Genomic DNA, 134,366 nt, shown 5'->3' with positions numbered 1-134,366 from the left:
TTCTCCATGAGACTAGTCACACAGGCCTGCCTTACGATGAGAGGGTATGTAGCCTTAGCCCGAATGAAGAGACTGTTTCCAGGCCCACGTCTAGGAGCTCCACATCAAATGTTTGTTTTTTGACATTTGGGTGCGCTTGGCAGTTATGTACGGTGCGTCTTTGGGACCAGATCTAGGAGAAGATGATTGGAGGATAGAGTGATTGCAAGTTATGATGCTCTCTTGTATGATTAGGAGTAAACCATCAGTGCCTCAGGAGATTATCTTAGATGAGTTCAGTTGGTAATTGATGCACTTCTTCAGACTCTCACTTACATACACTGTTTGTACACAATTTATGCAGATCACCTCCCACACTTGGCCCTTGAGTCCATGCAGCTTACAGGAGAGAGGCAACACAGGTCTTTGTTCTCATAGGTGTTCAGTTCCTCTAGATAGATTGCCTCCTTTTCATTATAGCCTCAAAACTCTTTTTCAGAAAAGATCTCCCTACACAGGTTATCAACCATCTCATTCGACTAAATCGGATGACTCGATGTGACAGGGTTTCACATACATCTTACATGGCTGAGCTCCCTCGAAACTCCACTTCTGCAAAGAGTATTTCTTGAGAGTTTCGAAGGGTGGAATCATTATGAGTCATGGATACCGCCACAGGCACATGTCACATGCCATGAAGATCGCCATTGGTCAGATGAGGGTCTCATCACACTTAATGATTGAGTCAAGTGAAGCAGAGAGCATCCCTAGGGAGGCATGTGTGGGCAGAGCACGTGGACCCACATTTGCACGCACGTGCACACCATGTGTTCATAGTCACCCACGCAAGTATAACACCCCGCTTTTTTCAAATATCCCCCCCCCCTTGTTTTGCTATTTTTCCAATTCAAAAAAAAAGGAAAAAAATACATTTAAGTGTTTTTTTAATTTTTGTTTTTGATAAACCAATAAGTGTAGCTAAAACCCTTCTCACCCTCCTTTTACTGCATATTTTGACTCCCCACTGAGTGGGTGGAGCGTTTCCCATGGTGGGTAAGGCCAAATCCAAATTCTCTTTCACTTACGGGTAGACCCTTGCAAGTTTTTGGTGTGCATTCAACCCCCTTCACTTACATCCTTTTGCCACTGGCACTTAGGAACATAGACCTGGACAATCCTTACTATCTTGTGGTCCATCGGACCCATCCATGCACACTAGCCTTTCGTTGATTGCACCCAATGGTCTCAATCACACCTTATCAAGGCAGTCCGGCATCGGATCCCATTCTTGCACGTAACATCCATGCCCCATGCCAACACTTTGCATGCTTTCCTTCGATCCAATTGCCTTGTCTCATCTTCTTCATTGACTCTCGTTCTTGCTCAGTCTAGCTCTTTACATTCATGAATCACAATTCCGACATTTTCTTACTCACAAGGACTACTAGCCTTCTATCAATGCACGACATGTTTGGACTACGTGAAGATGCCCACTAGAGAATCCTCTATCTTGCCCAACGAAATGGGCATTTCAATCGTGGTCTATGAAGCCATCAGATCCATGCACCCTCAAATGGAGGCCTTTACACAAAATGGTGATTCAATCAACATGCTATGCATCTCCCTCCAATGAACAAAACTTTCCTACATCCGTGCTAATCAACAAGCAAGGTAGAGATGTCCAAAAGGTTCAAGCAACACCACATGTCCAAGGTCGGCATTGTCCACCAATCCAAAATTTCACTCCCAAGCCGCATAAGCTTTGTAATGCTTCCCTTCTTTCCGCCAACATCACCATGCTTCAAGCAAGCGGGCCGAATAGCCACCAATATTTCAAAAAGAGGCTCAACAAGTGCTTGGATCCATTCGGCCATGTCCGGCAAGCCACCCATAGTTCGCGGTTTGCCAATGTACTAGCTAGATTGGGTGTTCTAAATTCTTTCATTCTCATGGACAACCCAACCTGCACACCTATGGTGAAATTTTCACATATTTTGCTATGATTTTAAATGCTTTCATTTTTAGGAGAACTTCTGCATGTTTAGTGAAGCCCCTATTAGCCAACATTGTTACACATCAACCACCAATTTCCCATCTGAAATCATGTGTTTCAAGAATCAAAAAAAGTAGACAAGTAAGTGTCAAAGCAAAGCAGAGTGTAGGAGTTTTCACAGGAAGAAGCTTCTTCGTGGGGCTATCTGCAATATCCACGAGCCTTGCATTTAATAGATACACAGGCAATATGTGTTGAGTCTCATCGTCGACAATCGTCTAGGTACATTTTTGGATTGGGGGGGGGTGGTCCATGATACAACCATTCACCTGGACCTTCCTCAAATTAGTAGGAACCTTTCGTGGCCTCGTCTTCGACCACACCACCCTGTGATCCGCATTACCTCTATCCCAAGGTTACCAATGCCAAATCCATCGAGCCACAGAGGCCATCCAACTCCGTTGAAATCGACCAAAGTCCACTGCCATGCCTCTAATAATCTAATGATCTTGACTTCCCAAGACAAGGAAGGTCAAGTAAATGTCGAAGAAAGCAGCAAAGAGAGTCAAAGAACGCAGTTGAGTTGGAGAAGTCTTCGCCATCTTGGAGAAGTGCACACACGGGGGTACACCTTATTATGCCCATTGTTCATACATGACATCTACATATTTCACTACAAGCATCGAGCCACAGAGGCCATCCAACTCCGTTGCAATCGACCAAAGTCCACTGCCATAATAATCTAATGATCTTGACTTCCCAAGACAAGGAAGGTCAAGTAAATGTCGAAGAAAGCAGCAAAGAGAGTCAAAGAATGCAGTTGAGTTGGAGAAGTCTTCGCCATCTTGGAGAAGTGCACACACTGGGGTACACCTTATTATGCCCATTGTTCATACATGACATCTACATATTTCACTACAAGCATCATAATTTTTTCACTTCTTGCATCTCATGGCACACACAAACACATGCACCTGGAACTAATCTCATCCACTCCAACTCTTCAAATACATCTTGGGATCATGGCAACCGCAAGCCTGGCACATGGTACGAACCATCGCCTAGAGAACCCTCGACCATACTTCCAACACACTTCCATGCATGTAACCTCTACATTCATTCCCACCACACCACCTCTCCCTGGGGTTGACGTTTTTCCCACGAAGAAGCCTCGTCCCCCTTAGCATCATGATATGAACATTGTGAAGGTTGAGACATACCCTCATGTCATGCCATGAAGATTCAGACTGCCATTTACCCATGCTAATCATTCCATGGTTGTCCTGGCGCTCATTTTGTCAATCACAAGGTTCAGACCGCTTCTACCAAACTACGTAATGTTCAAGAGTCTACTCCACTTCCAAAACTAACAAAGGCCTAGCATGAAGAGCCTATACATTACCTAACACTTTGTATGCTGCCTCACCAAGCTGCCTGCCATCAGGGCTATCCCAAGATTCCCACCACTTTACCTTGCATCCAGTTGTGGATCAATCCTGAACTATACCACTTAACGTGGGTTGTCGACTTCATGGCGAATACTAGACCATCCACACCTTACCATCTCGGCAATAGCTTCACCACTGACTTGGGTGACGCAAGGATGTGGTCACCATTAGGAAGGAAGATCATGTTAACTACTCCATAGGTTAATATGGTTTCACGTGCTCAATCCATCTTACCCGTGCAAACGAATACTTATCCTTTGTAAGACAGCGCTAGAAACATGTAAAGTGGCCTTACCCTGTGCTTAATGTCTACATAGTCTATGAAGTCCATCTGTATAGTTGCTTAAGACTAGTAATAGAGGTCGAACTATTTTTAAGTTTATCTGGGCTAGTGTGAAAACTAGTTATTCATATATGTCATTTTTGACAATAATTAATACACAATCATTCCTTTCTTGCTTGCTTGTATGCCATTGAATCTTTCTTGCTTGATGGATGCCCTTCATTCCCTACCTTTTGTGAGAGAGAACCATTGCAAAGGACCATCTCTTCTTGCCTTCATCTAGGCATAGAGAGCACTCCCTTCACCCCTTTGGCAAAGTAGCATTCTGGCGTGACAATGAAGTGAGAACATGATAGGCAAGCTAGTGCACCCACATAGGGAAGTTACAGTTTGTAGATCTAATGCAAGAAGCTCTTGACTTGAACAATCCCTCTTGCAGTGTGGAAGAAAACCACTCAACACTATTAACGAATGGAGGAGTTCAAAGGTCGTAGTTACATTGGTGAAGCTCTTATTGGCTCTAGGCCAAATTTGGGAAACGGACTTAGGATTGAGGTTACCAATGGAGTTGAAGCATTGCCCTCATATGTGAGACAGGTTCTGGCGGTTTTGTACCTTTTTTTAATGTAGGTTCTTGTGGTGCCATACACATAAGAGATGTTGAGAGTTGGTTGATCAGAAGTACTTCCCTTTTGGGAGGGTGGGTTGGTTTGTGCTCTTACCCAACTTAAAAATGTGTCATATGTATACTTACTAGTCAAGCCAAATCTTGAGCCATGCTCAAGAGCTTAGCAAGAGCTCACCTGTAGCTTCCTCCCATGTATGTTTTGTCACACCACTCCATCTCCACATCGGATGGGTAGTATATCCCAAGATCTAAACCCTAGCTTATGAGAGTTGCAAGAGATGGAATAGGAAGAGAACTTTAGCTTTATTGCACAAATGGAAGAGAATTTATTACAAACATGAGAGATTGTACCCCATAAGCTTTTCTTACTAGGTGGCCCAAGAGTGACTTAAGTCACCCCTGTGACTAGCTACAAGGCTTTTACCAAGAGAGTAGCTATTGAATTTGGATTTCTCATGCTATAATGTTGATATATAAGACTTGATAGCATCTTTAGAGAGCACTTACAACTTGGAAATGATGGGATTAAAATATATGAAGATGCTCTTTTACGTCTGACCTTGTGTTGGTGAAGAGTCCATTTTAACTAAAGTGATTATCATGTTCCCCTTCTTGATTAAGATGCTCTTTTACATCTAAAGTGGAGACCTTGTGCTGGGTTAAGAGTCCATTTTAACTAAAATGATTAACATGCTCCCCTTCTTGATGTTAAACATGTCTTTTTGATCAAGTGGAAGAAGTTGCTTGGAGGGATGTGATAAGGTTGGTGCATTAGAGCCAAGACTACATCAATTGAAATGTGTGAATGTGTGTGCACATGCATGAATGTAATTGTGCATGCACGTGCGAGTGCGTGTGTGCGAATGCGAATGTGTGGGGTGCACATGCAATTGCTAATGTGGGTGCATGATGTGCAATGTGCACATGGGTGTGGGGTGCACGAGTGTGTGAAAATGTGTGCAAGGGTCGAGGATTTGAACTTGTTTTATTAAACACTACCAAGCAACCATATTATGACATGAGCATTTGTGTAGAAAGATTTTTTATCGCAAAGTAACCATCACTTTTAGTATAGGCTTCCAAATAATGCATTATCCAAGCAATGGTACTCCCACACATAAAAGTAGCATTTAATCCCAGTCTACTCAAATAGTGAATTTAAATAAAGGTAAGTCCCAAGTTTATTAGCTTGAATTGTTTTGATTCATCATTTTATAGTAGCCTTCTTCCTAATGTTTATCTACTTTAGCTTTTTTATACTTTTGGCCTTGAGTATTTTCATATTGTTTTCATGAAGGAATGATTGTAAGTATATCTCTCAAGTGGAAATATTGGCCTTATATATTTTTTATGGGCCTATTTTTGTTCCTTAAAAACTAGAGATTTATTTTTATTCTGAATAATCTCTTGTGGGCTAGAGTGGATGGAGTATATTTGGGGACTCATTAAACATAGCTTACCTTGAGACGAAACACATTTGATGTTAGGATTATTGTATAGCTCATAAACCTTACACAATATACATTTATTGGGTTTTTTCCTTATTTATTCCCTCTACATCTAGAATAAGAACCGAGGCTTTACGTCTGGATAATCCTATATGAGAGAGATTTTAATTTTTGTGTTATCTATTATGGAAATACATAACTATGTTCACAACTTCATTTCTTAACCTGTTGGGTAAACTTATAGCTTTTAGCATGCATGTTCTTTTTTTACTAATGTCACTAACATCTTTTTCATTCTCTCTATAGTGCCCTTTTTTGAGATGTATAAGGAATGGTTGTGCATTGTCATTTCATGCATTGGTCTTACATATAGTCCTTGGATGTGTATTATCCCCTTCCATTTGACCTTAGGACAGTCTTTGGTTTCTAGATTTCTTTATTTATCATTGTCACAAATTCCTTTAAATGTTTAAAGGCTATTTAAAGGCTTGTAACTTTTTCCCAAGAAAGTAGACTCATCTTTTTTTAAAAATACTAATAAAGGTCATGGAAATATTCTCTGGTACGCTATGGTCTAAAATGACTAAATGCATTGGCCCTAGAATATCAATCATTCTAGTGGAATTTTAAGGAAAGTTTTCTCTGTGGTGTTTTCCTAATATGCAAGCCTCATAAACATTCTACTTGAGTTCTATGACATGAAAACCTTTGACTAGGTTTTTATAATGCATAAACATCAATATTTGATAGGTTGAGTGTTTAAGCTATGTATGCAATCAATATGATTTAAATCCTCCTTGGATTTAATATCCCCATGACATGGTTTGTGTTTAGGAATAAAGGCATCAAATTTGTACAACCTTCTTTTCTTGATTCCTTGATAAATCGCACATAATAAGATTATATCCCTTATCAAGCATTATTAATCGCTTAATTGACCTTTATATTTTGTCAAGTGTATTACGAGATTAAGAATTGTATAAGCAATAGACCACTTATAAGCCTTAGTTGCCCAATCAACCATAGTTTTAAGTATGTCCACACACACTTAAGTTGCCCAATCAACCATAGTTTAAGTGTGTGTGAACACTCAAATGTATTACGAGATTAAGAATTATATAAGAAATAGACCACTTATAAGCCTTAGGTTCCCAATATATTGTTGCTCCTCTTACTAATTACCTTCTTTAATGCAAGCTGTGTATGACTGTATGCAAGGGATTGGAGATGAGAACAGGGATAAGAACCCATAGTCCAACGTGGTGGTGTGACAATTCTTATAAGCCTTAGGCGCACGATCAACCATAGTTTAAGTGTGTCTGAACACTTATGGCCTTATATATAAGTCACTTTCTTTCATAATCCAATACACTCTCCCATTGTGCAATAGAGTCTTGATCTTGCTAATTACCTTCTCTAATGCATGCTAGTGAGTCCGTGTGTTATTTCAAGTAGGAAGAGGGATGAGGACACATAGTCCAATGTGGTGGTGTGATAAAGCTCACGAGAGACAAGGATGAAAACCACTATCTCTACGGAGGTGTGGAGCTCTTGAAGCAGTGTGCTCAAGCTTGGCCCATCAAAAGGATCTCCCACGAGATAGTTGTAGCTCATGAAGAGTAAGCTCTTGTGTATGTTTCTGGGAGTCCATAATTCTATAATGCTCTACTTGAATTCTTTGAAAGTCACTACAAAAAAGTGGATGAGTTGAATTGTCAACAACCCTCACGACCCCTTTCTCTTATACACCAATTGTATTATGCACATTGCATGCACCATGAACTAAATTGTTAGCAACCCTTACGACCCCTTTCTCTTGTACACCAGTTTTATTGTGCCCATTATAGGTACCACCATCCCAATTCACATTACATGTGCATTAAGCTAGTCTTTCTATAGTAAGGCTTTTGGTGATGACATCTCACAATGTATGCATTCACATGTAACAAGTGCACAAAATGCACCTCAAAACTAAGGAGCCTCATGCACACATCAAGTCTCTTCAACTCAAACAGAAACAAATCCAAGGCCAGAAACTGCTAAGGCAACAGTTAGACAAACAATGTAGGGCTTTTATATTGTCCACGGATTGTACAAGGTTGCAAACTACCCGACATCGTTATATTTCTTGACACTGCACAATCCCTAAAAACAATGTGCCATTGATCACATGTTCATAGATTGACCAAAAAGATATGCTTTATTGCAAGCTACCTCACAATGCCTAACACTCAATATCAGAAGTATGCAAAATGGATACGTGTCTACGATTCCACTAAATGTGCTCAGGCGTTTATAAGCCAAGGTGTGATAAAAAGTTTAAAAGAAAAACTACAAAATAATACTCTATACAACAGATAGAGGATAATGTCTTGAAGCAAAAACCAAAAAACGGATTCATAACCTCCTAAACCTAAGAAAACCAAAGGTACACAAATGAAAGAGGTTAATACTAAAACTCAAGAGACAAGGGAAAGAGGTTAATACTAAAACTCAAGACAACACAAACTGCATTTTCTTTTTAGTAAGGGACGTGAAGGCAACACACGATGCAAAAGTATTGAAACCAAGGACCCAATGTATGTGGCACTTGCTTCAAGGGCTCATCAAAAGAAAATTCATTCTCGTTGCGCATGGAAAAGAACAACCTCAAGACAAGGGAAAGAGGCATGAAGGTAAGGGACATGAAGGCAACACATGATAATAAAGAAGCATTGAAACCAAGGGCCCAATGTATGCAGCCCTTACTACTTATAAGAAAATTCATTCTCGTCACATGGAAAAGAACAATGGAAACCTTCTAGTGATCTAAGAAGGATAAGATGAAGAAACAAGGTCGAACACCTCATGTACTGTAATTGAAAGTCAAAACAAAGCACTAAGACCTAACACACCAACCCAAGATGAGAACAATACTCTTGTCAAGAGCCCTAACAAACAAGATGCTCAAGAGACTAGGCTTAGAATTGTTGAGCTATTAATTGGGTCACCACTTGACATTGAACCACATCTTGTTAAACCCAAAAAATTTCCCCAAAACCAACAAGAAGAGGAGTTTTCAAAAGGGATGTTGGTGGAGGAAGGATCTTAATATTCAAACTTATATTGATCTCTGAGTACTCCATACTTTACAATGAGGCCTTGGACCCTTTTTATATGAATAGGAAAAAGCAAAAGTTGAAAAAACATATTCTACCTTATGTGGGATAAATCCTCATGCTAGAATTTACCCATGCAAATATGCTATATTGTGTATCACAAATATGCTCCTGCCCATGTTTCAAACCCCAATTTGGATGTTTTAAATAATACACCAAAATATCATGTGACATTGGGGATGGGCATATGGTTCTATGGTCTTAAGGCATGATTTGGCACAAGGTTTCAAGCATATACACACCTCGAGGACATCCGTAGAATCTATGGAAAGAGTCTTAGATTGTAGTCCATTCAAGGCAATGGGTGCTCTTTTTGATGCAGCGTTTAGATTAGGTAGATCTAATTATCCCTTAATCACATAAAGGCAATGGGTGCTCTTTTTTATGCAATGTTTGGATTAGCGTCTTAGGTTGCACTCCATTCTAGGCAATGAATGCTCTTTTTGATGCAACGTTTGGATTAGTAGATGTGATTGTCCCTTAATCACTTTTTTAATTACTTTATTATTACTAAGCCTATAAATAGACTTGTATCCAATGAATATTTACAAGTCTTTCTACACTCTCATTCTCTCTCGCACATTGTTTTTATGTTATTATATTATCATTAATCCTAATAAGCTTTTCAGGTTTGTTTCCCTTCTACCCCCTATCAATGGAGGCTTGATTACTCTCCCACACATCACCATTGCCAATGATTCTTGTTGGACCCTTTATCTAGCTCTTTGGCACATCCACGAATAGTAGTAGCAGTCGGCAATAGCGACGATAGAAGCTTGCAAGAAAAGCCACCAACAACGAATCAATAGAAAGCTTCATTTTTGGGAGGAAATGCAATAGCAAGTTTTTTCTAACATTTTTTCCTAATAATACCTACATCCATGGATTTTTGATTGTGTGGTTAGAATCTTGAAAAAACAGCAAGTGGCACCTATGAGTTCCAACTCTTTGCACCCCAGAGAATGCAGTTTGGTAAAGTGAAGATTAAATTATGATTATAAGGCACAATACATAAAAGATAATGCTAAGTTTGCTAAGTTTGCTGACATAACCTTTAAGGCCATCAATGTAATGCATGGATCATCTAAATATTTTAAGCGATAAATGATCAGCATGCTTAGAGATATCTTTGAAATATAGTGGCTGAGTCTCTACCAACAAAAATTCATTTACCTCCACCTCGATTGAGAAACCCATCTTCATATGCTATCTCAAGTTGTAAACAAATAAAAAATTTACTTTACAACAATAAAAATATTTAAAAAAAATGTTATGTATTTATTCGTATAAATACCTTTTTGTTATCATCGTCAACAAGTCACCTATCCTCCCACAAGTCAATTGAACCTTGTGGAGGCATCTCTTCTTCTGAGCACGGAATCCTTGGTCGCTCCCTTCCCATATTAGAGATTCCCATACTCTCTTGAATAGTTGAATATTCTTCCTCTGTGGGAAGAGTGTCTTTTTGTTCTTCAAACTTCCTTATGCACATTTCTATAACCTTAGGTGCACCGACGAAATTGTCACCTACTACTTCTATATCAAGCACTAAAAATTCATCAGTGGCATCTGGATATCTGTTAGTAGTACAAAAGTCTTATTATCCTTTAGTGGAAAGGATGGTAAGCATGGGAGAAGGATCTTCTTCTCTGAATCCTCTATAAAAACATCCTTTTCCTCTGGAAGAATTAAACTTGCTTTAAAATCTACAGCATCAAGATCCCTGCTCATTATTTCTTCTTGTTATATAACGACAACCATTTCTACATCATGAATTTCTTCTTGATTTTTAATGTCCCTTAAAAATGCTACAGGCTGGACATTGGAACTGTCAAGAATACTTTTTCAGCAGTCTCAATTTCTGATTTTACATGTAGATAGAAAAGGAAAGCCAAATGATGCTAAAGAAGCTTGCATTTCCTACTATGTAATCTACAATGCTCCATAGTGACTTTCACATGGTCAGGAAGTAGGTCATACTTTTTCTACAATTTGCCCTTTTTTGAAGATGTCTGTGGCAACATGCTAAGATGATCAAACCTCACACCTTCAATAAGAATTGCACTATCATATGTTAATGCAAAAAAAAGTTTGCATTTCCTCTTCATAATACTCCTTGAAGTGATCAATCACTGAACTCACTTCAAATCTTACATTGAAAGATTCCTCAAATAAATTTTGTGCACCTGCAAGCTGTAGGAAGTCAAAAAGTCTCTTTGCCTGGTGTTTCCTCTGTCTCACAGGATCACCTTCATCACTTGAACCCATCTCTTTGCAGTAAATAACCCTAGAAGGGTGTATCTTAGGAGCACACAATAGAAGCTAACCTTTCAGTAGATAAGGATTGTACACCCAAGAAGAAATTGTGAGGTTTGGGGGAAAACATTCTAGGTAAGAAACACAATGTGAAATAAGCAATCCACTATGAACAAATTGATGGTACTGTGCTATCTTTCTACAGGGGGCAGTTGGGGGAAGGTGGGTTATCCCACAATAAATTTTGAGGTCTAGAGCATAGATTGTAGGTTGGAAAGACAACGTGAGATGGGCAATCCACTTTGGACGGATTAATGGAATCACGTTATCTTTCTATGGCGGGAAGTTGGGGTATGGTGGAGAAATCTTCTACTGCTTTGGAAATCTCAGGGGGCTAGGCAACTCAGGGGGCTCAGGGGGTATCTCAGTGGCATAGGGCAAATCAAGGGCAAAGAGCACTTTGGAAAGATAACGCGAAGGTCGCAATCTAGTCTGATGAGATTGATGATATCGCGCTATCTTTCTAAGGTGGGCAGTTGGGGCAATCTTCTACTTTTGCTTTGGAAATCTCAAGGGACTGGGGTAGTTCAGGGGGTTTAGGGGTAGCTCAGTAGCATAGGGAAACTCAGTGTAGCATAGGGAAGCTCATGGGGCAAAGGGAAAATCAATGGCAAAGCTCAGTGGAATAGGGGAACTCAAGGGGCAAATCATTGGCAGGGGAAAGACAGTCAACTCGGGCAGCTCGAAAGCGGGATTTTTTTTAATTAACAAGATATTTATAGGCATGTGAGGCCACGTGGAAATGATACGGATGTCACATGGCCACGCCATGTATTCACACATGCGACTCACACGTGGGAACCCACAACGCGACTAGGACGATCCAGTAACACCTGTTATCGTATATCGCATCGTCTTTCCATTGTTGCTTGTGCCTCCCACCAGCCCACGCTACTCTCTATCCAGTCAAATTGCTTGTACAATGCTTGTTCCTCCCACCAATCCCCCGCACCTGTTTCTACACATCAAGGACCAATCAAGGAATTAGGAAGAAAGTCACATGTTACTACTATGGTGGGAAAATAGGAAATTTGGCTGAAGATTGGCTTCCCAAGAAGGAAGAAACCTCATGAAATTCTTCTGAATTATTGTAATAGGGTGTGTCTCTCTTACCCAGTGTTGTGACTCAACCTCTAGTGTGTAATGTTGCAAATGTGGCCAACTTTGTAGGAAAGGGATAGGATTTGCACAACCAGCCCCAGTAGCATATATATGAGTGAAATGCTAGCCAATAGCTCACCAACACGGTAGGAAAGACAGTGCGACTAAGACGATCCGATAACATGCCTCACTAGCTAGAAAACCTAAGGATGCAGGTACTAAGATTAAGGATTTTACGCTAGAAAACCTAAGGATGCAGGTATTAAGATTAAGGATTTTACGCATGATAGGGATACTGGGACTACATATCAACTGAGAAGGGCAAAGAACAGATGGCTTCTGAGGAAGACATGAGAATTGATGAAGAAAGAATAATGGGAGATGAGTTGATGGACCTTGAAGAGAAGAATCTATAAGATTTAAAGAATGTACCTGGACAACTTGTTGTTCATGTAAAAGATTTTGTTGATGGTGCAGAATATCTTGATATAGCACCTTCAGATATGTATATGCTATTAGAGAGAAATCGAGAAATAAATGATGTTGTGATCTTGATATCTCTCAAGTATGTAAGCTATCTTTTTTGAAAATTTATCTACTGATTTGTTTTTTAAAGATAACTACCTAATTTATCGGCATCTTTTGTCCACCCTACCCCCAGAGCCCTATTTTCTTTTCTTTTTTTTAATTGGACACCATAGTCTCTGTTTATGTAAGAGAAACAAGCACCAATTTTGCAAGGTTGGAAGAATGGTTGAGGAGACGCGACATTGAAAAGGTGCAATTTGTAATTGTACCTTATAATGAAATGTAAGTATTTTATTTTAAATATGTTTTACTTTGTTTAATGTCCTTTTATACATCTCTATCAATTGTTTTTTCTTTTCTGTATTTTGTAGGAGCCATTGGAGTGTAATTATAATTGATATCAAGAAAAGAAAGACATGTTTCTTGAATTCCATGCTTGATCTGCATGGAGAAGCCAAATTGTAAGTTTTTAATTTTAATAGAGATTGTGTTTAAGATTCAATTTGTATTAGATTGAATAATTTATGTGGTTTATTATTTTGCAGGGCATCTAAACGCATAATAAACACTCCATCCTCCACTCCTTGACAATAAAACTCCACATCAGTTTTTCATTTTGCTTGTAAGTTATAATAACATAAATGATAACTTTTAAGTTTGTAATAGAGCTCCTTCTTCCCACCATAATACCATCTACCTTAAATTTGTAGATTGATGGTATGGCATCTAATAGAAATTCCAAGGGCATACACACATCCCTCAATGTCCATTTTGTATTTATAGGGACTACTCTATTGTCATCATTTTGTATTTATAGGGACTACTCTATTGTCATCATCACTCAAGCTGACTGTTAGGTCATACTGTGTAAATTTTTCCTCTAAATCCAATGGCATCCAAGTCCCTCTAAGCATTACATTTTATATGATCACCCCTACTATGGATGACTTTATTCACTTTCCATTCTACTCCAAATGCATTATCCAAGTCATACTCAGATATATGTGTAGGTAGCCACATTGCTTTTTTCCTCTTCATGTTTTCTTCCTGAAAATATGCCACAAATACATGGAGAGGTATAAACCATGATAGCCTAATCCTCTTAGAAATACTTCTTGCGTCCATAGACTTCTAAATATCCAAGATAATATTGGATTTAAATGCTAATAAAGTACCTTTGTCTGGAAAGTCCCAAGCTTGGTATAGCCAAACTCTCCAGTCTTCCATAAGCTTCTGGTCTATGGACAATATACTTAGCGTTGTATAAAAATATGTGTATATTAACTAAAAAAGCAAATGGTTGATTGGAAAATAATACTTTCCCAAGATCAGCATGCATAGCTTTGAAAGTCCCAGTGAATGACTCCACAGGTTGCCACTCAATGCTTGTTGATAGATAAACATCTATCACATATACAACACATGTGAATTTCTCTAAGTCTATTTGAGGTAACATCTTGATCTTACTGTTGCAATTTATTTTGTAGAAACAAAGTGAATCTCCAATTTATTCGATTGGATTCGAGTGTTACTCATTGGTCTCTGAGTCTATTCGAGGTATTCCATGTCCATGAGAACCTCTGAGCCATGCCTGATTAGCCTTTGAGCCATGTTCGGACCTCTGAGTTTACTTCGCAAACCATGCCAATTTCAACATAAACCAGGGTTAACTGTGTCTTAACCAACTGTGTGCGCTGCTATAATTTTGTTAGAATTAACTATGTGTTAATTGGTTGTGTGTGCTAATATATTTTAGTTTAAACCAAAGTTAACTGTGTGTTAACCAACTGTCTGCGGCGCTGGTATAAGATTGTCAGGATTAATTGTGTGTTAATCAGCTGTGTGCACTGATGAAAAGAGGGTATGTTAGTCATAATATCTATGGTCCAATGGGGATGCCTATGTGATCGTTGCTTACACATGGGAACGATTAATGTGTTTAATCACCTGTGTGTGCTAATATTTACAAACTGAGGATAGTTGCTTCCTCAACTAGGAGGAATATCACGGGAGTGAGATTTTTTATATCTTATCACCCAATTTTTGTTTAAAAAAAGCTTGTAGAGAAAGCATGGGTAGAAATAGCCTTATAATCTGTTTTTGGAAATAATAAAAACTATACTCAAGAGGGGATGTTTTTGGCACACGCTTGGGGGGGTAGTTGGTACCTAATCTTGTGTTTTTCTCTCGCGAATTATACTTTCTGTTCCATATGCTTTTTGAGGTCTGTTATTTTTCATCACAAAATCAATCCTAAATTGCTCTAAACTGGGAACTAACTTTCCATGTGCACATCGATGCATCAACATTTGCCATTGGATGTGTACTAGCCTAATCCGGGGAACACAACATGGATTTTCCTGTGAGCTTTGCTAGTCATCAACTTAATGACGCTGAGTGAAATTACACAACAACATAAAGAGGAGGAATAGCTATGGTTTATGCTGTGAAGAAATACATGCATTATTTATTGGCCAACCAGTTCGTTTTCTTTGTTGACCATCAAGCATTGCTATATTTGGTGAACAAACCTTGCACTACAAGATGCATCACTAGATGGTTACTTATCCTTTTGGAATTTGACTTCACAGTCATAGTTAGAAAGGGTTCATTGCATGTACATGCTAGTCAGCTTTCAAGAATACCAAATGGAGAACCACAATGGGTGTGGAAGATGACCTTCCTGATGCTCCTTTATTTCAAATCGACCATATGCTTGAGTGGAGTGATGAAATAGCTCATTTCTTAGTAAATGGACTTCCTATAGATCGTCCTATAAATAAGAACAAAGCCAGATGCCTTATCAAGAAGGCCACACCCTATCAAATGATAGTGAAAATTCTTTATCAGAAGGGTTAAGAAGCAATCATGAGAAAATATGTTTTGAAGATGACTTTGTTGCCGTTCTTAAACAAGCCCATTTAGGAATAGCCGGAGGACATTTTGCAGCACAACTGATACCATTGCACGCAAGGTTCTCTTGGCAAGACTTTGGTGGCCTACACTCTTTGGTGATGCAACTGAATTTGTTAAACATCGTGAGACGAATCTCAAAGGTTTGCCATGGTCCAAGAAAAGAAGTGTATACCTTTAACCCCAATTATTTTGGAACAACCTTTTGAAAAATGGGGCAATGACTTTGTTGAACCCTATTAGCCCAACAGCTAAGGTTCCCAAGCATGATACATTATTGTCGTGACACAAACTACTTTTGAAGCCAAAGCTACACAAAACATTGATGCAATGTCCACATCTAAATTCCTTCATAAAAATGTGTTAACTCATTTTGGTTGCCCACTAGAGATAGTGAGTGATGGTGGTAGTAGCCATTTCATAAATGAAGTGATAGAATTCTTGCTCAAAGAATTCTTTGTGGTACATAGAAAATCTATACCTTATTATCCACAACCTAATGGCCAAGTAGAGAGCACAAACAAGCCGTTGTGTGCAATTCTCACTAAAATCGTAGAGGCATCCTGAATGGATTGGGAGCACAAATTACATGCTACTCTATGGGCCTACCGTATAGCTTATAAGGTACCTGTCAATAGCACACCTTTCCAGCTAGCATTTGGGCTTGACGCAGTAATGCCATTAGAATATATTGTTCCAAGCTTTCAAATATCTACTCATTATAATCTTCATGGAAATCCCTTATCAGAAAGACTTATTGAAATGGAAAAACTCAATGAATTGAGATTCAATTCCGGTTATGAATTAATGGTTGAAAAGTTACGACGCAAGCACTGGTTTAAAAACTAGCTCAAAGATAAAAACATTGAGACATTTTTTATAGAAACCTTTTTTTTGCAATTATTTCACACCTCATTATTATGGGTATTTTTTAAGACCTTATAACTTATGTACAAATCACATATTTTTTTCATTTTTCCTTTGTTATTTATCATACACATCACTATGTTCCCTCTACACCCACAAGTGCAATGGAGCTAAGAGACCCCATTGGTTCGAGGGATTTGGCATTATGGATCAATTGGGTGGGGTGGTCGAAGATGAGGCCAGCGAAGGTTCCTATTGATTAGAGCAAGGTCTAGGAGGGTGATGGGTCACACCATGTGCTAGGTTTTCTTTGACCTTTTGGGTATATGTACCGTGCTTGATATAAGTATGGATGTAGGTAAGTTGGGTGTTGCCTTAGAGGGAGATGTAGAGCATGGTGGATAGAATCACTACTTGGTGGATAGAGTCATCACTTGGTATGAAGATCTTTGTTTGGATGCATGGATCCGGTGGCTCCATAGGCCATGATGGGGATGCCCATGTGATTAGGCAAGATGGAGGAGTTTCCCTCACAAAGTCCAAACGTGTTGTGCATGGATGGATGACCAGTAGCCCTTGTAAAGGTGTAGATGCTAGAAATGTGATTCATGGATGATGGGAATAGGGCTGGACAGACAAGAATGAGACTCACATGTTTTCTCCTTGTGCTAGTGTTACCCTATTGGTGGTTGTGTCAACGTTGTTGGTGGTGTTGCCGGGGGCTTGTAGCTTTGCTGGAGCTTGGTTGGATGTTTCGGTTCTTTGAAGTTGACGAGTTGTTGTTGGAGAAGTCGGGGGTGTGGCCCCCGGAGGTGTTATATGGATTGGGGGTTATTAGTATATGCCACTGGAGGTTTTAGAGAGCCGGTAATGAGGTTATTATAGGAGGTAACGAGGTTATTATAGGAGGTCGAGGAAAGTGTTGATTCATGTGGGGTGTGGCAAGGGCACTTTGTTTGGTGAAGAGGTCGGACCCTTGGGGTTGGTGTGATGATGGAGAGACAAGTATCTCTCTGTCCCTCACTCTTTATATACCCACTTACACTCTTCCTTACCTTACATAAAAGAAGATAAGCATGTAAACCCACAAGTGATTGCATTTAATAGTTTAAACCATTAGAAAGAAAGAGATGTGTCTCTCATTAACAATTTACACCATTAGCATGTAAAACCACAAGTGTTTGCATTTAATAGTTTAAACCGTTAGAAGGAAACAGATCTATCTCTCATTCTTTGATGTACACATACCCACGCATCCATGTGCAAAAGGGTCCAGAAGGAAGAGGTGTGAGACATTGTTAATCCTTAGAAGAAAATAGATCTTGCTTCTCCATAAGCTCTCAAGTCACTTCTCTTCGTCTCATTTTAACTTTAACTCTTGCACCCTCATTGCTCTCTCTCAAGCTTGTTCTCTTCACGGTGAGAAGCAATCCCTCTCTCACATGAAGGATTAAACCTCATTGTCCTTCACTCAAGGCTCTAATCAAGCTCTTTCACACCCGGTTCTCAACACACATACTCTTTTTCACATACTCTTGCTCTCTCAAGGGCTTCCAACCTTTCTTCTCTAATTAAGCTCAATCACCCTCATCTCTACACATACTCTACCTCACTCGCACGCTGTCTCAATGTTATACTCTCTCTACCCCTCTCATGCTCTCTCACAATGCCTCTCTCACACACAACTGCTCTTTGACAAAAAGGCTACCCACTCTGTCTATTGCCCCCATTTGCATTGCCTAGTCGAGCAAGAAGAAAAAAAGGGAAGTTGCATGCCAAAGGTCTAGAAATAAGCCAATGGAAGTGTGTCCATGTTGTAGAAAATCTCTCTCTCTTTACACGCTCTCCCTCTCACACACACTTTCAACTCTCACTTTCTCAACTCTCTTATACACATTCTCTCTCACACTGGCTGAGTGGGCTTTGAGAATGACCAAGAAGGAACAAGCTTACCAAAGAGTTAGAATTATAATAGGGTTATGCGGCAGGCAGATCTAGATGGAGTGTACTACACAGGCAAGCAAGGGCCGGAGCCAAGGTGGTGGGCACAGGCATGAACATGGCAGCTTGGAGATGGGGCTTCGTAATCGGAGCATGCGTGAGAGGTGGTGAGGGTGGGTACATAGTTGTTGCATGGAAGGCAGTGAGGGTGTGCTTCTAGTCACATAGGTGGGGGTGCATGCTATGGAGCATAAGAAGCCGCTTGTGGAGGTATGAAGACTGGTGCATGGAAGACAATAAGGGTGTGCTGCTAGTCACATAGGCTAGAATCTAGTGGGGTGCATGTGACGAGCAGAAGAAGGAGCTTGTGGAAGTAAGGCAGTGATGTGGGAGAAAACATAGGAGACGGGGTGGCAGGGGGAAGAGGCACCTACATTGTGTAGGGGACAAGGGCATGTAGGGGAGTTTGGGACACAAGAGGGGTAGCTTAGAGGTGTTTTTTAAATTTAAAAAAAATTGCCTTATTAATTTATTATTTATTATTTGTTTTTTTGTTGGAGTGGAGATCAAGGTAGCAATACACACATAGATGCATCAAGCTAAGAGACATAGAGATAAGCACAACATTCAAAGTAGATTGATGAGAATGAGTGAAGTACAAGTGAAGTGATATGATAAGATCACTTACACACACTCATAAGAGAATTATAAGCACAACATTCAAAGATTGATGAGAATGAATGAAGTACAAATGAAGTGGCATGATAAGATCACTTACACACACTCATACGAGAATGATAAGGAGTAAAGTACAAGTGAAGTGACATGATAAGGTTACTTACACACACACACTCATAAGAGTGGGTACATATGCTTAGGAGAGAAAAAAACCTCTCAAAGAGGGAAAAAGTGTTGAGATATCGAGCTCAATAGTGCTACAACGGACATGATAGCTTCCACATCTATATCACTGGCATGGTTGGTGAGATTATAGGTGATATGCGGCCAGTGGGATGACAGGCTATGTGACAGCCATTTTAGATTATGGGTGATATGCGACCAGTGGGATGACAGGCTGTGTGACAGCCATTTTAGATTATTAGAAACTGGCATAGTTATAGCGCCAGCTCATTTAGTCGGGTTCACATTATGGACCGACTCTTGTATGTTGTAGTAGTTGAGTACTAACCCATATAGTGTGTACTCTTATCTTTATGTTAAGTTGGTTGAGTAGAGAAGAAGAAGATAGAAGAAAATTCAGCTATCCATCTCTCTCTTGTGTCTTGCTCTCTCTCGTGTGTGTGTGTTTGCTTGCTAGGGTTTGAAGCTCTCCCTCTTTCCCACATTCGTACCAATGGCCTTCTTGCCATGAGGTAGATTTGTCAAATACCACGTGTCATTCTTGAGTGTAGAGTTATACTCATCTTGCATAGCATGCATCCAATGATCATCATCATGTGCTTCCTCAAAGGAACCATGTTCCTCTTAGTACCAATGGCCTTCTTGCCATGAGGTAGATTTGTCAAATACCACGTGTCATTCTTGAGTGTAGAGTTATACTCATCCTGCATAGCATGCATCCAATGATTATCATCATGTGCTTCCTCAAAGGAACCATGTTCCTCCTCATTACATAAAGTAGAAATGAAACATGATTCACATGAGAATAATCTGAATGATGAGAACCTGCACGAGTTCTGCTAGGTAAAGGAGCTATCAACTTGCTATCCCTCAATGTCTGCACAAGCCATTTTGGCATACGCCTAGATTCTTCTATGGCTGCTCTCTCCTCATCCACTACATCCTCAATAATTGGCTCAGGCTGAGTTTGCACCTACAAAGGCTGAATTATAGCACTTGGCTGAGCATTCAATTACTCTACATATGGCTGCCCTCCATTAAACAAAGGTAGGAGCGAATCAAACATGTCTTGTGAGCATACATTCTATTGCTTTTTACATGAAAGCAAGACTGAACTGAGTTTTCGACAAAAACATCTCTACTTACCAAAATCCGCTTTGAGGCTCGATGGTAGAGTCTATATCCCTTGCTTTCTGAACTGTATCCCACAAATATGCATTTAACTGCCTTATCATGCAAGACAACCAAAAACACAAAAATGAGCCACAGAAGGCTTCTTGCCGTGCCAAGCTTCATAAGCCAAGCTTCATAAGGAGTTTTAGACTGTAAGGCCTTGGTAGTAGGACATTTGTTCAACACATAGTTTGCACACATAGTTGTCTCTAACCAAAAACCACATTGAGGTAAATCTTGGGCTTTCACCATACATCGTGCCATCTCCATGAGAGACCTGTTCTTCCTCTCAGCCACACCATTTTGCTGAGCTGTGTATGGCACTGTACATTAATGCCTTATGCCTTTTTCAGCTATATATGCATGAAATTCCTTGGACATATACTCCCCCCCCCTCAATCTGAACGAAGGGTACCAACTTTACATTCACATGCATTTGCAGCCATGGATACAAAGTGCCTAAAGCACATAAAAACCTCTAACTTCTGCTTTAATGGATACACCCAACTATATCTGGAGTAATCATCAATAAAAGTGACGAAGTAGAGATATCCCTCAATAGATAGTGTCCTCATAGGACCACATACATCACTACGTATAAGATATAATTTCTTAACAGCTCTCACAGATACAAAATGATGTCCGATGCATTTTACCAAGAATACACCCCTCACATACATGTCTAGTAGGGGTCTCAAGAGTTGGCAACTCAGACACCATATCATGCCTTTGAAGGCGTAACAAACTGCCATAATTCAAATGGCCAAATTCTGCATCACTCATAGCACGAGTCGTAAAGACTGAGCAAGCATCATGCTGGAACTTCTCAAATACATCCATCTTGTATAGGCCATGAAATAGGGTACCTAAGGCAATGATAGAATAACCATCATTTCTATCCTGAACTGCACATCTGTCATCCACAAATTTCACCGTCAAGCCTGACAAGGCTAAGGAAGAAACTGACAGCAAGTTCTTCTTAATGCCTGGCAGATATAAAACTTTAGAAAGAGTAAATGTGTCCCCATTTGCAGAGCAGTGAGCACAACTCTACCAACTCCTTTGACAGGATATGAGGAACCATTTGCACATGTGACGGTTCCTGCACTTGGGACAGATTCCAGAGATGAGAATAATTTTTTTTGTGAAGTAAGGTACTTACTAGCACCACTGTCAAAGTACCGAGCATCCGATTCTACCGCTGACATCATGAACATAAGGGTCATAACTGCAATGTACAATCCATGCCCAATCATCTTAAGCAAAACTTGCAACGTACAGTCCATGCCCAATCATCTTGAGCAAGACTTGGAGATTCCTTCTTCTCTGCACTTGGTGCAAATACATCAGCCACAACCATGCCTGATTCTTTCTTTTTCTCCTTCTCTTGGCTTTTCTTGCACTCATTTATGTAGTTCCTTGGTTTCCTACAATAGTGACACTTGCCCTTCTTTTTAGGCTTATCACGTTCTTTCTCTACATCCTTACTTGAGGATTCTGCTTTTGGCTTATAGCCACCGTGCGAAGAAGCTTTACCTTTGCCTTTCTTGATTGGCAAAACGAAAGCTTGGTCACCAACTCACATAAGAGATCTGTTTTGACTAGACTGCTCTTCTTGTTGCAAGCATACAGAAACCAGCTCATCAAATGTAAGGGCATTTAGATTTCCCTTTATCATGAGTCTAAGGGTAGAGGAAAAACTCTGTGGGCATCAATGTACTATCAGGATATATCTCATCTACACTAGCAAGCTGTTTCTTAAAATCTTTGATCTTAGTCAAGAAGTTGTCCATTGAGTCTCTCTCATTCATGTGCTCAGACTCCAACTGTTTGCGTAGATATGCACTACGTGCTTCATTCCATACCTGGTATAATGCAGCAAGTGCATCCCATACCTGTTTCGAAGTCTTACAAGACCGAATATGAGGAATAATGCTTCACTTCACAGAAAGTGCAAGCAATGCGTGTGCCTATGCATCTCTTCCACCCCATCTCGTTTGAGCAACAGTGGGAGGTATTGGTGGTGCATGTGGAGGAGCCACATCTGTATCAGATTCTACTTCAGATGTATGTGTAGCACCTGGTTACACTGGTAGTTGTGAAACAAGACGAGTTTCACTACCACTGACCACATTCCAAAGGTCTTTAGCAACCAATACATGCCTCATCATATAGGACCACAATGGGTAGTTGGTCCCATTAAGTTTGTCCTCAGCAAAACAACATGTTGAATACATCACTACTGTCAGCCATGACTTTCTACCAACAAACGCAAAATTTTTCAACACACTGCAAGTACTCAGTATTCACTGAATGCAACCCTGGATGGCTGCCAACTAACTGAATCACCTCTGCAAAGTGTATGAAAAATAACACAGAGTAGAGAATAGAGTGTTACTGGAAAGTATGATGGTCAATGTTGTTGATGAAGACATTGTAGATGTTACTGCACACCAAATCTTTGCCGCTACATAGCCCAAACACCTAGAAACACAAGGACGAACAAGCACGCCATGCTCTCCCGCTTCGAGCAGCAAAAGAGTGCATAAAAATAATGCATGCCAAGCAGACACATGTGTAGCATATAACCATTCATAAGGTTAAAGAAAGCTTCATTTTTATCCATTAATTAATTAATGATAAACGTTGAAAATATTGGTGGTGCTTATTCGCGACACTTTGCCTCGGTGACTGAGCAATTTTGCCTTGCTTCATGGGCAAAGATCAAGTGGCACATCTTGGTTGGCCTCTCCCTCTGCTTGTCTTGGTGCCATGACTGGGCCTTGCTATGGATCCCCTGAGACACCCTTGTACGCTACCTCTACTACCAAGTGGGCATTGACAACACCGTGAACACCTTGGAGAAGGAGATTACTGCACTCCGCTTGAGCATTCTAAGAAAACCTTACATGTTGGGAGTTCGGCTCTCATTTCCTTGGCAGAGAGTAGTGGTAGGTAGCTAATCAGGTGCTCCTAGGTACATCATCTCTTGTTAGGCCTTCTCACGCTCCTACGTAGTTACAAGGAGATAAATGTGGGCCTTACACTTCAACTATTAATTTTTTGATCTCTGCCACCACAACTACCTGGTCCTAGTGGCACCATGGACACCCCTTACACGCGCCCATCAGGAGCATATGGCAACCTAGCTCGTCTCACAGGCAAGATGTAGTAAGGTCATCAAGGACACCGTCAACCCGTCAGCAAAGACCATCCTGCTCAAGGGACCTCATTCATACACCTGTAGCATTTGACAAATGACTCAAAGTGGATGCAAGGTTGCTTCCTCTGCACTTACAGCTCAATCCCTTCCTCGTCCAAGGGAATGCAGGGTAATTTTTACATTATATCTCCAAGAGCAACCAGCCACAGAGGGCCCCTCCTCTCCTCTCTATCAAACCCCCTTCTGGTGTATCCTTACCTCTTGAGATCGTTGTAGTCTACTCTTGACCAAACGTACTTTCCCTACTAATGGATCCATTCGGGGAAGAAAGGACTGAAGCCTCACTTTAGGAGTTACTGAGCATATGCCTTGCTAAAAGAACATGTAAACCCCTTTCAAAGTGCAAATGTAGAGAGTATATCAGCAATTGAAAAGGGCATAGTTAGGTTTGCAAGTCTCTTGTTTGATTATGAAGAAACGTTCACCTGTTGATGCATGCCTTCCACAATAAAATCAAGGATTTTAAGAGATCATAAATTTTTAAGGGCACCTTGTCCCTACATAAATAAGGCTCTACTCCTTTGGAGCTTAGCTAGGAAAAAGTTCCCTTTGCTGCCCTCTTTGCAAACAAACAAACAATGAGGCTCTAGGACTTGTACTTTGTAGCCCACATAGTAGACGCACTACCCTTGCGAATCACTAGGGGTCAAAATTTATTTTGTAGAGAGAGCTGCACAAAGGCACAAGCTAATCTGAATCACATACAGCCAACTGCTTATTTTTCATCATATATGTGACTAAATAACATGGAAGTATACATAATCCTCAAGGTGAGTGTTTATCTGACAAACAATCGAAGGTGATGATCCAACAACACTCATAGGCACATTTGAATCCAGGACCAAACTCCGTATGTTGCTCACAAATAAAATGCCTACTAACATCACTTGACATTTAATAGAAAGCATCATATGGACTAAATCCTTTCACAGCATGATGTGAAGCATGCTTTCTGATTCAACGTTTTAAACAATGGGTGTCAGGAAAGAAAGATTTTTATTAACGTCTACGAAAGACCCAAAGGGTCTATGAGACCAGAAAGTAGTACAACTGTTCCATGAATAGACTAAAAGTTGGAACATGGAAAGAGAAAACAATCCCTAAGTAAAAGGTCCACATGCTACGTGGGCCCATCAAGTACAATCATGTAAAGCTTTGGCCAAAAACCATTGCAATTCAACCAGCCGCACCAACAATAGCCAATCCATTTGCAGCTACAGCACCATCTGTCTGGTGTTCATTGAGCTTTTGACCCTCTCCCGAAGGCTGGCATATAAGAAAAAAAGTTCAGTTCTCTCTCTCTCTCTCTCTCTCTCTCTCTCTCTCTCTCTCTCAAGGCTCTCTCTCTCTCTCTCTCTCTCTCTCTCATGGCGTGAAGCTGCGCAGGCCCCCTCCTCCTCTGTTCGCGCTGCGCGCTGGTGGCCCTGGTTGCTGCTTTTTGCCGCGCTGCGCCTTTCTTGCCCTGCTTCTGCCTCCCAGTTTCCAGCGCACAGGCGCCCTTTGCTTCCATGCTGTACACAGGCGCGCTTCCCCTCCGCCTCCCTTGCTCTACGCGCCTGTTCGTACACTGTGTGCCCGCCCTGCACCCCTGCTTCCGTGCTGTACACAGGCGCGCTTCCCCTCCGCCTCCGCCGGTGCTCTGTGCTCGTCAGGCTGCACCTGTTCGTACACTGCGTTTGCACCCTCCCTTTTCCCACCCGAATAGCACAATGAACCTACAGGAGCTGGAGGCATACATCAAGACAGTGGAGGACAACACCAAGAAATTACTGGGCGAACAAAAGAAGGTGCTGGACAGGGTTCTGAACCAACATGAAAAACAGTTGGAAGGCCTCCGCAAGGAGATACAGGGAAAAAACAACAGGATTGAAGCATCAGTAATACCTCTATTCCGAATTTTGTTAAGTATTACGAAACAAAAACCTGCATTACATGTTAACAAGCACGAAATTGATGATCCTAGCATTCACAACAGAACCAGTTATCGGTCACACATGAATATCTTGAAAGACCTGAAAATTTTAAAAGACTATGGCCTTTCTAGGAAGCATCAAACTGCTTACTTGAGAGTGACCGGAAGGCTGAGGAGAGGCTCCAACAGCAGTAGAACTCTTTGACAATTCTCTTAGGACACCCTGAGAATAAGTAAACATAGAATTCCTTTACCCATAAAATATGCATAGCTTCGATGTGATGATTGAAGTACAAGGCCACATTCAAAACCAGCCCCGGCCAAATTCAAGACACTAAGAAGTGGCAAGCTTTACCTTGTTAGCCCACATAAGTCCACAAGCATTGCAAAGTGTCCTGGGTCCACCGGGGCCTCGTCGCATCATCGGAGTGGAACGCTCTCCAATTCCACAATGCAGACAACTGACAAACATAACACGGACCAAAGAAATGAGAACATGCAACATATAACTAGAGTAAAACCAGTGACACTACATAAATCAGATGCCTAAACAATGTATATATACCTAGATGAATCCTGGAACATGCCCAAATTCACCTTATAAGAATGTGCAATTCATAACCTCATGGTAGTCATCCACAAGACAATAAACCATCAACTCCATCATGCAGAGTATGGACTGGATACGACGACATCCCCACTAACGTCATCAGTGCCCAATAGTGGGTGTAGAACTTGGTATCAATATATGCTCCGATGCACACACACACACACACACACACACACACACGCATAAGAGCATACATTCATACAAAGGTATGTGTACTAAGTTTCTGTCAGAGCTCCGGAGATAGAAGGCAGACTCAGTCATAATGAAGCCTAGCACTAAGGATCATAACAAATAGAAAGAATTACTACAACAAAAAGGTAGTTGTTACGGCATATGCACCACCAAAGATAGAAAGAATTAACACAATATCAACTCGCTGCAACTTGGACGAAAACTTCACAATGTGAAATTTGAATGTTTGCTAATACAGCATAAAGATATACCTAGATGAATCTAGGAACATGCCCAAATTCACCTTACAAGAATGTGCATTTATAACCTCATGGTAGTCATCCACAAGACAATAAACCATCAACTCCATCATGCAGAGTATGGACTAGATCCTATGACATCCCCACTAACATCATCAGTGCCCAATAGTGGGTGTAGAACTTGGTATCAATATATGCTCCCACACACCCAACCCCCCATGCACACACACACACACACACATAAGAGCATACATTCATACAAAGGCCTAAACAATGTATATTTAGGGTTGAAAATGGCTCTGCAACCAAATGGATGGATAGCACAATCTATAAGATGGGAAACAGTCTGTTCATTGAAAAAGATGGAAAGGAATATGTTCAACACGAAAAGCCTTCCCCTTTCTTTTAGTTCTGCATACTTGGCAGAGGTAGCATCAAAGCCATGAATGGCATGACACCCCATCAAAGAACACACTCTCCCACATTCCCATTCATGTACCACGTGTTCAAAAAGCCAAATAGAATTGTAATCCAGGGGCGGGACTTCGGGAAGGGTGTGCTTAGCAAGAAATGCATCTTTATGAAGTCACAGGTCCTACATCCTAAGGTGCCCATGACAATGGGCAAGCAGCTTGATTACATGTCCAGTGTTCCCTTATTGCAGTCTGCCTGCGAGTCTTGCCAAGGATGCTCCAAGCATAGTTGCAATAAAACACGTTTCATTCAGTTTGAATGAAACGAAACGTTTCGTAAACATTTCATACGAATGAAATGCGTTTCATTCGTGTCCACCTGGGAACTATACGATTTAAGCGTTTTTTACCCAAATTCTTTAGCTTTAACTTGAAAACATGTTTTAATGTGTAAATGATGCATGTTTAATATTGTTTTGCATGAAAGGCAACATATTTTTTACATATTATAAACTTATATACAAATTTTGAGGCTTGTAACCTCCCTGTTTTGTATGAACCGTTTTTGAAACGTCTGGGATTTGAAAGAAACGTTTATGAAACGCGTTTCATGAAACACCTAGCAACTATGGCTCCAAGGCAGTACTAGTTCGAGATGTTGAAAAGACTCCAGCTGATTTGTAACAGCCTCCATATGCATCGGCCCTCATATGAGATTCTCCCAGCTAAGGCCTTCCTCCGCACAAAGGCTAGTTGAAAATATAAGAAAACTTTCACGAACCTTATGATTTACACAAAGCAATGAGCTCTGCAGAGCATCAACTCGATTAGAAGTCCTTCATTGCCAGGGGGTACAGAGCAAGTTCTGCTAAATATACCAGTTACATAAATTAAAAGAGCTCCTTGATTTTGCAGGCATCAGCATATGTCAAACAGTAAAAATGTGGTTGGAACAAACTTGAGGCTGAATTGAAAAGACTACTTCATGCTATCTAGCATATAATATATTGTCGGAGGCGACGATCACCCAACACCCTTGCCGACGCATCCCAGATGCGGCCACCGGGACAGACCCATGCTTTTGCGCAAGGCTGGCACTGCTGGCCCACCCCCCTCCAAATCTTCCAAAAAAAAGGACATGGCCAAACATGGCCCAGGGGGGAGTAAATAGCCCATATGAACCTTGGCAACCTGGCCTGCACTGTGCTCCCCGCCAAGTGGGATAAGTGACGTGAATGAGTCACCCCAATCAACCTCCCTCAATCAGCATTCTACATATGCATCTGATGCCTTCAAAGTAATGTACACTCAGCAATTATTTTTTACCTAAATGCTAGAGAACATGACCAAATGCACAAAAAGAGAGAAATGACACAGTTTAGATATATATATACCTAGATGAATCCAAGAACATGGCCAAATTCACCTTTTAGGCATGTTATGTACTCATGGTAGTCAACCCACAAGACTATGTAACTATCAACTCCATTATGCATAGTATGGACTAGATACTACAACATCCCCACTAACGTCATCATTGCCCAATAGTTGGTGTAGAACTCTGCATCAAGATATGCTCTCACACACACACTCCACACACAAACACACACATAGAGTTTAGAATACATGGTATTACATGGTTTCTTGCTGAGCACCACTAGCCCCAGATTGATTATTCCAGGGCTGTGCATTCTCTGGATTTGGCAAAGCTGGAATTTCCTCTGCTGCAGGTTTAGAAGAAGCAAATTGTCCCTTCTTCCTTTGCATCCTGTACAAAGAAACACAAGCAAACGTATTTATTATTAGTTGTCAAAATATTCCAAGGGCAAACCCCAATATGTTTTGGAAAGGACCAACACCATGTCACAGGGTTAGTTGCATAAGGAGCAAAAGTGCAAGCAAAATCTAGTTGACAAATGCAGAAGATTGTAGAGCCACAAAGAATTGGTTGAAGGTGCATCACCATGGGAATGGCTCATCTTTCCTTAACAGTGACGCTCATGATCTCTTCATTGACATCTAGGTAGAACATTGCTTTCCTATGGCTACGCTTGATGAAACGTTGGTGAGGGTTGGCAAGAGGGTTCGCAATGGCTCCTCTTGTTGGGCAAAAACATGACAAAGGAACGGAGACGCACCACACACAACGTTTTTGATGCAGTTAGTGGATAGCTTCATAATCCCAGAGCTTCAAGTCTGTAAGTGTGACCGGCATACCTTAATGCAACTTCCTTCCGCACAGTATACCGGATCTTCTTTTCAAAGTTACGCTCTTTACGCTTTTCCCGAAACCTTGTCAAAGACGCGAGTCTTTGTGGCATGTTCAGTCGTTGTGGAAGATCAGGTAATGTCTGTACAAAGAAAGAGAGGGCTTTGAAATAGCTTGAATGGAGCATTGAAACAGCCACAATTACTGCTTGTAAGCACATAAATAACCGACAAACCTTGTGTTGATGATGGCCTTGCATTGAGACACCTGGCATGCCAATCGGCACCTCACGACCTCCCAATAGCAGCAATACAGCTTGCACCTGCATCAGCTTCAATACTTGAGGACCTTACCGAAAAACCAGACTTTAAAAAAATGCAAGCCAAATCTGATCAAAATTTTGAGGAGTGTTACCCTTGAGACATGAAATTGTCAGCAACCCCTTTCAAACAAAAAGAAACAGAAGTATGCCAACAAAAGCACTAGAATTCCGCAGGAGGAGTGTAAATTGCTCGGGTTGGGGCAACCAGTCCAACGACTGCAGCAGGTGCCAGCGTTGGCCTTCTCTTGGACTGTTTGATTGAATTTTTCAATCAATATCTACAGATGTGGTCACAATACAAGCACAGTCCAGCAAAGTCAAAGAAGCACCAATACACCACTAAAGTTGTTCTTAGCATCTACAGCCTTGGGTTGATTTTACTTTTAGTCATTGCTTAGAATCTTCCAATGTCTCCATAGTACCAACTGAGGACCCAATATGGCTGGCACTTTATTGGCAGGTTACAAAGACACAAGTGACAAAGGCAAACTCACAACCATGGCCAAATACTCATCACATCCTCTTTGGGCAACACCAAGCTAGAGAGCCCGATGATAAAGGGACACAAGGACACCCAACCAGGGCGCGTAGTGAGAGGCCAGCTCCCCATGCAATCCTGCTGGTAATGAATGTGGTTCCAGGAATCTTGAGAGGGCCTGCGAGATGTTCTGAGACAGTGGGTGTCTAGACGCAACAAACTGTCTGGTGGTCAAGCCTAGAAGACCAGAGACCACAAGGAGATTATGGACATGCTCCATGGACGCATGCACGGTTCATCAAATAGTACCTTGAAGGATGAGGTCCTCACCCACCTTTGAAACTCCAAGGTCTATACAAAGAGTGAACTTGCAGCCCTTGTAGAGGAGTACTTGGGTAAGGATCACAAACATTCCCATCACTTAACATGTGACCAAGCAGCTGCATTAGGGCATCATTGCCTTCCACAAAAAAATATGCATTGGCACTCGCATGGAAACGTCGTCGAAAGGAACTACTCTTCACCGACATACGTTGAAGGGGAAGTTTTTAAATTTCCAAAATTATCTTTTTTCTATTATGTTTGAGTCATGGCTTTTCTGCCCGGGAAGTCTCCCAAAATCTGAATTAAAAATTTTGTGTGTGTTTTCTTTTGTAATGCTCCATCATTCCCTCTTTAGCCCTACTTAGAGCAAGGGGGGCTTGTCTTGATAGACTAATGTAGGATGTCAAGCTCTTATATCAGGCTCGACATGAGAGTTTGGGTGTTTGCATCACTGTTCTTTTGTATCCATGATTGTAGTTTAGAGTCCATATCATTATGAATAATGAAGGTTTGTCAAGCATCACCTCCATCACTCCGAAGGTGGGTTTGTTGGTTATTTGGAGTTAGTTGCTGTGAACAACCTCTTTAGGTGTGAATAGCCCTTATTGTCACATGCACTCTACACTGTGGTGCATGGTGACAAGATGGCTCATCATCAGTGCTTCATTGTACAGCAGTAGGACCCTTTAGGATATGATATTGTCGTATGCCATGGCCCCATTGTAATCCTCAACCCAAGATATGTCAGGCACGAGCTATGTAGGTCATTCCTTAGCCTAAAGAGTGCCAGTCAGTCAGTCAAGTCCCTTAACCCACTTGGAGAGAATCATTGATGCATGTAGAGTCAATAAAAACCTTAGGGTTTGCATTAGAAAGCATTCTGCATTTGCATAGCATTCATCCCATATGCACATACATCATTGCAGAAGCATTAGATTATTATTCAGCATTATTCCACATTTTTTTCATATTTTCTAGCATTTTATACACAATATTTCAGCATTAATATCATTATTCCAGCATTTACCACATTAAGCAAGTCGTGTAGCATTAATTGCTACAGTCGGCCATATCCTTTGCACTATGGTTTTGCTGAGCACTTGGTTGTTTCCTTCCAACATCTGGTATCTGGCCTGTTGTTCTTCTACGGCCTTCAAACCTTTGAGTATGACATCTCTATGTGTAGCGTCAGCTGCAGCCATTTGTTCCTTGAGCATTTGTACTTGGTCTGACGCTTCTAGCACTTCCTTCCATAGGGTTGCATTTCTGTCATGTAGCAAGTGAGTGGTAAGTAAATGACAGTGCCAAACCCTTTGTTCTTGTTCCCAAATAGAAGCACTTGTAGAGGTTGACCCTTCTAATCCGCAGAGAGGCAATCACATCAGGCTATCGAGACCTTCCATTGTTTCCTGTAGGAAGCGGTCCGCATCCATGTTATGCAAAAAGGAATCTATTGTGACAGGACCTTCATCTTCTAGTCTTTGCCTCTTGCTTGGGCTTGGAGGTTCGTTAGCTCTCTTCCTTTTCTCGACTACTTGGCCTTCCTCCGTAGCCTCTGGATGTATAGATGTCGCTTCTTCATTCCTTTTCTCAACAGCCTTCTCTGACACAATTTCTTCTAGGACCTTCTTTGCACCAATCTCCATTGAAGTTTGCGGATTTGAGAGAACAAAATCACGGAGTGGGGAGAGGTTCTTGAATGTCGTATGTGTTGGGCTGTTGATCCACCACCTGCTGATATGACGCGATGTCTTTGGCTAGTTTTGCTTCCAGGCGCGCTGGGACTCCTCAGCAACTGCTGGTATTATGCCCCTCATTTTTCTCTCTTTTTACGTTGTCCCTTCTTCATCTCCTGCATTATCTCCTTTGTTTCCTTTAAGAGTGCTTGTCCTTCCTACAACTCTTCAGGAGTGATGGTTGGTGGTTCCAGTGGCATTGCAGCTTGTTGTACCTGTTCTTCCGGCATGCTTTCGGGAGTTGGGAGGTCAGCTGCATGACTGAGTACTTTGGTTAGCAAGTAAGGATTGCACACCTAGTGACTTTAAATAGTTCTCCATCTCTCTATGGATATACCAAGCCCAGTCTTCTTCTTTTTCTTCATGCACTTTGGCTATTCGGTTGAGTGGGACCCTGTTATATCTGTCAACTGGCTTAACCTGCATTATCATCGACATCGCTCTGCATGCTTTCTCAGTGACTTCATCACGTATATTGTCATATTCTGTTCCATTGGAGTTGTAAGAACTCCTTTTGAGCATCTCTTCCATGGGCAGCTTCTCAATACTGTGAATATGTATCTCCATCGGCGGCAATAGCTGCAGAGCCTCACGTATCAATTCTTCTAGATGAGGATCTGTTCTGTTGTGCCATCTACCTTTGTGACTCTTCCCCTCTTGGTGGCTTTATCATAAGACTTAGGTACTCTGCACATAAGTATGTGTTGATTGTGCGAGGGACTTTCGGCCATTCTTGCAAGTCCCACTTTCTCCAGCTTATGCTTGACCTCTAGATCTTCCCGTATTTGTAAGCATTCAGGGCTGTGGTACTAGAGTGTGATTTTCCCGTGTTGTGTTTAAACTTCTTTGCTGATCACTAATCCTTGGAAACTCTGTGCGTATGGCCCAAGATAACTGAACTTGGTGCTACGAGATCCTCTCTTTTTCCATTCCACGAGTTACCCTGTGGTACTAGTTTGGGTCACGGCTAGAGTCTCCTCGACTTCTGCTTCTAGTGTAACGGAGGAGACCATCTGTAACATTGGAAAGAGCGTCAATCATAATTACTGGTAGGAGCTCATGGTCCTCCCCTTAGTTTATATATATATATATATATATATATATATATATATATATATATATATATATATATTGGGTGTGTGTGTGTGTGTGTGCGCGCGCGCGCGCGCAATGAGAAGTATGTTAGTGGGGTAAGCAATAACAGATTTATGAGTGTTGGTCGGAGAGTAGTGTTAGCACGTGAGAGCTTAAGTCATGAAAGTTCAGGTGTGGGTCTTAACACGTGAAAGTTTTAATGCGTGAAAAGTCTTAACACGTGAGAGCTTAAGTCGTGAAAGTTCAGGTGCAAGAGCTTAAGACATGAAAGTGTTAACACGTGAAAGTATTAAGACATGAGAGTGTTAACATGTGAAAGTTTAGGTGTAGGTCTTTAACTCGTGAAAGTTTAGGTAATGAATCCGTGTACTGTCAGAGTTTATGTATGATATTTTTGAGTAAAACTCAGAGTGCATGTGTATTCATAACATTAAAGTGCGATTACTTGCAGTGGTTAGTCCTACCAAGTATTGGTTCGAATTCCGTGAAATAACAGACTGCTTTTTCACAGTTTTAGGGAATCCTTGCCATTGTGTGAAGATACACATATCTTTCAAGTAGACTATATACAAGGTATAGCAACTCAGAAACAAAATGATGTTCATATCCTGACTTAGTGAAATAATGTATTCGATTGTTTTCATGATGAGAAAAGAAAAGAAAAGAAAAGAAACAATCCACGTTAAGGGATCCAGCTCCTACCTAGAAGCAAGATCGCAAGCAATGACAATGGCGACGATCACGAGTGCAAGCGAAGAATGTAGAGTAGGCGAGCACGACAAGGCAAATGCACAAAAAAGGAAAAAAGAAGCTTTTATGTTCTACCCAGTCTCGGTGGCTAACTTAAATGGGCAAACCACGTGTCAACGCACGATTTGTCCACGGTTTATGACCGTTTCACGGCGTGAAGCGGTAGGGCGGTTCACGATGTGAACCATTTTGAAATGTTGCACGGCATGAAGCACTAAGATTGTTCATGGCGTGAAACTTTCTGGACTGGTTCACGACATGAAGCTGATTGATCCTTAATGCGTGCAAGTTGTCGATACCTTACGGTTGCCTATATGCTCAAACACCCAAAGCCACCAATTATGCATTCAGAGAAGAACTGAATACACATGAAAGGAATGAACATGTTTCGCGGCATAAAAGTGATACTCTTTTACCTCGTACCCATTTACTGGGAAATGGATACCTCTTGCAATCTTCTCTGTTTTTATTGCCATAGAAACCAATGTGGTACTTTGAAACTTGTGGGAATTTGTTGTTTCAACTGCTTCACTTCAGAGTGGGAGCTTCTCATTTTGCCTTCCATCCAATTGAAGAGTGCATCCACTGAGTCCTATGGAACCCGTTTTGTTTCTTGTGCGTGTGAGTGCACACCTTCCTTTCCCTTCTCCCCGACTCTGTTTAGCATGTTCTCCTTGGTGAATGACATTGGCAATGTCGTACTTCTCTGTTCATTTGGTTGAACAAGCTTCTTTCTCCAAACCAATCTTTGTACCATCGTATCACTTGGTTTATATCGAAATTGGTCCTGTTTTTGTTTATGGTCCTTTCCAGTTCTCCGGAAGGTACATGCAGTATTGGAGCTTGGGTTGAATTTGCATACCCATACTGCTGTATTGCCTTGATAATAACCCTGTTGTAACATGTAAAAGCTTCAGGGGAGATCGGTAACTTCAATGCTCAAAAATCAGCACACTGTTCACAACGAGAATAACGCACAAAACTGAATATAGATGTGCAAAAAATAGAGAGAGAGAGAGAGAGAGGGAGGGAGAAGAGGACATAGTATTGGGTCCGGAATACCCTCTGTAGGGCCCCCACCACAGATGGTGTATTTGTTTTTATTAGAATGATGCAAATCTGAAATAAAAGACTGAACCTGAACCTTCTTGGCTGAGGAGAATCCTCTACCCTTGACCTTCAATCCTTCACCCTTGCATTAGCTTCTCCTTGGCTGTCCTGGCCCCTTGATTGGCCTCGGCACTTGGTGAAATATGAGATAGATAGGATTGATTTATGCGTTGGGTATTTATACCCCAACTAGATGCTGGTCGGCTGGTTTTATCCAGGTTGGTTTGCTGAAATAAGCCCCACGACCTGTTTAAAGTAGCATTAAATGCTTTTAAATCATGTGTTCACACCTAAACTGCCTGGCCACTTTGCGCAGGCTGCTGGGCAGCTTTCTGGGCTCTGGCCACCTGCAGTTCTGGCCGCCCTATTGGCTAGCCGACTGGCTGGGTTGGCCCAAGGCAAGTCGACTGCCTAGCCAAGCCCTCTTGAGCTGGCCAACAGCCTGCCCAGCACCTCCTAGGCTGGTGGGCAAGGGCCATGGGCCCCTTGGTGTGGCCTAAGGCCTACCCCCTACCCAAACATGGGGTATAATACCCCTTTTTGGGGTAGCCTAATGGATGGCCCCTTCTACATGCAACCTACACAACTGTCTGGCATCTGGCCACAGACCAAACACACAGAGCAACTGACATCATTCTAGAGGGAGACTCACAGCGCGGACTGGCACTGTTTCATGTGCAGGACAATGCACACCTGACCTTGGACGCATGTGCAGGACAATGCACACCTGACCTCGGATGAATGGAGTGAAACCCTAGCTGACTCGTCCCGGATTGGGCTCACATGGGACCAGTTTCCCACCCCAGGTCCTACACCTTCTTGTTTAGATATGTCTACGTGGCATCCAAGTGCGGGATGCACGTGACATCCCCTTCTGCTTAACTTGACGGAAGCTGCATAGCCTCCAAATAATCCGTCAATAACGCCGGATAGTCGTCGAAGAACTCTTTGTCAAGCTATAACGCTTCGTGGGTCCCTCGGTCCTGAAACTTTGTGAGGAACTGTCTTTGTCTTCGGCTTGAGCCATGCTTGAAGCGGTGCAAAAGGATTTGTTCTAGAACCATCACTTCAGCTTCATCAATGATATCTGGTTCCGCTTCATCTTTCAATTCTGAAGAGATCAGACCTACATATGGTTTTAACCAACTGACATGGAACACATCGTGCATAGTCCAACTCGGAGGTAGCTTCAACTTCATTGAAACCTCCTTAATCTTTCTCTGGATGGGAAAAGGTCCGAAGCTCCAGAATGACAACTTTGGACATCGCTTGCCCATTTGATTCAACCTTTGCTTTATAATCCGAAGATACACCTAATCACCTTCTGAAAACTTCATATCCCTTCAGTCTTTGTTGGCCTGTCAAGTGTAGGCCTCCTACGCTTTAGCCAACCTGTCTTTTACTGACTCCAAAATCTCCTAGTAAGACTCCGTCAATCTATTCGCTTCAGATACTGAAGATGAGGTTCTGGACAATAGCGACCGGAATGGTCTCCCAAACGCTGCCTCATATGGAGTCCTACCAATAGCTCAAGAAAAAGAATCATTCAAAACAGCTTGAACTAAAGGTAAATAAGATTCCCACTTACCTTGCTGATCGTGGACATAATACTTCAGCACATCAAAGGCCAACTGGTTGTAGATTTCTGTCTGGTCGTTCGTCTGTGGGTGAAATACATTGGAAAAATTCAATTTAGTACCAAAGTTATCAAACAATGCCATCCAAAAATGACTGGTAAACTTGGCATCTTGGTCTGACACTATGGTCCTAGGGATCCCGCCAATCGGGTACCAATGCTGAATGAACAAATGGGTAACATCCTCGGCGGTCACATTGGCCCTGCATGGAATAAGTATAACAAATTTGCTAGATCTATCAACTATACTCAAGCACTGAGTATTACGCTTACCCGGACTGGGAGGTAGATTCGTGATAAAATCCATTGAAATATCTTGGAAAGGTCCCTCAGGAATTAGCAAGAGCTGTAACAACCCGATTTTCTTCTCACGAGGAGCTTTCACCTTTTGACAAATATATCAGTGTTGTATATATAAAAACACATCTCGCCTCATCTTTGACCAATAATATTGCCGTTCCAACTTCTCCAAAGTCGAATTCATGCCCCTACGACAACCAGTAATGGCATCATGGCCATCATGGAGAAGAGCTGCCCTGAACGACTTCATGACACTTAGTCGGCCTTTGTAGAAAAGCCAACCATCGCGTATCAAAAAGTGGCATGGTCCTGTGGCATCCAATGCCTGTTCCCGCTGTGTACAGAGTTCCTCGGAATCCACCTACGTGTGCTTCATGTCATCTAGTCTCGTACCAACAAGGTCGAGTTGTCACCAGAGCCTGGACATTTTCCAGTATTATGAAAGGGATCTGGTGGACTCTAGGATGTCTAAATATTTGGAAAGTACAAGCTTTGGGAATGGGGGATTATCCTAGAATACAAAGGACCACACTCCTAAAATTTGGGAGAGTTGCTATTTTTGGCCCGACTCCGATGGAAATTCTGTTCGCGTCATTACATCTGGAATTGAGTAGATACCAAGAGTTGGCAAAGTGTCTATGACAGAATGTCTACCAGTTGGGATATTTTTAGAGAGAAAGTTTATGGAAGGACCCATCTCTTAGATTGGGACACGTGGCAAGAAAGTGGACCAAAGTGAGACAAGTGACCTGACACTTGTTAGAAAGTAGATCAAAGCGAGACAAGTGGCTTCACACTTGTCACTTCAGCTATTGTGTGGCTCTCCACTTGTCATTGTAGCCTTCTCTTGCCATTTTAGCTCATGTATGGCCCAAATCTATAAATTGGAGTCCTCTCTCTTCATTAATAGAGGCTCTCTTGTTGCACACTAGCCTATACCACCGTTACAGGCTGCCCTAATGATGGCTACTCTCTTTCTCTCTCTCTTGAAGGCTGCCCATGAAGAATACCGGCTGTTGGGGACTGTTTTGGAGGCTTCCATCGCGAAGAAATACTGAAGGCAAGGGTATTTAATCATTTATTATGATTTCTAGCCATTGTACTTGTACTTGTTGTACCAACCACCGTACCTGTTGTACCAGCCACCGTACCTAATGTACCAACCATCGTACCGGCTGTACCAACCATTGTACCTGCTGTACCGGCTGAATGGAGAGTTGTACTTGCTGTACCAGCTCTATTGCATGAAGACCCGTGGTTTTTGGGGAAGAATCAGTACCCACACGGAGGTATATGGATTATGTTGTTGGCTCAACATTTCTACTGCCTATGTTCTGGCTTGGTAGCCTCGTGTTGGGCTATGTTATGGCATTTGTATATGGATAATCCGGCATCTCCCGTGGGGAGAGTAAGGCCCTCAAAGCTTGTACATGATATTATTCTCCTTGGGTAATAAAATACTCCAAGGAGGGGGGGGGGGGTTCCGCCCATTCCGGCCTCTATGTGGTGTCACATGTGCAAGCTCCATTTTCAGCATTTGTGGATGATTTGTCCAGCTTTATGTTTTATGCAAAGTGATGATGGATGTGTTAAGGCTATGGCCATGTTTGAGTGTTTTAATATGCATTGATGGTATCAATAAGTGTGTCAAAGGCCCTAGTCCCCCGGGCACCGCCGCAAGTTACATCGGTATCAGAGCATAGGCTTTCTTGGAAGCGGAGGCTTCCTTCTATCAATAAGGAAGAGAAAAGATCTCAAGTGGGGACCACACTTACCATCATTGCTATTAAGCATGGCCAACCACTTCATAGCCTATGAAGCAAGAGCAAGAGCATGAGCATGAGCAGTAGACAGCTTGTTGATCTAAGGATTTATGAATTCACAAAATTTTATCTTGGAAGTATGGAATTGGCTTTATGCGCACACATTTAGCACTCTTTCCATATGGATATTGTGGATTATATTATCAAGCTTACAAGCAAGCTATATGGAGATATATCTCAGGATATCTTAAGGATATGGTGACGAGATATTTCTTTTGGCTTCATGACCAACCTGGCAAAGAAAAGCTAAGTATACTTTGAGTTTGCAAAGTTGGTGCTTTTGCTATTTACTATTAAGTGTTTTTGATATTCACTAACCCTTGTATAGCTATGCAAGGAGAAAGGTTGCTGTTTGCCTTGAGATGGTTTCAAGGAAACATTGTTTAATCTTGCGTCCAAAGCCGCAAGGTATCGCTCATGTTCCACGCGTCGCATGGCTTCGCCTTCATGTTGTCGGATCTGCAATGCACGCATCAGCAACTCAAGCATCAAACTCGGCTGCGCTCGTGACCCTTCGAGAGGGTCCCTGTGTAGAGGATCTGGAATCTAGGAAATGGAAGGAGAGGGAGAAGAGGACACAGTATTGGGTCCCGAATACCCTCTGTAGGGCCCCCACCATGGATGGTGTATTTGCTTTTATTAGAATGATGCAAATCTGAAATAAAAGACTGAACCTGAACCTTCTTGGCTAAGGAGAATCCTCTGCCCTTGACCTTCAATCCTTCACCCTTGCGTTAGCTTCCCCTTGGCTGTCCTGGCCCCTTGATTGGCTTCAGCACTTGGTGAAATATGAGATAGATAGGACTGATTTATGAGCTGGGTATTTATACCCCAAGTAGATGCTGGTCAGCTGGTTTTATCCAGGTCGGTTTGCTGAAATAAGCCCCACGACCTGTTTAAAGTAGCATTAAATGCCAATAAATCATGTGTTCACACCTAAACTGCCTGGCCACTTTGAGCAGGTTGCTGGGAAGCCTTCTGGGCTCTGGCCGCCTGCAGTTCTGGCTGCCCTATGGGCTAGCCGACTGGCTGGGCTGGCCCAAGGCAAGTCGACTGCGTGGCCAAGCCCTCTTGGGCTGGCTGACAGCCTGCCCAGCCCCTCCTCGGCTCGTGTTCAAGGGCCATGGGCCCCTTGGGGTGGCATAAGGACTACCCCCTGCCCAAACATGGGGTATAATACCCCTTTCTGGGGTAGCCCTAATGGATGCCTCCTTCTACATGCAACCTACACAGCTGACTGGCATCTGGCCACAGAGCAACTGACATCATTCTAGAGGGAGACTCACAGCGTGGACCGACACTGTTTCATGTGCAAGACAATGCACATCTGACCTCGAACGAATGGAGTGGAACCCTGGCTAACTCGTCCCGGACTGGGCTCACATGGGACCAGTTTTCCATCCCAAGTCCTACACCTTCTTGTTCAGATATGTCTACGTGGCATCCAAATGCGGGATGCACGTGACACTTGTGCAGCTAGTAAATCCTTTGAACCCATTGCTTTTGAATACCTTGAGGATTGCGGTTCTAACTGGAATACTGCTTTCTGTCTTTGGTTAGCTTTCTTGGTCCCATGTCTATAGTTTGCCCTTTTGGCTTTAATCCCCATGAGACCTTATTTGTATCATAGTATCCTTGTGCTTTAAGTTGGGTTTTCGAGACCCCTTGTTGACGTACTCGATACTTTTGCTGCTGTTTCTGTGGTGTTCTCGTATGGGGGTGAGGTTGCGACGTGGATGCCTTTTCTGGTACGACCTCTGCTTTCTGTGGCATTGGTGGTTCCATGTCACTTACCATTGCCTGTTTTTCCTTGTTTAAGGAGCTCCATAATGGCACAATAATGGTATCCTTGCCATCATTTAGTTGTGCTATTCTTTCTTCCCATTGGATATGACAATTACTGGCGCAAATCCAGAATCGCCCAAGAATCATCTCTTCTTCCATGGATCCTGCAGGCATAACAAACATTTTTCCCGCCAAGGGATTATTTCTTTAGAAATATTAACATTTAAAAATCCCACACCATTTGTAGTTGATAAATGCACACTTCGGACTTGTGCATTTGTGGCTTCTAGGTGACGTTTGTCTAGAGCTACCCATGTTTCATAAGAGATCAAGTTATGACTTGATCCCGTATCAATTAATGCAATGCTCTTTGCATGACTCTCTTTTTTAGAGACATTTACACTGAGACGTGCCGGCTCAATGTCCAAGTCATCCTCATCAAGAAGTGTGAGTGAAGCCATGTTCACATGCAATATTCTCTCCTGGAGTCTCAATTTGGTCTTGGCTTCCCTTGCCTTGGCTTCCCTTGCCTTGGCTTCTTTTTGAGCTTGTTTGCTTTTTTCTTTGGCCAACTCTTTCTTTTGTTTTAGTAAATGCTCTTGTGTGAGCATCTCTTGGGTCAGTGGTCCATAATACTTTTTGAGTTTGCTCCCATTGATGTATCCTTCCATTTGCACTCCCTCGATGGTTTCAACTCGGACCAACCCTTGAGAGGTGATTTCGGGCACTCTAAAAGGTCCTAACCCTCTGTATTTAAGTTTATTTTTCTTAGTGCTTCTGACACCATGCACGAGGACGAGGTTCCCCGTTTCAAGTTCCGTTTGTTTCAAGTTATGGTCAAACCAACGCTTCCTCCGTAATTTCTCAACCATAAGCCCATGTGATGCAATTAGCCGGGTTTCGTCAAGTTTCTCTAAATCAATCAATCTCTCAGCTAATGCATTTTTTGTAAGTCTTTCTTGTACTGCAATTCGTAGGCTTGGAACTAAGTATTCCATAAGCATCACCGCATTAACACCATAAGCTAGACGGAAGGGAGTATATCCCGTCGCTACTTATAGGATATACGATACGCCCAAAGTGCTGCAGTCAGCTTATATTCCCAGTCCGTTCGACTGGCTTCTAATGTTTTAGTAAAGATAGCACATAGAATCTTATTTGTACTCTCTGCTTGACCATTTGCTTGTGCATAATAAGGTAATGATTTTTGATGGACTACAAGAAATCCAGCAAGTAAGTGTTCAATCACCTCATTAATAAAATGTGAATCCCAGTCACTGACTAGTTCAAGTGGACAGCCAAATCTCGAAATGATATGTTCGTATAAGAACTTGGCCGTGGTGCATGCATCAGCTCGCTTAGAGGCTCTTACGTCTGCACATTTTGTGAAATAGTCTGTGGCTACGATCACATATCTTGCTTGCAACGGGTGCATTGCTAGACGTCCAACAAAATCAATCCCCCACTTCTCAAAGTGGTTGTCTTACAATCACAAGGGTGAGTGTCATCCTGTCTCTTTGTTGTGGAATAGCAAATCTTTGACACTCCTCACATCTTTTCACAAACTCTATGGCAACCCTAAATAATATCGGCCACCATAGTCCTGCTTGGAGCACTTTGCAAGCTGTAACTTCTGCAGCAAAGTGTCCTCCGGCTATTCTTGAGTGTGCTTCCTCTAGTATTGTGACAAATTCATCTTCTCGCGCACATCTTCTAAGGAGATCATCCTTGCCTAGCTTATATAATTCTCTAGTAATTAATTTATAATTTGCGGCCAACTTAATAAGCCGACGCATTTTGTCCTTGTTCAAGGGTCGTTCTTGCACAAAACCATGAGCCAGATAGTCAGATATTTCCTCACTCCACTCAGGCACCATGTCCAATTTGAACAGACAAGCATCTGGAAGGTCATCATCCACACCAGTTGCAGGTTCTCCATTCGGAATTCTAGACATATGGTCAACCAACACATGTTGTGTCCTTTTTCTTACTGTGACCGTAAAGTCGAATTCCAAGAGAAAGTAACTATCGTGTGATTCTCCCCATGGTGCAAGGCTTGTTCACCAAATATAATAGGGCCTGATGGTCCACAAAGAATACAAATTTGTTGGCCAGTAAGTAATGTTGATATTTCTTTACAGCATAAACCATGGCCAATCCTTCACGCTCTATGGTAGTGTAATTTATCTCTGCATCCTTTAGTTGACGACTGGCAAAGCACACTGGGTAATCCAATTTGAATTGCCTAGGTTGTGCTAATACACAACCTATTGCGAAGTTTGATGCATCGATGTGCACATGGAATATAAGATCCCAGTTCGATGGTCTCGGGATGGATGCACTGGCTAGTGCTTTCTTCAACTTATTGTATGCTTCTTGGCATTCCTCAGTCCATTCAAAGACGATGAGTAGTCTATACAATGGTCTGACGATTTCAGCATAGAAAATGATGAAACGACGATAATTCCTAACGTGGCTCATAAACCTCTATACACCTTTGTAGTTGGTGGGTGGGGGTAATTCCAAGATTAGTTTTACCTTGCTCTCATATGTGGAAATACCGTTTTTAGACACAATGTGTCCTAAGATTACACCATGTTTGACCTAGAATTGGCATTTCAAAGGATTTAAAGATATACGATACAATCAACAACTCTCAAATACCTTCCTTAAGCAAGCCAAATGTTCAGTCCAGCAAGAGTGTGCACACTAATCATCAATGAATACATCCAGCCACTTTTGCAAGTAGTCCTTGAAGGCTGTGCACATCAACCATTGGAAAGTTGTGGGGGCATTGGTGAGGCCAAAAGGCATAACCTCATAAGCATGTGTTCCCTACATCGTATTAAAGGTTGTTTTATGCTGGTCATCTGGTGCTATGAACACCTGATTATAGTCTGAAAACCCGTCTAAGAAGCTATAAGCTTCTTTACCTGCTACCCGTTCCAACACATGTTCGGTATATGCAATGGGTAGTGGTCTTTCCTAGTGGCTGCATTGACCTTTTTGAGATCAACACAGACTCTCAATTTCCCGTTCTTCTTCGGCACAATCACAATTGGTGAGAGCCAATCTGTGAACTCAATATCATAGATAAAATCTGTAGCGATGAGTTTGTCAATTTCCTCTTTTACGATTGCTGCATATTTTGGGTTCATCAGGTATGCCTTCTGCTTGGATGGTCTTGATGCTTGCATGATCGGAATCGTGTGTTATACTACTTCAGGCGGTACACCTTTCATCTCTGTGTATTTCCACGCAAAGCAATCCTTGAAATCTTTGAGAAGAGATATTAGCTCTTCTTCCTCAGCTGCAGTTAAGTCTTTAGCAATGTAGACATGTTGGGGTTCCTCCCCTGGCTCTACAATATTAATTTCCTTAACTTCAACTGGACCATCGTATGACGTGGATAGACCATCTTTCTTTACCCTTTTAGCCATCAACTGGACCACCTTCCGTTCGTCAATGGTGTATGTTTTGAAATGGTCCGGTACTAAGAGTAGGTCTAGTTTATCTTCATCCTCATTTTTTGTTTGAGCCATTGCCTTTCTAGCCTCACGCTTGACTTCAACTAGAGCCTTATTGGGTTCCTCTGGGTTGCAACACATCTATAGTGGCAAGCACATGCATCCAGTTTTCACTGAAATCTGGAGGTGGAAGCGACGCATACATTGCAGCCTCTTCCTCTTCTCTTGAACTCTCTACCATTGGTTGGCAGACTTGTAAGAACGTGGTTCGCTCCATGGTGAAACAATTGCCCTTCCATTGGATGTGCCTTCCACGTTTGTAGATCAATTTTTAGCATTTGCGAGTCCTTTCGAACATACACGTGGTCTAATACCCAGTCATGCACCAATTGGATTTCCTCATGAAAGATCTGCCCAAGATGATGTCGTATGAATCCGGTTGGCGCAAAAAGTCCATCACAACAAATGTATGACGATAGCGGAACGAAAAGAGCTTAAGTCTTACGTTTTTCAACAGCCCCATAGGTCTTGAAGATGCTCCGTCTGCCATTTTGACAATTAGATCTGCTCTTTCCAAATCTAGTTTACCCCAATTTTCCCAACATCACTTCGTAATGATGCTCACTCCCGCTCCTCCATCCAAGATAGCCAATGCTTGGTATCCATTATGATGGATTGGGACTGTAGCATTTATGTCATCACTCTCATAATATCGGCCTAATTGGTTGACCAGTATTTTGAGGAATTTGGGAGTTTTCACCTCTGCATGCTTTAGGTCTTTCTCAACTAAAGGTGACTAGGTCTCCTCTGCCATAGACAGTTTAATCTTCCATCTATCCAATCCTTTATGTTTGCCCACAATGCTGGTGTATTGCGTAACAAGGGTCCCAATGGCATTTGGACGGTGGTAGACAGTACGGCTGCGAGACTGCCTATGTCTCTTGGCTCCCTGGCAAATGAGGGCTCCTTCCATGTGTTTGTCTCATATTCACCCCTAGGGAATGAATGAATGGAAAAGTCTTGCTCTGCTTCCTCAAACATGCTTGCCATGAGGTCACTGTGTGAGTCCTTCCTTCGGATGCTTTTGGAATTGGAGTAGGCACATCCAATTTCCTTTCTCTTATCAGCTCATATCTTGGATACATTGTATCCCTGACCCTGTTAGCCCTTGATTTGGCTTCGTGAATTCATTGCCACTCCTAGCTTCTTCAAGCTTCCTTATCTCTTCTTCAGCGTTTGGATATTCACCAATCCCCTTAGGGGTTGCTGGTCTCTCCTTTTGTGTTTCTTGGGTATTCTCATTTGGTTTCGGCGCTTGGTCGCTCCCTTCCTTTGATTGGGTTGATTGGGTGGATTCGGTGTCAATCGTATCTTCTTTGGATCCATCCTGGATTGTGACCATGGTGTCACCTTTGACTACTTTGTTCACTCTTCTCCGTCTCCCAGTTTTAGAGGTTGTAACACCTACTGGGTTTTTCCCTTTGTCCCCTTGTTTTGCTTGTGCTCGTGTCAGGACATTTAGTGGCGTGATGTTACCCGGTTGCACACTTATGGTCCTAATAGTAGCATGGTTAGAAGTAGAAGCAAAGCCACTAGCACGATATGGACAATCTTTAATCAAATGATCAATCCCACACTTAACACAAGTGTTGGCATGTCATTAGGCTATGCTGCCATTGGCTGAGCTTGGTGCGCATGAACCACACTCTTATTAGGACAGTCTGCTATTCAGTGAGGTCCACCACAACCAAAACATTGTAGTGGCCCCCTTCTCAAAGTTGAGTTTATGTCTTTGCCTTTCCATTGTACTGTGGTTTGGAACACTGGTACGGGCGTGTTATTCTATAAAACATAAAACTCTAGCGCAATCTCTGCGACCTCCTCATAGTAATCATTATTGATTTCTATCTCACGCATGACTTCACCCTCGTCCAAGGGCTCATGTCACCAGGAGGTGAAACTTTTTGCAGTTGTTTTCTTTATTTACATTTCTTTATAAATATATATATTTTTCTTTTCTTTCTCTTTGGTTGCTGTTGTTTTCCCTCGGGATCTCTTGGATAGGGGAGTCACACACTCATGCTATTGATGAGTTGACTTATCCCCACAACTCTCTCTCTCTCTCTCCCTTGTTCTCTCTGTGTATGTCTCACACACATGAATTAACCTAACCCTAATTCCTGTTTCTCCCACACAACTGGTATCAGAGCAGGTGTCCTTCGAATCTCTGAAGCAGGCAGGCAGCAGCTCGACTCTCCATTAGCCTGTGTGTGAAGAGGCCAGAAGCGAACTACTAGACAGCAATCAGGTGGGCGGAAGGGTGGCGGGCAGCCACTTCTGCATCTGAGCGTGGAGCGAAGAAGCGTTGGGTAGCTGGCTGCTAAGCGTGAGCAACGCATATAGCTCTACGTAGCGAAAGCCGTTTAGCTCTGGCGGGCGGCGCCACTGGCAGCAGCGCTCGCAGCAGCGACCAGATACAAGCAAGCAGCGCCATCGTGAGCAAGCATCTAGCAACTCGCGTTACTTGTACCTGTGCGAGCACATGGAGGAGAGGTGCTTCCGCCTTGTCAACACCCACCGCGTGATCGTGAAGAAGCGGAGCAAGCTGCGTGGCCGCCTCACCTACCTTCTCTCGCTCACGTAACTGTAGGTGTTGGACTGCAGTGGGTGATCTTAACCTATGGACTCGTTAGCCTCGTGCTTCAATGGAATGCTGTAGAAGAAGAGGCTGTAGTGGTGATGCCCACATTTGGTGTACAGCTCGAGACGTCCTATTACAGAGCATCAGATTTCTGCAGCAGCACCAAATACAACAGACCCTTTCCTGCAACCAAAAAAAAATCAGAAATTACAAGGTATCTTGCTTCAATTTTTTTTTGGGGACTTGCAATTGAGCAAGTACAATCATCAATTGAGCAGGTACAGGTGCCGAATTGCTCAATTTTTGAGCAAAATTGGCAAAATTGGGTGACATTGGTCACAATCAGGATCAATTTGCAGGAAATTGGATGTCGAAATTTGGGGCTTTTGATGTAATTGTGCAATTAAGCACTCATACATGCTGTATGATGTGAGAAATCGCACATTTGGGCAAAATTGCAGCAAATTGCAGTGCAAATCAAGGGGCTTTTGTGCCGATTTGGTTGATTTGCATGCAGGCAATCGCATTTGATGCTGTGGATAATGTGTTGATGCCTTACAAGCACTCAATGTGCCTGTAAATCAAGGGGCTTTCATGTATTTGATGTATATGTGGCCAGGGGGAAGCATCGTGAACACTCTGGATGCCTTCATGTGCGTCAATGTACCATGTATGATCAGAAATTGATCTTAAATCAAGGGGCTTTTCAAGTTTGTATGCTTGTTGAGCTTGGCAAAGCAGCAGGCAAGACATTTATGCCTTGAATCCTCAAAAATCAGCTTGCAGTCAAGGGGCTTTTGCCCAATTTCTGTTCGGAACTGTTGTATGCAGTGTTCGGGACTGTAAAAGTCTGATTTTCACTCATTTGGACAGCCAGGAGAGCATTTATTGCTATTGTACCTGCTGGTACAGATTTGGCACAGCTTTGTGCATGTTTTGGCATGGCTGTACACTGTTTTGAGTGACCAAAAGGTTCAATTTCAGCTGCTGTACTTGCCGGTACAGGTTTGGTACATTACAGGTGAGCACTTAGTACTGTTGTACAGTACTTTGGAAGGGCAATAGAGCACATTTAAGGTGCTGTCCAAAATCTGCAGCAACCAGATTTTGCTGATTTCATCACATAAAGTGGGAGAAAAGTTGCATTTGTGCTTCCGCAGTGGGAGATAAAGCTTGGGAGAAAAACTGTGAGCACTTTGTGTGCTTTTGGTGCAGTGTTTGCACATTTTTGCAGGGAGTCAGGCATCGACAGGTTGCATATTGCTATGGCAACCACAGGTGAGAGCTCTTCATTGCTTCACATCAAGAAGCTTGAAGGCTCGCATAATTATGATATTTGGCAAACCCAGTGCTACAATGTGTTGCTCCAGAAAAAGCAGCACAAGCCTATCAAAGAAAAGGGTGTGATGCCCGCTTCTCTTACTGCTGAAGAGTGGGAAGATATGGATGAGCTGGCAAGATCTACTATCATGTTGTCTGTGTCAGACTCATTACTTTTCAGCATTCGTGAAGAGAAGACAGCTTGGGGAATGTGGCAGAGATTGCAGGACTTGTATGCCCAACAAAGTGCCTCAAGCAAAGTGTATTGGTTGAAGAAACTCATAGGTCTTTAGATGAAGGAAGGGGCGTCTATGACAGCCCATCTAAATGAGTTTAATGGTATTGTCAGCCAGGTCATTAATCAAAAGTTGGCAATGGACGATGAGTTCAAAGCCACTTTTTTGTTATGCACTTTGCCAGAGAGTTGGGACACATTCAGGACAGCCACTAGCAATTCGCATGCTATGCTGTCATATGCAGATGTTGAGGGTGCTCTTCTTCAAGAAGAGATGAACAGGAAAAACAACTCTGTTGGAAAGTCCAATGCAATGAATGCACGTGGGAGATCCCAGCAAAGGGGGAAAAGCCAAGAAAGGGGAAGGAGCAAGTCTCGCTCCAAAAAGGATTTGGAATGCCATTATTGTGGCAAGAAGGGACACATTAAAAAGCAATGCTACAAATGGAAAAATGATCAAAAGGAAAAGGGAAAAGGCAAAGACAAAGAGAAAGATGAAGCCAAAGATGTAAAGCCAAAGGGCAAAAGTGGAGTCAAGATTGAAGAAATCAATGTGTCACATGCAGGTGGCAGTGAGGATGAGGTCCTATTTACTTCTTCACTTGATGCCCATTCACTTCTTACAGGTGGTCATGGTATGCACTCATGGATCATTGATTCAGGTGCCTCCTTTCATGTCACAGGTTGCAGAGACTTGTTTGTCAGGTATACTGCTGGCAATGAAGGAGTGGTTTATTTGGGTGATAACCATGCATGCAAGATTCTTGGCAGAGGTGATGTGAGGCTTGTGTTTTCAGATGGCTCACAGCTTATGCTCCATGATGTCAGGCATGTGCCTGAGATCAAGAAAAATCTGCTTTCTACTGGACAGCTTGATGATGCTGATTATATTACCACATTTGGTAGTGGAAAGTGGAAAATTAGTAAGGGCTCACTGGTTGTTGCCAGAGGCTCTAAGGTGGACACTCTTTACTTCATACATGCAGGTGTTTGTCACCATGCTAATGTAAATGCAACCGAGCTGCCGGAAATCTCTATGTGGCATAGCCGGTTGGGACACATGAGTGTCAAAGGAATGGAGCAATTGTCTCGTTTGGGTTACTTGCCTTCTCTAAAGTTTTCAAGTTTTCAGTTTTGTGAGCATTGTATATATGGTAGGCAACTACAGTGCCCCCACAAGAAAGCTCTTGGACAGAAAGATGCTCAGTTAGAGCTTGTGCATACAGATGTATGTGAGATGCCTCAGCTTTCTTTGGGAGGGGCAAAATACTGTGTGTCTTTTATTGATGATGCCACACGTAAGGTGTGGGTTTATCCTCTTCGTTTGAAGAGTGATACATTCTCAGTGTTTGAGAAGTTTGTTGCTCTTGTTGAGAATCAAACTTGCAAAACACTGAAGGCTTTGCGTTCCGACAATGGTGGAGAGTATATGTCCAAACAGTTTCAGGACTTTTGTGATGCTAAAGGCATCAAGAGGGAGCTCTCTACTCCTTATGATCCTCCACAAAACGGGACAGCAGAGAGGATGAACAGGACCATACAGGAGAAGGTCCGTTCTATGTTGTCACATGCTGCATTACCTCATGGTTTTTGGGCTAAAGCTGTTATGACAGCCGTTCACCTTATAAACAGGTCACCTAACACAAGGCTTGGTGGGAAAGTGCCAGAGGAAGTATGGACAGGGAAGCCTCCGTCATACAAGCACTTGAGAGTGTTTGGTTGCGTTGCGTACGTGCACATACACAAGGAAATGCGCACCAAACTTGATCCTAAGTCTCACAAATGCATATTCCTAGGATATGGTGACAGAGGTGAAATGGGGTATAGACTTTGGGATCCCATGAATAGAAAGATTATACGCAGCAATGATGTCATTTTTGATGAAACATGCATGTATAAGGAGCCTGCAAGGCAACAGGAGCCTGGCAGAGTCATCTTTGATGACGATGGACATCATGGACAACAACAAAGGGCTGTAAATCAGCCATTACAGCAGGAAAACCAGCCCTTAAATGGTGCTGAAAATGGTCCAAATGAACAGCCAGATATGGCAGAAGATATCCCTATGGATATACCACAGTTAGAGGAGATACCGGGCATGATTTTTCAGCCTTATGGCATGGAACAGGAGCCACCAATGGGTGATATGCAGGCTGGACAGCAACCTGCAAATGATGGTCATTGGGTACGGAGGTCCACTAGACCCTCCAGAGCCCCTGACAGGTTTGTTCCAGGGGTTGACTACTTGATGCTCACTGACTGTGGGGAGCCCTCATGTTATAAGGAGGCTTTACAGAGGGCAGACAAAGCTCTATGGGAGCGTGCCATGAAGTCAGAGATGGATTCTCTGCATAAAAATGGAACTTGGAAGTTGGTGCATTTGCCTGCAGGCAAGAAGGTTTTGCCATGCAAGTGGGTATACAGGCTCAAAGTTGCACCAGATGCAAAGCCAAGATACAAAGCCAGGTTAGTGGCTAAGGGCTTCAAGCAGGAATATGGTGTGGACTTTGAGATCTTCTCTCCAGTGGTCAAAATGACCACACTTAGAGCTGTGTTAGCTTTGGTTACACATGATGATCTGGACTTGATTCAGATGGATGTGAAGATTGCTTTTCTTCACGGTGATCTCCATGAGGAGATATGTATGCAGCAGCCAGAGGGTTATGCAGTGAGTGGAAAGGAGAAGCTTGTATGCAAGCTGAAAAAGAGTCTTTATGGGCTCAAACAGGCACCAAGGGAATGGTATCATAAATTTGATACATTCATGAAATCTCAGAAATTCAGGAGAAGTGACATAGATCACTGCTTGTACACCAAGAAAGCTTTGGATGGCAGTCTATTGATCCTCATCTTGTATGTTGATGATATGTTGATTGCCGGAAAATCTCGTAAGGAGATGGATGCCTTGAAGCAGAGGCTGCATCAAACCTTTGATATGAAGGATTTGGGTGATGCAAATCACATTTTGGGTACGCGGATACTTCGGGACAGAAATCAGCATGTGTTGTATTTGTCTCAGAAGGAATACATTGGCAAAGTCTTGCAGAGGTTCAATATGGACGGGGGGAAGAAGACTAGTACTCCTTTGCCTCCATATGTGAAACTCAGTGCTATGGACAACCCACAGTCAGATAGAGACAGGGCTGATATGGCCAAGATTCCGTATGTTTCAGCTTGTGGCAGTCTCATGTATGCCATGGTTGCTACTAGGCCGGACATTGCATTTGCAGTGGGAGTGGTTTCTAGATACATGGCCAACCCTGGCAAGAAGCATTGGGAAGCAGTGAAAGGTGTCATGAGATACCTGAAGGGCACACAGGATATGTGCATTTGCTTTGGCAAACAGGATGCATTAGTGCATGGTTACACGGATTCGGATTATGCCGGTCATCCAGATAACCGGAAGTCTACTACCGGTTATGTGTTTACATTCACAGGAGGTGCTGTGTCATGGATATCCAGGATGCAGAAGTGCACTGCCTTATCTACTACAGAGGCCGAGTATATTGCAGCCACAGAGGCTTGCAAGGAGGCATTATGGCTATCTCGGTTAGTGGTTGATTTGGGTTATACAGGGGATATTCTACTGTTGCATTGTGACAGTCAGAGTGCCATCCAGTTGGCAAAGAACCCTGTCTTTCATGCAAAGACGAAGCATGTGGATGTGAAGTATCACTTCATCAGAGAGGTGATAGAGAACAAGCAAATTCAGCTTGTTAAGATTCATACAGATGACAACCCAGCTGATCTGTTGACAAAGAGTTTGCCTCCGGAGCGGTTTGCTCATTGCAGACACTTGATGGGCATTGAATGAGGCCATTTTCAGCCTTGATATGGCCTTGTATATTATCATGTACATGCTGATTTTTCTTTTCCTTCATTTAAGGGCACTTTGCCTTTAAGTGGGAGGTTGTTGGGGTAAAGGCATAATGCCCACCCTTATAGTGTGTACAAGCCCATAAGTTATAGTACATAGTACACTTAGTACTTTTAATGTACTAAGTGCACTATGTGTACTAGTGCAATATACATGTGTGATAGGGGAGTCACACACTCATGCTATTGATGAGTTGACTTATCCCCACAACTCTCTCTCTCTCTCTCCCTTGTTCTCTCTGTGTATGTCTCACACACATGAATTAACCTAACCCTAATTCCTGTTTCTCCCACACACTGAGCATCGTTGGTACCTTTGAACAACTGGTGAAGAATCCCAGGATGAAGAGATACTTGCAGTCAAGGACAGGGGATTCCCAGGCTGAATCATCTCAGCATGCAGTAGAGAGGGCACAGGAACAAGTGCCAAGGATGCCACAGCATGTAGAGCAGACACCAGCAGTGGCAGCTGATCCAGTGCAGCATGTTACACAGGTACAGGATTAGGTAGTTAATGGTCAGGGCAGTAATGCACAAATGGTTCTGCCGACCATTCCTCCTTTGGTTGCTGCCCAACCTGGTTATTTTGGTGGTGGGTCTATTTTCCAGGCCATGGCTAGACTGCCCACAGCTTTGCTAGGTTTGATGCCAAGAGGGTCACCAAGACTGATGCCTACAGAATTTGTGAACCCTCTTTATGCCAACATAGGTGTGCAGCCTGGACTTCAGACACATTTCAGTCCAGTTTTGATGCCTGCAGCACCTGTTAATGTGGCTGAATTTTCTCAGCCTAGTGGACAAAGGGCAGCAAGGACTGGTGCAGAGAAAGTGCAGAAGGATTTACCATTCTTACAACCGCCAGTCTATGATTACTTGACCCCCAAGAGCAGTAAGCAAAAGGATTACAAAGAAGGTGGTCAAGCAGTGAAGTTTGAGACTTTCAGTGGGATGCAGGAAAAATTGAAAGCGCTGACTTTTATTCAGCAGTTTGATGCAGCATACACTGGGGGTAACTTTACAGAGTCTTCTAAGGTGCGGAAGGCTGCTACTTTCTTGAAAGCTAATGCATTGCAGTGGTGGACCTCACTGTTGATGCAAGGACAAGCACCTACTACATGGGTTCAGTTTAAGCAGCAGATCTCTTTTGCCTGGTTTACAAATACTTTTGAAGTGGATGTTATGACAGCATGGCACAAACTTGATGCAGCCAACTGTAAATTTGGAAGAGTATAATAAGAAGTTTTGGGATGCACTCTTGCCAATAACTTCCTACAGGACAGTGCCATTGTCAGAGCAAATAGAGAAGTACTACTGTGGTTTGCCCAAAGAGATCAGGGACTACTGTATTAAGACCAATGTTTCCAACATGACTCAACTAATTGAGAATGCAAACATGGCTAATGCACTGCTTCAGGGAGGTTTAGGTGGTTTCAAGAGCACAGTGAAGAAGGAACCTCAAGGCAAAGGACAGAAGAGGCCACTGTATGGCAAGATTTTTGAAGAGAGAAAGGCATTGATGCAAGCTGGGAAATGTTTCATCTGTGAACAAAAAGGGCATATGGCTGCAAAATGTCCACAACAGCCAGCAAAAGATGCAGAGGATAAACAAGGGCCACCCAAGAAGAAGACAATGCCGAGTGCAGGATTGATACCTGACATGGTTGGTGACCAGCCATGTGATGATGCGACAGAATTGTGCAGAGCATGGGATAAAATCAGAGATGCTACAGTGCTGATTTTCTTTGACCCTGGTGCTCGAGCCAACTTTATTTCACCAGCATTGGCAGCCAAGTTGGGAATTCGTGCTGAAGAGATGGGACTAGTTGGACACGCTGATTTGGCATGCCCTGGGCATTCAGTTCCTATCACTCCTATACTTGGCAAACTTCGCATGCATATACAGAGTTATGTCGACACAGACGAGTTTCTTATCATGCCCTTGGAAGGATGTGATGTCCTGTTGGGAATTCCATGGTGTCATAGGAAACATGCAGTGTTGGATGCTTTCAACAAGAAAATCACAATTGTACATAGAGACAAGACTCATGTTCTGGATGTGAAGCTGAAAGGAGAGTCTGTCCCAGTTATTTCTGCTTTTTGAACCTGAATTTTGAATGACCTGTACATTTGTATTATATGTTTGGCAATGTACAGTTTTGACATTTGTTGTCAATGACTTAATCAATGAATGAACTTTCAGTGCTTTGAAGTTGTATTTGTTACACTTCAATGAATGATTATACGTGTTGTGACACTAATAGTGCGGGGACACGTGCTATCGCCCTATGTTGCATCCGGAAACATGTATTTGAAAGGCTTGAACCTGCGATGACACAAATGGTAGTGGGGAATTCCAATCATCGCCTCGTGTCATCTGTTGGCAGGAGATACATGCGAGGACACTAATCACCTGGGGAATCTTGTGATCGTCTTGTGTCATCCGTTTGCATGTGAACTTGCTATCGAGGTCGCTTGCTTCTTTCAAGAGGGGAGTATGTCACCAGGAGGTGAAACTTTTTGCAGTTGTTTTCTTTATTTACATTTCTTTATAAATATATATATTTTTCTTTTCTTTCTCTTTGGTTGTTGTTGTTTTCCCCTGGGATCTCTTGGAAGGACTTTTTTTTTTTTTTCGAGAAAAGATCCTTTCATTAGTTATGTAGAAAACGCCCGTAGGGCTACAAAAGAGATCTCTCCTGCTCCTAACAGAGAGAAGAGCAGTGAATACATCATGGCAGCCCGGGAGACTCTCCCTAGGTGCTGCAAAATACAAGCATCAGTCTAAAGAACTGAGCGGCTAAATCATACAATAGGGGGGGGGAAGAGCCAAACAGGTGGCCTGTAGTGCCAACGGGGGGATCCCGTGTGTAGGGTGTAGAAAGGGCCGCAGCGCCAAGTGGTGTGAAAGGTCTGGCGCCGTAAGATCGCCTCATCCGAGTCTCCCCGGATGCGGTCGTACTGTCCTCGCAGGGTGTGGATCAACTCCTGCCAAATCCCCCGAACAGTCTCTGCTGGTGGCTCTAATCTCCCCTCAAAGGCCGTAAAGCACCGGGCCCTCCAGGTGAACCAGATGGTGAGGCTGCTGAGGAGCTCCCATCGTAAATCCCTCTCCTGTGTCCAGCTGGCGGACGAGAAATCCGATGCCGGAACCAGGCGAGGCTGGCCCCTAATAAATCTGATGGCCTGACTGCCCTGCTCCATCTCATAGCCCATAGCAGGCCCTGACGAAGTCGACCAAGCAACGGCACCCCACGTAAACATACCCTCTGGAGAGAGGGGGGCCAGAATACGCAGCATCCGCAGCCAAATCTGCTGTGCCTGAGGGCAGTCCCAAAGGCAATGTCTCTGTGTCTCCATAGGGTGGCCGCATCGGACGCAGGCCACCGGAAGACCGCTGTAAACAAGCCAAGTGCCAACTGCTGAGCCCCTGTGGGCGACCAGCCACTGAAAAGCCGAGATCCTGCGGGCCTGTCAACTAGCCCAGAGCCGAGCCCAGAAATCCTCCAGGAACTCCTGTGATAGTCCCTGCAATCGCCAATGCCCCGCTGCCGCTGGAGAAACCGTCCTCCTCGCCGTCAAAATGTGCCGTCCCAGCCGAACAGTATACTGGAAAAAGGTGATCTCTGTGGCCTCAAGGGATGCATAAGGATCATGCCACTCGTACTCCCCGGGGTCCCACTGTAGCCGGGCCAAGGGGCGCGCTGCATATGCCCATATGCGCCAATCCGGGAGCACGTCAGCAGGGTCGGGGTCAATATGCCACTTCCGAGAAGCGGCAGCCACTACCCGAATCCTCTGAAAGGTGCACTCTGCAACCAAAGGCGACTCCACCTCCACTCTCTGGAGTCTGCCCTCATCCTGAATCTCATAATAGAGGCATCTGCCATCCTCAGTGCTAGCTCTGACAGCAATCAGGATCTCCAACTGTGTAAAGGCTCCCATCCACCGTGGGGCCACTGGCTCGAGAGGTGTGAACCACTCCTCTGTAAGTGCCTCCTGAATATCATCCCTCATAATCAACCCCCCTCTGAAGTGACTCAGCCTCTCCACCTGGGTCTCCTCTGGTAGACTGCAGAAAGCCTGCCAGTCTCCAAAACTACGAGCTGGGCGCTAAAGGTCCCCAGGCTAGACGAGGCCGAGAACCCAGCATATGACCCTGCTCTGTACGAACCGCTGGGCTCCAGATGAGCGGCTGCCTGGCCCGCTCCTCAACACAAGAAGGAGGCCGCTGAGAGAGCCCCGGTCTCAGCAGCTCCCAAGCTCTCAGGATACTCAAAGCAAATCTGTCCTCCCATCCTCTACTGAGGCCTGTCCTCCTCATCTCTATGAAGATCCAGCGAATCTCTGGTGCCCAAGTACCCCCTGCAGGAGGAGCCCCGGGCCTGCAGTCGCTGCAAGAGGAGCTCTTTCCAAGGCTCAGCGCCTGGAAGCAACCCCCGAACAATAAGCTTCCCCAATAAGGCTCTACTCTGATCGACTGGATCTATAATGCCCAAACCGCCCTGAGCCAGCGGAAGTGTAATCACTGCCCATGCAACCTTTGCCCGAGCTGGCTGACCGTCCCGCCCAGACCACAGAAAGTTCCTGATCAGCCTCTGTACCTGGCTGATGCAAGAGCTCGAGAAAATCCAGCAAGACGTAATGTACCACATAGTCGCTAACAGCACCTGATTTGCCACCACCACCCTCCCTGCCAAGGATAGTCGAGCTGTACTCCAATACAATAGCTTCTTCCGAATGCTCAGAAGAAGCGGGGCAATCTGCTGCTCAGGTGACAAATCGAGGCCAATCTGGCATCCCAAATACCGCACTGTTGTGCCTGGAGGGATCCATCTAAAACCGGGGTCCGGGCTCCATGCCGGAGTGGGAGCACTACTGATCCAAAAGGCCACTGTCTTGCGCCAATTGATCAATGCTCTCGAAGCTGCACTAAAAACCTGGAGCGACTGCTCTGCCCGAATAAGATTGGCCTCTTGGCCATGCAAAAATAAGCCCGTGTCGTCTGCAAACTCAGCATCAAGCAAATCCTCCCCCCGGACTGGGAGCTGGAGTCCTCTCAAACCAACCTCCTCTGCCGTCAAATACATACTCATAGCCTCCGCAAAGAAGAGAAAAAGGAAAGGGGCGAGAGGACACCCCTGACGGACTGATCTGGTCAGCTCAAAACTGGGCCCCCGACCTCCTGCAATCAGCACCTGGCTGCGAGCTGTGGAATACAAAGCTGCCACCCCTCTGATCCATCCTGGCTCAAAGCCCAGGCGTAGCATAGTGCCCTCTAAGAATCCCCAATCAACTCTATCGTATGCCTTCTCAAAATCGAGAAGCATCACGACCAAGTCCTTGCCAAGAAACCTAGCTCGGGCCGTCGCCTCCCAGAAAGTAAAGATGTTGTCAAGGATACTGCGCTCCTTGACAAATCCTGTCTGAGTAGCATGAATCAACTCCCCCAGGAAGGGCTGGATCCTCAAACTCAAGGCCTTTGCTAAGACCTTGTAGACAGTATTGAGAATCGTAATAGGCCTCCAATGCCGAATGTCATCCGATACTCCCTCCCCCTTGGGGATAAGATAGATCAAGCCCTCTGAAAAGCTCTGCGGCATCACCCCAGTGTCCAAAACATGCTGAAAGCCCCTGCGGAGGCCTGGCCCCAAAAGGTCCCAATAGCGCATAAAAAAGGCCGGCGTCAGTCCGTCCTCCCCTGGGCAACTATGTCGCGGCAGGACCCTCAAGGCCTCGGCAAGCTCAATCTCTGACAGAGGCGCACCTAGAACTGTGCGCATATGGTCTGTGACCCTCCTCTGCACATGGGCCCACACAGTCTGTCTGCACACATCTCGATCCTCAGTGGCTGGCTCCGCTGAAAGCAGGTCACTATAAAAAGCAGTGGCAATGGCTCTGATCTCCCCGAGCTCAGTAGCTATCGATCCATCCGGTCTACCAAGCTGGCGAACTCCTGCTCGCGCATGACGGGGTCCAGTGATCTCAAAAAACTCCCCAGTCACTCTATCACCAAGCTGCGTCCACTGAGAGGCCTGACGACGATAGTAAAACTCATGTCTCTGCTCCTCTACCTCTCTAGCCTCCTGGCGTGCCTGGCTCAGCTGGGACGCCACCCACTCACATGCAGGCTGCTGCTCCTGAAGGCGCTGTAGCGAAGCAAGGCTGCGTCTCAGCCGTTGCTCCCGCTCGCGAATCTCTCCCAGTCGTGTCAAAGCTGCAGCATGTAGAAAAGAGCTAAGATCAATGAGTCCTTGGGCACACTGGCCCGCTGCATCCTGGTCAGAGCACTGACTATCATGCTAGATCCTCTCAATGTCCTCAGCGAGACTGGGATCTGCAAGTACCCTCTATGGGATCCTCAACTGCAAGCTGGGCTCCCGTGTCCCCTCCTCCAATGTCAATATAACTGGCGCATGATCTGAAAATGAGGTGCCAGCAAGAATGCCGACGGAGCCCCCTCGCTCCCCTAACCAATCGCCCACATAAAAGCGATCAATCCGAGATAGATTAGTCCCTCCCTGCCGGCGATCCGACCGAGAGAAACTAAGACTGTCCTGAGACCGGGAGAAAGCCCCATGCTGCCATGCATCAGTGATCCTCAGTGACATGCAAAACCGGTCCCAAGCTGCAAGCTCCGTGCCATGCACTGTAACATGACTGCCTCCCACCCTATCTGCCGGGTCCTCGAGCATGTTGAAGTCTCCCCCAACACACCAATGTGCGGCCTCTGGCAATGCATCTGTAACCTGAGTCCAAAACTCTGCTCTGGCACTAGCATGATTGGGCGCATAGATGTTGAGCACACCCAATAGCTCATCATGCATCCTCAGAATGACATACTGTGCTCTACTAGGCACAATGATCCCTCGATCCACAATGGCCTGCCGCCATACATCTGCAATAACCATGCATACTCCTCCCTGTCCACCCAAAGGACCAAACCCTGCAGACCAAAAAGTGTCCCATCTACCAGGCATCACCGAACCATATCTCCGGATCTTGCTCTCACCCAAGTGGTGCTCCTGCATCATCAAAATGTCAATGCTGCCACCAACTAGGCATCTCTGAAGCTCCTGCCTCAAGCAACCTCGATAGCGTATAAAGTGTGCTCCGCCAAGGCCCTGTACATTCCATGAGATGATCCTCATGGATGCCCTGCTGAGGTGGATGCTGTCTCAGCCGTACGGCGGGCCTTCGCAAGCGGCTTGGATGGAGAGTAGTCCCCATCCGAACGGCTGCGAATCTGCCCACCCGGTGTACTGCAAGAATCCCGGATCAGGCGCCAGTGGCTGTGGCCCATGGCGACTGCCTCCTGCTCTGACAGAGAAACCTCGTGTATACTCACATATCCAGGGTCGCGCGCCAAGTCTGCCACTATGCGCACGACCAAATGCCGAATCCCTGAGGTATCCACACTCCCGGGATCCAAGAAAAAATGAGCCAACTCCCAAAGTCGGCCTATCACATCAGTCACCTCCAGATCGCTCATGTGGTGAGAAAACTCAACTGCTTGAGTCTTCAAAGTGCTGAGAGCGAGCTCTAGAGTCCACTCCCGATCACAAGGTCCACATAGAGGGAACGAGAAGGCCACCGCTGAGTCTAGTGCCTCCTCCCCGCGGGCCGGAGGTATCACTACATGAACTCGAATGGGTGCTGGCTCATGGGGGCCCTCTGCTCCAAAAAGCCATGTAAAGGTATAATCAAAGGCCTCCGAGCGCTGTCTAATGCCAAGGCGACTCAGCCGACTGCGGATAGATGAAATCCGTGAGGCCCTAATCGGCATAGGTCTCCTCTGTGATGCTCGAGCGAGGTCAGTGCTCAGCGCTCTCCGGACTGCAGGTGAGCGCCAGGGAACTGCCAGGGTCTCCCGGGAAGGTGAGGCGGGCGGAGGGGGAGGAGGGGGAGGCGAGGGAGGTGGAGAGGGAGCCGCTGCCGAAACCGGAGCGGAGGCGGGAGGAGGCGAAGGTGGAGACGAGGCGGTGGGAGGGGACGGGGGTGGGGGGGGTGAAGAAGGGGGAGCTGGCATCTCCTGGTCCTCAGTCGCTGCAGGGGTCTCCTCCTAAAGGGGAGCAAAGCTGTTCCTCACGGGAACCCAGTGAGGCTGAGACTGTGGCTGCTGCTGCAGCGGTCTCTGGGCGTGCTGTTGTGGCTGTCTCCCTCGGCGGCGCCCCTGTCCAGGCTGCCACTCCGAGGTCTCTGTGGCCTGAGCAGGTGTCCCGGAGGCAGCCTGCCGAGCCGAATCTGTGGGCGGGCCATCAGTAGCCTGCTGCTGTGGTGGTGAGGGTCGGGGTCTCCTGCGAGGGCAGGCCTTGGCCAGATGACCGACCTGCCTGCAAATGAAGCACTGGTTCGGGAGCCCCGAGAACTCCACTCTCTGATCTATCCACCCCCCCCCCCCCCCCCTATCCTAGGTAGCTGAATGACCTTAGGAAGGGAGGAGATGTCAGATACCAACACTCTGACCGAAGGTAGCCCAGCTGCTCTGGCCACCACTGAAGCTGCTGAGGGGCCCATCTCAAGAACCGAGCCCACCAATGCTCCGAGCCTGGAGAGGAGCGGAAGATACTCCCGGCGGAGACCAGGGAAACAAACTGTAATATGGAAGAGGCGCTCTCCCTGCTCCGCCGCAGCTGGGTCAAATCCATGCTGCCAAGGCCTGAAGAAAGCCCGAGCACCCCTGATGTCCAGAGGACTCATGGCAAGGACCTTGGCAACGCTCTGGGCGGCCTCGAACTCGATCTGATAATGTCCCCGGCCCAAGAGCTGTTCATCCAGGATCTTGCCCACATCTGCTAGAAGGCGGGCCTGAAGAAGATCCCTGATCTCCCCTCTGCTGGGGCGAGTGCCGACTATACGGCAGATGGTGGAATGAGCCTGGAGGCGTTCCACCTCTGCGGTGAGGCTCGCTTCCTCTTCCGGCGAAAGAGAAAGCCTGATGGGGATGTCCTCGGGGGCGGGCGAGGGGGCTGCGGATGAGTCCCTCTGAGGCGAGGCGGGAGGAGTCTCCATCAGAGTCTGAAGCTCAGGCGAAGGCGAGGCGAAAACGGGAAACCTGCAAGAAACGGGGCTGCACACGAAGAGGCGGAAGACCGGAAGAAGAGGGGAAAAAAAAAACAGAAACCCCCCTGGGGGTGAAGAAAGGCACGAAAGAGCAGGGAGGGGGCGAAAAAACCCCAAGGAGAAGCCCTGGGGGGGGCGGCAGCAACGAGAAGGGGGGGGGGCGGGGCACTGCTGAGAGGAGGCGGGCGCGAGCAGGTGGAGAGGGGGGGGGACGAATCAGGCGAAAAAGGGGAGGGAGGGCGAATAGGCGAAGAGGGAGGGGGGGGTGAGTCGGCGCGAAGAGGCTAGGAGGGGGGGGGATGAGATGGCGAGAAGGGGGGAGGCGCAGCAGCAGCGAGGAGGGGGGGGCGCAAGCAGGCAAGACCGCGAGAAGAAGGGGGGGGGGCGCAACGGCGAGTAGAAGGGGGGGGAGCAAGAAACGAAGGCGGCGGCGATGGGCGAGCAGCGCAGGGGGGCGAAGGCGGGAGCTTCAGCGAGCTTTGTCAAGCAAAAGTGTGTCTTCTTATAGAGCATCTGAAATCTATTGGCTTGAATCCTCTTGGAAGGACTTGGGCCATTGCAATGTCAGAATGGGTCAGCCAGTGGGACTTTGGACCAGTGGTTGGCTAAGCCTGAGAACTGCACTGAAAGATGAATGACAGTGTCCAGGACATGGACACTGAATGAGGCCATAGGCCGGTTTACACTAGTAAGTGGCCGCCACCGAAATGTGAATGTATCTTGAATTCTAAGCAAATTCTGAAGTGACCATAGTGGTCAAAGATGGTCAGGAGACCAAAAGGAATGCAGATGACATCATCCCTAAAATCTAGGGAACTACTATTTTGGGCAGTGTCAGAATTGAAAAGTGTTCGCGTCAGTTTGTGCAGAATGTCAAGGGGACCAAAAGCTGGCAAAGGACCATAGTGGTCAAAGATGGTCAGGAGACCAGAAGGAATGCAGATGACATCATCCCTAAAATCTAGGAAACTGCTATTTTGGGCAGTGTCAGAATTGAAAAGTGTTCGCGTCAGTTTGTGCGGAATGTCAAGGGGACCAAAAGCTGGCAAAGGATTGTTGTGAGAATGTGAACCAGTCAGGAGATTTTTAGCTTGGAAGATTGCATGTGGAAAAGGCTTAAAAATGTGCCAAGTGTCAAATTTATGTGCATTTTCCACACTGGGAAGAGGGAAGCGTGGGATTTTGGGCTGAATGAGGTTCATTTGCAGCCATTATGGTGGATTGTTGCAGGTTAAGAGCTATTGTGGTGCACTCCCTTGCCTTGCAACTCATGTATTGAGGGTTGAGCTTGCTCCCCACAGTCTCTCTCTCTCTCTCTCTCTCTCTCTCTCTCTCTCTCTCTTGCAGACTATGGTCATGCTCTCATCAGATAAAATCAGGTACAGTTGTGTGAATTTCATGCTTATATGCAGAGGCTAGTTGCCTCCTTGAACAGGAACCGGTGTAGTTAGTTCCTACACCAAAGCAGGGACGGACGAGGGTAATAACCTCTTCAATACAACGCTGTTTCAGCACTGTTTAGGTGCTGTTTTTGGGCTGTTATGTTGCCCGGTTGATGCCAGAATGTAGTAGGACTTTGCTAAAGTCTTCCAAGACAGTACAAGGGTTAATTTGGGCTGAAAACAGAGCTGAAAACAGGCCTGTGCATAAAATTACAGCAAGCTGAATTGTGATGTTTTCCCTATCGTCTTTCCAAGACTTTCAAGGGCAAGGTAGAACAGCAATCAGTACTTAAACATTTGAAACCTGTTCCTTATGGACGAGTTTTCACAGTCAACACAAACCACCAAGCACTTAAGTGGCTCCCGACGATGCCAAGTGCCCAGTGGAGTGATCAGCACACTACATAGGGTCAGCTCTTCCACCAGTTTGGACGAATGAACAAGTACATCCCTGGTCAACTTAACCCAGTAGCAAATGTTCTTAGTAGAAAGATCAGTATCCAGACCATTCAAGAGTCTACCATTCTCAACATCTCTGGAAAAGACTTACATAGCATAGAAGATCAGTATGTCAATTCCGCACAGTTTGATACTCAACCCAGTTTGACCCTCAATTTTGAGTCTGGCCATTATTCAGTTCACAGACATGCAAGTAAGTTTAGACGAGATATCCACTTCAAGAAAGGGAATAGGGTCTATCTCTGCATCATGAAACAGAGATTGAAACAAGTAGACAAACGTTGTCCCAAGCTTTCTTTCCGTAGTTTTGGACCTTTCCCAATAGTTAAAAAGATAAGTGATATCTCCATGAAATTGAAGTTGTCTAACAATTGGACAATGTATGATGTTTTCCATGTTTCTTGGCTAAAACCATATGTTGGACCAGAAGTTTTTGAAGTTTCAGATGAACAGCAGCCAGACGTGGTGGACGAAGTAGAAGTCATTGAGGTTGAGCAGATCCTTCTTTATCGTTGGAAGCATGGTTCCGGTCGACGAATACATCAATTCAATACGAAGTTCCAAGATCAAGGTACCCATGAAGCCGTTTGGCTAGACGAGTTCTTTCATCAAGAGTACCCCCAGTTGTTGGCGGACTACTTGGAAGCCATGAACCTGTTGCCAACCTAAGCAGAAGGGAATGTCACATGCACTCTGCACTATAGTGCTTGGTGACAAGATGGCTCATCATCATCAGTGCAACATTGTATATTATTAGTACCTTTTAGGATGATATTTGTTGTACGCCGTGACCCCATTGTAATCCTCAGTCCACGTAAGTCAGGCTCAAGCTACGTAGGTCATTCTCAGCCTTAGACAGTCAGTCAATCAGTCCAAGTCCCTTAACCCACTTGAAGCGATAAATTCATGCATGTAGAGTCGGTAGAAGCCTTAGGGTTTGCATTAGAAAGCACTCTGCATAATGCATAGCATTCATCCACTGCATTTAGACCATGGCAAAAGCCTTCAAATACCATCTAACATTCATTAGAATTCATCCAATATTATTCCCATAATTTACAACATTTATTGGGCATTTTTACATCATTTATATATTGTCCTTCAGTGGGTAATTCGGGACCCCATACGGTGTACAATTTCTCTCTCTCTCCCCCAAATCTCTTAAAGTTTGAAGTAACAAAGTGCATTGCGAAACTCGCGAAATTCAGGATACAGAAGACGGTGTGAGCATTTGTGTGACAGGATCCATAATTACGAAACATCTGCTGCATGTTACATTGGTATTAGATTCAACTTGTCCTTACACACGGTATCCTAGCGTGATGGTGAAACCGGCCTCTGATAGAAAACCAGAGTGCGGTAGGAGCAATCACCCGTCCACTTGTAGTCTAGATGAGAAACAAAACACAGATTGGAGCTAGAGTGCCCAAATCTGAAAACACAGCGACACCTGTTGGCCCCAAAGCTTGGCGCCCCTTGCGGTATTTCTTTATTCAATTATAATAAAATGAATGGCTGAGTACAACACAAAGACCAGCCAAGAGTTTACACCTGTAAGTCCAATCTGACGGCCCACAAATCCTTCTCAGCACAGAGGATCTATGCACACAGATCTGTGTCTTCAAACAACACACTGTGCCTCCCTCTGATCAGCCAAGATCACTAAGCAGGCCAGCCATGGGCATACATCTGGCATAACTCAAGTGCATGATACATCTTCTCAGCTCAAACATACATGTGCTGTCCAATCTCTGTCTTAATCCCTTGTCAATCTGCCATACCCCTCCTCTCACAAGGGGCCAGATAACACATATCTGCAACAGACATCAAGCAGTAGAAAGAGAGATAGATGAACAGAAACAGAGCTTACCAAGTTCAGCTCGTGAAACAACACTGGAGGAAGCAACAGCACCAATCTGTGCTTGCAGGCACTTGTATCCGCAATCCTGCTTCACACGTGTGCTTGTACTTGCCTGTATCCTCCTCCTGATGTCCACTCTTATGCTGTCCTTGAAAAATACAGATCTGAAAATCAGCACAGTACCCGTCTGTACCGCCTCGGGATACGTGCCAAGAGTTGTACTTGCATAAACAGCCTGCTGTCCACTCCTGTACCAACCTGAACCTGTGTATTCAGGTCTGTCCAGCCACCTGACAAGCACCGCCTGCAGCTACAGCACTCAGAAAAGCGTGCGTCAGCCCTGTCCGTACACTGTACGGCTGTCGTACAGGGCTGTACGGGCTGTGTACTTGCTGGTACAGCCTGTACTGGCCTGTGCGCAGAGAATTCCAGCAGAGAAGAAGAACACTTGCAGCAGATTTCAGCAGCAGCCTGTACTTGCAGTCGTACAGTGCTGTACGGACTGCACACGTGGGAAGTACAGCTGGTTATACAGAAGAAATCAGCAGCAAACACTCAGAAAACAGCAGCCGCCTTGCTTCTCATGTGCTTTTCCACGCTTGTCAACATGCGCATCAAGAACTCCTCCACTTTTACTCCACGACTCCCAAAAAGGGAAGAGAGAGAGAGAGGAGAGAGAAACACTCCTCCCCAAATTAATCCCTAGGGCCCCAAAACTTTAATAAGTTCCTAGGGCCACTAAGGCCTAGGGGCAAACTTTAATAAACATTAGAACTTAATGTTTCTAGTTCCCCCCTTCACACCTAGGGATGTCCACACATCTTAAACTCTGTCCGGGCACCCCCCATGTGAATCATAAAATATTCTGACTCTGCAACCACCATGCCCACACTTGTCCTGCTCCATTTTCACAGGGCCATGACAGATGGCATCCTTGGATGGTCAGATTGCGTTCCGGCACGACCACCGACTTCAGCATCATGTCTACAGAGGAGAGTACCCATCAGCCGGAACACGTATCCCCCGAAGGAGACCTTGCTCTTCCGACTACGGCAGACACCATAGCTCTACTCCGAGCTCAGAACCAGCTTCTCATGGAACGTCTCCAACTCTTGGAGGCAACAGCAGCATGTCCTCCTCCGCCTCCAGCAACCCCCAACTACATGTCCCTCTTCTTTCAGATGGAACAACAAAGAATAGAAGACGAGGCTAGACGGAGAGAAGAAAAAGTAGAAGCTGAAGCAAGCAAGCAGCAAGAAAAAGCAGATAGACGCGACTATGAGGAAGCCCAATGCAGGATCGAAGAAGACCGGCGTCAGGCTAAACTCGCCACTCGGGAGCACCAACGAGAGCTCGATCAAGAACGTATGTTACTCGAGCACCAAAGGGAAAAGGAGGCCATGCATCTTAAATACCAGCACCTCTCTTCAGTTTCCCTAGCCTCAGGTGCCACCAACCACAAGCCCGCGACATCGACTACCGTCATTTGAAGTCAACCGAATTTTAGTAAGTATGATGGTAAGTGTGATCATTTAGCAGTTAATTAGTTTATTCATTAATTTACCAGCTCATTTTCCATTAGCTAGGATTAAAGATCCTCAGGACGACAGAGTCCACGTAGCGGCTCCCCATCTTACGAGTGAGGCAATCACTTGGTGGCAGCGTTGGTCTAGCCTTCATACAGACCACACCGCAAGTGTCACAACTTTTAGCTAGGATACATTTGTTCATGACCTTAAGACCAGATTCCTCCCGCCCCACTATATGACCGGCCTGGCAGATGAGTTTCATGGACTCAAAACACAACGGGCCAGCAGTGCTTTAGTTTTCTGGAAAGGTTATCACTTTAGCACAACATTTAGGGTTATTTGAGTAGGCCAAGATGGATCAATTTATTTGTGGATTAGATCCCAACATCCGGTTCACAGCTCGCAACTTTCAACCCAGTACATATGACTGACTCTTGCTCAAAATGAAGAAATGAGGATAAACGGAGGCAAGCCCAAACAAACGCAGTCTAGTACCAAACCCCAACCAAGGAAGGGTAATTCGTCTTCTAAAGACACTAAGACAGACAACAGTCCTAGCTCTACTTCGGAGAGTAAGGAACCCAAGCCTAAGAAAACCCCCGAGGAAAAGTCTAAAGTAGGCATCACTGGAGGCTATCTTCCTCCAGAGGAGCAAAGACAGTATCAGAAAACCAATGTTTTTTTTGTCATACCATTGGGCATGGTAAGAAGGATTGTCCAAAAAGGCAAGCCGAGCAGGCCTCCAAAGAGGCTTCTGCCACAATTGCCGCAATATCCCCCGCTTCTCCAGACCCGTTTGCTACCACCAATGCGGTTCAGATCTTACCTTCTATCCATCCCATGACATCCGTGGTGCTTGATGCTAAGCAAGAGAGTGAGGTGACACCCACACAGAAAAGCCTGATCCGAGCTTATGGCTCTGCCAAGGGCCACCAATTCATCATCCTTTTTGACATGGGCAATTTTGAGGATGCCATCTCTCCCCAGTTGACTACCAACATGAGCTGTACCTTAGTAGCTTATCATTTGGAGGTAGACGGGTTTACACCTGGTCTCCGCACCCACATATCTCAACGGGCACAACAGTTTTCTTTTCACATTCAAAAGGCCTCATTCCAGCGAGATTTCATTGTCTCTCCTCTTTTGGGGTGTGACGTGATCTTAGGAATCAAGTGGTTTCGTCAGTATGAACCTATTCCCAATTGGGAACAGAACACCTTTATTATCTCTAAAGGTTTTCTTGAGCTATCATGATTCAGGGGGATAGGAGTATTCTTGGCATTCCTATGATTTCTCATCTCCAGGCCCGACGAGCTATCCGCAAGGGAGCAAAAGGAGCATTGGTTTATGCTCAGACAGCTTCTACTCATCGATAACCGCTGTCTCACCTTCTTCAGTCCCTCGGTTGGCAGATCTGCTTTCTCACTCAGACATTTTCAAGGATTATCTCCCACCCAGTATCCCACCCTCTCGTCCTGTGGATCATCATATCAATTTGGTCCCTAGGGCAAAACCTCCTAGCAAGTTTCCCTATCGTCTTTCCAAGACTTTCAAGGCCAAGCTAGAACAGCAGTCAGTACTCAAACATTTGAAACCTGTTCCTTATGAACGAGTTTTCACAGTCAACACAAACCACCAAGCACTTAAGTGGCTCCCGACGATGCCAAGTGCCCAGTGGAGTGATCAGCACACTACACAGAGTCAGCTCTTCCACCAGTTTGGAGGAATGACCAAGTACATCCCTGGTTAACATAACCCAGTAGCAAATGTTCTTCATAGAAAGATCAACATCCAGACCATTCAGGAGTCTACCATTCTTAACATCTCTGGAAAAGACTTACATAGCATAGAAGATCAGTATGTGGATTCCGCAGAGTTTGATACTCAATCCAGTTTGGCCCTCAATTTTGAGCCTGGCCATTATTCAGTTCACAGACAGGCAAGTAAGTTTAGACGAGATATCCACTTCAAGAAAGGGGATAGGGTCTATCTGTGCATCATGAAACAAAGATTGAAACAAGTAGGCAAACGTTGTCCCAAGCTTTCTTTCCGTAGTTTTGGACCTTTCCCAATAGTTAAAAAGATAAGTGATGTCTCCATGAAATTGAAGTTGCCTAACAATTGGACAATGCATGATGTTTTCCATGTTTCTTGGCTAAAACCATATGTTGGACCAGAAGTTTTTTATGTTTTAGATGAACAACAGCCAGACGTGGTAGACGAAGCAGAAGTCATCGAGCATGAGCAGATCCTTCTTCATCGTTGGAAGCATGGTTCCGGTCGACGGATACGTTAGGTCTATACAAAGATCCGAGATCGAGGTACCCACGAAGCCGTTTGGCTAGACGAGGAGTTCTTTCAAGAGTACCCCCAGTTGTTGGCGGACTACTTGGAAGCCATGAACCTGCCACCAAGCTAAGGAGGGGGGAATGTCACATGCACTCTCCACTGTAGTGCATGGTGACAAGATGGCTCATCATCATCAGTGCAACATTGTACATTATTAGTACCTTTTAAGATGATATTTGTCGTATGCCATGACCCCATTGTAATCCTCAGTCCAGGATAAGTCAGGCACGAGCTACGTAGGTCATTCTCAGCCTTAGACAGTCAGTCGGTCAGTCCAAGTCCCTTAACCTACTTGAAGAGATGCATTCATGCATGTAGAGTCAGTAGAAGCCTTAGGGTTTGCATTAGAAAGCACTCTGCATAATGCATAGCATTCATCCACTGCATTTAGACCATGGCAAAAGCCTTCAGATACCATCTAACATTCATTAGAATTCATCCAGTATTATTTCCATGATTTACAGCATTTATTGGGCATTTTTATATCATTTATATATTTTATCCAGGACAGATGCAATCGGCCAGCTCTGCAGCCAGCCAACCAGCATCCTTTGTCCATATATTTTATATCATTTATATATTTTATCCAGGACAGATGCAATCGGCCAGCTCTGCAGCCAGCCAACCAGCATCCTTTGTCCATATAAATAGCTGAGCATATAATCCATTCATCATTCATATCATATTCAGCATTGAAGAACTCAGACGCTTGGAACCTTCAGCACAAGGAGCATGAGCAATTGCAGGATTCAGCACCTCAGCCTTCAGTGTTTTCCTCATCAGCATATAGGAGCATCAACGCTTGAGCAATTCGGCCTTCCTTCAGTAAAACGCAGCAGCTACAGCATTCAGCCTACAGTTCCTCTTGCGTTTTCAGCATTCATACAGTTTTCAACATCCTCATATGCATCATTTTGCTACAGCCACTTGGTGAAGGTAAAACTCAGCATTCATACTCATTTTCAGCATTCATACATAGCCTAGAACAGTCCCCAATCAGCCCCTTCTCTCAACCTCAAATTTGCAGCCTTCCTACATCCATTGGGAAGACTACATAGGCTCGAGATTGGACATCATTGGTGCTTCCAGTACCAGAGGTGTAACATGCAGCGGAAGTATTCGTAATTATGGATCTTGTCACACACATGCTCACATCCATTGGGAAGACTGCATAGGCTCGAGATTGGACATCATTGGTGCTTCCAGTACCAGAGGTGTAACATGCAGCGGAAGTATTCGTAATTATGGATCTTGTCACACACATGCTCACACCGTCTTCTGTATCCTGAGTTTCGCGAGTTTAGCAATCCACTTTATGACTTCAAACTTTAAGAGATTTGCGAGAGAGAGAGAGAGAGAGAGATTGTACACCGTATGGGGTCCCGAATTACCCACTGAAGGGCCCCCTATCCCGTTACCAGAATAGTATTTGCTGTATTACTTTGAAGAGGCTGACGGTGGACTGACGATAAGCCAAACGCAAGATCTCGGAGGACCAAGAGTCAGGCTGAACTGTACACGGCATGATGCAGAGATCTTTGATGTAAAGCTCTTGCTTAGACAGAAGTTTGAGATGAAGGATTTGGGGGAGCTCAGATATTTCTTAGGCATTGAGGTGATTAGGTCACCGCATGGTATTGGATTACTGCAGAGGCAGTATTGCTTGGACATGTTGTCCAAGTATGGGTTATAGGCTGTAAGCCTATCTCAGTGCCATTGGATCAGAATGGCAAGTTGAGTGCTGATTCATGAGAGATTTTAGAGGATCCTACTATGTATAGGCGCATAGTAGGAAGCTTGATCTACATGACGATCACCAGGCCAGATTTGAGCTATGCTGTTGGATTGGTGAGTCAATTTATGCAGGTTCCTCAGAAGCCGCATTTGAATGCATTGAGACGCATACTGAGCTATGTGAGGTCTACTTTGCATTGTGGACTATTTTATGAAACTGGGACAGAGATATGTGTACATGGGTACATAGATGCTGATTGGGCTGGTAGTATCTCAGATAGAAGATCTACTAGTGGCTCCATGTTTTCTTTGGGGAGTGCTGATGTGACTTGGAGTAGCAAGAAGCAGCCTACGGTTACTCTATCCAATACAGAGGCCAAGTACATAGGCGCTGCTATGGCAGCATGTGAGGTAGCTTGGTTGAGAAAGCTACTTGCAGATTTGGGTGTATCAGTGGTGGATAGACAAGGTGTCATTTTCTATGACAACATTAGCAGTATACAGTTGGCCAGGAACCCAGTTTTTCATGCTCGCACACGAAGCATATAGAGATCCACTACCATTTTGTAAGAGAGAAGGTTTTGGTAGGAGACGTTGACCTTGTTTATGTCAGCACACAGGATCAGGTCACTAACATCTTCACCAAAGCATTGGGTACGGAGAAGCTCCGCAAATTCAGGGCTTCGCTTGGTGTACATGAGATGGAGTTGAGCTCGAGGGGAAGTGTTGAGATATCGAGCTCATCTAGTGAGGCGGTGGACACTGATGACCCGCCTGGAGGATAGGCCCCACACTTACACCACTGGCATGGTTGGTGAGATCATGGGTGATATGCGGCCAGTGGGATGACAAGCTGTGTGACAGTCATTCTAGAGACTGGCATAGTTATAGCCCCAGCTCATTTAGTTGGGTTCACACTATAGAGAACCCTAGTATGTATTTGGTTGAGTACCTTTTCATATTGTGTATACTCTTATCTTTGTATAGGCGCCCAAAACTTACTAAGGCCTTAGGTGGCCAATATCTCATAATGTACAACTTTTATAGTGCCTTTTGCATGACACTTATTAATGTCCTCAAATGGAGGAGCATATTTGTTAATCCAAAATGGGATTAACAATCGACGCGCAAAACCTAGCTTTTTCTCACCTCCGGGATTAGGTTGGCTCTGATCCGTGATGCCATTGAGCGAGGGGAATCAAACTCCACTTGGGAGCAACTGTGCCTAAGAAAATGAATGTAAGATTTTTCTCGCTCGCCAATGAGGACTGCCTGGAGCAAATCCCGAATCTAACCATGTGCTGGGCGGCTCCCTACAATCTTGCAAGCCAATGAAGAGGCCACTAGGGGGGAGACTGTATATGCCAAGAGATGGAGGTCCGCTTCAGAGAATAGGCCAAGGGGTGGCAGCCTCAGTTGAGGATGACGTGTGAGGGCAAAAGGACCAAAGGACCAAATGTGTGAGAGATCATAGCAAATCAACAAAGCATGAAATGGATGAATGAGTGTATGTATGATGGTGAATGAAATCATATACAAGAGGCCCTCTGATGTGAGGTGACTTTCAGTAGTAGACCAGCAAAGAAGCAAAGATGAAGTTGGAGCTGAAGCACGGTCGGTGACGAAGGCTTGCGTCGATGTGAGGCAAAGGCACTCCGAGAGGTGGTCGGTGACAAAGGCTCGCATCGGTGGATACAGAGGCATTCCGAGGTGGTAGATATCAGTAGTGGGCAGCAGAAGGTGTAGTGGTGCAGGCTCTAGTGATAAGGGTGCTGCGGTACCTAAGGGGCGGTGAAGAGCAAAGAGGACTGCTGTCCCGAGTCGATGTCGAATGAAGATGAGCAGAGAGGGCTGCTATCCCGATGTCGAATGAAGATGAGCAGAGAGGGCCAATGTCCCAATGTCGAATGAAGATGAGCAGAGAGGGCTGCTATCACGTGCACACCCATCACGTGTACAAGTGACATGGCATCATCTAAGCATCATAAACATTTATCAAGTATTATTCAGGATCATTAAGCATCATCCAAAGCATTTAAGCATTAATCCAAGCATTTCCAGCATGTATGGGGCTGGTTCAGCCCCCTCTTCAGCACATGAGCATTAGGGCATTGTAGTCATCCTAGCAATCAGTCTAAGCATCTTGCATCTGCAAGACATACAAGTTTTACCCATGAGTTTTCTGGGAAAGAATGAGATCCATCATCAAAGGAGTAAATGGAGTTTTGAGCTTCAATTGGCAACAGCAGGGACTTCTCTTCCACATAAGAAGACGGAAGTTTGCTCCAACATCGCCTTAGGAGGTTCAGAGGTTCAGGAACGACGAAGATGGTGTGTGAAAGGATTCCACAGATGGGTCAGGGGTGAGTCAGGTATTTCCAAGTAATTTTAGCAACATTTGCCATTCAATTCCCGCAATAGACAAGTCTTTCGCTCAAAGGATTAACTCCTGCAGTCGACTTCAATCCCAGCAGAAGAAGTCAAAAGGGGGCAGTGGTTTTAGTGGAGGAGGATCAGCAGAGGAGTCGAAAGGTTGCCAAGTATACCACCCAGCAAAACAGTTTAGCAGAGGGGAATGTCACATGCACACCCATCATGTGTACAAGTGACATGGCATCATCTAAGCATCATAAACATTTATCAAGTATTATTCACGATCATTACGCATCATCCAAGGCATTTAAGCATTAATCCAAGCATTTCCAGCATGTATGGGACTGGTTCAGCCCCATCTTCAGCACATGAGCATTAGGGCATTTAATAGCATCAGGTTGGAGCAGTTTATCCATAGCCGACAGCAGTTTATCCAGCTGACCTCAGTTTATCCACAGCCGACAGCATTTAATAAGTATTTATTGCAGTCGTGAAGGTACAGATGGCAGCCGACTACAGTTGGGATAACCGACCAGCATCAGCATCTCATATATAAGCAGATCGCATCATTCCAATAGGGATCATCTGAGCATCTCATCTCTCCTCAGCGTTTTCCATCCATGGAGCAAGGGAGAAGCAGATCAGCAGTATAGCCAGCATATTCAGCACATAGTTCATCTTCCTACCTCCTACATAGAGGAAATCTGGCATTCAAGTGGTGGACCTCAGCATTGGAGCAACGAACAAGTCCTCATCATCAGCATTCAGCCTATCCCTAACGGGCGGTGAAACAAACACTCGCACACAAAACACTTCATCACCCATGGGAACCTGGAAAAGGAAAACAAACAGGGGAGCTAGAGTGCTTCTACAAATAGTACAAGGACACCAATTGGCCCCAAAACGCAGTGGCGCCCCTTGCGGTATTTCTTTACGTGAACAAAAATTTGAGTGCAAAGTACAACTCGTCGAATCCTTTACCAATAGGATCCCTTATAGCTTTTCACCCAGTACTTCCAAATAAGAACTCTCATTATTACAGCAAAGCATTCCATAGAGAAGGCACACATGTACGACACCTCCCTGCTTGAAAAGGTCTTCTCCATCGCTATCATGGATCCCACAACCCTTTCCCAAACAGCAGTAGGGCTGTACCAAACCACATGTCCTTCCCTATAGTCACAGCTTGCATGTAACCTCGAGAAAACTAGAACCTGTTCACATGAATCCAGAGACATGCTTTCCACTTGAAAACAAAGACCTGTATCTGATAAACCATAGACCTGTATCCATAAACCATAGGCCTGTTTCCTCGATACCAAAGTCCTGTTTCTTCTCGAAAAACCAATGCCCTGTTTCCATGACAGATAAACCCACATATGCACCATCCAATCACGGTGCCAAAAATCTAGAGAGAGAAAGATAGAGGACATGTCAAGCAATCCCTGAATACACATAGGTCCAAGTCGAAGAGCAACACACATCTCTTCCAAGAACATCATCCTGTGCATATGTAGCTTGATCCTCTGCATCCTAATCTCGTAAACAAAACCTGCTTGCGAAGAGAGAGAGAGAGAGAGAGAGAGAAAGACCCCTTGGCTGTTAGCCCCTCGGTGCCTCCTTCAGCTCGCCTTCTTCAAGAGAGATAGAGAGAGACCTGCGCTGGCTGCTTCCACACATGCAGCCCGCCTGACTGCCCAGCTGCCTATAGTGAGTCTCCTGTCTGACTCTCGCCTAGCTGCCCATTGCTGCCTCGTCTTCCATACGTAAGGCCTCCCACCAGAAGCCTGCCTGGCTGCCCGACTGGCAACAGCCCATAGGTGCAGTCGCCTGGTCGCTTGCCTGTAGTCCATGCGCAACTGCACCCGCCTGGAGCCCTTGCGCAGCAGCAGCAACAGCCGCCTGGAGCCTTATGTGTGCAATAGCAGCAGCAGCAACCGCCGCCGCCTGGAGCCCTATGTGTGCAGCAGCACCTGCCGTGGCCCATGCACAGCAACAGTACACGCCGCCTGTAGCTCTTGCGCAGCAGCCTGGACACCCACCTGGTAGCCCACCTATACCACGCGTAGCCACTTGGTAGCCGCCTGTACCACACAGCGACCCCTTGATGACTCCACATGGCGACGATCGACGATGATCCACGCGTCAACCTGCCTGTCTTCAGGTCGCCACCCTTCACCTTATATAGATACGTTGCGCTTTTCTCAAAAATGCCAAAAGCAATCAGCAAAACGTATGCTTAAAAATAATAATACTTTTAAATCATCAAAGGTTTAAAAAAAACCTTATAAATTTTAAAGTCCCTTTTTGTCCCCTTGCACACTTGGGCTGGCCACACTTATGAATTTCCTTTTCATATCCAACTGATGCCTGTCCACACTGTCCATCCCGTGCATGTGCCCACCTGCTTGTTGTCCAGAGGGAAAAACACACGGTCGTAACATACCCCCCTCTTGAAAAATAGCAAGCGTCCTTGATTGCACCCAATAACACAGTAAGCATCCAAAAGATTTCCCATATGACCAAAGCAATGCCCCTCCAGTGCATCTAGGTGATGAATCAATCATCCTGAACAATAAGGCCACATTGTCACGTCGAAGTGACATACAACTCTTGCTTGTTCCTTCAAAACCTGTAGCAAAAGTCTAAAACCAAGTGGAAACACGTAACCTGCATCATTCTACATATGACAAACATATGCATGACACATATGCATTCGCAACAAACAATATGCTCCTCAAGATGCTTTACCCACTCTAAAATATAACAGTCTCAGGGTTGCTCGCAAGCCTTACACCCATGGATATCCACGACTGGAGGTACAACATGAGCATATGAAAGTACTCAATGCATCCAAACTATACATCCACTAAGTACTTCCCACCTATGTCCCTCTTGATGCTTTACCCACCCTGCACATGGCCATCCCGCACGAGCCACACTCAGTGATACACCATGAACATGGTAAAGTACCTGATGTATCATACCTGAAAGCGGCCTCTGGTAGAAACCAAAGTGCGGTAGACTAGCAGTCACCCTTCCAATTGTAGTCCAAATAAATAACAAATTTAACAGGAGCTAGAATGCTCCAGAACTGAAAGGAAATCGACACCTGTTGGCCCCAAAGCTTGGCGCCTCTTTCGGTATTTCTTTATTCAAATTCAATGAAATGTATAACTGAGTACAACAAAGCTAGTCCAGGAGAGTAAACCTGCATGTCCAATCTGGCAGCCCTCAAGACCTCTTAGCACAGAGGATTCACACACAAATCTATGTCCCACAAAAGCAACACACTGTGCTTCCCTCTAGTCAACCAAGACAATTCAGCAGGGCAGCCTTGAGCACACATCTGGTTGTTCCATGAACATGGTTTCAACTCAGTTCAAATACACATCCACTGTCCAATCTCTGTTTCCACCCTTCAAACTGCCATACCCCTCCTCTCACAAGGGGCCAGATGACAACTCTGCAGCAGACATAAGCCAGTGGAAAGAAAGAAAGATTGACAAGTTCAGAGCTTAGCAATTCAATGCGTGGTTCTGCACCAAAGGGACTGACTATACCAATCTGTACTTGCAACAGGTTGCCTGTACTGTTCTCCCCGTAGCCACCTGACTGATGCACCACCTAGACTCTGATAAAACGCCGCCTGCAACTGTTCGGGATTGAACAGTACTGTAGCAGCCCGTACCAGTCCGTACAGGTTTGTAATACCCGGCTGTACCAGTCCGTACAGGATTGTACTTGAACCTGCAGCCAAGGGTTGTCCATACCCTGGTCGCCTGCGTCGCCTGAACCAGTCTGTGCGCAGCAGCCTGTACCTGCTATCGTACAGCAACCACCGCCTGCACTAGCTGTACGGAACTGCAATCACCTGCTCTATCCGTACAGTACTATCTGTACTGTTTCCGCCGCCTGTACCTGCTGCTGGACAGGGTAGTCCTTGTCAACCTGCTCTGTACGGCCAACAACCACCAGCTTTGAACGGCTTGTTTTGTACGCAACAAAACCAGCCCACCACCTCTATGCAGCTAGTCGACAGAGTTTCTCTTCTCCTCCACGCACGTAGCTTGCGCGATTTCCCAAAAGCAAGAGAGAGAGAGAGAGAGATGAGAGAGTCATGTAACTCCCAAAAGTACATCTCTTCTCAAGGTTGGCCAATAAAAGAAAGTTTCAATTGCTTTTACCGTGGCGTCAATTCCTCTATGACCTGCATACGGTGGAGCATGACTTTCAATCATTACCTTGAGTCGCAATTGCCTGGTAACACACAGTCTACCATGCATCAATACAAACCCATCTCTGAGAGTATAATGATCATGCCGCTGACCCTCAGACATCTGATCATACAACCTTCCAAAGTCCTTATCATGGGCATACTACTCTTTCATTTCATCAAGCTCATGATGATAAGCAAGTGAAACTGCTGAGACCTGTGGCTTGCGTGACAAAGCATCTGCCACAACATTCTTTTTGCCTTCCACATGCACAATCTGGAAGTGGAACATAGACAAAAAGTTTGCCCATTGCATATGCTTCTCAAAAAGTTTAGTTTGCGTGAGGAAATAACGCAAGGTCTGATGATCTGTCTGCACAGTGAAATCAACCCCAAGCAAATAGTGTTTCCATGTAGAAAGAGCATGAATTACAGCCAACATCTCTTTCTCATAAACCTGTAAATGCTTCTCGGTATGCTGCAATATTCGACTCTCATAGGCTATCACATGTCCTTCCCGCATGAGAACTGTCCCAATGTTGTTTCCACATGCATCACACTGGACAACAAAAGCCTTTCGGAGGTCCAGTAATACCAATATTGGATCCGAAGTAAGGTTTTCTTTAAGCTTTTTAAAGGCTGTAATTTCCTGATCAGCCCATCTAAATGGAGTTGTCTTCTTTGTTAAGGCATGAAGAGGCGAAGCAATTTCAGCAAAATATCGTATGTACCGCCTGTAATAGGAACACAATCCCAAAAAGCTGCGTACATCATGCACGGTCCTCAAATCTGGCTAATTAAGAATTGCTTCCACCTTCAATGGATCCATACGGACTCCATGCTTAGACACAATATGCCCCAAGAAGTGTATCTCTTGCAAGAAGAACTCACTCTTCTTGCCATTAATGACCAGCCTATGCTTCCGGAGTTCGTCAAACACAATGGCCAAATGCCTTCTATGCTCCTCCTCAGTGTGTGAATGCACAATCATATCATCAAAGAATGTGCCCACAAACGCTCTATGAGGCTGGAAAATCCTGTCCATCATTCTGTTAAATGTGGCAGGTGCATTTGTCAAACCAAAGGGCATAACCAAGAACTCATATAACCCAAAAGTGGTTCGAAATGCTGTCTTGTACACTTCCTCGGGTCTAATACGTATCTGATGATACCCGCTTTTCAAGTCAATCCGACTAAAGACTGTGGAGCCCTGTAAGCGGTCCAAAATGTCATCAATCCTCGGAATAGGGAATCGATTCTTGATGGTATTCTTGTTCAGTGCCCTGTAATCAATACACATGCGCCAAGAACCATCTTTCTTTTGCACTAAGAGTACAGGTGAGCAAAAGGGTGATGAGCTAGGCTGTATCAACCCTTTATTCAACAGCTCCTATACCTGACTCATAATTTCTTCTTGTTGGGCTGCACTAACACGGTACGGCGGTCTATTTGGTGGAGTACCACCCGGAATTAGATCAATGGCATGATCTTCTGGTCTTTCCGGAGGAAGTTCTCCTGGCAATGACTCGGAAAAACAATCTTGGAACTCAGATAAGAAATCAGTCCTGTCCTTATCTAACATAAACAAATTAGATTTAGACTCATCATCTGTTGCATCCTTTACAAAAATCAAGTACGCGGAAAGATACTTTTTCATTACTGATGAAATTGCCGAAGCTGGTATTGTATGTATCTACCACCGCATGTACTCTATGGTACCATGGCATACCCAACAAAACATCACATCCATCAAGAGGCATGATGAAAAACTCCTCGCTGTCCACATAACCCTGCAAATGAAGCCTGAGCTTCCCAATAATAGGAGTGACGGGTTCTGCATACCTAGGACAAGCCATGTTAGCCTCATATAAAGGCCCCATCTCCTCTGCACGAATCCCCAATCGGTCAGCCAAATCCGGTGAAATAAAGTTGGCTCTAGCACCTGTGTCAAAGAAAATCAAGGCATTTTGATCTCTCACTTTGCCCCATGCCCTGCACAACTTAGTCTCTTCACCACCTGGCTGTTCCCCAACAAGATCAGGAACTAACCCCGCAGAAGGTTTTGGTTTCTTTGACTTGGACTCCCCTTTAGTGTCAGAGTCCTTTTGGGACTTACGCTTGGGACAATTAAAAGACATATGTCCCTCTTCTGTACATTAAAAACATTTCCGAGCATCCATCAAAGCCTGTCTCTCCTCAGGAGTTCTCTTGGGCATTGGTAACTTCTTATACCGCTTCTCTCCAGATGAGACTCCAGTGAGTAACGCATTTGCTATCATAGCATTCTCTATCATCTGTGACATATTTGATACTCGAGTCTTTATGCAATAGTCACGCACTTCCTTGGGCAGCCCACAACAATACTTCTCCACCTACTCAGACAAAGGCACTGCACGATAAGAAGTAACTGGGAGTAAAGCTTCCCAAAACTTCTTATTATAATCCTCAAGATTTTCACACTTTGATGCATCCAATTTGTGCCATGTTGTCATTACATCCACCTCAAAAGTAGATGTGAGCCATACGAAGAGAATACCTCCTTAAACTGTACCCAAGTGGATGGTGCTATGCCCTGTAAAAGAAGAGTGGACCACCACTGCAATGCATTGCCTTTGAGAAAAGTCGCAGCTTTTCTCACCTTAGAGGACTCCGTGTAATTACCACCAGAAAAAGCAGCATCAAACTGCTGTAAAAAGGTAAGTGCCTTTAGCTTATCTTTGGCCCCACTAAATGTGTCAAATTTCACAGCAGCTTCCCCTTCCTTATAATCCTTCGCCTTACCCATAGGCGTTAGATTATCGTAAGGAAGTGGCTTCACAAGATTGCTACCCCCAGCATTCATGCCCATCATAGGGTCAGCATTACCAATTCCCACACCTGGCATGCCATACATTCTAGCCATGTTTCGAAACATACTATTACGCCCATGGTCCTGCAACAAGCTATGTCCATATAGGTGAACGGGTGGGGCGGATAAAGTGAGAGCTCACCTCTTGCATGAGCCCGGTCATGAGGTCCGATTTTGTGATCAGGTCACACCGGAGACGAGAAGGAGGCTTCTTGAACGTGTTGCCGCACATGAGGCCTTGCTTTCAAGGAGGAGAGTGCCGCATGTGGCCGTGGATACCGCAACACTAGTGAGACCATCCCAAGGTTCGGCATCCACATCGGCATCCCCATGTGCATCCACTTCATCGGCACCCGCGGGCGCATCACCCGCCCCACAAGAATGGGCCCCAACACCATCCTTCTCCATGCCGACCGCATCCACACACTCACGCCGGCAAAGTACTCTTGAGGCTTGTTGACATATGTACTACTCTAGTTATAGTCTCTTTTTTGTATGCCACTTACGTGGTTAGGGCCTAGGCCTTTGCCCTTGTCCTTTGCTTTAGCCTTTGGCGACTGGGTCCTGGGTGTCCGATCTCCTTTTTTGTAACACCCATTTTTTGCTAGTATGACTTAATATTGATGCTTTGGAAGTGTAAAGTGACTTTGTTTTAGTATTGTTACGTTTCTTAAATGAGTGCTTACTTAAAATTGCATATTTTGTATGCCGTTCCATGCCGTCCCCCGTCCCGGTTCCCAGGAATCCCCGTCCCCGTCCCATGTTACTATGGTGCTGTCAACCTAAGTACCTCGGGTGAATACAAAGATATCACCAAGTGACTTCTAGATGAAAAACTGAGCTTGTCTGTAACAAGGGAGTGGAGGTGCTACCCCCCTCTTGAGCATCAAGCAATGCTCCAGACCCATGCTCTGCTGAATCTGAATGAGTCGTCACAAGAGTCGGCTCCAACTCAAAGGCATCAAGATAAAGCTGCAATTTCTCAGGTGAATCTGCTAAGTCACCCTCCTCCATCCACTTCGCATCCATCAATGAATAGTTCTTTAAACTTCACAAGATAACGACGGGAAACTTTACCTCGTACCTTTCTTTCCTTATGTACCAGTATCTACTCAGGAATAAGAACCTCATCAAGTTCCTCCATTTCTAGCTGAGCCTCATCTGATACATCCTCAAGCACCCAAAACCTGCTTGCACTCGTTGAAGCTTTTGATGTGACAACCACGAGCTCGCCTCCTTGAGAAAGTCAACGATATCCCGGCGATGGAACCATGAAACCGGCCATCAGAAATCTGACGGGCAGTGAAACAAACACTCGCATACAAAACACTTCATCACCCATGGAAACCTGGAAAAGGAAAGCAAACAGAGGAGCTAGAGTGCTCCTACAAATAGTACAAGGACACCGATTGGCCCCAAAACGCAGTGGCGCCCCTTGTAGTATTTCTTTACTTGAATAAAAATTTGAGTACAAAGTACAACTCGTTGAATCCTTTACCAATAGGATCCCTTATAGCTTTTCACCCAAGACTTCCAAATAAGAACTCTCGTTATTACAGCAAAGCATTCCATAGAGAAGGCACACCTGTATGACACCTCCCTGCTTGAAAAGATCTTCTCCATCGCTATCATGGATCCCACAACCCTTTCCCAAACAGCAGTAGGGCTGTACCAAACCACATGTCCTTCCCTATAGTCACAGATTGCATGTAACCTCGAGAAAACTAGAACCTATTCACATGAATCCAAAGACATGCTTTCCACCTGAAACCAAAGACATGTATCTGATAAACCATAGACTTGTATACATAAACCTGTTTCCTCGATACCAAAGTCCTGTTTCTTCTCGAAAAACCAATGCTCTGTTTCCATGACAGATAAACCCACATATGCACCATCCAATCACGGTGCCAAAAATCTAGAGAGAAAGATGGAGGACGTGTCAAGCAATCCCTGAATACACATAGGTCCAAGTCAAAGAGCAACACACATCTCTTCCAAGAACATCATCCTGTGCATATGTAGCTTGATCCTCTGCATCCTAATCTCGTACCTGCTTGCGAAGAGAGAGAGAGAGAGAGAGAGAGAGAGAGACCCCTTGGCTGTTAGCCCCTCGGTCATAGTCACAAGGGACGGTTGCTCCAAGCAAGAGGAGCTAACGGCCTGGCTAAGTATGCGGATGGCAAGCTGCTGTAGCTCCGGTCCATCTGAACCAAAGTCCTCCCACCATAGAGCAGCACCAACTTTGGAGCGACCTGTGCATCATGACAGCCATAGGAGCCATGAAATGACCTGTACATCGAAAGCTGGTCCCTGATCTTGTGCCTAACCGATGCATCAGGCACAAGACGATCCAAGATGATCCTCCATCCAGCGCTCACCTCCCAGTCGCTCTCCTGCTTGTTGCCTTGGAATTCTGGGTCCACCACATAAGCTGCTGCATGCAATGGAGAGTAGTAGGAATTCCACCTTCCTAGACACAAGGCATGGATCTCCTCGTATCTGTCTTCATCAGGCACGAAGTCTTTCAACTTCTCTATCATGCGATCCATGGCCTCGTAGACCTTGCCTATGCATGGTTGCAAAGCGTCTACAATCCTCAATGGGTGGACTATGGGCCTCACCATAGCATCTGTGGTCTTCAGACGCTCCCCCCAAGGAGCGTCATCCGCCCGTAGCCTACACTCTTGGCCAGTGTTTGTATGGGACTCTTGCATGGCGACAAACTCGTCGCTAAGAAAAAGCCCCCTCAAAGCACCGCTACAATCCTTCAACCGGCCCAACATGAGAAAGTTGTAGGCAAACCGGGTGTCGGAATATTTGAGGAGAGAGAGACAGGACCTCTTGTTGAACTCGTGCCGAAGTCTTTGGTGGTTGAGGACAAAGGAGACCATGGTGTTGGCCTCCTCAATGAGCGGGCTGATCCATGGTAATGCCCCGATGTCCTTGAGGAGGTTGTTTAGGCAATGAGCCATACAAAAGGACAACGTGACATGTCCATACATACCCTGGAGAATAGCTCCCGCCGCCCTATTGGAAGGCTCCCCATCCGCAACAAAGCCCACTACATGCTCAAGGCCAACGATCTCCATGGTGGTAGCCCACTCCGCCGCAAGCACATCCGCGCTCTTACCAGTGCTGGATGCATCATGAGGTGAGATGAAGTACATCTCTCCGCGGGAATATGCAACCATGCCGTGAATACTCCTCTTGCGGGTGTCACTCCATCCATCCACAATGAGGAAGACTCTGTTCCTCTCCCATTGCCGCTTGGTGTTGTCGGTCGCTTGCTCTACAATGCGCTTCTCCTTCTCGAGCAAAGTAGTCCGCAAGCTCTCGGATGAGGGGGGCGTTTAGGTTGAGCCATACTCCCCAATCTTCTTAACCATGACCTTGAAGTATTCCGACCTATTCAAGAAAGTAATTTACTAATGAGAAGGGGACTAGGATGATGAAAACATGAATGATGAATTGGCAATGATCAATTGCACTTACCTAGCTGCTTGAAAGGGAATGTGCCCATGGAAGAAGAAGTGAGCCACCGCCATATCCACCTCCTCCTTCAACTTGGGGTTCCAATTCTCCTCAAGTGTAGATTGTCGTCGTGGGCCACGTAATGGTTGAGAGGCCGTGGAGATGGAGGGTGCCGGCGTCGTGGATGGAGTAACATTCCGACTTGATGGTGAAGGTGATGGTGTGCATGATCCCGATCCACCACATGACTCCATTGTAGAGGCTTGAGTTCCTCTCCCCATCATCGCGGGATCCACGGCCACTCGTGGTGTCCTTCTTGTCGCTTCGACCGCCTCGTAGACGCTAAGCTTGTCAAGAAGTTCCCGTCTCTTCTCGGCCGGTACGGGCAAAGCTTGCATACCCATGGCCGAGAACTGCCTCCATGAGCGGATGGGGTGTAGTTAACCTCCTCCCACCATGTCCATCCTATTGTCCTTCTACGGGAAGCCCCGGCACGTGAGGAGGATGCCATGGTTGAAGATGGCTTGACTCTTGAGCCTTGAGGAATGAGAGAGAGAGAGAGAGAGAGAGAGAGAGAGAGGCCTAGAGCCTAGAGGCTTGGAAGTTGGAAGACTCAAGACTCAAGAGGCTTGAGGGAGAGGTGTGTGTGTGTGTGTGTGTGTGTGTGTGTGTGTGAGAGAGAGAGAGAGAGAGAGAGAGAGAGAGTCTAGATAGTAGGGCGGCGGCCCGCGGGCCTTGTGTGAGAGGCTTGGAACTTGGAAGTTGGCTTGTTCTTATATAGATAGGCAAGAGAGAGAGGCAAGCCTCAAGGGCAAGAGAGAGAGAGAGAGGGCCAAGCCTCAAAGGCTCAAGGGCCAAGGCCCAAGCAAGCGGCGACTGCAACGGCTTGAAACGGCGACTGCAACGGCTGGAAACGACGGGCGCAACGGTAGAAAAATGCACAAACGGCTCCCTGTCGTCCCCCACCCCTGTCCCCGTCCCCGTCCCCTGTGAGTGACGCTTCTTAGGGGACATCCGTCCGTCCCCTACCGGTCCATCCCATTTCAGCGTCCCTCCGTTCCGAGCACTCGTCCCTTCCGTCCCCTGTGACTATGCCCTCGGTGCCTCCTTCAGCTTGCCTTCTTCAAGAGAGATAGAGAGAGACCCGCGCTAGCTGCTTCCACACATGCAGCCCGCCTGACTGCCCGGCTGGCTATAGTGAGTCTCCTGTCTGACTCCCGCCTGGCTGCCCGTTGCTGCCTGGTCTTCCACACGTGAGGCCCCCCACCAGAAGCCTGCCTGGCAGCAGCCCATAGGTGGTGTCGCCTGGTCGCTTGCCTGTAGTCCATGCGCAGCTGCACCCGCCTGGAGCCCTTGCGCAGCAGCAACAGCCGTCTGGAGCCTTATGTGCACAGCAGCCGCCGCCTGGAGCCCTATGTGCACAGCAACACCTACCGTGGCCCACGCGCAGCAGCAGTACACGCCGCCTGTAGCTCTTGCGCAGCAGGCTGGACACCTGCCTAGTGGCCCACCTATACCACGCGTAACCACTTGGCAGCCGCCTGTACCACACGGCGACGATCAACGATGATCCACGCGTCAACATGCCTATCTTCAGCTCGCCACCCTTCACCTTATATAGATACGTTGCGCTTTTCTCAAAAACGCCAAAAGCAAATCAGTAAAACGCATGCTTAAAAATAATAATACTTTTAAATCATCAAAGGTTTTTAAAAAAACCTTATAAATTTTAAAGTCCCTTTTTGTCCCCTTTCACACTTGGGCTGGCCACACTTATGAATTTCCTTTTCATATCCAATTGATGCCTGTCCACACTGTCCATCCCGTGCCCATGCCCACCTGCTTGTTGTCCAGAGGGAAAAACACCGGGTCATAATAATGGTGGTGTTGTTTTATGATGTGGTTGTTCTGCTGAATATGAAACAATGCATATGTATGTGGGTAGGGCTGCTGGTCAGCCCAGAGATGGTGGGCTGTCGGCCAGCAGCACAAGACCAAAAAACCCTAAATAAACCCCTTTTAGGGCTGGTTAAAATACCATTTTCACATGACGTAGCGGCTGCCATGGAGTCCTCCTGGATGGGTGAATACCAGAGAAGCCAACCATCACCAAGTGAACAGCAGCCCGAGTGCTAAACCCATTAAGGTGGGAGCAGGAGAAAAAAGAGGGGACAACGGTCAGGTGAGGCGGGCAGGTCACGATGTACAACTGGTTTGCCAATTCATTACCATTAAGCTTTTCAATTACAACTACCCTTACTATAAAGTTGTTGTGAGCTTAGACTCCGAATCAGTGTTGAGCCTCAATAATCTTTGTCAATATCAAAATAAGAACCTTTTTGGTACTCTCTGATTGGCCATTTGCCTATGGATAATATGGTGTTGACTTGGGTTATGCAATCATCAATGTGTTAGTGATATTTTTTATAATATCATTGATGAAATGCTTACCTTGATCACTCACTGGCTCAAATGGATATCCAAAGTGGGTAAACTTAGCAGTGACATCAATTTTTTGTGAATCTTTTGCTTCAATCCATTTGGTTACATAAGTTATGGCAACAATGATGAGGCGTGCTTGTGTGCCATGTGCGCACAACTAATAGGGCCAATGAAATCTTACTCTCATTCCACATCAATAGGAAGGACTTCATTTTGATTCCTCATATTCAAAGTTTCTTCAACTTTAGGGAGGAGGACTACTTCTTATCCATTATTGCACAGGGATGTGAGTCTGTTTCAAGGCTTATTCATGTGGAGAATGAATCTTTGAAGGAGTTTATTTCTCTAGGAATAGAGACATCCAATGACAAGTGCATAGATGCATCTTTAGCTCTAGCTTTATGTTTGAGAAGGGCTCGAGATTGGTGATATTGGAAGAGAGAAGGTAGAATATGTAGAGCCTAAAGAGGACAACCATGAAATCTAAGCCCCATTTTTCAAAAGGCTAGTCGACTTTGACAAGATGCAGTGGCATCATGTACTTCTTCTGTGGCTTGGCACAATGTTGGTACTCATCACAACCTTTTACAAATAGTGCATAATCCTTAAAAAGAATTGGCCACCAGTGGCCTCAGTGGAATATTTTCCTAGCGTGAGGATGGCTCACGGCAAGGAAGAGGTGGATGGGGGAGGAAAACAAAGAGGCGAAGGATAAGGAGGGTGCAGCAGAGGTGTGCACACAGGAGAAAGGGGGAGAGCAAAGGGGAGGAGGAGGGGAAAATAGACAAACATCCCCTCAGTTACAAACGCAACTGTGCTAATAGTCATAGGCTGCTTCTGCAATAGCAAGTAAGTATAATCACAAAATATGTTCCCTGGAGCACATGCCACAATGCTTAAGCAAGAGGGCTAGAAAAAACCTTTTCCGGTGGGACTGTGTCAAAAACATAGACCTCTCCTTGGTACGAAAGAGTGAGCTGATTTGTGCCTTGCACTCGAGCTGTTAGACTTGATTGTGGGTCACCTGGATGGCCTCCATCTGAATGCATCTCTGCTTCCTCCAACCCTTCATCACCAGCCTCATCCTCTGCCTCATCCCCTAAACCATTCTCATCACGATGCATTGCATGTCCATGTGCATGGGGATGGACATAGCGGAGATGCATTTGCCCATGGTCACCAATGTGACCCTGTGCTTCAGTCTGAACATCGCCTTCCACATGAGTATGAATATGCATGTCATGCATGTGAGCATGAGGAAGGCTACTCATATGTGCATGAGGCAAAGCATGGGCATGCCCATGGGTATAAAGCGAGGGATGCTGATGACCGTGAAGGACTTGCTGTTCGGATGTATGATCTGTGTCAGACATTTTGTTCTAGAAGCTCAAAGAAACCTGTCTTTGGTTCACCAATTCGGTCATCGAGTCATGTAATGTCTATCACCTAACTTCATCTGTCACCAACCAAGCACTCTATTTCCTCTGACCAGCCAGTGGTTTGTTGATGTGTCCTGCAGCAAGGCAACCAAAACAGCATGGTTAATGAGCCATAAGGCATCCTCCTACAGTCAAACCAAAGAAATCAGAAGACAGGTGAAATAAATGTGTTTTCAGACACAGGCAAAGGAATCGATAACAAGTCAAAAGGGTTGGAAATTCAGTCCAAAAATGGCCTTTCTAGAGGATTGACTCCCAAAGGACCAACTCCTGCCCCTGCACCAACGACTTACAAGCTATTCACATTCGAATGATAGCAAGATTTCATGGATGCACCATGCTTTGACTGACTGATGCCTGAAGTCCATCCATATTCATAGAACAATAGTGATCTCCATTCAATAGAGAGCATTGTGTTTACTGTCATTATAGGAAACAAGAAGTTTTGGGCAAAAACGGATGGTTCGGAAAATCTATAGGTCAGAAACGCCACGTCTTGCCATTTTCAATTTCCAAAGCTACGAATTTTGGCTGCTTTGCTGCCTTTTTCTGCCATTTTTATGACAACAGCTGCTGTTTCCTTTTCAAAACCCATAATTTCAGGCCAATATTAGCATTTCCTTTGTGCTTTCTCCCCACTGATCTCCTTTCCCCTCCCTACTCTCCCTTTATTTACTCTCCTATTTTGTTACATCTCCCATGTGTTTCTCCTGTCCCTCCCCCCCCCCTTTCTTATTTTGCAACTTGCTTGCTGACAGGGCGACTCCCCATTTCAGTCCCTCAAAAAGGCCCTTTCCATTTCCATTTCTCTTTCTGAATCCGCAGTTCCAATAAATATGATGTAATATATCCTGCTAATGGATTTGAAAACCTGATTTAGCACATCAGCATTTGTATATTACATGGATGTGACAAAAATATGAAAACCCAGGTGCCAATGATCTATGATAGCAGTTCTGTTGTAAGGCAAAATCCTCCCCATCACAAGCAGTTCTATTGTCACACAATGTGTGTTTGTAGGGGGACTGTAAATGGACTGCATATGATAACAAACTCCTACGCACTTGTATAATATTCAATGATTTGTGCACTCTGCATGCACCTGTGTACAATGTCATCACCCCTTCAAAAACATCCACCCCTTCTGCACAAAGATAACCTCTTTTGGTGGTTTATCAAATATTTTTTCCTGATTTTCAAGTACCACTTTTATCCATTGACTGAGCTATTTTATTCTGATTTCCTACTTTTTATTTTTATTGACTCCCCTTGCCTAGCACTCCTATAGTACTCTGTTTTGATTTTTCAAGTGGTACTTTTCTTTAATTTTTCTAAGTTTCAGTCAAATTGATCTCAATACTTCTGTGTAATCCTATGCAATGTGGTACGATTTTCCTTAATTTGAATTTTAAACAGTCTACCTTACTGAATTATATGTTAACAGGAAGCCCTAGCAGAAAAAAAAAAGCAGGTAGTATGGAAATCAAAGAGAAAATCCCTGTGCAGCTAGGGTTTTGGCATGTGCAGATGGTTAAACAAGCATAAAACACTGCAACACACGTTGCAAAACAAAGTTTTCGCTCTATGGAAGCAATCCAACATGCTGCAGACGAAAAAGGAAAAAGCAAAGAAAATCCATTTTCCTTTTCAAGTATACAGAAAAAACATGAAGAAGAAGAAACACAGAGTTGACAGACAGAAAGGGTTTTGCGGAAGAAAACCTGGAAAGAAGAAACACAGAGTTGACAGACAGAAAGGGTTTTGCGGAAGAAAACCTGGAAAGAAGACGTTCGTCCATAAGCGAGAAGGAGGTTTTGGCTATGGCGATGGTGATTAAAGGTGGATCAAGTCCACTAAATGCGTGAAATTTAGAAGACACTGTTACGCTAGAGAGAGAAAGAACATACTAAGGTATCTATCGTCTAGATGGATGTGTGCACCCAAAAGCTCATCCTAGAAATTTCAAAAGCCTCATTTAATGTGAACTCAAAAAAAAAATTTGCCTGCAGTAATTATAGTATAAATAGAGTAATTTTGATTAATTGTAAGCATTGTAATTATAGTATAAATAGAGTAATTTTGATTAATTGTAAGCATTCCATTGATACCTCAGGAAAAAATGTGTATGATTATTGCAAAAGACTTTCCCTAATGCTAGATGTGCGTGAGGGTACAACATGCCTACAAGTGTATTTTTTTTTGCCTCCCTTTATTGTAGGAAGTTCTTAACAGTATTCCAAACTTCTAATAGCTAAATGAAAAAAAACTAGTGATGACAAGGATTTTTATGTAACTTGCTACCAAGAATAATTATAAACACTAGATTCGGAAAAGATTTGTGACTAATTTATACATTATTTTAATTAAGATCTGCTTACACAATGAAAGAATAAAATCAACACTCACCAAAATGAGGACATGACTCAATGCGTCAAAATGACTCATTGTACCTCTTTAAAATTGTAGGGGGTAGCAATTCCATCGAGAACTTTAAAAAGTACAATATTGAAAAAAAATCTAACACTCTAATATACTTCTAAATGCTTTTATCCATAAATACAATTTAACTTCAACTTTTTAATTATTAAAAGAATTGTGCATTCAAATAAGCATGCTACCAAAAAATAGCAAATATTTTAAAGACCAACCTATGGTTTTTGCTGTTTGAAATTGTTTTCCATATCGTCGCGTACATGCACATAACAAGAAAAAGGTATGATTTCAAGCTATTGAAACTTAAGATAAAGTGGATGATAAATTTGGATTGATACATAGAAGATTGGCATGGGTTATTGTAAAAGTAAGATCACAGTTTTAAATGTTCCTTGGTCCATCTATGGGAATATCTAGTGTGGGAGATTTGGTGCACTTCCTATGCAAAATTTATAGAATCCAAGAACATGTCCTTTCTTTTTTATATATAAGGAATAATTTTAGTAACAATTTGAGAGCAATGATTTTATAAATTATTAATGTGTGCCTTTTTTGTATTGAATAATTGTACTTTGATCGTTTGATTTTAGAAAAAGAAAACCTTTTCTTAAACTCAGAGTTTTCTTATTCCCATTTAAACTTGTGCTTTGTGAAGGAGTGCACCAACAAATGGATACAACAATGTCTTCACGTGTACCCATGCCGGCCCTGAAGCTAAGGCATGCATGTCCATGCTTGGCATAGGAAAGCCACATCCTCCCCTCGCTCAACAAACAAAATAACCAACTGAAGAGACAAATAAATAAAAGAGAGAAAGCTTCTCCATAGTAATGTGTTTTTTTTAATGGTGCAATCTTTAATGTGTGTGTGTGTGTGTGAGAGAGAGAGAGAGAGAGAGAGAGAGAAAGAGAGAGAGAGAGGGACTACTAACATAGAGGTACTAAGGCACCAAAACCCGGTAGAAAGAATTTATTTATTTGAAGCCATTGTATGAGATAGCCTTCTCTTGCTAGAGCGGCAAGCCGGAGGAGATGAGTATCCTCCCCTTTTGTACATCTTGACTCTCGTTTCCCATTTAAGGACGAATTTTTAAAAAAAAGAAGGTGTAATCTTTTATAATTGTGTTTGTGTTTCACTTTTAAAAAAAGAAGGGGTATGTGAGAAAAAAGGTAAGTGTGTGTGTAATTGATATGCTAGGGTAGAAAAATGGCCAGAAAGGGTAGGGGGGTTGGTAGCGGGTCAGCACAAACTTGCCGTTTTCAACGATGAAGAGAAGCTTCTTGGTTAGTATGATAGCTGGGATTTGACCACTCCCCCAAGGGATCATGATGCTCTGTGGTCAGGAAGGCTGCCAACAGCAGCTGCTAGGCTCAATCATAAAAGGTACCTTAAAAAGACAACCGACTCGGTTGTGGTGGACAATGGATGATCCCTCACTCTTCTGTTAACTCTAGCTCTACAAAAGGGGCAACGTCATGCAAGCTTAGGGCCCACAACTCTCTTTCTCTCCAGATATACATTCCAAGTAGACTAGTAGTCATGGAAGGTCTATGAGAATGGACTGGGTGGATCTCTCCCTTTTTTCAAGATTATAGAAAACAATGCATCGAAAAATGTGTGTTTCTCTGTAATGGATGCAGGCGCCTGTATGATGATACATATGGGGATAACCTTTCATGCTTTATCATGGGTGCATGTGTGTGTAAACATGCACGAAGCCAAAGATGGCAATATTTAAAGATGGCTTCTAGATGTTTGTGTGTATTGCGAGTTTAAGAATGCCAAAAGGATGATAGAGTGTAGACTCATGTGCCTATGCATCTCTTCCATCCCATCTCATTTGAGCAGTAGTGGGAGATACTGGTGGTGCATGTGGAGGAGCCACATCTGTATCAGATTCTACTTTAGATGTACCTACAGCACCTGGTTGCACTGGTAGTTGTGAAACAGGATGAGTTTCACTACCACTGACCACATTGCAAAGGCCTTTAGCAACAACCAGTACATGCCTCATCATATAGGACCACAATGGGTAGTTAGTCCCATCAGTTTGTCCTCACAGCAGACAACTACCGCCAGCCATGACTTTCTACCAAATGTAAAATCTTTTAACATACTACAAGTACTCAGTATTCACTGAATGCAACCCTAGATGGCTGCCAATTGACTGAATCACCTGCAAAGTGTGTGAAAAATAACACAAAGTAGAGAATAGAGTGTTATTGGCAAAAGTATGATGACCGATGTTGTCGAAGACACCGTAGATGTTGCTGTATACCAAATCTTTGCCATTACACAGCCCAAACACCCAAAATTGAGCAGAACCAATCCAAAATAATGCCTCTCCAGAATGTCTGCAGAAACCTTGCGGTGCCCAAAATGCGCCACAGACCCCGAAAAATTTGTATACTTTGTATACATCACACTACAGTATACACCTTCTTCTCCTAAGAGGGTATCTCAATCAGAGATAGAAAAATAGGGTCGTGAGGAGGGAGGTAGACTACTAGATCAAGCGTCAAGGAAGCTAGCTCTGATACCAATTGTTGGAATTAGGGTTAGGGTTTCAACAATGCACACACACAAGATAGAGAAGCTTGAGAGCACGCAAACTCACTAGAATAGAATGAACAAATGTGTGCCAGATACAAAAGATAAGTACACACCCCAAAATGAGTAGATAAGAGGGTGTACATACGCATGGGGGAAAAAACCTCCTAGTGAGGGAAAAAGTGCCTCGGTGGTCCTAAGTGTGTTCACACACATCACTACCATATAATGCTACAATGCTTAGTCTCTAGGATGCAGGCAAACCATTTGATGCATCACTTTATTATTGCGTGCCTTATCTATCTATGTAATACAAGGCTAGACATTTAGTTTGGGATCTCTCAATTTAGCAGGTTTATACACATAGTCCTAGAAGTACACATTGGGAGCCTCCTAAAAGCGAGTATTTAGATACCTACATGGGAGTGATATTTAGCTGCATGCTTTCAGTGATTCTAATTAGGTAGATGTTATAACATGCGAGTGTCCACTAGTGGATTTTACTTTCACCTTAATGATTCATGTATATCGTAGCTCAACAAGAAGCAGACAGTGGCCACTTTGGTGTCCACTTCAAGCTATGAAGCTGAGTATACGGTAACTTTTAGAGCGATTGTGAGTGTGTATGGCTTAGACGTCTTTTGGTGGGCAGATCTTGGTGTGAACAACAATTCTCTAACTCCATCCTGTGGCTAGCAACCTAGTGTTTCATGCTCGTACAAAGCACATTGAGTTGTATTATCACTATATTAGAGAGAGGATCATTTTTGCGAGAGAGATTAACATGGTTTACGTCTCTACACATGACAATGTGGTAGATATATTCATGAACAAAGGCTCTCTCATGACAAATTTGAAGCTTTTCGTAAAGCCTTGGGATTATTGCTATTTGGGGATTGATAAGCCACATAATTCCTGTACATGTTCTTAATGGGGATTTGTAGCCATTTATTTTGGTAGTGATGTGTGGTCGTAATAATGGTCCGAGAACTTTTTCCCTCTTTAAGAGGTTTTTTCCCTCGAGCGTATGTACACACTCTTATGAGTGTGTGTAAGTGACCTTATTATACTTCACTAATTCTAATCAATTTATTTTGAGTGTTGTGCTTCCATCTATCTCTCCTTGCTTGCTGCATCTATGTATGTGGTGCTACATCCATCTCTACTAGCCTTAATGTCCTCATCCTTGGCCTCATCCTCTGGCTTTTCCATCACCAATATATATAGAGCAGCAGCTCACAGCTAAGAAGGAGTCTTGAGGTGAGGGTGGTATAGATTTGAAGCCCCCACTGAGTACTTGCTTCCATCAGGAGACTGGGGGACGTGGGCTTTTGGAAGAGTGTCACAACAGGGACTTTTAAGCTGTTTTGGTGGATTTATTTTGGATTCTAGGTATAGAAGAGGGCTAGAAGTGGACTGTTTTTGGAGTTAGATCTTGGAGTCTGGAAAAGTGAGTCTAGATAGGGGTTGTACTTAGTTGTGGTGTCCTTAGAAGAGTGGATAAGAGTGGTGAGGACCTGTGTAGGGGCTATAGAGGCAGGCTTCCTAGTCTCATCAGCGTCTGCTCTCTAGTGAGTATATCATATGACTCAAGAAATATCTTGATCTTGAACCTCCAAGCTTGATAATTTTTCTTTTCAAGCTTTTCAATAGTGTTAGTTTGTACTTCTGCCATGATGACGATGATAGAGTATGGATGTAGAGGGATTTAGAAGTGAAAGGTTAGAAAAGAAGCTTAAAGGGTGTGAAAGGTCAAAGGAGAAGCTTATAGGGTAGAAGAGAGTTTTGATGAGGATAAATGGAAAATATTAGTTTAAACTGCTTACCTATAAATCTCTCAAAAAATAGTTGATTGCTTACTTGTGCTTTTCGTTGCTTTTTAAAGTAGGATGACCTACTTTTGCTTTTTTTAACAGCCAAAAAATAACTTCTTTTATTTAAAAAATAACCAAGAAATAAAAATAGCCCTGCACATCCGTGCTAAACGGCCAGACCTAGCCGATTTTTGATCGTTGAATATCCACCTAGCATGGCGTGTGAACAGCCCGAAGAAGGAAGCTGGTGTACTTAGTTGTGGTGTCCTTAGAAGAGTGGATAAGAGTGGTGAGGACCTGTGCAGGGGCTATAGAGGTAGGCTTCCTGGTCTCATCAGTGTCTGCTCTCTAGTGAGTATATCCTATGACTCAAGAAATATCTTGATCTTGAACCTCCAAGCTTGATAATTTTTCTTTTCAAGCTTTTCAATAGTGTTAGTTTGTACTTCTGCCATGATGACGAAGATAGAGTGTGGATGTAGAGGGATTTAGAAGTGAAAGGTTAGAGAAGAAGCTTAAAGGGTAGATAAGAGATTTAAAAGTGAAATGTCAAAGGAGAAGCTTATAGGGTAGAAGAGAGTTTCGACGAGGATAAATGGAAAATATTAGTTTAAACTGCTTACCTATGAATCTCTCAAAAAATATTAGTTTATAATGCTTACCTATGAATCTCTCAAAAAATAGTTGATTGCTTACTTGTGCTTTTCGTTGCTTTTTAAAGTAGGATGACCTACTTTTGCTTTTTTTAACAGCAAAAAAATAACTTATTTTATTTAAAAAATAACCAAGAAATAAAAATAGCCCTGCACATCCGTGCTAAACGGCCAGACCTAGCCGATTTTTGATCGTTGAATATCCACCTAGCATGGCGTGTGAACAGCCCAAAGAAGGAAGTTGGTGTACTTAGTTGTGGTGTCCTTAGAAGAGTGGATAAGAGTGGTGAGGACCTGTGCAGGGGCTATAGAGGTAGGCTTCCTGGTCTTATCTGCTCTCTAGTGAGTATATTCTATGACTCAAGAAATATCTTGATCTTGAACCTCCAAGCTTGATAATTTTTCTTTTCAAGCTTTTCAATAGTGTTAGTTTGTACTTTTGCCATGATGACGATGATAGAGTGTGGATGTAGAGGGATTTAGAAGTGAAAGGTTAGAGAAGAAGCTTAAAGGGTAGATAAGAGATTTAAAAGTGAAATGTCAAAGGAGAAGCTTATAGGGTAGAAGAGAGTTTCGATGAGGATAAATGGAAAATATTAGTTTAAACTGCTTACCTATGAATCTCTCAAAATATTAGTTTAAACTGCTTACCTATGAATCTCTCAAAAAATTAGTTTAAACTGCTTACCTATGAATCTCTCAAAAAATAGTTGATTGCTTACTTGTGCTTTTCGTTGCTTTTTAAAGTAGGATGACCTACTTTTGCTTTTTGTAACAGCCAAAAAATAACTACTTTTATTTAAAAAATAACCAAGAAATAAAAATAGCCCTGCACATCCGTGCTAAACGGCCAAACCTAGCCGATTTTTGATCGTTGAATATCCACCTAGCATGGCGTGTGAAGAGCCCGAAGAAGGAAGCTGGTGTACTTAGTTGTGGTGTCCTTAGAAGAGTGGATAAGAGTGGTGAGGACCTGTGCAGGGGCTATAGAGGCAGGCTTCCTGGTGTCATCAGCGTCGTCTGCTCTCTAGTGAGTATATCCTATGACTCAAGAAATATCTTGATCTTGAACCTCCAAGCTTGATAATTTTTCTTTTCAAGCTTTTTAATAGTGTTAGTTTGTACTTCTGCCATGATGACGATGATAGAGTGTGGATGTAGAGGGATTTAGAAGTGAAAGGTTAGAGAAGAAGCTTAAAGGTTAGATGAGAGATTTAAAAGTGAAATGTCAAAGGAGAAGCTTATAGGGTAGAAGAGAGTTTCGACGAGGATAAATGGAAAATATTAGTTTAAACTGCTTACTTTTATGAATCTCTCAAAAAATAGTTGATTGCTTACTTTTGCTTTTTGAAGTAGGATGACCTACTTTTGCTTTTTTTAACAGCCAAAAAATAACTTCTTTTATTGAAAAAATAACCAAGAAATAAAAATAGCCCTGCACATCCGTGCTAAACAGCCAGACCTAGCCGATTTTTGATCGTTGAATATCCACCTAGCATGGCGTGTGAACAGCCCGAAGAAGGAAGCTGGTGTACTTAGTTGTGGTGTCCTTAGAAGAGTGGATAAGAGTGGTGAGGACCTGTGCAGGGGCTATAGAGGCAGGCTTCCTGGTCTTATCAGCGTCTGCTCTCTAGTGAGTATATTCTATGACTTAAGAAATATCTTGATCTTGAACCTCCAAGCTTGATAATTTTTCTTTTCAAGCTTTTCAATAGTGTTAGTTTGTACTTTTGCCATGATGACGATGATAGAGTGTGGATGTAGAGGGATTTAGAAGTGAAAGGTTAGAGAAGAAGCTTAAAGGGTAGATAAGAGATTTAAAAGTGAAATGTCAAAGGAGAAGCTTATAGGGTAGAAGAGAGTTTCGATGAGGATAAATGGAAAATATTAGTTTAAACTGCTTACCTATGAATCTCTCAAAATATTAGTTTAAACTGCTTACCTATGAATCTCTCAAAAAATTAGTTTAAACTGCTTACCTATGAATCTCTCAAAAAATAGTTGATTGCTTACTTGTGCTTTTCGTTGCTTTTTAAAGTAGGATGACCTACTTTTGCTTTTTTTAACAGCCAAAAAATAACTTCTTTTATTTAAAAAATAACCAAGAAATAAAAATAGCCCTGCACATCCGTGCTAAACGGCCAAACCTAGCCGATTTTTGATCGTTGAATATCCACCTAGCATGGCGTGTGAACAGCCCGAAGAAGGAAGCTGGTGTACTTAGTTGTGGTGTCCTTAGAAGAGTGGATAAGAGTGGTGAGGACCTGTGCAGGGGCTATAGAGGCAGGCTTCCTGGTGTCATCAACGTCGTTTGCTCTCTAGTGAGTATATCCTATGACTCAAGAAATATCTTGATCTTGAACCTCCAAGCTTGATAATTTTTCTTTTCAAGCTTTTCAATAGTGTTAGTTTGTACTTCTGCCATGATGACGATGATAGAGTGTGAATGTAGAGGGATTTAGAAGTTAAAGGTTAGAGAAGAAGCTTAAAGGTTAGATAAGAGATTTAAAAGTGAAATGTCAAAGGAGAAGCTTATAGGGTAGAAGAGAGTCTCGACGAGGATAAATGGAAAATATTAGTTTAAACTGCTTACTTTTATGAATCTCTCAAAAAATAGTTGAATGCTTACTTTTGCTTTTTGAAGTAGGATGACCTACTTTTGCTTTTTTTAACAGCCAAAAATAACTTCTTTTATTTAAAAAATAACCAAGAAATAAAAATAGCCCTGCACATCCGTGCTAAACGGCCAGACCTAGCCGATTTTTGATCGTTGAATATCCACCTAGCATGGCGTGTGAACAGCCCGAAGAAGGAAGCTGGTGTACTTAGTTGTGGTGTCCTTAGAAGAGTGGATAAGAGTGGTGAGGACCTGTGCAGGGGCTATAGAGGCAGGCTTCCTGGTCTCATCAACGTCTGCTCTCTAGTGAGTATGTCCTATGACTCAAGAAATATCTTGATCTTGAACCGCCAAGCTTGATAATTTTTCTTTTCAAGCTTTTCAATAGTGTTAGTTTGTACTTTTGCCATGATGACAATGATAGAGTGTGGATGTAGAGGGATTTAGAAGTGAAAGGTTAGAGAAGAAGCTTAAAGGGTAGATAAGAGATTTAAAAGTGAAATGTCAAAGGAGAAGCTTATAGGGTAGAAGCGAGTTTCGACGAGGATAAATGGAAAATATTAGTTTAAACTGCTTACCTATGAATCTCTCAAAAAATAGTTGATTGCTTACTTGTGCTTTTCGTTGCTTTTTAAAGTAGGATGACCTACTTTTGCTATTTTTAACAGCCAAAAAATAACTTCTTTTATTTAAAAAATAACCAAGAAATAAAAATAGCCCTGCACATCCGTGCTAAACGGCCAGACCTAGCCGATTTTTGATCGTTGAATATCCACCTAGCATGGCGTGTGAACAGCCCGAAGAAGGAAGCTAGTGTACTTCGTTGTGGTGTCCTTAGAAGAGTGGATAAGAGTGGTGAGGACCTGTGCAGGGGCTATAGAGGTAGGCTTCCTGGTCTGCTCTCTAGTGAGTATATCCTATGACTCAAGAAATATCTTGATCTTGAACCTCCAAGCTTGATAATTTTTCTTTTCAAGCTTTTCAATAGTGTTAGTTTGTACTTCTGCCATGATGACGATGATAGAGTGTGGATGTAGAGGGATTTAGAAGTGAAAGGTTAGAGAAGAAGCTTAAAGGGTAGATAAGAGATTTAAAAGTGAAATGTCAAAGGAGAAGCTTATAGGGTAGAAGAGAGTTTCAACGAGGATAAATGGAAAATATTAGTTTAAACCGCTTACTTATGAATCTCTCAAAAAATAGTTGATTGCTTACTTTTGCTTTTTAAAGTAGGATGACCTACTTTTGCTTTTTTTAACAGCCAAAAAATAACTTCTTTTATTTAAAAATAACCAAGAAATAAAAATAGCCCTGCACATCCGTGCTAAATGGCCAAACCTAGCCGATTTTTGATCGTTGAATATCCACCTAGCATGGCGTGTGAACAGCCTGAAGAAGGAAGCTGGTGTACTTAGTTGTGGTGTCCTTAGAAGAGTGGATAAGAGTGGTGAGGACCTGTGCAGGGGCTATAGAGGCAGGCTTCCTGATCTCATCAGCGTCTGCTCTCTAGTGAGTATATCCTATGACTCAAGAAATATCTTGATCTTGAACCTCCAAGCTTGATAATTTTTCTTTTCAAGCTTTTCAATAGTGTTAGTTTGTACTTCTGCCATGATGACGACGATGATAGAGTGTGGATGTAGAGGGATTTAGAAGTGAAAGGTTAGAGAAGAAGCTTAAAGGGTAGATAAGAGATTTAAAAGTGAAATGTCAAAGGAGAAGCTTATAGGGTAGAAGAGAGTTTCGACAAGGATAAATGGAAAATATTAGTTAAAAGTGCTTACCTATGAATCTCTCAAAAAATAGTTTAAACTGCTTACCTATGAATCTCTCAAAAAATAGTTGATTGCTTACTTGTGCTTTTCGTTGCTTTTTAAAGTAGGATGACCTACTTTTGCTTTTTTTTTAACAACCAAAAAATAACTTCTTTTATTTAAAAAATAACCAAGAAATAAAAATAGCCCTACACATCCGTGCTAAACAGCCAGACCTAGCCATTTTTTATCGTTGAATATCCACCTAGCATGGCGTGTGAAAATAGCCCGAAGAAGGAAGCTGGTGTACTTAGTTGTGGTGTCCTTAGAAGAGTGGATAAGAGTGGTGAGGACCTATGCAGGGGCTATAGAGGCAGGCTTCCTGGTCTCATCAGCGTCTGCTCTCTAGTGAGTATATCCTATGACTCAAGAAATATCTTGATCTTGAACCTCCAAGCTTGATAATTTTTCTTTTCAAGCTTTTCAATAGTGTTATTTTGTACTTCTGCCATGATGACGATGATAGAGTGTGGATGTAGAGGGATTTAGAAGTGAAAGGTTAGAGAAGAAGCTTAAAGGGTAGATAAGAGATTTAAAAGTGAAATGTCAAAGGAGAAGCTTATAGGGTAGAAGAGAGTTTCGAGACGAGGATAAATGGAAAATATTAGTTTAAACTGCTTACCTATGAATCTCTCAAAAAATAGTTGATTGCTTACTTGTGCTTTTCGTTGCTTTTTAAAGTAGGATGACCTACTTTTGCTTTTTTTAACAGCCAAAAAATAACTTCTTTTATTTAAAAAATAACCAAGAAATAAAAATAGCCCTGCACATCCGTGCTAAACGGCCAGACCTAGCCGATTTTTGATCGTTGAATATCCACCTAGCATGGCGTGTGAACAGCCCGAAGAAGGAAGCTGGTGTACTTAGTTGTGGTGTCCTTAGAAGAGTGGATAAGAGTGGTGAGGACCTGTGCAGGGGCTATAGAGGCAAGCTTGCTGGTCTCATCAGCGTCTGCTCTCTAGTGAGTATGTCCTATGACTCAAGAAATATCTTGATCTTGAACCTCCAAGCTTGATAATTTTTCTTTTCAAGCTTTTCAATAGTGTTAGTTTGTACTTCTGCCATGATGACGATGATAGAGTGTGGAAGTAGAGGGATTTAGAAGTGAAAGGTTAGAGAAGAAGCTTAAAGGGTAGATAAGAGATTTAAAAGTGAAATGTCAAAGGAGAAGCTTATAGGGTAGAAGAGAGTTTCGACGAGGATAAATGGAAAATATTAGTTTAAACTGCTTACCTATGAATCTCTCAAAAAATAGTTGATTGCTTACTTTTGCTTTTTAATTATTTTTCACATCTTGCACCTCATGGCACGAATGAACACATACACATGTAACCTCATCAACACCAACCCTCCAAGTACATCTTTGGATTGGGGGACCATAGCGAGTGCAAGCTTATGGTACAAGCCTTACCATCGATCTACCAAGATAAGTCTATCTAAGAAGATAATTGCTTCAGGCTGTTGTTGTCAACAATGGGAAGAATGTGAAGCTATAATCCAAGCTCAAGAAAGCATAAAAATAAATCCATAGGCTTCAGAATGAGCTTATTGCTACCAAGGCCATCCAAGAGAAGCTATCTAAAATTCACAAGAAGGACATGGATGCCTTTTGACTATAATACCCAAGCACGAGAAACATCCACGATTACAGTAGCCCAAGCACATGACGCCCAAAGGGACTAACTTCTAGATGAGGTCATGCAAGCTATCATTAAAGAAGCCCCAGCCCTCCTTGTGGCTACTAACCAGTTTTTTGTAAAGAAGTGTGAAGATGCCCTTGTGCAGTAATCGAAATCCTCACCAGTCTCCACAAAGAGTATAACCAAACCATGACCAAATGGGCAGCTTGAGAAGTGGCCTACCAAGAACTCCTCCACCATAAAGAAGCCCTAATTATGCAACCACACACAAAAATCCATAAGCTAGAAACCATTTCCTCAGATGATACCCCTTTGGAAGGGCACGACGACTAAAAGAAGTTGGACATGAGTCTCGCATAGGCTATGCATCTCTCATAGGCCAGTGACCTCGATACCTTGCCAACCCATGAGTTGGCCCCATGGATACCCTTACCCTCATCAACTATACCCTGGCCCTTTACTTGCTTTAATTTAATACCTTTTTATCAAATCCTCTCTTAACCCCCACCTTCCACACCATTTTAGCTTGCATCAGCACCGCACCATACGACGTCTACCAACCCCCACCTTCCACACTATTTTAGCCCGCATCAACACCATGCAGAGACCCATGCCACCATTTTGACCAAGCCATCTCCTTCTTGGACACCACACTTTTTGACTCTACTGAGTCACAAGAGGTTATGTCTAACCTTGCCATGTGGTCCACTTGTTCATTAATTCTACACTCTTTATCGAGGAAGATATAACCTTCCTCAAACTCACATCACCACCCGGCCTATCAATGAAGATTGCTTCACTTGGCCATGCTAGCCATGAAGATCCACATTCTCACTAAGGAGAGAAGTCCACCTACCTCTAGCTTCTTCCCTTGCCTTAGGCTATACTTACCTCAAGAAAGACCTTGCCAGCGACGATGCCACCATTCACCATTTATGCGGCTTACGTGCAAGATATCTTATCAATGAGGCACAAGAGGCTTATGCCTTTTTCCAAAGCCACAAGCCTTCAGATGAAGAGGATGACTTTGAATACTCCTCAAAAGGAAACAGGGCAGGAATGAGCCTTCTAGAAGAAGCTCCACAAGTCAATAAGGCACTGATGAGGCACACTCTTTTGGTAGTTTAGGTGACAAAGAAAATACCCAAGAGCCACATCTAGCCCAGCTATGAGAGATCCCGAATCTACCCCACCAACCACTCCACCAAGTCCAACTCTACACCCCACCCATAACCCTCCCGTCAATCCATCTACATCATCCTCCAGGGGATTACCTACTTTGTCCACAGTTCAATCCCCCTGAAGCCTAGAGCTTCTCTCACAATGTAAACACCTCATCAACCACATCCATGGGCACCTCATCATTAAATCAATCCATGAGGGGGAAGATCTCAATTCGGCACCACCATCAACTACTCAAGAAGAAGCTAGTGAAGACGATAGGAAGGACCCAAGGGTGTCCTTACCTGTCCCCATGAACAGCAACTTATATACCCGCCCAAGGGTATGCTAGTGAAGATGATGGGAAGGACCCAAGGTGTCCTTGCCTATCCATGAACAACAACTCACATACCCACCCAATGTGTAGACCACAGTGTGGGATCTCACATTCCAAGGAAACTTACAACCTTGATACACCCTTCGACATGGCTGAAATTTGTCTAGTGAATCAACACATGGACCATGTGTTTCATAAATATGTGACACACCAGAGGAGGCTAGCACGTAGTTGATCCCAGGGACTACCCAACAATAGGTCACATAGGAGTCCAACATGTGTGGCCTCAAGTGGTCTTGGCACAAGTTCTTGTGCATGGAAAGCAAAGTGCACATCTATAACTTACCATACATTAACGGACCCACACCACCCACAACCATGTAGATGTAGCTTCAAATGAAGAACTTTAATGAACTCTACTACACCAAGGTCCCCAACCAAGCTATAATAGCCATATGAAGGTTCTTTCAACTCATCATCCTCATCCTTGAGGAGGTGCCCAAGAACCAATGGAGCAAAGAGCATATGGTCTTGTTTTTCCTTAATGAATATCCCAACTTTCACCACCAAATAGATCTTCACAACATCGTTAAACACTTCCATGGTGGCTAGAGGGTGGTCACTTTCATACTAGATATTGGGTTCTAGAAACCTGTTGATATCATGTAATATTTCAATCGTTGGCTTTCCCGCACGCCCTTCATCACATCTTTCTATGAGACCGATGGTATCTTTGGAACCAATCTAAGTTGGTAAGTCTCACCTCCATGCTGGGTCCCGCTTATTACTTTTTAATTGTTTATGGTCCCAAAGTCGGTACAAAACCATCATCCAGAGATGCCGCAATAAACACATGTTGCATGGAAACACCTTTAGCCTCATGTGTGTACGACACCTATAATTTACACATAGGCTTTGCATTTAGTAGACACATCTAGCATGAATAAACACTAATAGCTTAAGAACCTACATTAAGCCTCATCGTGCAGAGCTGTATATGTACATTTCTAGATAGGGGGCCATGGGCAGCTGGCCCCCCATGGTATGACCATCACTTGGATTCTCCTCAAATTAGCAAGAACTTCTTCTTCGACCACACCCACCATTGTTGCTCTAAATAGTCTATACCCCCAATTTTTAATAATGCAAAATCCCTTGTGCAAGAGGCCACCCAACTCCATTGTAGTTATGGGCAAAGACCACATTGCCCTGCATCAACATCCCATGAACTTGACTCCCAAAGAGAAAAGGGATATCGAGTAAATGTCGAGGAAAGAAGTAAGGTGAAAATCTCAATTCTACCGAGCCCTTGAATTTCCCATTGGTTGAGCATAACGTCACTAGGGATGTCTTCATTTTTATAGTTAACTTGCTTTGGGAAGATTGTGGATTCCAATATATGTGGTTGTTCCAAGCTATGAGTGTCATATGCCACAGTATTGGTTGAGTTCGGATCATGCACTCTTAGCACATCTACACACTACATAGAGATCACATCCCACGACTCGCCTCGGAGTCCTCTAGATAGTTGGTACAGGAGGGCCATAGCAATTGTTGGTATGCACACATCATTAGTTCGTTTGAGTCACATGGCTTTGGAATGGACCACCTCCTCGCCTTTGAGTGCATCTTGGACTCCCCCTTCTCTCGCCATGAGATCAACCACATCATCCGTCTACATCTGACTAGACTTCATAAACAAGACATGGATGTCACCGACTGAGATTTCCTCAAAGCTTCAATCCTACACACAACATTTCTTGAGGGTCATTGGGGATGATCCCATTGAGAGGCCAAGTTATCTCCATGTCTAAAGGCATGAGGATTGCATAGGCTATGAGTATTCGAGAGGTCGAGTCTTAGGAGCATTACATACTTAGATGCCTAGTTTACTATTTAGGGAGGGATTCGGGTCCTTATCATGGGTGATGCATTACAGAGATTAGAGATGCTTGGGACTACGTCTACTGGAGTTGAGACACCACAAAGACAAGACTATTGAGGCAACAACCCACCAGAGAACCCCAGCACTCAACATGTATGAGATTCCTTGAGACACGTGGAGAGGTGGACATCCCCATGGTGTGAGCACCCTCCAAACCCATGATATAGGCTAGCGTCACACACCTGAGGAGTCCTCTCCAAGAGACCTCCAAAGAGCCAAATGCCCCCCACTCCCGATCTATGGGATATAGATTCCCTAGCCAATGCAAATCCTCTATTGATGACTAGTCCAATCTATCTATCACAAATCTTTACAATTTGATGATAGTCCATGGTTACATGGAGCTTTGTGGTTTACGGCAGATGTGTCATAGGAATTTAGAAATGTGTGTAAGTGTGCATGTGTGAAAGTAGGCACACGACATACACAATGGTAGTGACAATAAAAAGTCTCCATGACAAGGTGATGAATTGTGCAAAGTCTTGTGTTTTTCATTGTCTCAAAAAGCATGAGATGCCTCGTTATTTATGAGGGAGTAGGCGGTAATTTGATTGGAAGCCTCCTTCAAGATAGGAGGCAGCTTGGCCAAAAGATTGTCTCCTGACTAGCTCCGTTTTTGTTGTTAAGGATAAGAAGAAATCATGAGCATGCATGCGCCCCTTCACCTCAGCAATAGGATTACCTTTCTTATTCAACTCCTCAAAAAATGCCAGCCCTTTCGCTTACACAATTGGATATCTCAAGTGACTTAAGTTAAGTGCGACATCTTCAAATCCTCAGTCACTAAACAGTCTATGAGCTTCAGAGTGTCATCCTTCACGCCAGAAGCAGCATAGATGTTAGACAATGTAATATAGGTTACCTCATCACTTGTATCCAGCTCAACACTAGATTTTGCAGCGAATTGTCCTCTTACTACATCAGCTGAGCTTCTGCAAGCGCCAAGTAATGTCGTCCATGAGAGAGTACTAGGTTGGACGGGCATCCTGTTAATCAAACACTCTGCTGCATCCAATTGTCCTGCTCTACCCAACATGTCAACTATGCAGTCAAAATGATCCACCGTAGGTAAAATGTTGTGGTCTCGAATCATGGAAATCCAGAAACAAACACACTCATTCACAAGCCCCGCATGGCTACACACACACAGAATATTCGACAAAGTCGTCTCATTTGGAACCATTCCCTGCCATTGCATTGCAAAGAAGAGTTTAAGGACCTCCTTCCCATTACCATGTTGGGCATGTAATGCAATCATAGAGTTCCACGAGACCAAGCTTCTCTGCTGCATCTTGTCAAACATCTTTTGTGCATCATCCACACATCCACATTTCCCGTACATGTTCAGGATGGCATTTGCCATAACGACATCCAACTCAAATCCATTTTGTAGAACATGGGAATGCATGCCTTTGCCTCTGGCCAACAATGCCTCGAATGCACAGGCAGATAGAACTGCCAATGCCGTCAACTCGTCCAGCATTACCTTTTCCTGTTGCATTTGATCAAAAAGTTGAAGTGCCTCCTTGCCATGGCCATGGTGGACAAAGCCTGTCATCATTACATTCCAAGAAATAATATTGCGCTCCGGTAACAGGTCAAATGCCCTTTTCCCATCTTCTAAGCTGCGACATTTGTTGTACATGTTAACAATCGCAGTCCCCACTACAACATCTGAGTCAAATGCGTACTTTGTCATCAAGGTGTGCATTATCCGGCCTTCATCTAGGGACCCCTCACTGGCACAAGCATCAAGAACACTGACAAAAGTGACCTTGTTTGTTGCCACTACTTCCTGCTTCATCTGGTGGAAAAGTTGCAATGCCTCCTTGCCATGCTCATGTTGGGCATACACTGCAATCATAGCATTCCATGTCACCACATTACGTACAGGCATTTGGTCAAAAAGTTGCCGTGCCTGTTTTAGGCTACTGCACTTGCCGTACATGTTGGCAAGAGCAGTAGCTACAACAACGTTCCTCTCTAACTCCTCACATTGTAAGGAAGCATGGATCCGCTTGCCATAAATAAGTGCTGTAGGCTTCGCAAAAGCACAAAGTACATTGACAAAAGTGACCTTGTCGGGAAGAAAAGCTTCCTGATGGAGTTGTTCAAATGTGTGAAAAGCCTCCTTATCTTGCCCTTGCTGTGCGTAGGCTGCAATCAAGGCATTCCAAGATACCAGATCTCGTTCTGGCATGCTCTCAAAAGTGCTCCATGCAAGCTCTATGTCATCACACTTTCCATACATGTTCACAAGTGCAGTTGCCACAATGAAATTCAAGTTAAGTCCCATACAGAGGATGCGAGTGTGTAGCCGTTTTCCTTGTATCAATGCTGCCTGGCTGCTAGCATATCCAGACAGAATGTAGACAAAGGTGACCTTGTCAGGAATGATATTCTCCACTTGCATTTGCTCAAAAAGAAGCAGAACCACCTCATAATGCCCAAGTCCATCATAAGCTCCAATCAAAAAGTTCCATGTGAAAACATTCCAATCCTGCATTCTATCAAAGCAGAAATGTGCACTCTCAAGATCCGTGCATCTTGCATACATCTGTACAAGCAAGTTGCCCAAGTATGTGTTTTCCTGGTGTCCATGTTTCACAATGTAGTGATGTACTTGTCTGCCATCAGAAAGAGCCCTTGTGATTCCAAAAGAGCGCAAGAGAGAGGCATAGGTGGTTGGAGGTGTGTTTCTATCAGTCCTGTCTAGGCAACTCAGTGCACCTTCCACAAAGAGGTCATCAGATGGGTGATAAGTTATGATTTCTACACAAGAATGTTGCCTTCTCTTGGAAAATCCTCCGTTCTTCAATACTGAGATCAAAGCTGTTGTGCGGCTAGCCTTGCACAAAGTACAGCTCCACATAAAAGCTGAACTTAACCTTACCCTTGCCAATGGTGGTCGAATGTTCAAAAAAGTAAAATAAGCCCAAATCCTCAATGGACAAGGATGCTGCTCCTGTCATAGTTTGTTGAGGACATACAATCACACCCTAAAGCTACAGCTATAGCTAGTGGTGGTACTCGTTTACCCTTGCGGCCCAGCATGAACATAGCTTTTGTAAGTTCACGTTCATCTGTAACAAAAACACAACACACAATTTTTGTTATCATACAGATACCAAAGAGCACAAACATAAAACAAGGATACATTAGTGGTTAGTACTAGGTTAGCCTTGTTGTGTAGCGTAACATGAACCAAACTTCTCAACTGGCCAGAGTTACATCCTTGGCTAAGGGCTATGGTTAATACTCATATGGTCCATGCAAAGTGCACATGGGTTTGCAGGAGTTTTAGTTTATAATCTCATAAAAGATAGCTTATAAACAGCGCCTGGGTCTATCAATGGGTGTGCACATAATTGAGTGTGGAGCACAATGCGTGGGTCTTAATGTAGTGTAGCCCATGACGCATGTGTATGACTGTAGAACCCCTGGCAGTTACCAGGTGTTGTAAGGGATGCAACCAGTGGTCAGCCACTGCAAGGTGGCGAATGGTCTTTAGGTGCGTTCACCCATCCTAGCTCTCATTCACTGGGCTGGTCAAGAGCAGTCCGGCATGTATTATGATTGGGCTCGTGAGCCCATTAACTGTTAACTGCTTTCCTTGTGTTTTCTCTGTGTATGTGTGCATGTGTCATAGTAACAAGAAACGGCCATTTCCTAGCCAAAAATATGGAAATGCTGTTTCTCTCAAGTTGCCATTTCTGTTTTCTATTCTCCTCTCAAGATTTTTGTTACGAAGCCTACAAATACACACTAGCAAAGTGTACATGCTGGTAAAGATGCAACTCATTTGTGGCATACAATGACACATCACCACTTTGGTAATGAGTGTTGACACTGGTAGCAGCAAGCAAGGTTCGTGGCTAACGGTAGACCTAGTAATGTGTAGCATGGGGGTACCATCATGGACACAAGAGGCAAGTGAGTATGGTGTGCGGCCGGTTAGATGCCCAAGATAACTGTTATATATAATGGTTGGGTGGTTAAACAAAGTAGGCCTTGCAAAGGTAGAGCATGGGGGTACCATCACGGACACAAGAGGCGAGTGAGTATAGTGTGTGGTCATTTAGGTGCCCAAGGTAACTGATATATATAATGGTTGAGTGGTTAAACAAAGTAGTCCTTGCTATGGTTCTCGTCTACCTTGTGAGGGCTAGTTTTCCAAGGGTTTCAAGGTTTTGCATGAGGGCTCTCATCTTCTTACTGCTCACGTTTTTGCATGAGGGCTAGTTTTCCGAGGGTTTCAAGGTTTTGGCGTTGCATGTTGTTCCTAGGGTTTGGGTTCGCTTTATTGGGCCCTTACATTTAGAATTAGAGCTAAGCGTTTCTTGATAAGGAAATTTTCTTCACCATGTGCATCTTCTTTGACAAGCTTCCTTCAACGCCAACGTGAAAGACGACTCCTTGTGCACAAGAGTTTCAACCAGGTGGCCCCACGATGAGAACTCTGCTGTGTAGGCCCCCAATTGCACTAAACATGAGTTTCAAGCAAATGGATGCTTTTCTTTTTTCTTTTTCTTTTTTTCAAAAAAGAGACTTCTATTAAGTAATATAAAATCATACAAACAGAGATCTCAAACCAAAAGGTATGGAGATCTATCATCTTAACCAATCGGAGGCACTATGCTCCCATAAAAGCCCACTGGAGGAAAAGGTTCCACTCTCATAAATTTGTTGCGTTTTGTTTGCTTAGCTCTAGAAGATCCTTGCATAAGGGCCTAGGTACCAGAAGGTGTGATTCCTACCCTACAAGATCTTCCCGCAGTGGCGGGTTCGTCCCTCTGAAAGGTGGTGAACCTGTAAGAAGAGAATGTCAATGGGTCCACCAACTACTGCTCTGTGGAGCTCCTCTGTAAGGACTCCACGCCTCTGGAAGCATTGTAGGCCCCCAAACCCCTGGACGTTCCATGAGACAATCCGCATAGCTAAGACCCGTGGGGGAAGCGGAATCGCCCTCCGCTCAAGAAGTCTTGGGTGTGGATTTCAATGGAGAGTAGTCATTGTCGGTCCTGGGGCAAAGCCACACTATAGATGGGCACATATCCTGGCCTCCATGTTGACCCACTCTGTACGAGCCCTAGAGTATGCATACTCTTGACTCCATATGTCACTATGCAGGTATCTATAGGTGGGGGGAAGTGGTATTGCCACTGAAATATGAAGAAATACAAAAAGCAGCACCTCCAAGCTGGAGGACACCATCTCCCCTATCTGATCCTTGAGGCCAGAGCCACCCAACTCCATCCTAGCTACTAGAGACCAGAGGTGAGTAAGCACAAAAATGATACGCACGTCGTGCACATGATGCGAAAGCTCGATGGCCTACCCTTGTATAGCAGTGGACACTGACTCCGTGCAACCAAATCCTCCAAGTCCTCTGGCTGAATAGCCCGGACATATACAATACATGTATGAGCACCCTTGCGCACCACCCGTTCTATCTGAAGGATGGATATAACTGCAACAAGGCCTGTGTGAGACAGTAAGGACTCCCCAATCACATCTAAGGAGCGGTCGTAAGCATCCTAGAAAGTCAACCGCTTCTCCTTGTGGTAGATCACACCCGCATGGGGTCGTAAATACTGCTATTGTGGACAGACTAGCCTTCTCCTTGCCCTTACCATTCTACTTCCTCGTGTTCTTCGGACAGTCCCTTCCAAAATGCTAGGTGGAATCACAATAAAAGCACTGTGCAGCAATCATCTTGGCGCGATACTCTTCAAGGGTGAGGCGAGTCATCGAGGCTTCTCCACTTGCCTTGTCCTTATCCTCCTTGGCCTTAGACTAGCTACCCTTACCTTTGCCTCTCTGCTACCCCTATCGTTGAGTCCTTGACTTGGAACTCTCCCGCGTCTCAAGGGCTGTAGCAAGATGAACCGCATCTGAAAGATCACGGGGCCGATGTGCACGAACATCTATGTGCAAAGACGATTTCAAGCCATCCACAAATCGCTCAACCTACTCTGACCGCTGGACAATCCTTGGGAGCATGAACAAAAGCCTCCAAAAATGAGCGCAAGAGTTGGTTATTGATTCGCCATGTTTCTACATAAACGATCCCAGTGTTTCTTCAATTCATGCTGGTAATGTAAGGGAATGAATTGCTTCAAGTCCGCCTTGCAGCAGTCACCCCAGCAAGTCATGGAGTGGTGCCTAAGGTGGTCTTCCCACCACAGGAAAGCGGCACCCGTCAAAGCTATACACACCAAATGAAGCTGAAAAACAACTGAACCACTTGCTACTACCAACATGGCAGTCCAATTGGTGGCGACTTCTCCGTCCATCTTCCTGTTGAACTTGGGAGGTTTCAATAATTGAGCTCGTTCCTCATGAGGCATGGAGGAAGAACTCAGCAAACCGGTAGTCCCCTGACATCGAGCCGATGCAAGCGAGCGGGAACTGTTTGGAGAATTCTGTGGAGAGGGACTCTACGAATGAGACCGTCAGTGACGCGAACGGTGTCTCTCCTACTGACTACACGGAGGTGTAGAATGATGATTGTTGGACTGGGAGTGAAGCTCATTCAGAGTACATCCTTGCCTACATCCAAACTAGTGAAAAATCCTCCTCCAAAAAGTTTTGCCACTCCGTCCTCGTATTCGTCCAACACTTGCTCCAAAGCACAGGCCCTTGTAGATTTGAGTTCCAGAATACTAGGTGATCGAGGTGCCGACTCAATCCTGTAGAGACGAGCAGATATAGCCCTCTGCATGTCCATGGATGCCTTCATGCTAAGAAGCAAATTAGTGAGTTGTGAATCCATGAAAAACATCAAGTGATCAAGGACGAGGTGAGAGATTTCAGCCCTACGCAATGAGGTAAGGGTTTAGTGGGGCCGAGAAGCACAATATACCCCAATTAACGCAAGAGGACAACCAGAGTTGCTTAGCTATCGCTAAGATTCTAGTATTTCTTGCGCGGACCAAGCATATAGAGATCCAGTACCACTTTGTGCAGGAGCGGATCTTGGAGATTATCCTTGAATATTGTCCTACCCAGGACAACGCTGTAGACTTATTCACCAAAGGATTCTCTCAGTTAGCTACTGGCGTTCATGGAAGCTCCTTGGGTCTTGGGCTGCCCCCGAGACCGGAGAGGGGGTGTTAGCATATATCATCTCCTGTTGGTGGCTATTTTGGTGTCTATGGGGGCCCTTTCCATGCTCAGGCACCCCCCATTTTCCCTTTTTTTTTCCTATTTTTATGGGCCTTTGATGTGGGTTGCCCACCCTATTTTATGGCATTTATGCCTATTTTTCAGGTCGTGTAGCATCTAGGAGGCAGTCAGCCAGCTCATAGGGGGTGTATATATACGTTGCCCTCTCCCTCACTTCTTATCATCGTTTCTTGATCATTTGGTGAGCACCTTCAGCCCTCTACCTACGAAGTCCACTCCTCGCCTATAGGCTAGTTGTATCCATCTTTTCTTGAGGATTAGTGCATTAGCATTTTGTTGCTTTCTCTCATCTCTCTCTTGGAGCTTCAGCATTCGTCTACATCTTTCCGCTGCCCTCACAATAAATAGGCGCTTCAGCCCCCCATCTTAATCATCAAAGTATTCTGCACCCTACCTCTTGAACAAGAGGTCCACACGCAATTGGAAGAGGAATGAAAAGCGTCTGCAGCCAGCGTTTGCATAAAGATAGGGGGCATCCTCTATAACTTAGGCTAAGATCAGCAGATCAATCACCTTTTGGGGGAATCATCTTACATTTATTGTACAAACAATATTTGTGAATGTTACTACAAATTAGAGTAAGTTGCTAATGTATGAAATGTGTTTGTGCAAGTCTTCCTTCCAATGTTATCTATCTCTGTTGACACATTCATAGCCCTAGTAGTACTACACTACCCAACTTGCCCAACTGCTTGAGACCTGTCCAAACATATCCAGATCTGTCCTTGATGAACTGCCAGGCCTAGCTTGGGCATCTTGCCTATGAGATGATTATCTTCATGTTTGGTGCCCAGTAGTTGTCTTGTTCTGTCATGTCACCGTGCACGTGACATCTCCTATGTCTTAATTTGTTAACAGGAGTCGCATTGCTTCCAATTGACCAGTCAGCAATGGTGAGAGCTCCTAGGAAAATACTCCTCATCAAACTGCTACATGAGAATTGAGGACAAAATTGCACCAACTACATTTACTTCTCATGTACCATCCTCTTCTTCTACAACATCTTCGGGCTCCATCCTTGTGTCAATGACAAAAATTTAAATTTTCTCATCCAAATAAGTACACCGGACTAAGCACAGCCTCAAGATTATCCTTTGCACCCAAGAACCTTCACGGTGCACAAATTTCTTGGAGACTATACCAACAGACCGCGTTTTTGCTTCAGTGTATCAGAGGAACTACTTGGAGAATGTTCCACAAGGTGATGGTGGTCTAGACATACAAGTGCCGCACAGTACTTGCGATACAAATTTGGTGCAGCTCTTCTAAGGAGTCTTGTTTATGCCTCCTTCCACTAGCGTGCGTTGCTGAGTTGGTGCAAGCAAGTATTGTGGTCCATTTGAGCCGATGCATTCATGGATGACGTTTTGAAAGCAGCCGTTTGTCCAGCTGGATGATTGGACAAATAGTGTTGGATCGGGCGAAAGTTGGTCATCCACATATCCCTTTGCAAGTTTTTGTGTTGATGGAGCGTGGATGGAATGTGAGTCTTCGCACTAGGCGCAAAGTGGTATCACAACGTTTAGGACCTTGGGTGCCTTGGATGACCTTTGCTTGGATCTTTTCCTTCTATAGACACACACTTTCTATGGACACCGTGCAGCTGGGGATAGTTGCAATGCAAGTGGGGGAAAACATGACACACCTCACCTTAGGGCAGCATGCATAGGCTTACAAGCAACAAATTAGCTAGCACACATACCACATGGCAGTTGGCCATTGGATGGAGCAGTCAGCCAGTAGGACAAGACAACAGCATATGTACAGGCCGACCAGCACATTAGGGTGATATATATACATACGTCGGGAATTCATCATTCTCATCCGCATTTTCTCAGCGTTAGAGCCTACAGAGCAACCCTTCGGCACAAGGGCTGGCCAAGGGAAAACTTCAGCAAGCATTGGGCTGTGACTTGTGGTCAACGTTCACAGTCACCTTTTTGTACTTGAAATTCAGTTGTAACACATTTTCCTATGCATAATACAATTGAGTACTTTTAGGGCTATTGTGTGTGCTGTGTGTTTGAATTCAGTTGCTCCCTCTACTCTCAAACCCTAGCACATAGGCACAAGAGCTCTACAAACATGCCCCTGGCCGTGGAAGTGGTGCTGGACGACCTCTGCTGGCCTTCATCACCTCAACTACCCTTACTTACACTTCAACATAATTACAGTGTCCAAGTCCAAATCATGGCAACACAGCCACAACTCCAATAGTCTCACCAGATGAGAAACAGCATGTCACCCCAAATCCTTGTTGTGTTTTGGAAACTCCATTAGAGCAGCTTCCAACTTTGCAAGGTCATTCTCTTTCTATGGTTGACCATGCATTGAAGCCTAGCCATAGGATCCTAGCTGGCGGCTGGCCAATTATCGGCATTGTAGTACGTAATGGGAATCCGAATGTCACAACCTCTAGGAATGTCCCATAGCACATGTCCTACGGCACGACAATTACATAGAGGATTGGCTTGTTGTTTGCTCAGAACAAGCCGCACACTAGTTTCATCACCTATGGGGTTGAAGAGGTGGCACCACCAGGATGCTAAGCTTGGGAGGCCAGCCATGCCTTGTGATTATTTAGCGCTAGAAGCCACACACTAGTTTATCCCCAGCCTTGGAGATGGGGTTGAGGAGGGGCACCACCAAGGTGCTACACCTAGATCTTCATTGAAATTAACATAGTGGAGGCCAACTATGCCCCAATTTTCATTTGTGGAAGAAAGCGCTGAAACACTTGCAAGAATGATGTTAGCTTTTTAGATGGCCCCCTAGACCTACATTCTCTTTGAGGCTCTTTAGATAGCTGCGGTGATGCGGATGGGCAACTCCACCACTTAACCCCTTCAATCAGAGTTCAAATCAAGCTCACAAGGTCATGCCAATGGTAAGACATCATGTACCTGTGACGTTAAAAAACCTTCCTCGCTTTCTTTCTAGCCTAAATCCACTTTTCCAACAGCTGATGATCAAAACATGAACAGTCAGGCAATTAACCTAAGTTTGCATCGATTCACAAGGCTGCAAACCATGAGTAAAGAGATTTCACCTGGTGCTATATGATGAGCTGCTAATCTTGTGGAGTTGTGCTGCTGCCAAACTAAGGCAGGCGCAGCATACAGCCATGTCGAGTTTCGACCCGCTATTGCACCTTTCTTACTGAACTGTAATGAGTTAGAAACGTAAGACTATAAAACTATGTCGCATCATTTAGGCTCTTTACACACCGCCTAAAGGCCGTGGCACTGGACCAATGGGGTGCGGCGCCATGCATTGGTGCCTTACACACCGCTAGGGTGTTCGTCGGTCACACTGTGGCCTTCACCTCCTGCCCCTGTTTTGCCAGAGCCTGGGTAGCCGAGCTTGGCTGCCCAAACATGGGCGCACCTACCTCCATCCAATCGCGTTGCAGTTGGTGGACCATGCGTCGATCTTTCCCGTCATTCTGCAACAATAAATCGAGGTTCTTGGTTCTGCGTTTTTTCCAGCACATTGCGTTCTTGGTTCTGCATTTTTTTTAGCCCTCCACAATCGATTTCAAGAGTGAAAATCATCCAAGTATGCTTTGCGTTTTTCTCACTTTCTTGCTCCTCAAACTCTATGCATGTTATTGCTTTTTTGATGTATGTTGTATACTCGTTTTTGTATACTCTGCATGTATATATATCTGCGTGTACTCTGCATATATATACACCGCCGGCCCTCTACGTGTATATACTACTCCAAAATCGATTTGCAGAGCGAAAAGCATCTTGGTATGCTCTGCGTATTTTTCACTTTCTTGATCCTCAATCTCTGCGTGTATGTATCTGCATGTTTTTTTATTTTGATGCATGTTGTGTACTCGTCACTTCATGTTGTGTGTACTCTGCACATAGTTATTGCATGTATATATACTTTGTTGTGATGCATATTTTGATGCATGTTGTGTATACTCTGCGTATATATATCTGCATGTATATATATCTGCATGTACTCTGCGTAGTCTCTGCATGCATATACTATGCGTATACTCTGCATGTACTATGCGTGTACTCTGCGCTTGTATACTCTGTTGCATGAATGCATGGCGTCTGGAACAGTGTGTAAGGCATGGCGTCTGGAATAGTGTGTAAGGCATGAATGCATGGCGCATGTTACAAATACATATTGATTTTAATGTAAAGGGTTGTATTTGCTTGTATATATCTGCATTTGAATCAAATTAAAATCATGGGTTACTACTAGGAGTTTAAATTACTTGACATTTGGTGTAGATCACCACCTTGGCCGCATCTTGTTTTGAATCCCAATGGAATGACAAGATGTCTGATTTTTTGGTTTTTTATCTTTATGGATGGTGGTAGGTAATAGCCTTTCCTTATTAAGCACTTCATAAGAATTCTTCATGTTATGTATAACCACGTATATTATGTATTTTCTGCATGTTATGTATTCCTCCCTTCGTGTAGATTGGACCAATGAATGCGGTATTCCGTAACTCTTTGTTCTGCATGTTTTGTATCATCTTTGTTCTGTATTATCTGTATAAGGCAGGGTTGCATGGCGGGCTATTTGATTGGCCCAGCGTCACGCGTTTGTGGGCAACCGACGGTGTGTAAAGTACCTGTATCATCTACATGTTTTGATTTGCATCTTCTTTGATTATTTTTAATCATCATTGAGTGCTTTGATTAGTATCTAATTGACCCCTTTATTATTTTAGTAATCCCCCAATGAATTCCCATAACTCGCAAGATAACGAGTACATGCCCTTATACTCCCAATATTCTCAGGCATCTTACTTTCCATGCCAGTCACTCCAACCAATAGTTTGACACTGCCCGCATCCTCATCCTCAACATTTGCATGTCCCCCACTTGTTCCAGCAGGGACTTTTCCTTTGTCCACTTTCGGTGGTTCACCGTCTGCGTTTACGCCATACAAACGGCCCAACCCAATCGGCTACCAGTCTGTGCATCAAAGTCCACAACCCTCACAAGCAGAGATAGAGATCTCATCTTTGCCTCCAGAAGGGATAAGTGATGTGGATGGGGTTTCTACCCTAGAAAAGGTTAAAAAGCTACCAGTAAAACGTAGAGTCCAACAATCAGATAATGCAGAGGTGCAGGAGGTTGAAGTTTCCAACAAAGCCCCCATGACCAAGAGAGGTAGGAAGGCCTCAACACCACAGGCCAATGTAGATGAACAAACACAGAAGAGGGAGGTTTGGAAGGATGCATGGGGTGTTCAGCTCATTCACATTCGAATGCACGATGAGTTTGGAAAAACTCCAAAGCAAGGGGTTGATCTATGGTCTAAAGTTGCCACTCAACTTGCAGGGATATTCCCAGAGTGTGACAAAGACTTTGAAAGTTGCAGAAAGAAATGGGGTAGTGTTTATGCAGACTACAAGAAGGACAAGGCCCATAATTTGATCTCTGGAAATGATCGTAAGGTAACATGTCAATGGTTTGATATCATTGATGAGTACATGCATAATCGGGCAAACATGGTTAGCTACACCCATGCTTCAGCTGTGGGTGGGAACACCGATGGCCCAATTGCAGAAGTAGATGAAGGAGAGGGTACACAATCCTCTATCAAAAAAGAAGTGCCAAAGAGCAATGTGCCCAATGTACAACCACGAAAAGATCAAAAGATTGAGGATTCCCTTGTCGACATGGCTAGCATGGCCAAAGTCATGGCAGATCAACACAAGGACCCTCTTGTGGATCGCAAGAGGCAACAGAAGCCCAAAAGTTGCAAATGCTAGGCCAACTTACTTCAGCCTGTGAGACTGGCCTTTTGGATATAGTGAAAAGTTTTAAAAAGGAGTGATTTCACTTTGTTCTCTCTCTGCAAATTATGGTGTTTTAACATGTTTACTGTAATTGAAATTTGCCATCATGTAATGAAACACTTCATTTTTTCAGCTAATTTCAAGTTTTAACATGTAAATACACTAATGTTATGTAATCATAGGAATTTAGCCATTCTTCCATGTATTGCAGGGGATGGAAGATGAGTTAATTCTCGTACTTTGTCTCATTGCAATCATCATTTCTTTGATTGCAATGATTAAGATGATGGATTCATATTATGATGAGGACAACTTATGCATGCAACATGTATCCATGCTGAGTCAATGCATGGCTCAAGTTTTGGCCTGCACAGCAGGCTCGGATTGCTAGAAGGAGACATGAGCGACGGTCATGTTGGGGATATCCTAGACCCCAAACTTTTATGGAGCATGGTTTGCTTGGAAGCTACTCAGACAGAATGTTCAAGAGTAGGCTCCGCCTAAGCAAGGAAACATTTCACTTCTTGACTGCATGGCTTGCTCCTCACTTGCAATGCTCTAACACTAATTATCGAAAGGCAATCAGTGTTGTGGAGAAGCGTGTATGTGTAGCTTTGCACCATCTAGCTACCGGATCAAACTTACAAGTAATAGCAGATTTGTATGGGGTTTCCACGTCTTCATGCCAAAAGATCATTATGGAGTTCTGTGATGCAATCTCCACATCAGGTCTTCATGACCTGTACATTAAATGACCTTCTTCTTATAGGATGCGTATCATGGGCTGAAGGATTTGAGGCAATACATGGTATTCCGTTTATCATTGGTACAGTGGATGGTAGCCATGTTTCAATTATTTCCCCTCATGTGCACCATGAGGACTAATTTAATCGGAAGGGGTTTCATTCTATAATTTTGTAGATGACCGTTACTTCTAACTACTTGGTTTGGGATTATGACATTGGTTGGGCAGGTTTTATGCATGATTGGAATGTATTCCAAAGAAGTGATCTAAGACAGATGTGTGAATCAAACAGCTTAGGTAATTATTGTTTACTTGGTGATTGTGCTTACCTTGCAAGGTTTTGGATGCCATTCAAAGGAAGTAAAGATGGATTATCCCCTGAGCGGTACTTTTTGGAACTACATTCAGTCAAGTTCACGGATGCTTGTGGAGAGGGCTTTTGGAATGCTGAAAGCCCGCTTTTGTATTTTATTGAAGAGATGTGACATGTTATTGCAGAATGTGCCGCAGATGGTTAGCACTTGTTTGGTCCTTCATAACATGTGCATTGTGTATGGAGATTCATTTGATGAGGGTTGGGTTCGAGAGACACAAGCGGAGGTGGATAAAGTAAACAATGATGCATTGGCTTTGGATCCAATCATTCATAATGGGCTGTAAGTGGGTCTTGTTGAGGTTACAACCTTGGTGCAGACCGAGACCTCAGCGGTTGTGCAGAGGGCATAATCATCCAAAACAACACCGCCTGATTCATCCCAAGTTGCGGGCATAGAAAGGAGAAACAATCTTGCTAGAGTAATGTTTAAAGAGAGAGAGAGAGAGAGAGAGAGAGAGAGAGAGAGGACAAATGTGAGAATTGTATTTGGTGATCATGACTCGGCTAATGAGAGTGACAATAGTGAGTAGGAGATGAAATAGTGCTTGGAGGTTATGACTTTGGACACAAAGTTGGTATTTTGTATATCACAAAGACATCATATTTTGTTATCTCAATAGTGCTTTTATGTTATGACTTTTGCAGATTTTTTTTAAAGGATGTTTATTTGGTTTTTAAATCTCATATGCCTACTGATTCTCATTTTTTTTGTAGATGGGAGGAGGGGAGGGGGTAAGATAAATCTAGTTCATCCCCTCCCCTCCTCTTGAAGAGAGCATGGTGTAGCCACAATAACTGTGGTGATGGGGTTCAAGTCCCCACTCTCTATTTGTATGGATGGAAATTGCTTTTGCAGGGTATTGATGAAGTTTGGGAGCAATTTGTAAGTTGCGCGGTGCCTGCATGTTACTATGTGGGTAAGTGATAATTGATTACCAATTCATTCTTGCGCTTGTATTTATAATCATTTATCATGCAAGGACTGTTATCGTATGTGTTGAGCACCAGATTGGGTTGAAGAAATAGATTTCTCAAAGCTACCATACCTAGAAAGGATAGTAACCAATCAATTTGCTTGATGTGGGTATACATTGAATAGGTTGGGGTTGTGTGTCTAGGTGCTAAAGCAAAGACCATCATGGTGAAGAGATATTTGTTTGCCGCGGCTTTCAACAACATCACACGTATTGCATTTGGTAAGAGATTTGTAGATGGTGAAGGCAATGTTGATCCACAAGGTATTGAGTTCAAGGAAATTATAGCACAGGGGATGAAGCTTGGTGCGTCTATCAAGATGCCTAAGTTTATACCGTGGATCAGGTGGATGTTCCCCCTACAAAAGGAGGAATTCTTGAAGCATGGCACGCGACGTGACAACCTGACAAAGTTGATCATGCAGGAACACACCATTGCTAGCGAGACAAGTGGTGAAGCTAAGCAGCACTTTGTTGATGCCCTCCTTACACTACAGAAGCAGCAGGATCTCATAGACACTCACATCATTCGCCTACTTTGGGGAAGTGGATTTAATGTGTTAGGAATGTGCAACCATTTTTCTACGTTGTTTTCCAGGACATGATTACTGTAGGGATGGATACAACAGCTATTTCTGTCGAATGGGCTATGGCCAACAAGCTGGTTCGCAACCCTCGTGTGCAGTAGAAAGCCCAGGAGGAGCTCGACCAAGTTATTGGCATATGGAAAATGTTGCCAAAGAAATAGATTTACCATACCTTCAATGTGTGCATGTATATGCAGGTTTTTATGAAAAACTCTGCCAAAGAAATAGATTTACCATACCTTCAATGTGTGCATGTATATGCAGATTTTTATGGATGGTAGAGATGTACGAGGTCATGTTGGGCGGTGTGTAAAGGGGGTGCCCATGCATGGGTAGTCAGTTTTTTAATAAACACAGGCATGGGCAGTTAGTGTGTAATGGGGTACGCCCATTCAAGAGTGCACAAGGCACTTTTTGGCTACCCACATGTTAGGCAGTATTGTTCCACCCCAAGGCGGTCTGTATCCAGCCTTAAATAAACTGGGTTTTGATTTTTTGGTCTATATTTCTAGAGAGTTAACTATTTTTTGGGTAATATACTGATTTCGTACAAAAAATAAAATAAACATTTTGTGGATTTGGCATCAGTTGAATACAAGGTTTGAAGGTTTTTGGCCTTTTACTTTTGAACCCGCTCAAAAAAAAAACTTTAATGATTTTGTTATGTTAATCTTTGCCTTGTTGCATCCCCTCACAAAGGTTACTTTGTGGCGCTTGTTTTACCCGTTTTGGGTAAATTGGCCATAAAATACTGGTAAATTTTCAAAATGCCCATAAAAAATACACTAGAATTACTAGTCAAAAAATACACGGATACTAGAACTACGAGTTCTTGTCAATTTTGACAACTAGGGTTGCTCATCTCAAAAGGAAAGCCTACTCCCCCCCTCCCTCTCTCTCTCTCTCTCTCTCTCTCTCTCATAGATACATAGTAGAATGCTTCTCTCTCTCCTTTTCTCTCTCTCTTTATGCTTGCAAACCTTGTCAATGATCCTTAATCCCTTGCTCTACTTGCAATTAAGATGACACAATCAAAAAGAGGAGAGATCTCTGTGTGTTAAAAGCATGACAAGGCACATGGCTCTTTCTCTCTCACCATGGATTGCAATCGGGGTAGCAGGCAAAGCAATGGATGCCATCTCTTAGGGCATGCCAAAGAGCATTGTCTCCTTTTAGCCTACATGAGAGTGAGAGAGAGAGAGAGAGAGAGAGAGAGAAAGATATATTAAAGTCTCCTAAAGGCTGAAATGGCCCATGAGACCAAAACAAGGTACAACTGATGATGATGATGTCTCATCATAACAAATCTAAAAGAAAGAATGAAAATAGTAATATCCTAAGAGAGCTAAGAGCTGAAAGCTGAACTATTGAATTGTCGCGGTAAACTCCTCCGCGGTGGGGGGGCAATGATGGCTCGAATCTGCCGATGGTGAGGGAGTCGTGGACATGATCCTCGTGGTCATGGGCATCTCGCTCTACAGATGGCAATGGCTCTATCCAGGGTGACTCCTCTGGAGGGTGGGCTGCCAGGTAGGCCTTTAGATGGGGGAGTAGAGGCTGGTGGGGTTACAATGCTGGCTCTAAAAAAATCTGTGAGGGCTCTTTGTCTAGGAGGCGGCGGCTCTAGTCCCACTGCCCTCCTGTCCCTCGTCGATAGGCTCTCTTTGTGGCATCTAAGCTCAAGTATGAAGAGCCCTAAGCACCTTTGGTCCTCAAAGTCCATGATCCAACGCAATGGTCCAAAGCCTTTAGGCACTGGCACCTCCCTCGGATCTCATAGTAGACAGTACAACGACATATATAGTGTTCCTCCGACTCCACCTCCTGATGAGAGAGAGAATGCAAGAGTCAATGAGAGAGAGAAAGAATCTTGTAAATGTTGGCCCTAACCCATATTTAATTAATACACACACTCAATCAAGTGAATATGAGACAGGATTTGGAACTAGTATAGTATATTCAGAGCCTTATGCCAAAGAGTTAGAATCTACTAGTTTGGGCACATGAGTTTTCATGTAGAAGTCATGCTTCTTCGGTCAAAAGCAATATGCAATGGTTGAACTTTTCTTCCTTGGCTTTATAATATAATATAATCGTCATTTTGTAAAAAAAAAGTGTTATTTTTTAATATGGAGATGCTCATTTCTAAGGTTTGAGATTATTTGATTATTTTTCTGAATAAATAACCAAAGTAGCATTTCATGATTTCCAGGATACTAGTTGCTATTATGCCATTCACGCACATCATTCTCTCTTTTTTATAGAAGATATATTACCAAAAATTACTTTACAAATGGCCACATAGCTACCATGTGATGTAATAGCTCACTAATTACTCCGAACCACAAGTGTAGCTCGGAGTACCCTCGTCCAATATATAGCCATGTCATTCTCCACCAAATGAGCTCACCGCAAGAAAGAGACTTGCCACAATAGTAGCCCTTTTATACAACCTATGTGAGCTGTAATACCCACTTTTGCATCAAATATGAAGACATTGCTAGTTAACTAGATATACCACAAACTTGTCCACTTGAAAAAATGAAAAAAAAAATGAATGTTCTGGGTTATCCGAACCATTCAAAATCCAGTATTTAACCTTTCCATACGCGAGAAAGGAAATCCCACACCTTCTTTGCCACACCGGACATGAAATGAAAATATGCGAGCATGTTTCCAAGCATGTAGTACAAAACATACAATTACCATAAGCAATCCGCCGCTTTTGCAACTGGTCCTCTAATGGTAGGCCTCCAACTAGCATGTGCCATAGGAATACCTTCCCTTGATATGGAATCTTAGACCACCAGCCATGTAAGATTACTTCCTTCCACTAGGCCCTAATTTTCTTGATTTTCCATACCCTATTAGCCTTCTCAATGATCCAACGTTTATCTTCCACCATCATATGGTACACTTGATTTGATATACGTTGGACAATGTCTCGAGGCTTTCTAAATGCCCAATCAAACCAAGTTTTCTAATCCTCCAATTGAGGAATATCAAAACAAATGGTGTAAGGTCTGCCCTTACCATCTCCCATAACTGTACATATCCACATGGAACCTAAAAATATTGATGAATTTTTTGAAAAGACAATAAGCAGCCTTTACGTGGCAACCAAGCAGCCTTTACGTGGCAACAAAGCATCCATAATTCTCACTAGTCTCAATTAGGCTTTTGTTTTGCTCTTATCCACTTGTGTAATCTCTCCAAGAGAAATTCCTAGCATATTGAATTAATGGGTATTTTATTTTAGATGAAGTTACTTTATGAGAAATATTTGATGATAAAAGAGAAATACCCATGACATTGGAATGCAATTAATTAAATGTAAAAAGAGGAATTCCCATGGTATTTGAGATCGAATAAACTAAATGAGAAGAAGAGGAATTTTTAGTATAATTCAATTTATGATTATTTATCAAAAGTGGAAATATGGGTAGAATTGATTTCTATAAATCCCATGAATCCTTTTATTAAAAAGAGGAATATTGAATATAATTCATTTGAGAAATTGAGAATGAATATGGAAATAGTCGTCGAGAAAAAGAACCTTTAATTAGGCCAAGCAATTGGTAAAAATTTAGAAAAAGTTCCATTATCGGGGTCAACCTCGAAAAAGCTATTAAATGGGAATAGCATGTAAATTGATGAGATAAGGTGAAAATAGGATGCGATAAGATGTGTATGGGATGTGATAAGATGTAAACGAGATGCGATAGAATGAAAATGGATGTGATAAGATGTGCATGGGATGTGATAGAATGTGAATGGATGTGATAAGTGGTGTATGGGATGTGATAGAATGTGAATGGATGTGAGAAGATGTATAGGGGATGTGATAAGATGTAAACGAGATGCGATAGAATGAAAATAGATGTGATAAGATGTGATAGAATGTGAATGGATGTGATAAGAGGTGTATGGGATGTGACAGAATGTGAATGGATGTGATAAGATCTATAGGGGATGTGATAGGATGTGATAAGATGTGATGTAATGAGAATGAATGTGGATGTGTATGTGGAAGAATGGATGTGGATGTGTATGTGGAAGAATGGATGTGGAAGAATGAATGTGGTTGTGTATGTGGAAGAATGGATGCGGATGTGTATGTGGAAGAATGGATGCGGATGTGTATGTGGAAGAATGGATGTGGATGTGTATGTGAAAGGATGTGATGTCGATGTGAGTGAATGAATGAGATGTGATGTGATGTGAATTGGGATAAGAATGAATGAGATGAGATGTGATGTGATGTAAATTGAGATAGATGTGAAATGAATGAGGTGTGATGGGATGTGAATATGGGTTGATGTGAGTGGATGAGATGTGATGAGAATAAATGAGGAAAGATGTGATGGGATGGAAAATGATGTGATTGGATGAGAATGGGTATACATATGAATTGGATATGGATTTAGTAATGTGGACGGATGTGGAACAATGTGAAAGACGAGAGTTCATTATAGGAACTGTATTTATGACCTGTTTTTAAATGACTGTTTTATGTCAAAAATGTTGGGGAAGCATTTTGACCGTCTTGTGAATGAGGTTGTGGAGACCTAGCTGATAAAGTTGCAACAGCTGATGGAGAGTCATTGGAGGACGTCTCGCGTAGCAAGGTCGGTCGAGGTCTTGATCAGCCTCGGTTCGATTCAAATGGTGAGCTTCTGATACGGTGGATGAGGGACCAAGGAAGTGGCCTATGAGTGAAGTGCTAGGTGACCTGCGAAGGATCCTAGAGGGTGTTGACCATACGGTGCTCGGGCTCTGGGTCGCCGAAGACACCCACACGTGCATCGGGGAAGATATTGGAACAAGGAGTAAGAGTTGTTTTTTGAAACCGGGCATGGATCTGGTTGATTGACCTTGCTGGTCCTCAACGGATGAGTCCATGGCTCTTTTTATATGGATCTGTTGGTGGTTGATCTTGCTGATCTTCAACGGAGATTCCATCTTGATTTTTATAAGTGAATATATTACCGGTTACTATGAGCTAGGAACTATCGAAAAGGCCCCTGAGTGGACAGGTGGTGAGCGTTCTGGTTGCCAATGATGCCATAGATACACCGATGAAGGAATGATTGGAAACAAGGATTCAATCAGAGATTTTGAGGATTATGATCAATGACACTATGGTTTCATTAAATGATTGTTTTAAAGATAGCTGAATTTGTGAAAAAGGGAATTTCATATTGGGTGTGTAAGTGGTGTGACTGGCGTTAAATTTGCATGACTATCTAGCTAGGGGGGCTGGGAACTCTTTTCCCTGGTACCCGGGACAAAACCTAACCAAATTCCTAATTGGATCCCATCACTACAGTGGTTGGGCGGTTGGCTAACCCATGGGACTGGCTAGACTGATGGATCCGTAAAATAAGACTCAATTCTGTTATAGTACGATAGATGAAGTAAATCCCGGATAGTAATTGTTCTATGGAAAAAGAATCAACGGCTGTGCCTCTCGATGGGGAAAAAAGCGTTGGTTTCTATGATCCAAGTGCAAGTTTCTTCCTTGATCTGACCAAGTAACTCACAGGTTCGGTCGGATCAGTTTGGTCATCAGTAATGACCCTGACTACGTTAGAGTACAAATATCCCGATGGACTCGCCCGTGCTTTCGAGTAGGGGGAAGCTTTTTCGGGTTTGGTTTTTGAAGAACCAAGGGATTAGTCTCTTGACCGAATATCCGTGGTGGCGAGGCCCCGAGTGAAGAATCCTGGCCCATGCAAGAAGCGCTACTTTCGCTGCTAGCATCCCCGAATTCGTTGCACGGAGGGGGCAGGAATCTTTCATGTATTTTGTACCTCTTGAAGCTTTTGAGCATGGATGGTGGCCTATTCTCTAATGTGTGTAACTTCTTTTTAAATCTATTCTTTGGCTTGCTCCACTTGCGCCTTTAGTTCTATATTTTCTTTATTTCTTTGCACTATTGTCTGGCTGAGGATTAGATTATTGCTCTCTAGTACCTGGTATCTTGCTTCTTGCTCTTCGGCAACCTTCAAGCTTTTTAAGATTACATCTCTATGTGTTGCTTTTGTTGGTTTGTGGCTTCTTGGACCTATCTCCACAATGTTGCATTTCTCTCTTGAAGCATGTGAGTTGTCAGTAGGTGGCAACGCCACACCTTCTGTTCTTGTTCCCAAATGGAGGCACTTGTTGCAGCAGTTGTGCCTTCTGATTCCTATTGTGGTAATTGTAATAAATTGTCGAGGCCTTCCAAAGTCTCGTTTTGAGGAAGAGCTCATAATTATGTAAGAAGGAAGATGGTAGGATGCTTTCTGTATCATCCGGCCTTTGGTGTTTGCTTGGGCTGGCTGCTTCTTCACTTCTCTTTTGCTTGTCTGCTCCCAATCTTTCTCCAGGGACTTCTATCGGTGTTGAGGTTACCTCTTCATGTCTTTGTTGCCGTTCCTCTTGCAACACCTCTTTTCATGTGGCTTTCTTTGTACCAAACTCAACTGATCCATTCAGATATGATATAATGGGATTTTGAAGTAGGGAGAGGTTTCTGAAAATGATCTGTGCTAGGCTAGGAGGGGGGGTTTGTTGATGTATTTCCACTGTTGTGCTTACTGGAGTTTTTGATAAACTTAAGCCCTTGGCTTCCTTTTGCTCCACCACTGCCTGATAGGAAGCTATTTCTTGGGCCAGTTCTGCTAAGCATTGCGACTCCTCCGGCGACACCAGGTATAATGCCCCGCATCTTCATGTCGGTTTTCTTTTTTCTACTCTTCTTGAGCTCCTTCATGATTTCCTTTGTGTCTTTTAATAATGCATGCCCTTCTTTTGCAACTCTCTAGAGGTGAGTGCAAGTGGTTCTACTCATAGTGCTTGATGTTCCTGTTCTTTGTACACTTGATCTAGAGGAATAGGGAGTTGTGCTACATGATTTAGCACCTTGGTAAGTGAGTAAGGATTGCAAACCTTTGACTGGTGCGCCTTTAAGTAGTTTTCCATCTCCCTATGAATATACCAGGCCTAATCATCTTCCTTTTCTTCATGTACCTTGGCAATTCTATTAAGAGGAACCCTATTATAACGGTCGACTGGTTTTACATGCATAATGAGAGACATGGCTCTGCAAGCTTTGTCTGTCACCTCATCCCTAATATTTTCATATTCACCCCCATTGGAATTGTAAGAGCTTTTCTTCATCATTACATCCAAAGGCATCTTCTCGAAGTTGTGAGAGTGGATCTTTATTGGTGGTGGTAATTGTAAGGCTTCCCGGATCAATTCCTCTGAGAGTAGGACTTGTTCGGTGGTTCCATATGCTTTAGTAACATTCCCTCTCTTAGTGGCCTTGTCATAGGAATTTAGATACTCTACACACAATTCTAGATTGATGGTATGGGGGAGACACTCTGCCATTCATCCTAGGCCTACCTTCTCTAGCTTGTCCTTGACTTTGGATTCTTCTAAGATCTACTCCGGGCTGTGGTATTACAGAGCTATCTTCCCATGGGTAGTATGGACAAGGTCCTAATCCTCTATACTTAAGTTTCTTTTTTCTAGTGCTTTCCGACACCATACATGAATGAGGATGAAGTCCCCCATTTTCAGTTCTTTTTGTTTCAGGTTATTGTCAAACCAACGCTTCCTTTGCAATTTTTTGGCCATAATACCATGTGATGCAATTAGTTGGGTTTCATCAAGTTTCTCTAAGTCAACCAACCTTTCGGCTAATGCATTCTAGTTAATCGTTCTTACATCGCAATTTGTAGGCTTGGAACTAAGTACTCCATAGGCATTACAGCCTCAATTCCATAAGCTAGACGGAAGGGAGTATATCCCGTCGTTACCTTATACAATGTTTGATATGCCCATAGAGCTGCAGTTAGCTTATGTTCCTAATTCGTATGACTTGCTTCTAATGTTTTTGTCAAGATAGTACACAAAATCTTATTTGTACTCTCCGCTTGACCATTTGCATGTGGATAATAAAGGGATGACTTCCGGTGGACTACAAGGAATCCAGCAAGTAAGTGATAAATCACCTCATTAATGAAATGTGAACCGCGATCACTGACTACTAATTCCAATGGGCAACCGAATCTCGAAATGATTTATTCATATAAGAACTTAGCCATTGTTTGTGCATCAACTCGCTTAGAGGCTCTTGCCTTTACCCATTTCGTGAAATAGTCTATGGCCACGATCACATACCGGGCTTGTGATGGATGTGCAGCTGGACTAATGAGTCCAACAAAATCAATTCTCCATTTCTCAAAAGGCTGTCTTACAATCACAGGGAAAAGTGGCATCCTGTCTCTTTGTTGCAGAATAGCAAATCGTTGACACTCTTCGCATCTTTTTACAAACTCCATGGCATCCCCGAATAACGTAGGCCACCATAGTCCTGCTTGAAGCACCTTGCAAGATGTAATTTCCCCAACGAAGTGTCCTCTAGCTATTCCTGAGTGTGCTTCATCTAATATTGTGACAAATTTGTCTTCCCGCACACATCTCCTTCAGACATTGTCCTTACCTAGCTTGTATAATTTACTAGCAAACAATCAATTGATAAGGTGCAACCAGCTTAATAAGCTTGTATAATAGCAATTAATTGATAAGGTGCAACCAGCTTAATAAGCTTGTATAATTCACTAGCAATCAATTGATAAGGTGCAGCCAGCTTAATAAGCTGACACATTTTATCTTTGTTCAAAGGTCACTCTTATAGAAAACCATAAGCTAGATAATCTGATATTTCTTCACTCCGTTCAGGCACCATGTCTAGTTTGAACAAACAAGCATCTGGGAGGTCATCATTAACACCAGTCCGGTTTCCCATTTGGAATTCTTGACATATGATCAGCCAACACATACTATGTTCCCTTTCTCACCGTGACCGTGAAATCAAATTCCAATAGTAATAACAACTAGTGTGTGATTCTTCCTGTGGTGCAAGGCTTATTCACCAAGTATAATAAAGCCTAATGGTCCATAAAGAATACAAATTTGTTGGCCAATAGGTAGTGTTGATACTTCTTGACAGCATAAACCATAGCCAAACCCTCTCGTTCTATGGTGGTATAATTTACCTCTGCATCATTCAATTGGCGACTAGCGAAGCAGACTAGATAGTCCAATTTGAACTCACCACGTACCTATGGTGAATTTTGATGCATCAATGTGTGTACATGGAATATAAAATCCCATTTAGGTGGTCGTAGAATTGGTGCACTGGCTAGTGCTTGCTTTAATTTATCATATGCTTCTTAGAATTATTCAGTCCATTCAAAGACAATGAGTAGCCTATATAATGGTCTGGCAATTTCAGCATAAAACACTATGAAGCGACAATAATACCCAATGTAGCCCATAAACCTATGTACACCTTTGTAATTCGTGGTGGGCAAGGGCAGTTCCAAGATCAATTTGACTTTGCTTCTTTCATCTGTGGAGACATGGTTCTTAGAGATAATATGCACACCATGTTTGACCCAAAATTAGCATTTCAAAGGGTTTAAGGATATACGATACAATCGACATCGCTCAAACACCTTTCTCAAGTAAGCCAAATGGTCTGACCATCATGAGTGTGCACACAGATCATCAATGAATACCTCCAACCACTTTTGTAAGTAGTCTTTGAAGGCTGTGCACATCAATCGTTGAAAGGTTGCTAGGGCATTGGTGAGACCAAAAGGCATATCTTTGTAAGCAAAAGTCCCCCACATTGTATTGAAGGCCATTTTATGCTGGTCTTCGGGTGCTATAGACACCTAATTGTAACCTTAAAATCTATCTAAGAAGCTGTAAGCTTCTTCACCAACTAATCTTTCCGAAATGTGTTCCATATAAGGGAGTGGGTAATGGTCCTTCCTAGTAGCTACATTGACCCTTTTGAGATTGACACAGACCCTAAGTTTCCCATTCTTCTTCGGCACTATCATGATTGGTGATAGCCAATCGGTGTGTTCTATCTCATAGATAAAATCTGCAGTAGCAATGAGTTTATCAATTTTCTCCTTTACAATTGTTGCATATTTAGGATTCATCTGGTATGGTTTTTGCTTGGTTAGCCTTGATCCTTCCATGATTGGGATTGTGTGTTGTACCACTTCAAGTGGTACACCCTTTATCTCTTTGTAGTTCCAGGCAAAACAATCCTTAAACTCCTTAAGGAGACCAACAAGTTCCTTTTCCTCAGCTGGAGTCAAGTTCTTAGCGATATAAACAGGTTTGGTTTTCTCTCATGGCTCTGCAATATCAACTTCCTTGACCTCAGTTGGGCCATCGTATATGATGTGGATAAACCATCTTCTTTAACTCTTTTGGTTGTCAATTGGACCACTTTTCGTTCCTTAATTGTGTATGTCTTGAAATGGTCTGGCACTGAGAGTAGCTCTAGTTTATCCTCATCCTCTCTTTTTGTTTGAGCCATCACCTTCTTAGCCTTGCGCTCGGATTTCGCCAAAGCCTTGTTTTGTTTTTGGCGCCCAGCTTTTGTAAGCTTAGGGGTTTCCGGTTCTTGAAGGGTGACTTCCTCCTTGTGTTTTCCTTCAAGGGATATCTTGCTCAACTCCTTACCCCAATTCTTAGAAAACTCATCGAGTACCTTAGTAGCTTCGAGGTATCTCAACCATTGGGCATTCGTGGGTTCTTGACAAATCTAGGCGTTCTTTCCCCTGTAGGTTTTAAGTTTCTTTCTGCTAGAGGTGACTGGATCTCCTCTATAGTGGTCATTGGCTTTAGTCCTCTACCCATTCTTTTATGTCTGCCCACAATGTTGGTGAACTGCGTATAAATTGTCCCAATGCATTTGTACGGAAGTGGATAGTACAGCCTGCAAGACTGCCTATGTCTCTGGCACTCTATAGCAGGTGAGGGTTCCTTCCACGTGTACGTCTCATATCCACCCCTAGGGAATGAATGAATGGACATATCTTGCTCAACCTCCTCAAACATTCTTGACGTAAGGTTTCCTTGAGATCCTACTTCAGACTCTTTTGGAACTGGAGTAGGCACATCCAATTTCCTTTCCCTTATCGGTTCGTTTCTTGGATACATTGTATCCCTAGCCTGGTTAGCCCATAATTTGGCTTTGTGAAGTCATTGCCACTCTTTTGCTAAGGCCCTAGTGTCTTCAAGATTTCTTATCTCTTCTTCAACATCTGGGTATTCACTAATCCCCTTAGGGGTTGCTAGTTTTTCTCTTTGCGCCTCCTGGGCAAGCTTGTCTGATTTTGGCACTTGATCACTCTCTTCCCTTGATTGGGTATTCACTAATCCCCTTAGGGGTTGCTAGTCTTTCTCTTTGTGCCTCCTGGGCAAGCTTGTCTGATTTTGGTGCTTGATCACTCTCTTCCCTTGATTGGGTGGATCCGGCGTCGATAGTATCTTCTTCAGATCCATCCTGAATTGTGACCCTGGTGTGACCTTTACCCACTTTTTTCACTCTCCTTCTCCTACCATTTCTAGAAATGGTGGCATCTATTGGATTCTTCCCTTTGTCCCCTAGTTGGGCTTGGGCTCGTGTCAAGTCATTCAATGGTGTGATGTTTCTAAGCTGTACATTTATGATCTTGATAGTGGCCTGGTTAGAAGTGGAAACAGAACCACTTCTGCGATATGGGCAGTCTTTGATCAAATGATTAACCCCTTAGTACAAGTAAGTAATGGCATGTCGTTAGGTGGTGCAACTATTTGCTGAGTTTGATGCACATGAATCACATTCTTGTTAGGACATTCTGCTAATATAATTTCTTATGTAGCAAGTGTTGTTTGTGACTTAGGAATTATGTCTATTTTTGTGCTTGAGATTTGCATGTGTGTTATTTTTATATTTATTTATATAAATATGATATATGTAAAATTTATTATTTATTAAGTGTTCTTTTGAATTCTGTTTGGTTTTTCAATTTTATTTTAGATTTTAGTTTTCTATTTTTACATGATTTTTAAAGGCTTTTTTTTGCTTTTTTAGTTTTTAATCTTCAGGTTGTTGAGTGTGACAAGTCTACCATGTGATGTGTGAAAATTGCTTGTGATAATTATATATATATATATATATATATATATATTGCTTACATGTCATGTATATATTTATATATATATAAATATATATGTTGCATATGTGTTGTATGTTTATAAATATATATATTACAATATATTATAAGTGTGTTAGTATATATATTTATTCTCACACACACACACATATATATATATAATATTTCATGTGTGTTATGTGTATTTATATATTGCATGTGCACATGCAATATATAAATACACATAACACACATGAAATATTATGTGTGTGTGTGTGTGTGTGTGTGTGTGTGTGTGTATGTGTAATATTCATGTGTGTTATGTACATATATTTATTTTTAATTTTGTATTTCGGTTTTCTATTTTTTGTTATCTTTTTCTATTATTTTTCTGGCTCTTTTTGCTCCCTTTGGAATTTAATTGGATTGTTAGAGTGTGACAGGGGTGTGTGATGTATGAATATTACATATGGTATATTCATGTTTATGTTTATATATATATATATATATATATATATATATATATATAATATTATATTATATATAGCACGTGTTATGTTAATATGTACATGCATCAAAGTGTCTAGTATATATATTTAACTTATTATATGTTTATTATTTTTTGCATGTTATATATATATATATATATATATATATATATATATTACATGTGCATTATGTGTGTGTGTGTGTGTGTGTGTGTGTGTGTGTGTGTGTGTGTGTGTATTGTCACACTCATTTTAGAGTGTTGTTTGTAGCTCCACTGCCTCTTTCGGATGATGCTTTGGCAGCCCGTACCCTGTTATTGCATGAGGTCATGCCGATCATCTCTTATGATGAGGTATAGACCTTGGAAGACTTTTTTATTGAAGAGGAATTGCAGTTTGCTCTTACATGCTTAGGTAAATGGAAATCCCCAGGCTGGGATGGCTTGACAGAAGAATTTTCCATACTTTTTGGCCCGCTCTCAAGATCCCTTTGTTGTGTATGATCAATCACAGCTAGCAGACTGGCATGCTACCAGCTTCTTGGAAAGTAGGCTTGCTGAAATTACTGCCCAAAATGCAACTCAGGGAAACTCTCCAAGATTGGAGACCCATCTCGCTTATGCCTGTTGTGCACAAACTGCTTACCAAAATGATTGTCAATCTCATTAAGGGCATACTTCACTAGCTTGCATCAGTGCAATATGGCTTTGTTCCTAGAAGACAAATTCTGGACAACATAGCAAATGCTTATATGGGCATTGAATATGCCAAGTATACTACGCAGGATGTCATGATCCTACAGGTTGACATTGTAAAAGCATTTGACACTGTCCATTGGGACTTCATTGCTACAGTCATGGACCGGATGGGCTTTGGTCCCAAAATGCGGAATGTGATTTACTAGTTATATTAAGATGGCACTGCTCAATGTATCCTTGGCGGTGAGCTTTCGGCCCCATGGTCGCTGGGTAGATCTGTGAGGCAAGGCTGTCTACTCAGTTCACTACTTTATTCTATTGCTACACATCCTATGTTGAACTATATATGGACAAACTTACAACGGCAAGGCAGCTTGCATGGTATTAGGATGCCCGACAGCTCTACTTTTGTGGCTCAGGCCTATGCTGATGACTCGTTCTTACTCCCCCAAAATACACCTACAGATCTACAAGCCATCATGCAGGCCCTTTTTATCTATGGGTTGGCTGCTTAATTGAATGTGAATTTCTCAAAATCCAAACCTTTGCCACTCAAACAATATCTTTGGCATTCTCTCTTGTGGCCGGGGCAGATAGTTCCTAAAGGCTAGCTGGTAAGGCACTTGGGTTATCAAATTGGATGGGATGTTTCCTTAAAAGATGAGGTTGCATGGGTCATGACTCGTTTGGAATGCAAAATTAACTATTGGAAGCTGTCTACTTGGCCTTTGCATGTTTGTCTACGAATCGTTCAGCTATTATCATGGCATATATTCAGTTCCACCTTCCTTTGTTGCCATGGACCTACAAACAGATTGACTCCTTTATGTCTCGTGCTATGGAGTGCCTTTGGAAGACTCAGTCAAATCGTAAGGGTCTTCATTTGTTGAAAGCTGATTGGATATGTTCGCCAAAGATGCATGGGGGATTGAATATTCTTGATATACACTACCATGTCTTTGCCCGGAAAGCCATGCTGCTTATTAACTTTGCATGTCAAAAATAG

General features: G+C 43.6%; 3 protein-coding genes and 1 pseudogene across 6 annotated transcripts; 2 read left to right on the top strand and 2 right to left on the bottom strand.

The window, feature by feature from the left end:
- Nucleotides 1-24,839: 24,839 nt before the first annotated feature.
- LOC147620091 (GATA transcription factor 28-like) lies at nucleotides 24,840-89,493 on the bottom strand. Of its 3 annotated transcripts, XM_086772265.1 has the most exons (9): nucleotides 89,335-89,492; nucleotides 87,041-87,633; nucleotides 29,671-29,757; nucleotides 29,444-29,577; nucleotides 28,863-28,994; nucleotides 26,128-26,233; nucleotides 25,924-25,995; nucleotides 25,745-25,783; nucleotides 24,840-25,126 (listed from the first exon to the last, which is right to left on the bottom strand). In XM_086772265.1, the coding sequence occupies exons 2-8, from the start codon at nucleotides 87,491-87,493 to the stop codon at nucleotides 25,769-25,771; spliced, it is 999 nt and encodes a 332-aa protein (XP_086628391.1). In that variant the 5' UTR covers nucleotides 87,494-87,633; nucleotides 89,335-89,492; the 3' UTR covers nucleotides 24,840-25,126; nucleotides 25,745-25,768. The 3 variants fall into 3 exon arrangements, with proteins under 3 accessions (XP_086628391.1, XP_086628392.1, XP_086628390.1); XM_086772266.1 differs by lacking the exon at nucleotides 25,745-25,783 and having other exon boundaries at nucleotides 89,335-89,493; XM_086772264.1 differs by lacking the exons at nucleotides 25,745-25,783; nucleotides 89,335-89,492 and adding an exon at nucleotides 89,281-89,317.
- Nucleotides 52,679-54,434, top strand: LOC147620092 (uncharacterized). The gene is made up of 3 exons (XM_086772755.1): nucleotides 52,679-53,484; nucleotides 53,669-53,815; nucleotides 54,368-54,434. Exons 1-3 carry the CDS (start codon nucleotides 52,871-52,873, stop codon nucleotides 54,432-54,434), a joined length of 828 nt encoding a protein of 275 aa, XP_086628881.1. The 5' UTR covers nucleotides 52,679-52,870.
- Nucleotides 89,494-104,988: 15,495 nt separating the features above from the next.
- LOC147620090 (pentatricopeptide repeat-containing protein At3g57430, chloroplastic-like) lies at nucleotides 104,989-114,883 on the bottom strand. Of its 2 annotated transcripts, XM_086772262.1 has the most exons (3): nucleotides 114,758-114,883; nucleotides 114,612-114,670; nucleotides 104,989-107,603 (listed from the first exon to the last, which is right to left on the bottom strand). In XM_086772262.1, the coding sequence occupies exon 3, from the start codon at nucleotides 107,390-107,392 to the stop codon at nucleotides 105,269-105,271; it is 2,124 nt and encodes a 707-aa protein (XP_086628388.1). In that variant the 5' UTR covers nucleotides 107,393-107,603; nucleotides 114,612-114,670; nucleotides 114,758-114,883; the 3' UTR covers nucleotides 104,989-105,268. The 2 variants fall into 2 exon arrangements, with proteins under 2 accessions (XP_086628388.1, XP_086628389.1); XM_086772263.1 differs by lacking the exon at nucleotides 114,612-114,670.
- Nucleotides 114,884-119,749: 4,866 nt separating this feature from the next.
- Nucleotides 119,750-120,453, top strand: LOC147620089 (cytochrome P450 98A2-like; annotated as a pseudogene).
- The last annotated feature ends 13,913 nt before the right edge of the window (nucleotides 120,454-134,366 follow it).

The sequence above is a fragment of the Cibotium barometz genome, chromosome 32 (genome assembly GCF_041138505.1).
Source record: "Cibotium barometz isolate CiBa-2024 chromosome 32, ASM4113850v1, whole genome shotgun sequence".
Lineage (NCBI taxonomy): Eukaryota > Viridiplantae > Streptophyta > Polypodiopsida > Cyatheales > Cibotiaceae > Cibotium > Cibotium barometz.
This window is presented reverse-complemented; position numbering and strand designations above follow the sequence as displayed.

Coding starts and splice junctions, on each gene's coding strand:
- LOC147620092 (XM_086772755.1), top strand. CDS start 52,871: ATGGTTCTGCCGACCATTCCTCCTTTGGTTGCTGCCCAACCTGGTTAT. Junction 53,485..53,668: donor CAGCAGATCTCTTTTGCCTG/GTTTACAAATAC, acceptor CAAAGAGATCAG/GGACTACTGTATTAAGACCA. Junction 53,816..54,367: donor AAAGGACAGAAGAGGCCACT/GTATGGCAAGAT, acceptor AATTGTACATAG/AGACAAGACTCATGTTCTGG.
- LOC147620091 (XM_086772266.1), bottom strand. CDS start 87,493: ATGTCTGACACAGATCATACATCCGAACAGCAAGTCCTTCACGGTCAT. Junction 29,758..87,040: donor ACACAGTCCCACCGGAAAAG/GTTTTTTCTAGC, acceptor AAGCTGATGCAG/GTGCAAGCTGTATTGCTGCT. Junction 25,127..25,923: donor AGCCTTCCGGTCACTCTCAA/GTAAGCAGTTTG, acceptor CTTATATGCCAG/CCTTCGGGAGAGGGTCAAAA.
- LOC147620090 (XM_086772262.1), bottom strand. CDS start 107,392: ATGTGGAGCTGTACTTTGTGCAAGGCTAGCCGCACAACAGCTTTGATC.